Here is a 121,896-nt window from a genome sequence, read left to right on the forward strand (position 1 = left end):
TGGGGGAGGAGGGGACACAAAGGCTGCAGGTGGCCTGGCTTGGTGGCATTTGGTCTGCCAGGATGACAGAATATCCCAAGGACCGTCCGTTGGGAAGTGCCCCTGTGCTGGGTTAGTTGTGCTGCTTGGAATGCCAGTATCACAGCTTATGGAGTCAGGACATCAGGAGGAAGCTTAAGAGCTCTTAAAGTTATTTAGGTTTGAAGTGAAAAGTCAGCTGAAAGTTTTACCTGATGGAATGTCCCTGAGCACGGCTCGGGCCTTCCAGTCTGACAACAGCATCTCAGTTTTTCTCTTCCCTCAGTCCTTTTCACGTTGCCACAATGATATTTAAAATGCAATGGACCAAATCCATCATCTCTGTGAGCTGATGCCCCTCCACTGAATGCCAGGAGTGGGTGCAGTCCATTAAGCAGTAATTAAACCTCAGTGTTCTCTAATTATCTTCCATATTTGACTTTTCTGTGCTTTTCTCTCTGCAGAAGGCTGAAGGCCAGGACAGTGTTTGCCACAAGAACCAGCTGTACCAGATAGAAAAGTACAAGGCCAATAAAGACTCATATGAGGTAAAGCTCAGCAAAGCTTGTTGCAGTGCTTTGAGAGCAGGTTGAATTTGAGCATCCTTGCTGATGGTGGTTAAAGTGATGGGATTGTGGAGAAAAGAAACGCCTGTGGTCCTGCCTGTGCAGCACAAATAACTCCCTTTCAAAGAAAGAAATAGTAACTCCCAAGAGAGGAACTAGGAAGGTGACTTTCAGGGTTTTTAAAGCAATTAAATGTTTTTAAATCTCTGTTTAGCAATCTGATGCAAACACAGGGGGGTCCATAGTTTCATTCTGGGGTGCAAGGTGCTGGTGTTACAAAGAGATGAAAACTGGGTGTTCTCGAGGCTCTGAGCCCTTGGTGCTGCAGGACAGAGAGCTGGGTGACAGCCAGGGTGACCCTCCTGGTGTCCTGGGCCAACCCTGCCTTGGCTGCCAGCAGCAGTGAGGCTGGATTAGCACAGCACTCTTCAAAGTCAATTTTCCCTGCTCCTTAGCAGAGGGGATGTGGGCAGCCCTCTGCATCATGAAGGAATTCCCCTGGGCAGCCAAAAGATTTAACCTTTTGCTCTGCTGCTCTCCAGTCTTCTTGCCTGCAAGCAGAGAAGGTATTTTGTATTAAATCCTGGCTGGATTTTTCTTCCCTGGCTGATTCTTTGCCAAGCACTAAAATTACAGGAGTAATGTGAGCTGTGCAAGTCTTCCCTGCCAGCACAAAGAGCAGCATTCTTGGGGAGGCTGCCTGTTCCAAAAGCTGCTCCTCAGCCCTGGATTGATTATCTAATTGCAGGGGCAGATCTGTGCCGTGGCTGGTTTTGTTTATTATAAAGGCAAGCTGAACTGCAAGCCAGATGGAAATATCAGGGCAAAGCACTCACTCTTTTCTTGAATAAATCAAAACCTTCTTGCTGGGAATGGACCAGCAGTGGGTAGACTCAATGAATGTGACAGTTCACAAAGCTCTCACAACTTCCTCAAGCTGTTCCCTGGAAACAGGGGCAGCCACTGGGAGCTGAAGGCTCCAGATCCTGCCTGGAGCATCCTGGCAGGGGGTGGAGGTGGGCTCTGGGGTCCCTCTCACCCCATCCTCTGGTTCCACAGGGTTTTCTGTCACTGTAGCTGTGCTCACAAGGAGGAATTGGGAGCACTGGTCCACAGGGAGCAGAGCTGCAGGTTGCCATGGGAATAGGAGGGGGAGGGATGGTCAGCTCCAGCTCCAGCTCCAGCAGAATTTCTCCCACCTCTCTCCAGCCATGGGAAATAAGGATTTGGCTTCAGGAGGGGCTGCCAGCAGCTGGGCAGGCAGGGGGAAAAGGGCAGTGGCTGTGTCCTGCCCCTCTTCTCCAGCTGCACGGTGGGCAGGGGCAGGCAGGCAGGAGTCTGTGCTCCCTCCATCTCTTTATTTGTGGAAGGGGTCTCAGGAGGAATGGCTGTCCCTGCAGGGGAGCTCAGAGGTGGAATTTGCAATTTTGAACAGCTGCTGTCCTGGTCCTATCCCCGTGTCAGACGTGGCCAAGGCAAACACCCTTTATCTGCCTTTCAGATCCATTGCTGGGGCTCAGAGTAGGTTTGAGGGTCAAGATCAGGACAGGAAATAGCAGAGGATGATGTAATTCCCAACCTATTCAAGCTCAGCATACCGGTACAGCTCCTGCATCATGGGACACAGCCCTGCACTCTGCAGTGCAGGGGGAAACTTCTGGAATCCCCCTGAATGAAATCTTCCTTCCCTTTTCAAATACAAGTGAGTGGCACCTTGGGATTCGGGTCCTGAGCCACGTTAGCACTTTCAGAAACACCCCTAAGACCATTTGCAGTGCTCATCCAGCATGAAGTAATTAATTAATTGGCAGCCCCGGATATGTGAGTTTCCTTTGCCAGGGGTGCTTTCATTGTGTGGAGTGGCTGGCTCAGGGAATGTGCCAGCAGGGTGAGGGCAAAGGCAGCAGCACTTGGCAGGTGAGGAGCTGCAGCTTGGCTCCTGCACCATCAGGCTAAAAATACTGCAGCCCTGGAACATCCAGAGGCCCAGGATCAGCTGCACACCTTTCCCTGGCTGCTGAGGCAGGTAATGTAGGGGTTACCAATAATAATAATAATAATAATAATAATAATAATAATCCCACAGCATTATAGCAGTGTTCTTGCTGCTGCTGCTGGTTTTGGTGTTGTTGCCACCTCACCCTCCCCAGGAGTGAAGTACCTGGCCCATACTGTGGCTCCAAGCATGGCTCCAATGGATGGGCACCTGCAGAGGTGGGCAGGGGTGGACAGCTCCACCAGGGGCTCCTTGGTGGCTGTGGAAGGGTCAGGCAGCTGCAGCCAGCCAGAGGAGGAGGAATTGCAGGGGATAAGGGATGGAGGGGGGCAAAACCACACAAGCACAAAGAGAGGCTCCTCCAGTGAGGAGGATCTCAGGTTCTTCTTCTCCCAAGTCAACCATTTCAATATTAAAACAAAAAGCTTTGGTTTGTGAGTCACTGAAGCTCTTCTTTCCAACTCTGCAACTCCTGAAAGGTTGATGAGCCCAGCAGTGCCCAGAAGTGCCTGTGCAGGGAGCCAGGCTCCATCTGAGCTGGGAATGTTCATAATAAGTCCAGATTTCTGCCTCTTCATGTCTGTCTTGCTTCCAGAGCTGTTTAGTGGTCCAGGAGAAGCTTCTGCATCTTTCTTTTCTTCTCTCATGTTTTTATGCACTTCACTTTGAGGGTTTTCATAGACTCCATATCAGTGAGCTTGCAAAAGAAAATCAAGAGTGGCAGTGCATAATTACCAGACAAAACAGGCACATAACTGGGGGAAGGAACTTTCCTTCACTTTTTAAAAAGACTTGTACTTGCAGTGACCTTCTAATCAGATGAGCAAAACATGTTGCTTAAATGAGAACTGTGACCAGAGAAACAACCTCAAAGCAACCAAAATATTTTTTTTAATGTGAAATAAGGCTTTGGGCTCCCCTAGAAATCAGTGGCAGGTAAAGGCTGTTAAGCAGTTTGCTGAATCCAGTGACTGAAAGAAGATGCAATGAATTTTCCCTGTAAAACAGTGCTTTGAAAATTGGCTTCCCCTTCAGAGTTCTTCTCCCAGGGTCTGTTTTTCCTCTGTCATCACTGGAGATCAAACCTATCTTCTTCTTGCAATTCCTCCTTCAGCTGCCTTCCCCATCACAGCCAGGAGTTATGGCTCAGGGAAGGGATGGCTCAATAATTTTCTCCCCCTCCATGTCTTGTGCAGTTGCAGAGATGCTGTAAAAGCAAGGGCTGTGTGTTCCTCCAGAGCTTGTCTGGACAGAAGAGAAATGATTCAAAGGCTTTAAACTTCTTTAAAACTTTGCAGCTCACCTTTTTAAATCTCAGAGGGAGTGGAGTAAAGAGAAATCAAAGGGGGTATTTTGGTGCTTAAGTAGGGTATTTCAGGTATGGAGGAGCACAAACCTTCATCTGCTTTCTCCAAGAGAAAAGTTTTCCTTGTCCTTTAATTTTCCAAAACCTGCCTGAATGTCAGAGCAGATGGGAGCCATGAAATCATGGCAAACTGATCAGAGGCAAATGAGACATGGAGGATTTAGTTACTCTGAGATAAATTCCTTGTAAATACATGGTGATTAATCCACCTTGTAGGTCTGGGGGTCACTGCAACTTCCCTTGAGTAAACCAAATTGTTCTTGTTTGTTTTACAACCTAAAGGACAAAAAACTCAAAGAGCAAGAAAAGAAAGGGGAGATCCTTCACCGTCAGCTCCCAAAGAAAACTGAGAAAAGTCCAGTTTCATATAGACAGCCTTCTTCCTGTCTTATCTCACAGATCCAGAACACCAAGGCTCTGCTGAAGGACCGGAAAGTCGCCAAGGCCGGGGGTCCGGACAAAGGTCAGTGGGAGCAAGGCCATGGTGGGTCTGTGTCTGCATGTGAGGTGTGGTGCTTTTGAGCCTGTCCTGTGTGCTGTGGTGTGTGTTTGTGAGTAAAAATTCTGGGTTTGCTTTCCTTGTCGCTTCGGGGGTGGTGTGGGAAAGGAGCCTGGATAATGTCAGCACACGTGGAGGGAAATGCCCTGAGGAATCCATAGTGGTGCTCAGCAGTCAGGAGCCCTCCCTCTCTGTGTTTGACAGAATTCCTGCAGTGCTTTCAAAAGGCAGCTTCTTCCCCTGTTTACACGTCCTCACACAAAATCCTCCACGCTCACGCTGCTGTTTTGAAAGCATCACCACCCACCCTGGATCACTGAGGAACCAGAGCTGGTAACCAAGCTCCTTCCTACCAGCCCCTGTGTTTTCCTCAGAGGGGGCTAAGGAGAATCCCTGACCTCCCTGAGGAGCCTCTGGGAGGAATGGGAAAGGGGCAGCCTCAAGGAAAGGCAGGTGGGACTGCCAAACTCAGCATCAGGAAAAGGCAGGGGGAAGTGGTGAGCAGGGAAAGGGAAAGATGTGACAGCCAGAGGAGAGCAGAGCATTAATCACAAAGGGCAGCCTGAGAGGGCTGGGTGAAAACTGCTGGCAGAGAAAGGAGTGGAGGAAAAGGGGAGTGAGCAGGAAAAATGGGCAATGCACACCTGGATGGGACGCACTGAGGAGCAGCAAGGCAATATAGCCTGTGTTAGATAGGGAACTAAATGAGGGGAGATACAGTGATGGAAAACATTCACTGAGGGGTCAGGGGGCTATTCAGAGTGGTGGCTTGTGATGCTTTCATGCTCATTGTCATGACTTGATAATTTATCATTTGTTGTGCTCAAAGTGAGAAAAAATTGTCCAAGTCATGTTTGTCTGGCAGCTCGGGAACCTCTGCTGCAGGGTGACAGGACTCCAGAGAGCTGGGCAGGAATGGGACATAGCTCCTTTAAAAAAAATGTAAAAAAAAATTTTAAATGCCCATTTTGCTCAGATTTACTGTTCCTTTTGGGAGGAAGGAACAAGGGGAAGAAAATCTAGTTGATTTTTTTCCCCTCTTTATTGTTGCTGTTCTATTTCTAGAGTCCCATATTGTTGTTATCCGATTTCTAAAGTCCCATACCTCCTCGGTGCATTCTTATGGCTGCAGATCTTCACAGCACAGACTCCTTCTTCTACATGCTGTTCTCTCTCAGTCCAGGGCTCCTCCAAGGCTCTCCCTGACTGGCTAACCTGCCCCCTTTTATCCCAGTTATCTCCATTGGTCACAGCTGCAGCCCATCAAGGACAAACGGGACCTCTGGGGCAAAGCCTCTATACAGATATTCAAATACAATACTTCTATTTTGCTAGGACTCAAAGGCCACCTCTACTATACTTTATGTTTCTCCCTGCTCTTTTTGTTCTGAAAATCATGCAGATCTCAGCTAAAGCATTTCTCTGCTTATGGAGACTATATTTTGGCACATCTTAAATAATTTTTGCCAGTTTTAGAAAGAAATGGTCGGAATGAACTTCTTTCTACTTTTCCCAGACAAGTGTGAGATTTCATTCTGTTCACCCATTCAGGTCTCAACCCCTGACAAGACCATCCCTCCACAAGAAATACACCTGAGATTTGTGGCTGGGACCTGAGTGGTGGCAGAGCTAAATTATTTCAGATCCTTTTTAGATGATTTGAGACGCAGGGAACGGATGGAATAGCTACCAGTTAATTCAATTAGGAGGGCCTGGCAGTCAGGTTCCTTGGACAGCTTTCCATCAAGGCAGCAGAACGTGCTTGCTTGTGATTAGCTTGGCACGAGGCAGTGCAAGCGTTCTGTAGGAGCTGGGCAGATCTTCTCCACAAGCTGTTTTGTTTGACTGGGCCAAATCCTGCAAAGATTTTGTTCCATTTCTTTTCAGCCCATGCTGGAGGAAGGTTCTTGCTGAAGTTGGTGCAGCAAATCTGTTCCAACTGTAACAGGCTGTGCTGGCCAGTGCTGCTACTCCATATTTACATGTGTGAAACCAGGACCAGACTTTGTTCCAAAATGCAAAGAGAGACATCAGGGATTAACTCACTGTGCTCCCCTGTGTCTCTAAGTGTGTCAGGGAATACAGGCCCGGCAAGAGCCACACAAAGTGGCACTGAGAAAAGAGAAATGTGAGATTCCTCAGTGTGTGTGTGTGTGGTAGTGTGGATATAATTAATACAAACAGCTGGAGACATCTGTGCTTTTCCTTCTCAAGTGCCTGTTTGAGTTTAAGCCTTAAGTTTTTCCTGCCTGTGAGGAAGAAGGCAGATAAATTACCTGGGAAGCAATGGTGTTAGTACAGAGGGTGAGGGAGTTGGGTTGTGAGTGCATCCCAGATTGTTTGCTGCATCCATCCAGGTTCCTGTGGCTGTGGGCAGTGCTGGTAACTGCAGTGTGCTCTCCTGCTTCCTTCTCCCATTGCCTTGCAGACTCCAGCGGTGGTGTGAGCCCTTTCCACGAGCCCCTGGCAGCCAGGACAGGCTGTGTGACCTCCAGCTCTCTGGAATACCTGGAGGTGCAGCAGGCTCCCCCCAGGACGCCCCGGCTCCTCAAGAGGCAGGAGTCCCCGCAGCCGGAGCCGTCTCGCATCGGGGGCCGCCCCAAGGACTCCCCTCTCATCCTCAACATCGTGCACTCCTTCGAGTCAGTGGACAGGGAGGACCAAATAGACCAGGTTTCCCCCTCTCACCAGTACAGAATTTTGGGCTCTCCAATGAATTTCCCTTACAAAAGCTCCAGTGAAAGGACACTGTCGCCGCTCTTTCCCCCGGGGAGCACGTCCCCCGTCCACCCCACCCAGGTGTCTTTCACCTATGAAGAGAAAGCGTACCAGGCAAAGGAAGAGGCAGTGTCCCCTACCCAGCTGGTCCCCAGCAACCCCCTGGGCAGCCCAAACTGTGTGAAAAGCAGGGGCAGGTTCCCCATGATGGGGATCGGACAGATGCTGAGGAAGAGGAACCAGAGCATGCAGTCAGCGAGCGAGAAGCCCCTGGAAGCCAGGATGCCTCAGCTGCAGCAGATGAGCCCCACACAGATTTCCTTCAACACAGAGGCTGTCAGTGGCCAGTGTTAGCCTGACATCCTGGGATTTGCACTGCTCTTCTCTGGGATCTAACCTTTTTCCCCTTTGAGCAAGAAGGGAAAGCCACAGGCACGATGCTGTCACCCCGCGGTGGTGCGGCGCAGGAAATCGGAGGTTTGCTTGCAAGGAAGGCGCTGTCCTGCATATTACAGTTGAAAGGAAAGGGCTCTGCTTGTGCTGTTAAGAAATATTCACATTTGGCATCTGACTGTACAGTAAAACACCCTGCAGGAGCTGCGTGGATCTGCATTTTCACTGCTCTCACCTGGGTGGAAGAACCACGAGCACCGAGGGTTTGGTTCCTCCAGGGAATCAGTGCCTGGCCAGGATCTGTGCTGAGACTGTCCCTGCTCCATCTGCCTGGGGCACACAGCCCGTGCTGCTGCTGCAGGCATTGCTCCTGGGCCAGGAGAGGGGGAAATGCCAGTACTCTGTCCAAAGTGAGCTTGCTGACAAGCCCTGCCGAGAAGATGGAGGTGGTAAAAAGCTTGAGTAAAGACATGAGTGGTCTAGCTCAGAAAAAGTGGGAATATTGGAATTCAAAGCAGATTTTGCTGTTAATTACATAAAGTAGGTAATAACACAATCATTTTTTTCATGAAGAAAACTGTGATTATTTAAAAACAAGTGTCATCATGTGGAAATTCACTGCATTGGTCCCTGTTACACCAAGGCAGCTGCTTTGGACACACCTGAAGGCTTCTCTGAGGCTGCAGTGAATTAAAAAGACTAATAAAGGACACATGAGCCTGTACCAAGTCCATTTTATACTCCAAGATTGGTAATGTAGTGGTTACCAAAAATTGGGTATTGTTATGAGCAGTGGAGATTGACTTTCTTAAAAGACACCATGTTCTGTATACCAGTCTTGTTTTTCTAAGTAAATGATACATCTGAGAGGTTGGCAACATCTTTTTGGTTCTGTTTCTGCCCTCCAACCATTTCCTATAAATTAGAAGGTTTAGCCAAAGATAAAGATTGCTCTTTTCTCTCATCTGTACCACCCCTGCGCACGTGTTTGTGTGTTCAGAGCATCTCAGCAAGGCTTCTTCCAGCCTGGTTCTGCTGACACCACTGAATGGCATTTCAAAACCCAGGAAGCAGAGGTGGTTAATTCTTGTCCTTGGAAGATGGAATTTTACCACTGGTGGGAATCCAGGCCCTGTTTTCATCCATACTTTTACAAACAATTTCATTGCCCTGTTGGTGTCCGTGCAGGTGCTGAGGGTTACCCCTGTTTGGGAAGTTTTCCTTCCAGTTCCATGAGCAGGATATTCAGAGCCTGGGTCAGGAGGGGCATAGCTCAGCCTTTGTACAGGCCTGACACCAAAATCTGCAGGAAAAAATGGACATTAACCCAAATACTGACAGATAACTGGGCTGCTCAGTGCTGGCAAAAGCAGCAGAGTGATGCCCAGAGCACCCATCTCATCCCTGCAGGTGGGACCTTCCCTCAGCACTGGGGTTTGGCCCTGGAGAGTCCAGGAGCATCTTGGACCCTTCAGTGCAGTGAGGACTCCCACCTCTGAGGGAGTTGTGTAAAATAATACACACGAAAACCCCAATATGATGAGAAAAGACAGTCCTGGAATAGTTTTATCCATTTTCAGATCTGCTTGTGGAGAGCACCTGTTCATCCCAAGGGGGCCGTTTCAACTCCTTCATTTATAAATGTCAGAGCATTTTCATTCTCTTCATGCTAAGAACATATTTGTGCTGCCAAGCCAGTGGGCAGGGACCACTGAAATCAGGGATCACTGAAATTAGGGACCACTGAAATCAGGGACCACTGAAATCAGGGACCACTGAAATCAGGAATCACTGAAATCAGGGACCACTGAAATCAGGGACCACTGAAATCAGGGACCACTGAAATCCCCTCTTTGTGTTCATCAGACTCCCATACCCGAGCAGATGGCAGATGCCAACTTGAATTGCAAACTCAGGTTTATTTGGAACCCAATAAAAGGTTGGGGGAGGCAGGAAAGAGACATGTTTTGTTTTGGGTTGTTTTTTTTTTTTCACTCGTGGAAACACAGGAAATATGTGTAAGGATCAGAATGAAAACAAATCTGAAGTATTTTATTATATTTATAGAGAATATATGAGTACTACACTGCTAAAACATAACCATGTATTCAGCATAGTCAGTAGCCATGTACAGTTCAACTGCAGTGACCACAGAAGGGACCTACTGAATATCACGGTGGAAATTCCAGGGGGCAAAAGCTGTATTTGGTATCATTATTAAATATATGTACTTTTGGAACAAGATTGCCACAGACTGCTGACTTTGTTTGCCAGGTCACTGCAGAGCAAAGTTAAAATCTCAGGACAAAAAATACAAGGATGGGGCTTGGAGCAGCCTGGTCTAGTGGAAGTTTGAGATCTTTTTTTGGTGTTTGCCTCAGTCTTGGCACCAAACCTGTCTTGAATGTGTTTGACAGCTGAAAATGCACCTTACACTTCAGGCTGGGTGTTGGGAAAAGAGCAGTTCTGAGCTTTGGAATGGAAACACCTCTGTGGGGCCTTTCTGAGCTGCTGTGAAGCATTTACAGGAGGGTTTTGCAAACTGGCTGATCACTGGGCAGCAGTTCAGGAGCCAGAGTGGTAAAAGTGGTTTTGTTCAGGCTCTTCTGCCTGGAAAAACAGGTGTTGGATTTGTTCAGTGAGAAGGAGCAGGAATCAGCAGCTGTTGCTGAAGGTGTTGGTCTTTGTGCTTCTCCTGTAAATGGGCTGCTAAATACTGAAAAAATTCACTGCTTATAGCACCAAGCTCACATTGGCCATGCTTATCCAGAAGTGAGCAGAAAATCCAGGGGCACTGGTGCTGTGTGCAGGAGTTGGGGTTTTGCCTGTCTCTTCCCTGATTTTTCCATCCTCTGTGGCCACAAATGGACAATTTTCTCTTCCACATGGCTTCCTTGGAGAGCTCCTAAATATTTGATCCCAAAGGAAGCCTCTCATAGGATGACTGAGAGAAATCAGAAGAACAAAGGGCTTCTGGAGAGAGCCTAGAGTGGTTTGGAGTTTGCAAGAGCATCTCTGCTTCTCCCTGCCAGCTGAGAAGAAAATAAGATGTTTATTGAGTAAGTGTGAGGTGCTAAGCTTGTTTTAAAATGGAAAGAAATATGATATTTATTAATATTTGTATGAAGAGCACTCTTCTACCTACACAAGGGAAAAAAAAAAACCAATTCCTTGTATCTCTTACAAGCAGAAAGGACAGAATCCAGAAAAAGAAAGGTCACCAGAGGCTTTATTTCCAATGGCTGTTAGATAAAATGAGGTTTTTCTCTCCCATCTCTGCTGCTCCCAGGCAATTTGCCATGTGTGGAACCAGGTTTCCTGTGCATCCCAATGAGCTGATTGGAGTTTCCTCTACCTGGTCACCACTCCTCATAAAACCTGGAAACTGTCTGATTTCACTCTCCCTTTGGTCAAAAGCAGCCAGGAGGGCTCAGACATTTTTTCAGGGTGCTGGGATGGGATCTGTGACAGATGCTCCCAGCCATGACCTTTCCTGACAGCTCATGAGCAGAAACCCAAGGCTTTTTATTTTGTTTAAGCACAAAGGGAGATTTCAGTTGTGACAGAACTGATCTGCAGTGGGTCTGCCTCAGGATTCCTGGCCCCAGAGACAGGAGATTCAGTTTTTGCAGCCTGGGAGAAGGAGGACACAGCAGGCTTGTGCAAAGCTGTCACTGCAGTTGCCAGGGACAGGGCCTGGCTCTGTCAGCACACGGTGACAAAACTGTCACAGGCCACCAGCTCTCCTGGCCTGGGAGGCTCCCAAGCAAATCTGAGAGGTTTCAATCTGCTGCTGACATTTCTGGAGCCTCAGGGCTCTGTTGGAAGTGGCAGTGCAGCTGGCCTGGATGGCTGGGGGCAGAGGCCTGCATGAAAAGAGCTGGATGCTCATGCAGGGAAAGAGCTTCAGGATGTGAGGCTGGGGAAAAGCAAGTGTCTGAGAGCCCAGATTTGGGTAAAATGGCATGCCCAGACTGAAAGCAGTCCTGTGCTAACCTTTCCCCTTCCTAAATGAGTGGAATGGTGCTGTGGAGAGCACGGCTCCCCCTTCAGCAGCTGTGTTTGGGGTTTCTCTGCTGAGCCAGCACTCCAAGCTGTGCAATGTTCACTTTCAGGCTGCTGCAACATCTGAGGGATGGAAAGGAGCTGCCAGGAGAGAGGCTCAGGCCTGGCCCAGGCAGAGCTGCTCAAATCCCAGGTGCACAGGTCCCTGAGGGCTTGGAGGCCTGTGTGAGCAGGAGAGGGCCCCCCAAAATTCCTTTGGGAGCTGCTCAGTGCTGCTCACAGCCCAGACTGCACTGTGGGCAGGTGTTTCAGGAATTCCTGTTCTCCAGGCAATTCCTGGGAATTGGGGGTGGGCAGTGGCTGCTGCCCTGAGTGAACATCTGCAGAAATGTCAGGGGAGCAGAGCAGAATGTCTGGTGCCTTCCCAGGATGGTGTATCACCAGACCCCTCTTCCAGCACTCCATTCCAGTGTTTCACTGCAGGGAAGGGAGGATGTGCTGGGTTCATGGGCTGCTGGGACTGTCTGGCCTCTGGTCCAGGCTGGGAGCCCTGCCATGGGGACCTGAGGTGACAATGGCCCTGCATGGACACACTCACAGAGCTGCAGACCTGTGGTTTCCAGTGATCTCCCTGCCTTTGATGGACCCCCTGAGCCAAGACTTTGCACACACTGCAGGATTTTCCATGAGGTTAAAACCCTTCATTAGCATGAGGGATGGGAGACCCTTCAAAAATCCAAATGCAGCCATTCCTCTGACAAGCAGCCCTTGATTCCCACCATGGCAGGGACCTGCTCAGTGTCAGAGGCACTTTCCTGCCTCAGGAAGCTCCACCTGCACCCCCAGTGTTAGCAGGGAGGGAAGAGCCTCCCTTTGCCTTCAGGCACTGCACACCAGTGGGAAAATCTCCTTCCAAAAAGGCCCCCAGCACTGTTGCCCAGTGCTGGGCCGAGCCCCTGAGCCCAGCTGGGGCTTGCAGCAGCCTCCACAGTGATGAATTGCATCTCTGCAGGCAGGGCAGGGTGGCCTGGGCTGCAGGAGCAGGAATGAGCCAGGCAGACACAGAAGCTGAGCTGGGCACAGCTGCCCTGTGCTCCCACAGCCCCTCCTGCTCTGTGCAAGGTGTTCAGGGCCAGCACGGGGCTGGGGCGGTGATGGAGAATTCCCCTGCCACCCAAACTGGTGACTCCATGGAAAATGGGACTTCCCTGCCCACCAGAGCTGATCCAAATGCAGGAGTGATGGGGCTGAGGATGAAAATCCTGCTGGTGTTTGCTGTGTGCTGAGCAATGCTGGCAGGAACCAGGGATGTGGCACCCACTGAGCCCTCTCAGGGCCTGTGCTCTGGGATGCCTGGGGCCCTGGATCCTGTGGCACTGATTTAGGGCTGCTCAGACCTTCCAGGGAAGGCAGGATGTCAGGAAACAAACACCCTCCTCATTTCTGTCCTTGCTGGGAGAGCCTAATGCTATGTGCTCACCAATTCCTTCTCTTCCCAGCACATCCTTTGCTCAGAATATTTCCCAGTGCTTGAATTGTGGTTGCCAAGAGAGCAGCTTGTATGGACAGGATCATCTTTATTGAGTTACCTGCAACCCCCTTTGAATGAAGACACAAACCCCAAACCACTGCCAGGCTGAGAACCTGATTGCTTATTTATTTATTTATTTATTTATTTATTTATTTATTTATTTGGTTATTTATGTACCTGTGCCTCCCAGGCTGAGGATGGGATTACACAGCAATTAGGGAAGGTCACACTCAGCTCTTCAAAGGGCTGCTGACACCTCAGAAACAATTCTTTACAGGGGTTTCACACTGCCCATCCTCAAATCCTTTCAGGCACGGTAAATAAAACCTTAAAAGGCAACTTCTTCAAGCCATTGTGGTTTGTACTTTGTGCTGGGGTGATGAAGGGCAAGAAAGGCAAACTGCTGGCAGTTACCCGTGTCACAGTGTCACACTGTCAGCACCATGGTGACAGCCCTGCTCAGGCCCAGGTACTGACCTGGAAACATGAGATGGCTCTGGGGGGGTTTTCATCTTTGAAAGAAAAAGTAATTGATGCCTTGGAGTGGCTGCTGTGCCTTCAGAAACTGAAAGAGCTACTGACTGTGCAGTATTTTTTAATAACCAGTCATGTAACCCGAGGGTTGCAGTCATGAATTCATGTATTTTAATAGACATGAATCTTATTGCTCCTTAATACCTAAAAATCCTGGTGCACAACTTCCCCCTCTTTCTTCCAGCAAGGGGCCTTCCCAAAACAGCTGTGCTTGAGCAGAGGGCTTAGACAAAAAATAAGTATTAGGGAGGGCTTGTCTTGGATAAGGCAGGACAATGCTTTTGCTATCCTTATCTTTCCCTTTGATCCTCTCTCCAAGCAGTGGCTGATGCTGGTTTTAGTGGTTTAGGTTGGTCTGTGCATCACTCGAGGGTGGAAGGAGTGCTCCTGTCACATGTCTAAAGGCACCACAGGACTTGGCAGGACTCCTGATCTCCAGTGGTTGGTGACATTCATGTAGTGCAACTTTGTCCTCAAAAACTGTGCCTTCTGCAAAATTTTACAAAGCTTCCTGATTGCTGCTTTCCCCCCTGTAATTTGTGCACATCTGAAAGATAGTTGTACTCCTGAGGTTGCATGAAGTTTATATTTTAATTCAGAACTTCTGCTGGGATGCTTTAGCTAAGAGAAGCAAATTTTGTTGGCTGTGATGGTAAGAGGTACAAGGGGGCAGTGAAAGGGGGCAGGAGGGCTTGGGGTGTGGCAGATGTGCTTGTCTGGAGCAGGGGAACGAAGGGAAGAGCAGCCACAGGTTGTAAAACCTCTTGCAATGAAAAGCAGGTTGCTAGAGAGCCAAAATCCAGGAGAAATCCGTGGACAGGCTGCTCTGTTGCTAGGTGATGGATCTGTTATCATGCTAATGACAGTGAAGGATGATACTGCCACCAATAAAACATCTTTCATCTGAGAATCACCAAGGGTTTTCCAGACAGCAAGGCTGTATTATTCCCATTTACTAGAGGCACAGACAGAGATGAATTGATTCGCCAAAGGTCACTGACGGATTTCGGAATAAGAAATTGCCCTATTTGAGTTTTATTAGGCTGGGGATTGCCATCAACCCTTTCTTTGCCATCAATCCTCTCCCCTCATCCATCAGCCCCACATCCCTCTCTCTTGAGGGGACATGCTCCTGCCTTGTTTGTCACTCTTGTCCTGTTTAGATTACAGGATCCCCTGGCCCTCGAGCCTGGCTGAGCAGGGGGTGTGGAGGGCAGAGCAATTGCATGGACCAAGCTCAGATGTTTTGGGGCTGCATGAACAAGAAGAAAACAACCATTTCTCCTTGGGAAAATCCAAGGGGCTCCTCAGGGACAGTATTGTGACTGTCACAGTGCTGTGACTCTGGGGTGCAGGGCTTTGAGGTTTGCCCCCTTAGACACTCACCCCCAGCCCAAGAGACAGTGTGAGAAGAAATGCCAACTCTCCTAAACCCCCCAAAACCATCTCTCCCTGAGTGTCTGCAGGGCTCTTCCCAGTACTGGGAGTTCTCAGGTGTGAATCAGTGCAGCCATGAGTCAGGCATCACTTTTTCTTAGAGATCGTGAGGGAAACACAGGCAAGCCTGAATTCTGGCACTTGGAGCAAAATAACCATTTGATTTCAGCTGGAAGAACAGCATTTCCATGCTGATGAGGATCAGCTGCATTCCTCCATGAGCTGCTGTGGTCTGGGAGGGGAGCAGGGTGGGAACACGGGGAATGCCTGCAGGAGAGGTTTCATGGAGTCATCCTTGCCTGGGGTCAGAGCTGGGTGTGTGTCCCACCAGGTGTTGGGTATGTGTCCCACCAAATCCTGGCTGTGTGTCCCACCAAATCCTGGCTGTGTGTCCCACCATGTCCTGGGTGTGTGTCCCACCAAATCCTGGCTGTGTGTCCCACCAGGTGCCTCCTAAGAGGCTTCCAAAGCCACAAACCCCGCAGCTCCCCCCATCTCTGAGAGGAACTAGGCAGGAAAACAGAGCTTTTACAACCTTGATTTCCTTTTCTTTGATGTGTAAAATGGGGAAGCATCTGCTCTCTATCTGACTGGCACGGTGAGAAATTACCTGGTCTTCCTACAATGCAAATTGCATTCAGGGGAGGTGTTAAGCATTTGAATGACTCTGCTCCTGCTTTTCCTGCTTCCCAGGGTACTGGCAGGTTCCCTCAGCTCACTTCAGGGCAGGAGGACACAGTCCCAGAAGGACTGGAGCACAGGAGCCACACAGCAGCTTTGTGGGATTTGTTCAATTTGTGTAAAAGACCAAGACAATTTAAAACCTCGGGGCATGTCTGTCAAGTGGATCCTACTGGGCTGCCACATCCTCCCAATTGATGTAGGGCTGCCACTGACTGGCTAAGAAAGAAATCTGTGTCAGCTCCAACCCTGAAAAACATGAATTTAATGTTAGCAGGCGCTCTGCTGGATTTGGATTGCTTTCCTTCGCCATGGGAGAAACAAAATCAAGCAAAAAAGTCCCCAGATCCAAGCCCAAAACCCCAAAATGTGAACTGACACTTTCTGAGGTAAACACACACTCAGGGCAAGCAGGGATATCGGGAGCAGGGTAAAGTGAAGCAAGGAAAACCTCTCGTGGCCCTCACAGTCTCAGGCTTTGGGTTGTGCTTGAGCCTGGCTTGCAGGAGAGCCTGGAAGCCCTGCACTTGATTAACTCCTTCCAAAAAGTCACTTCAAAGCAGGGACAGGGAGCAGCAGGAGGGAGGCAGAACGAGCTGATCTCAGAATTGTTTAAAACTTGGCAGCTGGGCCAGCCTTTGATAATGAAACTCCCACCACTTCACTCTCAAATCGTGACTGAGAGAAACAATGCTTATCTTCAAACCTGCCCTGCAGCCCTGATAAGGGCTTTGTGCAGCACACTTGGGTTACCAGGAGGAGGTTAAACAGAAAAAATAACCTTAAACTGCCATTTTCCGTTATTCTCATATGGATAGGAAAAAAAAAATAGACACAAACTGAGACCTAAACCTAACCCTAACCTCAGCAGCAATGGATGGCTGAGCTTTGGATGGGTTTGGGAATCCTGGCACTGCTCTTTGGGAAGGTCCCACAAGGTGTGGGAAAGAGAGACATTAAAATATTGCTCGCTTCAGTATTTGGAAGGAAAGAAAGAGAAGAGGATTTCAGAGGAGTGGACAATGCACCCCTGTCCCAGCTAAGCCCTGTGAGGGAGCCACTTGTTGATTTTATGGTGGCTGGAATGCCTGGAAGACTTCCCCAGGGATCAGCAAGGAATTTATGGCAGGCACTGCTGTGATCAAGATGGATCCTGCACCCTGCACCAGTGGAGAGGAGCAGGATAACGGGGGGTTAAAATGTTGGTTAGTGTGATAATCCTTCAGAAGTGATGTCTGTTGTCTGCAGGCCCTGCAAAAAGGAGCATTTGTAAGGGGGGTTAGGAGGAAAAGCCTAAATTAGTTTTGCAGATGCTTAGAGGGAGCTCTCCCCTCAAATCAACCAATATTCATTTATTAAGCAGGAACTCCTATATGAAAAACACCCCTGGTAGGGTCAAGATCCACCCAAGTAGAAAAGAGCTCACAGCAATAACACAGCCACAAACAAGAAACTAGATAAATACCATTAATTATATTAATATAGAATTTCAGCTATCATATGGATTACAAGCCACATTTGTCTCAGTAACCTGAGGCCTTGCAGAGCCAGGCTGACTTGAAAGGGAATGGTTTCAGCCTCAGTCTCCCCAGCAAGTGATGGCCCCTGGCAAATGCTCCTGAATCCAAATATCTGCTGTCATCAAAGCCTGAAAAATCCCTGTGTGGTACATTGTGTCTCTGTGTGCCTCTGGCTGGCTTCTCCAAGCTGTCTGTGATTTCTGCTTCACATCCTCATCCTTTCCTGGATTTGACAGGTGTGATACAGGCACAATGACACCTTTGGCTGATTCTGCACTTGACAGGAGCATGAAGGATTGCTCTCTGTGGGCTGGGGGTTTTTGTTATTTATTATATTTTTGTTATCCTTTTGCCTTGGAGGAGGAAGGGTGACAATTCCAACAGCTTGTTGCAGTTCACTGTTTGGGTTCTTTTAATCAGATGAAGGTGGGGGGCTCTGATATTTTCAGATGGGCCTAGAGCCTGGCCTGGCTGGAGGCAGCTCAACCATTAATGCTGGCAAAGGTTTCATTCCCAAAACTTCCCTGGGGGAGGGGTTTCTATGTGGTCCCCTTCAAGACAAGGAGCTGCTAAACTGCTGCATGTGAAAGGTTATTTTGGACAGCACAGTGTGGCAGGAGAAAGGTCAGAAGCCACTTTCAGAGCTGATTTTATGCTGTTCCCCCTCTAAGCATCAAGTGTGGAAAAGTCATTTTCTTCATGCTCAGCACAGGGATTTTCATACTAAATGGATGCTCCACTAAATATAGGTATGTCATGATGCTTGTAGGACATGTTGGCATTACACATCCCACTTGACATGCCCTATCAACGTGGGCTGAGCAATTTCAGGTTGTGTTTAAATAAAAGTGACTATATTTCTCCTGCAAGCACAAATCAGTTAAAAATATCCCGTGGTTCCTGCTTTGAAAATGCCTTCAAACCAACTTGCTCCTGTCAGGGCGATGTGACAGCCACACTCCAACACTCAGCTGCAGAGCCAGCCTGTCAATGGCAGCAGCCTTTGCCATCAGGAGGGGTGGGGGGCCTTTCCCTGGCCACCACTGCCACCAGGAGCTGCCCCTGCTTCTTGCTGGGCTGCTGGCAGGACATGGCCAGTGACAGCAGAGACTACACACAGGGCAGATCCTGCCTTGGTATATTTATATATTTTTGTATTCATATATTTACATACATATTCATATATTGATGTACATTTTATATATTTCTAGACGTTAATATTTTTATAGTTATATAATATACATGTATATATTTTTATATGTATATATTTTTGTATTTTATATATTTATATATTTGCATTCTATGTATAATACATATTAATATATTCATATATAAATATATCAATATTTTAGTAATCTCTATATTTTAACATATTTATAAAATATATTTATATAATTTTATATTTATATTTATATTTTATATATTTGTAGTATGTGTTTGTATTCTATATTTATATTTACACATTTATATTTTAAAATTTAATATTCTGTATATTAAATATAAATAAAGATATTTATATTTGTATATAAAATATATTTATATTTTATATATATTTATATTTTTATATAAAATAATTTTATATTTTTGTATTTTATATATTTATGCATTTATATTTCATCTATATTTCTATTTTTATATTTATATGTTAATATTTTAATATTATATATTTTTATACTTGTATTTTATATATATTTTCTGCAATTTTATATTTATATTTTAATATATTTACTTTTTATATTTTTATGTTTCTATTTGTATATTTCTTTTTTATATTATATCTTATATATTTTTATATATTTGTATTTTTATATATTTGTATTTTTATATATATTATATATTTGTATTTTTATAAAGTCTTCCTCTGGCTGACAATGAATGTACAGCCCATACATAGTATTTCCTGCCCTGGCACAGCTCCACCACACACAGAGCCACGACAACCCAACCAAAGTGGAACTTGTTCCTGTAACACTCATGGTCACAGTCCCTCAATGGGGTTTTGTCACTCCTGAGTGTGTTCTAAGCACAGTCAGCTGCAGCCCCAGCCCCAGCCCTGCTCTGGGGGCTCTGTGGATCCTCCTGAGCCCAGAGCAGGAAAGAGGGGCCAGCAGAACCCTGCTTTTCCTGGGGGCTGAGTGCCTTTGTGTCCACAGAGCCAACCCTGCTGCCAGCTGCAGGGAAACAAGAGCCTGACACCCCTGGCTGTGTCCTGGAGCTCTCCTCGGGCCCCTCTGCTCAGGCTGAGGGTGTGAGCCCAGCTCCACAGAAAGAAACCTCAAACTTCCAAAGCAAGGCCCAGGGGCTGCAAGGTGTTTTTGGGGAGGCTCTGGGTGAAGTGCCGAGGTCACTGAGCAGTCACTGATGTCTGGCTGCACCCCCTGGAGGGCTGTGTCCCTTGCAGAGATCAAGGAGAGGGATAAAGGTCCATCCATGGGATGGGATGTGAGGGTAGAGGAGGGAGAGGAGGATTCCTGTGCCCTGAGGAACAGAGGTGAAAACAGAGCACAGAGCAGAGCATCAGCTCCATGAAAACCAGGTCTGAGCTTTCCCATCCAGCAGGGAGCTCAGGTGAGGTGGGGCCTGGGCTGGAACAGAAGTTTCTTTGAGCTGATGCCATCAGGAACCACGGATGGTTCGTTCTGTCCTTCTGGATGGTTCAGTCTGTCCCTCTGGAGCGGGGCAAGGAGCACAGAGCTCAGGGCATGCCCTGCCAGCTGAGCTGGAGGTCACATCCACATCCTGGCAGGCTCTGGAAGCCTGTCCCAGCTCTGTGCCAGCAGGCATGTGACAGTGCAGCTCACTCTGACACGGATAAATTTGTGTGGTACACATATCTTCTATGTACACACAGGCATATTGAGGAGAAATGAAAATCTGCCCTGTCAGCTTCTCACACAAAGATGTGTTAATTCACACTCCTGGCTCTTCAAGCACAGCCAGGGTGATAACTGAACAGCCCATCCCAAACAAAGGATGTCTAGCAGCTCTTAAAAAAAATCACAGGAGTGGTCAAAGCCCCTCATGTCTTTTTATTTCCACACACACATTGGCAATTTGCACCGGACCGATTGCTTTTGACTGATTGATTTCACTGCTTTGAGACGGCACACATATGGAATTATTCAGGAGGCTGCTGTGTGTAACACTATGCTGGAAAAATTGTTCCATTTAGCTTTATTCCCTATGCTTACAAAATCCTCGAGGAACTTAAAATGCTCCTAACATTTGTATGGGCACGTTGGCATGCTTGGGTTGTGCATCTGAATGACAGAGGAAAAAAATGAATGTAATGCTATACCAAAGGCAGATTCTATACACAGAAGTCAGGAGAGTCCAGATTTAATACTCTTGCAGCTTTGTTCATATTCTAAAGGTATAGGTCTCCTTAGGATCCACATTTGATATCCTCCTTTGGATTCAGCACCACTTTGCTTTCAGAGTTAAGGACTTGCTGTAAATACCAAGGGCTACATCCTGCCCACTTTGTCTGCCAAAGAGTTAAGGAAAAAAAACCAGTGATGGTTTAATAGACAATGATGCAAAACTCAGCTTATTTATAGAAGAACAGGAAGAGGAAAATACACACAGACCATCTCTCCTGTGGCAAGTTGGGATTAGGTTCTGCACAGTTAAAGAGGAAGGAAAAGGGTGTTTTCCCTTGCTATAGATTTTGTGTGCTGAATGAAGATGATGTCAGGCTGTTTGTTTGGTGTGTGTGGGGAGGGAAGACAGATCTGAGAAAATAAAAGAAGACAGATCATACCCTGCTTGGAATTGTCGGAGTTCCCCAATTTGTTTGCTCTTTCTTTGGGGCCCAGAGAAATGTGTCTGACCCCCAGCCTCCATTGTGGAGGGAGAAAAACTGTAACTAGCTGGACACCTCAAAAAATAGTGTCCTGAATTTGTCAGAAAGGCCAGCAGATGAGAGAAAAGGCTGTCCATGACAAATCCACTGGCATTTTCAGCACCCAGCACTCATCACTGTCAGTGCAGCATTTGGCTGGGAAAGGCCTGCCCACCATCCCACCTCTAAAAACAGCCCAAGCCAAAAGGCTGGGGTATTTTTAGTTGGACAATAAAGAAAGAATGTCTGTGAAGTCTCTTAGGAGATGTAAATTGTTCCAGCTCCTTCAGCAGCCATGCCAAGGGAGGATGTGCCAAAATGTTGAAGTTTTAACAGTCCATCACCACTGGTGTTCTGTATTCTTTCGCTCATCCAGAGCTACCCAGCTCTTCTGAGGGGTGACATGTGTCTGTGGTGGAAAGAAATTCATGAAGAGCCAAGGAAGGTCCCTTGTGCCACCAGTCCATCAGCCCCTCGTGCCAGTTCAGCTGCATCCGGGTTGGGAACCAGAGGAAAGCCATTACTTGGTGCAAAGTGCATTCCTCATCAAAACCTCATCACCAGAACAGGAGCCAAGCACTCCACAGCCTCCTCACAGCTGGTGGGCTCTCCCACTGCCATCTGATGAAGTACAGGAAAAGGAATTATCCCTTTTTTTTCCCTGCTTCTATTTCCAAAGGATTTGATTAACATTTAAATAGCAAGTTTAGCAATTGCCCCGTGTTGTGTATCATGCACATCTGCAACCACCTCCTGTGCAAGGCTGTGGACTGTTCAACCTTTTGCCTTTTTTTTTATGGATCTCTTGGTAGCTTCCTTACCTCATTAGGCTTTTGAATCCTGAAATAAAAACTTGATGCCTGACTTCTCTGTCCCACGTTTGTTTTTAAAGCCCCTTTCGAGGACATTAAATCAAGATCAGGGCCAATAACATTCTGGTTTAGGAGCACACAGTGACTATTTAAGGTGTTTGGGACCTCCATGTGATCATTTATCACAACATTATCCCAGTTCAGATGTTTAATTATGGCATATTTTCAAATCCCTTTTCAGGAGCTCTATAAATACCTCAGCAACATCTAAAGACCAATTTAGCTGCCAACACCTAAAACTATCTTTTTTTTCACCCAGCCTGGCCTGTGCTTTCTCTGCTGCTGAAGGAGATTCTGTTTACATCTGTGTTCTGGGAGCCCATAAATGTTGTGTCCTTTCTCTGGCTGCTGTTTGCTGCCTGCCAGGGGCTGAATATTTTGTTTTGCAGACGTGGCTCTGTGGTTTTGCTCCTCCAAGGGGGAAAACAAAGGTCCTCCAAGGCAGATGAAGGTGTCAATTGAAGGCTTCCCACATCCAAGCTATGATCTCCACATATGCTTGGTCTTACTTGTTTTCACTGCTCAGAGCGTGGGAAAACAACTTAAAAATAGACATTTAACACATTGGCTAAGTGATATTCAGAATATTCTGTGCTAGACGGGGGCAGAGCCATGTATATGTATTATAAAATAGTAAATTCATTGAAAAATGTGCCCTTAGTCTCTCTGGAATCATCAGTGTCTTGAGAACTGTCTGTGCTGGTACATTTATTTGGGGAAAATCCATTTATTTCAGCAAAAGATTCCTAAAATTGCCTGAAGGTTGGGAGATTGGAGGAAATTCTGCTCAAGCAAAATAAAAAAGAACTAAATTTACCCACATCCCAAAGAGTCCTTGCAACCCTGAAATGGGGAACATTTCTTATTGCAGATTTTAATGCCCCAGTTTTCCTTTTTGTTTGTTTTTCCTTTCACAAGGCCAGAAATAAGCATTTTGCTCAAGCTGAAGGCCTTATTTTGTGCAGAAAATAATGCCTTTTGAGGGCGTTGAGGTTTTTTTTCACCCTCATGTAAGAAATGAATTTGATAACTTCAGTCACTTCAGAGGGATTTTGAGCTGATTTGCTTTGTTTGGCTGATGTACTGAAAGATCCCTTTGATTTTCTCAGCCCTAAGCAGCATCCAGCCAGCTCTTCTGAAATGCTCTGTATCTAATCTTGTTATTTGTGATAAAATCCCAGAATGGTTTGGGTTGGAAGGGACCTTAAAGTTCATCTCATCCCACCCCTGCCATGGCAGGGACACCTTCCTCTATCCCAGGCTGCTCCAAGCCCTGTCCAACCTGGCTTTGGACATTCCAGGGATCCAGGGGCAGCCACAGCTGCTCTGGGCACCCTGTGCCAAGGTCTGCCCACCCTCACAGGGAACAATTCCTTCCCAAAATCCCATCTGTCCCTGCCCCCCTGGCAGTGGGAAGCCATTCCCTGTGTCCTGTCCCTATAATTTAAACTCTTTCTGTTTAAATTTTTCCCAACCTGGAAATGAAACTGGAGATAATTTTAGTAAGGAGGTAACATAAAAGGGGATCTTTAATGAAGGCCTTCAGGGAAAGGTTTGGAAAGGTAAGCCCAGGGGTGAGTACATTTTATGGGTTTTAGGAAATTAGCATAATTGATAAATAGCACCAATTAGGAGGACAGGTGGTGATGCAATTCCCTCCCAAGTCAAGCCCCTTCTCTGGAGCCCCAATTCAGCACTGGCTGTGCTTTGTCCATGAAGTATATCTCAAAGGGTTGCTTTCATCCTTGGTTCCCAGGAAGAACCAAGATAGCACAAGGGCCATGTATCCCCCAGGTCCTGGAGCTTTGGAATTTGTTTTGTCTTTCTGCCTAGGGAAAAGCCATGGAAAAGCAGTGGGAAAAACTAGTCACTAATGCAGCAGGCTACAAATATATGTGTGAGGAATACAGAGAAAATGTAAAAGGAAAAAAGGTAAAACCTAAACAGCATCATTTAAAATGGTTTTTTCAACCCCAAGGTAAAATTGAGTAGTGAGAGGCCCAGCTGGAAATCCATGGACTGGGAAGAGCCCTGCAGTGATACAGGGCACAGCTCAGCTCAGCTGGAATCAGGTTTTGGCAGGAGTTCCAAAGTGCTGCAAAACCCATAGGCACATGCCCAATCCCTACTGAAAAAAAAAAAAGCATCCCTCCTACTTCTAGGAAAATGTCATGCTGCTCTGCTTAGAACTTCAGTCTTCTGCTGAAGACTAAAGGGATGATACCAAAGCCTTACACCCACCTTACACCAAAATACTTCAAGGTAAGTGTCAAAGCTCAGTGTGTGGGCAGGTCCCACAGACATCACGTTGCTTTGTTTTGTGATTCTCGAGACTCTTTCACACACCTTTGTGAGAGTCCAAAGCCAAGTTTCCTCCTGGCTGGGTGGCTTGGCAGGTGTGACACCTCCTCTTGGGCCTGCTCCTGCTCTGTTCCTTCTTTCTAGGAACTCGCTGTGATTTTTCTGGTCTGCGTTTCCACCTGGCAGGTGGAACACCTCAGCCCACGGCTTTCAGAAAACGAAGGAGATGTTTGTGTTGAACTGCAGAATAAAGAGAAAAAATAACCCTTGATGGAGAGCCAAAACATGAATGTGTTGGAGTCAAGGATGACACCATCTCCTGGCCCTATTTCTGCTGGCTCTGCTCCAAGACCACCCACTTGCAGTTCTTGGTCTACATGATTGGCCAGCACCCAGCAAAATTGCTTGAAACCTCTAGCCCCCTTTTTTGCCCCCCTAACCTCCACCTGACAAATAGTATTAAAATTCCCATCAGTAACTCTGCAGTTAACCATAACAGTGAAGGCAGGTTCCCTTTTCCCCATGCATTTGGGGACCTGGAAAGAGCCCAGGTCATAATTCAAGCATTGTCCATTCTGTGGTCTAGGGCAACCTGGAAATGAGGGCCCCAGTTTTGCTGCTTCCCTGAAATTCCACCTAATAAGCAGCAATTTTCCAAAAGTCTCCACCTTGATATGTGTGTTGCAAAACCTGTTTGGGGGATAAAATCCTAAAAGAGACTGCAGCAAAGGCAAAGGGATAGATTAGCATCTCATTAGCACATTGCGGTGACTTTGGTATGTACAGCTGCCTGATTGCAATTAAAAGTCATTTCTATTTCTGCTTAAGCACATTCAGTGTATGATCAGATAGATACAATCAAGATTCCAAACCCTGTGGTGACTTTGAAACAACTCTGAGTTATTTGGCTGCTCCAGTGCTCACAAAACTTGAGACCTGTAAAGATACCTGATCACTGGAACTGCAAACACACACCTAAAATACCACCAGAATTTATTTTCTATTTTTGCTAATTTCTATTATTGCTGATTTGGTATTATTTAATTTAACTCTGCATTCAGAACCTGTATGATTTTGGAGGATTAAACCTCCTGAAGCTGCTGACTTATGAGGGCATTTCTCTTCCTCCTCCTGTTGGCTATTTGATGAAGGCTTTCCTTCAGCTTTGCAATATTTTAACCAAAACTGACCACTTTCTTGGAGTGTTCCTTGTGGGAAGGCAGAGCCCACCACAAAAAAGGGTGTTTCTAAAGCAATGATGAGCAATATTAACTCTTTTGGCATTTAGAGGTCTTTTTAGTCTTAAAAAAACCAAAACCAAATGTTTTCTTTTGGAAAAACAGTGCCCTTCTATACACTTGTCTAGAATTGGAACAGAAAAAATGTCCTTGTATTTTACCTGAAGTCAAGTTTCTGCAGAGAGAACAATGTGAATTAGAGATAGATAGATAGATAGATAGATAGATAGATAGATAGATAGATAGATAGATAGATAGATGGATAGATAGATAGATGATAAACAGCTGCCATATGGACCTTCAAGTGCAGGAAATGAATGCCAACTCAGAACCCTTTTCCTCTCCAATTTCCTCTCTTAATGCACATGAACTGCTTGGAGTGCACAATTAGGAGGAGGCTGCCTGTTTTCAATTAGGTCAGAGGAGAGGACCTGCCTCTTTCCTAAATGAATTGCAGATAAAGCTTCCCAGGAGTGGGCCTCCTTCTCCCAGGGCTGGCATCAATCAGGGAATGCAGCAGCAGCCTCCAGCTTTACCCCAGGGAAAGCAGCAGGGTCCAGCCTGCCCACGGGTCTCATCCTGCCCTGTAAAGGCATCGTGGTGTGGTCAGGAGAGCTCTATCCTCCTTTTCCTCACCATTTTCCAGCATTTTGTGTTTGTGATGATGAACACATCTGGGTTTCATTCCCTGCCTTGGGTCTGATAGGGGCTGGGGGAGGTGGTCTCTCTCCCAAAGTCCTTGTCAAGAAGATGGAGGTGCTGGAGCCATGTGAAGGGGAAGCTGAGTTATTTTTGTTGACAGGATTTCAACAAGTAACAGTTCTGGCTAATTACACTGTAATTGATTTGGCATGTTAATAGAGACTTCCAGGGAATCTCGGTACTTTCTTGTCCCTTACAAAGGGATTTCAAACTCTGGGCTGGTTTGCCTTAAAAGCAGAAACACAGCAAACGAAATAGAGCAATTGATGTAATTTGCTGAAGTCCCTCAGGCACAGGGAACAACAGTTACTGCTGGAAAACCAGATACTTCCATAGCAGGAGCACTCAGGAGCTTTAGGAAAGCAGACGACCAAGGGCAACTGGGCACTCAGCATTAGCAGAGCCCTAGCAGTCACCAGAGAGATTTTTCTGTCCTTTTAGTGCTCTAAAACCTTTGGTTCACAATGATTTTTTTTTTCTTGATGATGTTTAATAGGAGAGAAAAAACCTCTGCATTCATATGGGAAACAAAACCCACCATTTCAAATATGCATTAAGGGGAATTAAAGTGCAGCCTCACCCCTTCTCTTCCCCCACATGCTTCAGAACTGGGGCCAACTGGTGCTTCAAACTAATGCTGGGAAAAACCATTTCCTTCTATCCAAAATACTCTAAAATTGTCCAGCCCTTGTTCTGCAGCATCTGGCATCGGTCACTCCTTGGAGTCAGGCTACAAAGGATAATCTAAAGGAATGGATCAAAAGCTCTGCCTGTATGAGGATGTATTAACATTTTTTCCTGTAAACCATGATCTTTCCAGTGCAGTAAAAGTCCCATCTGAGGGCCTCGAGGTATCCCTGAGCTGCAGGGACAGGAGCACCATGAGTGCACCGTGATTCACTCAGACACAAAACAGCCAAGTCACCTCACATACCTAAGGCCAGGATTATGCTTTCCTCTGATAATGAATGCATTTAAAAATAGGACATCCAAAAGCTGATTTGCAGCATCCCTCACAGAGAACTGTGATTTTAGTGTGACACCATTACAAGTGATACAATGTGCTGATTTACCTTTTCCCTTAACTGGCACCATCTCCCAAACACTGCCATTTCTTCTGTGGGAAATCTGTGCCCTGAAATTTGTGGGAAGTGCAGAAGAAGCTGCAGCTCAGAGCCCTTTGGAGACCATCTAGTACTGCAAGGTCACCACTTTTTGAGCTGAGCTGACCCAACACTGTGATAAAAGGGTGAATCACACTCCATGGGCTCAGTACTGAGTTAAATCTCACACAGAGTCTCTGGAAATGATGGATGTAAGGGACAGAAGAGATGATTGGGAGGTTTATGTGACTTTATGGCTGAGCACCACTGCTAGGCCCCTCTGAAAAAGCATCCAAAGCGTGTTTGAAGGGCCTCAAAGGCCTCGAGGATCCTCTGCACGGGGCTGGATTCCTGACCTCTGATTTTTCCCTGGCAGAAACAATAACTGGGCATGTGCCTCCAAACCCCATGGCAGTGTTGTTGCAGTGGGGTGCAGTTTGATAAATCCATGCACGATAGTGATGGAAAACCCTCCATGGAAGGAAGTGGGCTGGGAGCCAGGCCCACAGCGAGGCCTTGTCTGGAGCTGTTAGTGTGAGGGTGGATTCTGTAACAACTGTATCATAAAACACTTTACAAAAGAGTCATGAACTCTGGGAAGGAGGGAGGCTTATATATTCTGTTTAAACAGAGTGAGGCTTATATATTCTGTTTAAACAGAGGAAGTTGCTCAGTGACTTGGCAGCCGAGCACGACCCCCAGTTACGGGCAACCCAAGCCAAGATCAGAGAAACCATAAAAGCAGAGAGTTAACATCAAGGGTCACATCTTTCCAGCCTGTTACTGATTTTTGGGAGTATCTCTGAGCTGGATCTAGTGCTAGAGGAGAGGAAAATGAAAGGGCTGTGTGATGAGGGTGACAGCCTGGACACAGGTTTGTGCAGGCTGCCAGCTCACTGCATGAAATTGCTTTTTCAGGGAAATCGATACCCAAATTCCCCTTGACGTCAGTGGGGCCAGAGTTTCCCATTTTTTTGTCTAATAAAATGTCAGGGGGGTGAAGTGAAGTAGCTATCACAGACAGAAAGAATGCAAATATACATAGAGTGGGGAAAAATTAGTAGCTGACAAATATTCCTTCTTTGTTGCGTGGAAGATCTGGAAATTGAAAAAATCCTCACATTTCTTTGCATTCTGTAAAGAATAAATTAATCCCCAGGTTTCTGGTTTTGGATGATAAATAAATGTCTGAATAAAAGAAAAGAGAGGAAATGAGAGGCAGGAACACATAACTTTTCACTCAGAAGGGTCTGAATCTTGGCTAGGACCAGACAACAGCGTAAAATCATTTTCTTGTATTCTTGAGCCAAGGTTTGATGGAATGGAGGCTTTAGTGACAGCACTGCCTTAAATAAATGCCTCTCCTGGCCTCTAATTCCCACTGCTGAGCAGCAGCACATGGGGTCTGTGGAGAATAAAAGCTCTGCAGGAGTGTTGGGAAGATGGTGATGCCATCAGCTTTGCCACCAGGATCCTTGACCTGTCCTTGCAGGTTCCCTGGGTTTGCCAGACCTCCTTGTCCCCATCCTCCTGACCACAGAGAAGGCTGTGGGATGATGGGGGCAGCAGGTTTGGGACATGAGCTGTAATCAAACTCAGGGCTGCCTGGCATGCAGTGTGTGAAAAACACGTTTTATTCTCTTGTAAAAATTTAAAAAGTTGAATAAAGAACAATAGGAGATAAAGACAATAAAGTAAGGATTATGGTTGGGTGCATCTTGGCACTTAGCCAAGAGAACACTTGCTATTTTGGAAACACTTTTTCTATACTATTTCTATCGAATCAGCTTGTTATATATTCATAAACAATTTTATATATTCGTAAACAATGATGCACAATAAACTCTTCTTTAAACTAGTTTCCATGCTTTAAGATTTGGTTTGTATATTTCTTTTTTGGGTTTCGTTTTTTAGAGTATGTGTGTTTCTTGACTGTGGTTTTATTATTACTTTTAGTTTTATTATGACTTTTGTTTTTAGACAGTGAGTGTTGATAGTTGTTATATCTGTATTAGGTGTTTCTATCATATGTTTATTGGATGTTATTTAAGTGGGTATTTTAACACAAGTATATTAGTTGTTTCATTACTATATTTAAGCTTAATTAACAACAGAAAAAACACTATCTCTTTATAGCAAAGTTACTTTAACACCATCCATTGTAATATTTGTGAAAAGCCAAAATTGTAATATGTATCTATAACAAGTTCTTCATCCTCCTTTTCCCCCATCCATAAATCCTTTTTCCTGTGCTGTGCTTTCTTCTTCCTCCATTTCTCCACCCACCCCTAATGAGTTTTTCTTCACCTGGCCCAGCTTTGCCACCACTGCAGTGAGTCTGGTGTTTGTGGCAGTGGTCCCTGGCTGATATTGTCCTTGCCTGGGTGATATTGTCCTTATCTGGGTGATATTGTCCTCCCCTGGTATTCCTGGGTGTGCCAACCTGTGCATCTCTGCCCTTGCATGGTCCTAGGGATTCTCTCCAGTAATCTGTGGCTTCTTGCCACCCTCACTCAACACCTCCTTAGCCACCTGCAGAATCCAGCCCTTATCTGGAATTTCCCCCACCTTATCTGTCCTTATCTCTCAGGGCCAGTAGTTTCTCATGTCCTGTCCAGCAGTTTCCCACGTCCTGTTCAGCCACCTCAACTCCAGGCCAGGGCTCAGCCAGTGGCTTTGTCAGCTGCCCACAGCTCCAAAAATAGAGGGAGGAAGAGGAAGATGGTGAGATAACACTTCTCAGTCGTTCACCATCAGCCTGGGAGGCTGCCCTGAGCTGTCCCCACAAGCACTGGGCAGCACAACCACCTGCAGAGTGGTTTTGCAGGACAAGTTTGAGTGGTTTAGTGGCTGCAGGATGAACATGGATCAGTAGTGACCAACTGCTGAGAAGGAAGCACCCAGTGGTGAGAGGCACAGGCAGGAAGATCATGAGTTAAGACCAACAAAAATATTCATTTCACACTGCTGGGTCAGGTTGTGATGATGTTGGCCGGTCTGCTCTGTCTAGGTTTAGTGATTGTCCTCTAAGAAGGATGTGAGGTGGAGGCTATTTCAAAGAGAACTGGGTGTAAAAAACAAGACCTGTGGGGAAAGATTGGAGGGAGTGGAAGTGTTCAGGCTAAAGAAAGGAAAAATGAAGGAAAGGATGCCAGTATTCTCAAAATGCACAGAGGAAAGAATAAACTGCTCTTTCACATGCTCAGGGCACAGAGGAGGCAGAAATGGCCTCAGGGGAAGTTCTAGGTTCATTGTGAGGAAAGCTTCCTAATGAGCTTTGGACAAAGATCTGGACCAGCTTGCCTTGGAAAGCTATGGAAGTTCCAGCAGGGAAAGTTTGGAGAACAAGCTGGAGTAACATCTGTCAGGGGGGTGAAGCCCAGCTGATCTTGCTTTTAAGGTGTGGGATTGGTCTTTTGAGGACCCTTCCAGCCTTGTCCTCAGTGAGCCCATGGGATCCCCCACAGCACAAGGAGAATTTGCTCTGTATTCCCTCAGCCCTTCTGATCCGAGCCATCAGCAGCAATCAGAGGAGGAGAAACTGATGCTGGAACTGGGGACCTGGTGACATAATTATTATTACTGACAGAAACCTGTTTGTTTGCAAAAAACAGACAAAGCTCTGCATCACTCAGTCCAGAAGAAATCCTCCAGGAGAAGCCAATTTCTTTGCTCACAGTTTTCAGAGCAAAAATATCCCCACAGGAGATTCTGTGCACCCCCAGTGCTAAGTCAGGCTGTATCTGGTGGGGTTTTTACTGCCTTCCCTTTAAATTCTTTCCATCTTCCTGCCCTTCTCCTTTCAGAGACACCAAGCCTTTTCCTTCCTCTCTTCCCTTTGCATCCCTTTTGTATCCAGGTTTTCATTTTGGGAGGGGATGCCTGGTGACATGTAGGTATTCCTTTCTTTAATTGGAAGCAGAAAGCTACTTGAACAGGCACATTCAGAAAGATTTAATTCAAATCAAACCAATACTATGAATGACTAAAAAGCTCCTCACAACCTGTAAAACATGTAACATATGCAGACAACAAGAATGACTTAGTGTTAGTCATGGTTATGAATGATGCTTTAGGTGGAAAATTGTGCAGAGGAGCTTAAAATAAGTGAGTGAAATGAAAAAGAGGTGAATGAAAAATAAGATATTTGTTCTTATGCTGTCAGGCACTTGAGTTTGCACAGAGTCCTGAAATGATGCAGATGAACTCTGCTTAGACTGGGAAAGAAAAAAACCCACAAAAATCAGCTACAAAGCAGTTAATGTTCATGGCAGATGCTCTGTTTGTTTAACAAGTACTTTCAGGCTTTTTTTGCCTGGAGAGCAGTGTCTCTTTTTTCATGTTAATGGGGAGGGTTCTTTTAAAAAACACCACGTTAAGAGGCAAAGAATAAAACATATTTATTCTAAATGGAAAGGCAATTACCTCAGTGATGTTCCCCTGGGCATAAAAATCTCCATGCACTGCTCAGTGGAGCTCCAGTAACCACTTTTGAGAGTGTCTGCATGTAGAATTGAGTTGGTTTTAATTGCTTGTTGAATTACCTAGGTTCTAGTCCTCAGCCCTTCCAGCTGTAAATTGGTTACAAGCTGAAGTGGGAAATGCTGAGAAGTTGTGGGTTTCAAAAATAAGCCTATAAAGTGCTTTCCCCTACGTGTAAGGAACTTCCAATTTGAATTGGTGCTCTCCTGTTAGGAAAAAACCAAGAAATTGCTGGGGATGCACCGTTCAGGCAACCAAACAGATTTTTCATTCAGGTTTTTTCAGACAGAGGGAGAAGCAGTTTTGGATAATTTTGACTTTATTTCCACATATCAGAGGCAATAGATTGCCTCAATGGTGTCTGCAGCTAATAGGAAGGAACAGGCTCACACCCACAATAACTACTTGTGTTTGAAAACTTCTGGCACATGAAAAAAATTAGATAAAGCAGGATTTTTAAATGGGTGGATGTTCTTGAGTTAACTAAGGATCTTGGTTTGGATGCTGAGAATTCCACTCTGATCCCTGCTGTGACTTCTGGGCAAAATAACATTTTCAGCAGCACCAAAAATGCAATCCTGGAAGGTGGTCTGGGGCAGAAACGGTATCACCACAAAATGTCAGGAAGCTGAAAGCCAGCTAATTGAGGCTGAGCTGAACTTCACTGGTTTGTACAGCTCAGTGACTGGAACTCCCCCCAGATTCCAGGACAAAGCACCACGGATTCACTCAGCAGTGAGAGCCTTGCCCGGAGGGAAATCTCCTTTGCTGCATGCTGCCCTGCTCTGGAGCTGTGGATCTGGCTTCAAACCAAAGCTGCTGGGGTTCTGCTGCCCAGCAGGACATCATCATCACTACTGCTATTGTTATTATTATTATTATTATTATTATTATTATTATTATTATTATTATTATTATTATTATTATTATTGAAATACCCATTTCAAACAGCCTGGGAAGCTGAGATTCCAGCACATTTGTTGTCCACAAGCAACAGGGTTTTTAAAGAGGGTCAGAGTGAGCCCAGGTCTCTGCTGGAGGAGCACAAACCCCACCCAGAGAGCCTGCGCAGCAAGGTGCAAGCTGAAGCTGGAGCAGCCCCAATCAGGTGCTGAGCTCCAGGCTCCAGAGGGGAAAATCAGAGTCTCAGTGTGCTGCTGGTCCTGCCAAGGCAGCTCCTCCAGCACGTGCAGCACACACAGACCCTCCTGGCCCTGCCATGAGGACTCAGGGAGGGACAGTCCACTCAGCACATGCATTACATCACACTTGTATTTTCCTTTTCCCTGGCAAATTTTAACTGGCTGCTTTTTTTTTTTTTTTTTGGGTTTTTTTTTTCCCTGGTGTGATTCAAATACCAGGCTGAGGAGGTCATTGAGAGGAAGGATTTGCTCTGTGCTTGGCTGGCTGGAACCCAGCATCAAGCTTCAGGCAGGACAGTGCTTTAGGACCCAGCCAAGGCACAGAACAGGGTGTGCAGAGGTCCTGTACAAAGCTGAGGCCTCCTCTGCCCTCTGAAGGAATGGGGTATGGGGGGTTTTGTGCAGACACAACAGCACTGCAGCACCCTCAGGTCTTGACTTCTGCTGTTCACCCTGGGGCTGATTAAAACCCCAGAGACCTTGCTGGGATGGCCACAGAGGCCCTGGTGGGGGGATGCAGCTGCCACCAGTGTTGGGAGCAGGGATGGGACCCAGGCCCACAGCCTGGGCTCAGTGGATCTCTGACAGAGGCTCTCACAGGAGATGAAGGGTGTGCAAAGAGGATTTACTGAGCAGAAGGGTCTGAGTGTCCCATCCATGTGCTCTCTGCTGCCTGCTGCCCTCCATCCACATCCCTGCTCTGCATCCAGCCCTGCAGAAATGTCCCTGTGGAAGTGGCAGCTGGGACATTGCAGCCACAGGGCTTCTTTTAATGCAGAAAGGGGCACTGAAAAATTCCTCTCTCCTTTCTAGTTATGTCTTCCTTACAGGAAGTTTTTGATATGGCTCTGGTCCAGCTGGCTCTCTGAGGAAAGGAGAGCCTTTCCACACATAAACCTGCCGTGAACTTTATGATTTAAAAAAAAAAAAAACATTGACAAAGTTAAACATGTCAATTGTCAGTTGGTTTAATGAGAGCAACGAGGGGAAAGAGGTTGTTTTAGGCATGTGAGGCTTCTTGTTCTTTAAAAACAAAATGGAAACTTAAAACCAAACAGTGCTGCATATGGGCCCAAATGATCTCTGCAGGCAAAGGAAGGGACTGCAAATAAGGAGGGTTATTTTAAGGGCTCAATAAGTAATGAAGTCCCCCTTCAGGCTGGGCTGATCACAAGCAAATGAATAGTGACTCCAACTTCAGAGCACACAGCCCTGGGGAAGTCACAGCCCTGCCTGGCTGGCCTTTAAAGAACTTGAGGCCTCTCTGTGAGACTTAATTTGAGGACAAAGGGAATAAAATAGGAAGCACATCACTTTGTGGATGTGTGTCCTTCTGTTACAGAAATCATTCTCCCACAGGGAGGAAAAAGGACTCATGTTCACTGGCACAGCAAGGCCTCTCTGCCAATGCTCTCACAAAAGGGCTGGAGTAGATAAAAAGCTCCAAAATCTGTCCAGATCATCCCTGCCTTGTAATGTTTCATGAGGAATGATGACTAGAGAGAGCTCTTCATAAAGGAGCATGTAGTGCTACTGCCTCCACACACAAAAAAAAAAAAAATTACTCCTGAGGCTGCCTTTGGTGTTGGAAGTACTCATTCTGGTCTTGTGCAGCAGGCACAGATGGAGTGGCAACAAAAATGATCTGGCTGTGACTGCAGTGCACCCATCTGGATTGGCAGTGAGGCACTTTGAGTGGCAGAAAAGGGGATTTATTGGAATGTGGGCATCTGAAACTGGAAAGGGCAGCACTCCCCAAAGGGGAGCGATGCTTTTCTCTCAGGAAAGCTGGGAGAACATCAAAGGGAGCCAGAGACCTTGGAGAGCTTGGAGATCTTTCCTCCACCACCCCAGCAGAGCCAGAGCATTCCTGAGCTCCTCACAATGCAGATCTGACCTTCTTTGAGCCTCTCCTCTGAGGCAAACCAGCTAATTCACTCTGCAAGTCCAACTTGAGGCAGAGAATTTTGTACCCAGATTACGCAATAATTCAATTGAGTTTCTGTTGGAGATTATTCCTGGAGTAAATACAATTATCCACACATGTAACAGGAATTCAGGATGGGCACAGTGTAGAAATTGGTTGTGTTGAGGGATATTCCTGGATGTTTCTTTGCTGCACACATATGACAAAGATGTCTAATCTAGTGCCTGAGGACTTACATCAATGCCTTCCCAAAGTGAGGGCTGACACTAAGAGTTTTCAAGCCATGGAAAGCAGAGACAAATGGACAAAAATACACAATGAGCAGGCTGACAGGAATCTGTGGTAAAGCCAAATTACTATGAGTTCTGTTTTATTTTTCTTCTGCTGCTCTGCAAGTCAGATAAACGAGTTGATAGGCACAGGAAAGCCATTTCTGCTGGTCTATGTGCAGGTATAGGTATTGCTGTGCACTTACTAATGTACAAAACTTACCCAGAACCTGCTTCTCCTCTGAATCAGCAACCCACAAGGCTCAGGGCTAAGTGCAATTTCTATTGAAGAAAAGGATAATTACAGTTCATTAGCAGATGAGGCACTCAGTTCTCTTCAGAGAACACACTTCAGAGCCCTGCCTTTGCTTGCTCTTGAAGCAAGGCAAAATCAGGTTTTAAAAAAAGGATAATCAAAAAGTGCTGTATAACTCTAAATGCCAGCAAGGAGAAGAAAACCACTTTAAAGCCTAAAGAAATCCTCTTGTTCTTTACATTCTGTGGGTAAAGCCTTGGACTTACAGAAGCCAAAGACAAGGCTCCCACTCATTTGAGTGGGGCCAGCATTTCAACATGCTTTGTGAATTCTCAGCATGTATGGCTTGATCCCTTCTAAAGAGATTTATAGCAAGCAGGAGGAGCTACAACTCCATAAAATGTTGGTGTGTGCACATGAAGTGAATTAGTAGACACAGAAGATTTGGACACTTAAATTCGGGTTTGCAAACGGAGCCCTTTATCAGCCTGAGCAAATGCAGTGTGGTAAATCCAGATAATTCCCGGGGAATTTCTGAGCCTGGGGTCTCTGTGTTACACCCTTTGCCTGCCAAGAGCCTGGCTCTGCATCCAGCACCAGTTCTGTCCCAGTAAGGACTTGATCCATCCCTGGATATTCCATTCCTGCTGTGTTACCTCTGTGGACAGCAAGGGCAGATGTCAAACCTGGGACTTTTCTGTAGGGAACTCAATTGATTTTCCACACAGAAAAACACCCCCTGTACATTGAAATGCATGAGAATCACACACCTGGGTACAAGGCAGAGTTTTAAAATATCCTGCCATGAATTTTACATGAAGAGGACTGAAGAGGTCTAAAAAGTTAAACCGTGGCTTTTTAAACAAACAGCTCAGCTTTAAATTAATGTATCTGGGATTCCTCTGGCAATAAAAGATAGGGATCACGTTGACTGTGCTACACAGATGGACTAAAATTAATCTTGAAAAAGATTTTTAAGCAACCTAAATTCCCTCCTTCCCCACCATGGGCTCAGAGCTGGTTGGGGCAGCAGTGGGGCCATGGGCAGGTTAAATATCCCAGCTGAAAATAAAGGTACTAATCTGCAGTGCTGCCTATGCATTTAGTCAATGCTCATAAACTGTCAGGCTGCAAAAGCAAAATGTTTTATCTAATTCCAAAGCAGATTTGCAGAACCTTAGCCCTCCATCCTGGTGGAAGGAGGACATGGTGTGTAAAACCAGGCTGCCTGACATCCAAAGGCAGAACAGTCTCAGCCTCAGGGTTTGCCACAATCCTTGTGCTTGGGGCTGCAGTTAAACTTTTCAACTTCAAAGAAGAAATGTTTCTGAAAACAAGAATAACCCTCCAAATGATCCTGACATGAGCTAGCATATTTACTTTGCGTATTTCTGGAATATTTCTGGGCTTTTCAAAACAGGGTTCAAAGTGCTCTGAGAAATTTGCCACCTCCAGCATTCAGGCCCAGGCAGCGTGGGGGGTGTCCCAGTGACACTGAGATTTATTTTCTTCTGCCTGTAGCAAATGGGTTTGCTAAGATCTCAGAGCTATTGGAACAGAATTCCTAACACTTTAACAACCCAGGTCATGCATTATGTACACCATACTCCCTTGCATGTTTTACAGAGGATTAAAATGAGCAGTAGAGGCTGGAAGCTGCTGACATGAGCAGGATGTGCTGCAGATGGCTGAAAGGCACCAGCAGGAGCTGGGTTCTGATTGACCAGTGGGATCTATCTGCCCTTTTCCCTAAGCACAGGGAAATACTCTGAGAGTTGAGGAAAGCTTTCGGCCTAATCAACACTTAGGCTGGGGCTAATCAATCATTAAATGAACGGAAGGATGAGGGCAGGAGGAGAAGCTTTTAGTGTTTGGAAGCAGTGTGGAGCAGAGGATGTGCAGCTGGACATGCACTCCTGGAGGCTCCCTCTCCACGAGCTCACCTGGCCTGTCCACATGCACAGAACAGGGTGGGAAAAGTGCTCCTTCCCCAGAACCCACCTCTGCCTCCAGGGATCAGAGGCTTAGGGAGCATAGGACACAATTTAAATCACAAAGCACGGATTTTCTTTGAAGTTTGCTCTAGCTACTTGCTTCCCCCATAAATCCTTCCATATTTTTATTCCCAGGGTACTTCAATAATTTTCACTTGTTGAACTATTTCAGTTCAATCCGAGTTTAGAGCAACAACTTCTCTGTCGCACTCCACTCCCAGTTCTTGCCCTGCCCCGTGAGCAGAAGCAAACTGTGATGTTGAGCACCCAGGGTGCTCTTTTGGAGCATTTTTGCTCCTTGTTCACATGAAAATGAAGGGCAAACCTGCTCTCTGAGGGAGCCTGACCTGCCTTGGGCTGTGTGCTCACCTCGGTGCAAGCAGGGCATTTGCCCTCATGTCAGTGACCAATTCATCCACCAAGAAAAGCTGGTTGCAAAAGCAGTTGAAACTATTTGGCCTCTTCTAAGTAATATTTCTCTCTGCCCCTGCCAGGCAGGGGAAGAATTATGTTCCCCTTTTTATGACAATTTTAAGGGAAGCTGGTTCAAAGCACACAGTAAAATGAGCTTGGGGGCCTTCCTGAGTGTGTCACAGAATGCTGTCTGTAGCCAGCTGAAAGAAAGAGCTGCAAACTGTAAGAACCAACAAGTGGCCTCAAGAATGAAACCCTGCACCTGACAAATCATTTCAGGTTTCCTTGGGTTCCCTCTGTCCTTCCCTGCCTGGTCACATACTTATCTCACAAATTCTCTGAAGGAAGAAGCATTTTTGTTTACCCCATTTGCAGCATCCCCAGCACAAATCGGTTCCAGCTAAGGCTGGTGGGTGTTGTCATCATGGAAATAATTGCAGGGATCAGATTTACAGTGGAGCCTCCATAGCTCTTCTTGAGGTTACACAGCAATGTTTCCCTCAGCTCTGCAGCCTGATGTGCAAACCACACTTATTCTGGGGAGTTTCTGACAGAAACTTGGCTTTTGGCAAGCACTTAAGCCCATGAATTGTTGCTATTACACTGGACTTAAATGCTTTCTTGAGCAGGGCTGGACTAAAGCCCACACATGCATGTTTTGCTGGAGGCATTTTTTAAAGCCCCCTTCCCTGGGAGATGTGTTGCTTGTCTCACCCTTCTCCAGACCCAAATTTCGTGGTTTTACCAGCCAGATTGTTTTACCCCAGGTGAGAGAGCTCCTCTGTGGGCTCCCAGCCACAGCATCAGTGCCCATGGGGAGGAAGTGTGACCCCATGCAGAATGGAGCAAACTTCCTACCCTGGGCCTTGAATTAACGCTGCAAACAATTTGCATTATTCATGGAAAACAGGCCTTTCCTCAAGATCCCTTCTGCCAGCAGCAGTGCTGAAGCATCAGCTGCACTCCTTATTGGGATTGTTACTAATATGCATCACAATGAGAAAACTGCTCCCTCTTCCTCAAGAACAGAGAGGATTCAAACATCTCCCTTCTGCAGAAAACAGGTGATTCATCTCTCTTGCTGGGAGGAAAGACTGACATATGTTGAACATATTGTACCCTGGCTTGTGAAGTTATAAAGCTTCCTCTGTGGGCAAGGATCACTCAGAGGAAAACGCCTCCCTTTGCTCTCCCTTCCCTCCAGAGGAGCCCATTTGATCCTTCCCAGGCTGCAAACAAAGCTGCCTCTGTGCCCTGGGGAAGGGCTGCTCCAGGATGGGACATGTGCAGCTGAAACCAACCACGGGGAGAACGGCTGGGGCTCGGCTAAATTTGATTAAAGTCATTCCCTCGCTCAGGCTGGGAACCCAGACAAGCTAAAAATACTTTGGTCCTTTCCTCTGACTCTCATTTTAGGCCTGTGCTCTGGGTTCCTTTCTGTTTGGTGACAGAAAATGTTATCTAAGGGGTTGTTGAGTTTTTTTAAAGGTATGTCCTAATCTATAACCATTTGTCTGTTGAAAAAATGCAGGTGCCTGATTTCTGGTGGGATGTTTTTGGGCTGACGTAAAAATTCTTGCCCTGCCTTTTTCCAGCATGTGACACAAGCCTGATGCCATCAGCTCAGCTTCTGCAAAGAGGTCCCAAAAGTGTTAACACCTGAAAGTTCTCTTTGAGCAGAAGAAACAAAACAAAAAGAACTCTGCTTTCCCCCAGGCTGATGTTTGTGAATGCAACGCTGCCATCTCCGAGGGCTGCTCTGCTCTGATCTCTTTGGCTAATTTTGAATTAAGGTGAGAGGAATTCCCTGACTTGCTGAGACTCTTGAAAAGCCCCTCCACAGCTCGATCCCACACCCCTGTGAGCTCTTGGGTGCAAAGGAGATCATGAAATGCAGAGATGCACCTTGACTTGTCCAGCGCTGCACATTAGGTCACAATTAGAGCTCAGAGACAGCCCCGGGCTCTGCACGAGCTGAAATCAATCACTGGCACTGACAGCTTGACAAAAGGGTCAGGGCAAAGATTTCAAGTTATTTTCCACAGTAGTGGCTGCTCAAGTACTGAAATCTGGCTGAGATCCTGGCTAGTTAATCACTGCCAGGGAGGCTTTAACCTTTAGGTATCAGAAGTGGCCACCCATAACTGGAATAATTTGAATTTATGGTCATATTACAATGGAGAGCTTGTGGCGCCTCCCCCCACCATTTTTATGTGCTACTGCCCTGTTGGAATCATGCTACATAAAAACTGTCAAAACACTTGCAGAAAATGGACAGGAAAAGGAAAAAACAATTGTATTTTAGAAGTATAAATACCTTAAGAAATCAGACTATTCCAATAACAGCTGAAACTTTCAGTCAAAAAAACTTTATAACATAAATACCTCCTCCTCAAAAGCCAGAACATTTAAAGCAATAAAACCACAGAAAAATGTTGTTCTAGGTTAACCAAAGCTAGTTACAACTTCAGGTCAAAATATCACACATTGCTTCAGTGGGGGGAAAAAAGGAAAAAAAAAAAAAGCATTCAGAGAATTTGAAATGTTTCAGCTTCTATTTTCACACTGGCATTTTCAGCTCCTCATTTCACAATGACATTTTCATTTCAAATTGACCTTAAAGCAGGTTTTCAAAAAACGAGAATGAAATATTTGGATCATCCTCAGGCAATTCCCTCCTTTCTCCTTCCTTTCTTTCCTTCTAAGGATCCAAATCAAACCCCCAAATCATGATTCCTTTTTAAAGGGGAAAGAAATCTTCTGAGAATTGGGAATATTTTCCATGCCAGGCAGCTCATATTTTTCTGCTGAGTTACAGAAGTGACTGATGTAGCCACAGATCCAATAAATGCCAAACTCATCCACTCCAGGATCCTTGCAGCAAATGCCAAGCGTGCCCTCATTAATATTCTGTGGAGGTTTGGGGATCAACAGTAGCATGCATAATAGCATTTAATGACAGCAGGGCTTATTATCAGCATGATTTGGCCTCATCTGGCCTCTGCTGGCAAAATAATGTGCATAATAAGGTATGTTAATGCTGGGCTCTTTGGCAGGTCCTGGAAGAGGAGACGGTGCAGCTGGCAGGACGGGATGGGAGCAGCTGGAAGGGGAAGATTTGGGCCCTACATATTAAAACATTTGACATTTGGTGTCTGAGGGGAGCACTGTTTAGGGCTAATAAATAACTCACCGATGATGACAACCTGTAATGACAGCTTTTATTATGGTCTGGTTAATCCTCAGATTCAGCTTTGTCCTTCCAGGCCATCTGCCAGCCATTTGTTTTCCAGGGTTTTTCCTCCTGCTTTGTTAAGTGTGGCGCACTTGGGAAGAAGCTGTGGCCACAGGGGTGTGGGGTGTGTGGCTGGGGCTCATCCCTGCCTCTGGCAGGGCCAGGAGCTCCCAGGAGAAGGGCAGGAAGGGGCTTTGGCCAGGGATCCTCAGTGCTGCCAGGCTCCTGTGCAGATCTGAGTGTGCTTTCCTCCAAGCATCCACATTTCTAGGGATGGGGAAATGCCTCTCTTTTTCCTACGTGGCCTGTTTCTGCCAGAGAAATTACAAATCTCTCTCTGCAACATCAGCAGCAAGGATTCTGTCACAGCCAGAGGGGATAAGGAGGCAGGGCTATGGAAATTCCCTGTGGGGAATGTGGCACCCCTGTGTCCTCGTGTCCCTCATTTTTGGTACCTTGTCAGCTCTAATAGCTCTGCCTGAAAGACAACAATTTTCCCAGATAATCTGCTAAATGCCTGGGAAAGCCAGACCAAACTCCAGAGTTTGTGTCAGCGCTGACTGCAAGGTGTGCACAGTGTCCTGTGTGTGCCTTGGAAGTGACAAACTGCCTGAATGTGCCACAGGGCCAATTTCCAGGTGCACAAACTGCCCCAGCCAGGAATGACTGCAGCTCTCAGAGCAGGACGTGTGCTAAAGGAAAGAAGCAGCAATAAAATACTATGAAAAGAGGGAAGGGCAACACCCAGAGCATCTCAGGAGATGTTTATCTTCTTGTTTGTCATTAGCAAAGAGCCTCAGAAACTGAATTTGCCAGGTTAGCATGGGGAAAAAAAGCGGTGGAGAGGAGTTTGGAAAGAAAGCCAGTTGTGGACAGGATTGGAAGTTGCTTTCTTCATAAAGCAGCCCAAATCATAGAGCAAGTTCAAACACAGGACCTAAAACAGGGAACACAATGAGGAGAGGCTTTAGGCGCCCCTTAAAACCAGCCGTTTGCAGAAAGGATTGTCCATCTCACTGGAAAGGGCCACAGCACAGAGCCCCACCAGGCTCTGGGAGCAGCATCCTGGGAAATCAGCATCCAGCAGAGAAGATGTACTATAAAAACAAATGCTTGAGACCAAAAAAGGAGTGCTTCTAACACTGCAGACACTTTAAAAATATTCTTTAGCTTCCCTTGAGGAAGAAATTTAAAACTTCCAGATGAATGGTTCAGCCTTCATCTGTGTGGGTTCCCTTTTGTTGTCTCATGAGTAAGATCCCAAGAAAGAAGAAGTGGGTGCCCTTTTCAGAGACTTTTGCATGTACCAGCCTATTTTTCCACCTGTTAATTGATTTCCATGCCATCACTCACCCTGTGGTGATCCAGCACCATTCCAGCAGCCTTCTCTGAGTATGAAATGCAACCCAAGGAAGCAGCTCTGTCTCCTGATCTTGCAGTTAATAATTCCTAAACAGCATGGAGCACTAGGGCAAGCATGCCCTCCAGCAGCTTTACTGCAGCCTCTAGGACCAGCTCAGGAATTCCTTGGAACTCAGGAAAATCTCCTTTTCCATGAGGAGTAATACTTTTTCATTCAAGCCCCTCTTTGCAAACCAGGCATGAGGTTTATTTGTGCCCAAAAGTGGTTTAAATTCAAAGGAACAAGCAGAGCTGGAGCTGCTGAGAGACCCCCATCAGCCCAGAGATCAAACATATTCCTGCCTCTTTACAAAGTGCTGATAAATCATGAGACAAACACAAAAACTAATCCAGGACACTGAAGGTTTTTCCACACTACTCATGGCATGATCATTACAGAAGCATAAGTAGAACAAAGCCTCATACCAGATAGTCTTGGCTTTTTCTTTTTTTTTTTTTTCACTAGATGAGCCACAGATGTCCTTTACAGAATAAGTTATAAAATACATGTAAACATTTGTCACTGTGTGGGTTTTTTTGAATGTCTCACTCCTGTCTTTCAGTGGGACTTTGATTGGACTCCTTAGGAAAAGCAATGAGAAAAGCTTAATTAAAATTTTGCTGCTCCCTGGACATCTGTTGTAGAGTGTTATATAAAATATTACACGTGGTTATAAATACACATTCATCTTTTATTTTAAACACATTAGTAATTGGGTTTTATGGGGCCACAGGGATTTATTAGGCACAGGATTGCAGCACTGAAGGCACACACAGGGATAGGGAGATGGATGGGAGCCTGGGATTTTATAAATTTATTTTATAAATTTTAATTTCTTTTTTTAATTTAAAAAAAAAAAGCTTTTTTTGGGGGGAAAGCTTTTTGCCAGCTCCCACATGAGCAGTGTGTGCTTTGCTTCTGAGGTTCCAGCCACACTCCCCACTGCCCTGCCGCTGCAAAGATGACTCCAGTGTCCTGTGAACCAAGGGTATCTGGGGACAGCCATCACCCACAGCAGCTCTGGTCCTTCTGGAGCTCTATAAATGGCTGTCTGCTCCAAGGCATTCCAGGGAAAGCAGCTCCTCAGGATGTGTTTGCTACCCCAGCCAGTCAGAACCAGCGCTGGAGAGCTCTGCAGTCAGTGCTGCCACTCTTGGAAACAGAGCAAAGAAGGCTGTGAAGGCTCATCGTTCCTTTATCCACCTGTTGTGGATGACCCAATCCCAAAATGGGATTATGTCTTTTCCAGAAGATTCTAAGAGAAGCTGCAATGAGTTTAAATATATGGAATAAACACTTGCCTAACAACGTGCTTGCCAACACAGCCCATGAGCATTTCTGGGCTGTCTCAGACTTTGTGGAGCTTCTCTCTGCACATCACTGACAAGTGCATTGCTAATTAACAGCAGTTGATTGTTGTGTTCCATTAATTACCAGCTCAGAGGTGCAGCAGAGCAGCTGCAGCCTGGGGAGTGCTGCTCCCTCTCCAGGGCCTGCTCCCATCCCAGCAGCCTGAGCACTCCAGCCCAAAGCTGTGGGTGATGAATGGAGCAGAGCAGTGCAGGCAGAAAAGGAATCTCACTTTTCCTTCCACTGTCACATCAGAACACACAGGACAAGGAGAGCAGATGCTGCTGCATGGGTTTGTCAGATTGGCTGCTTGCTTGGTTTGAGACTTTCCCTGACCTCCCATTCCTCTTTATTTTTATTCTTTCTCCCTTCTGCACCATCCTCAGAGGTGCCTGTCACTGTGGCCTTTCCCAGCCTGTGCAGATGAGCTTCCCAGCTCCACGTGGAAGCAGCCTGATGCTGCTGGCCCAGTGCATAAGGAACATTTTGTCTGAAACAGGCAGCTCCAGTGAGCTCATTACCCACTCCAGTGCACAGGACACAGACAGGAGCCTGCCTCAGGCTCCCAGCATTTCCCTGGGGCTGGTGCCCCTCTGGGCTTGTCTCCTTATGGAAAAAGGAAATCCTGGCTGCTTTAGAAAGTTTCCCAACCATGTCAGAGGGATTTCCAATCATTCCTTATAGTTAAATCACAGAATCCTGGAATGGTTTAGGAGGGAAGGGACCTTAAAGTTCATCCCATTCCACCCCTGCCATGGGCAGGGACATCTCCCACTGTCCCAGGCTGTTCCAAGCCCTGTCCAGCCTGGCCTTGGGCACTGCCAGGGATCCAGGGGCAGCCACAGCTGCTCTGGGCACCCTGTGATCACTGCAGTTGCTGTCACTGTGTCACCTGGACTCTTTTTGGTGCCACCAGGCTCAGGTTTAGACGTGGATGGTCACCCCCCTGAGGCTGATGGCACCAGAACCCAGCCAGGGCACGGCAGGGATGGGACTGGATGGGACTCCCCACTGCCCTAAGGCAGAGGGAAGCAGCCCCTGGGCACCAGGAATTGTCACAGGCTGAGTCCTGGCAGCAGGAGAGGTGGAAAGGATTCTCCCCCTGGGGAGAACACGCCTTGTTTCATGCACAAGTGGACTTGGCAAGCCTGACCTACATTGTGGATGGCTCTGGTGCAGCAGACTGGAAACTGGGTGGCAGCTCCAGATTAATAAAAAAAAAGGAAAAAAAAAAAAAAGTGGGAAAAGTGGGGCAGGCTTTTGTTGGATTACTGAAATGATTAGCATGAAACACGATTCTGTGTCTTATTTAATTGCATTAATTGAACGTTCCCCCCTCGTGTTTTGTATTCAAGATGCTGCTGGATATTGTATGGTAAACAGGCACACAGAGCTGAATGTTCAGCCCAGCAGGGAGAGGAAGGTTGAGGTTTGTTTTTACTCTGAAAACACAAGAATATATCTGCAATGAGCCCATACCTTGGACACTCCCACTAAAACTAGAAGCAGCTAAAGAGTGAACAATGCCAATATTTGCATTTTCATTGTCAAAGGGTTCCAAAGTTTACACATTGAAATGCAAGATTAAGGCAAATTGCTGCTTCTTTGGACACAGCCAGCCCCTCTCAGTGCTGCTGTGGTTTGTGGCTTTCAAAGCCTCAGGCTTTGAATAAAGGAGGAGATGGACACAGACATCAAGGAGCATCTTGGAAAGGAAAAACATCAGGAGAGCTTCAAGTGCTGGGCAGGCTGAAGGCTGTGATCTCTGGAAACACCCAGCTGGTCTCAGGGAAGTTGTCTCTTTGAACCCCAGGGATGTTTTCTGCTCCTTCCTCCCCCCAGTTCCTCCCAGAGCAAAGCACTGCTGAGCAGAGGTGGGGCCAGCTGCTCCTACACAAAGGTTTCCAAAGGATGCTGACATCCTGAAGGGACAAACAAAACCCGTGGGACGTTTCCTCCTCACCATTCAGAAGGGTTTTGGGTCTCAGGGAGCCTCTTGTCTCTCCCTTTGTGTGCAGCTGAAGAGGGGCTGGGGCTCCCGTGCTGGGGAAGGCAATAATTGCTTTTCCAGCTGCATTTCCAGCATCCCCTGCTCCTCCCTGCGAACCAGGAGACTTTATGGAGCCTTCAGGGCTCCTTTGTTCACCCACAGAGTCACTCAGAGAAGGGCCAGGACATGGACACAGGCTCAGGAAGGATTCCAGGTGTTGGTGTCATCCCCCTCTGGGCACTTCTGAGGATGCTCAAACACTTGGCTGCAATTTCTGCACAGAGAACTCCAATCCTTAGGGACAAAATGTGGATTTTTGGGGGGAAAACACAGTGTTTGATTTGAGGAAGAGCTTTAAGTTTAAATGACTGATGAGGAGGAGGGAGAAATGTGGAGGGGCAGAAGGGGAGGACAGTTCTCACCAAGGTTTCCTCTGCTGCTGGACCTGGCAGGCAGGACACACACACACACACACACACACACACACACACACACACACACACACACACACACACACACACACACAGAGGTTTCCCCCCATTTTCACTCCATAAAAGAAGTTCTGCTGTGTTGGGGACTGTCTCCAAAGAGAAATGGAACCTTTTCCTCACGGTGAACCACAAGAGAACATTACTACACCCTGCTTCTTGTGGCTTATAAATAGCAGGAGGGAAGGAATGACTGCTTAACTGTTTGACCTCAGCTTGGGAGGAAGAAAGCTCCCAAGAAACCTCAGGAACTCACCCCATTAAGCAGACAGGAAAATGGCACAGATCTGGCACCTTAATTATATGCTAATGACATCCGACCAGGAAGAAAAGCTTCAGAGGTCTGAAGGAAAAATACCTGACTGAGCAGGGTTGTGTGTGCTCACAGGCACTTTCTGACAGCTATTCCCTCTTTCTTTTTGGCTTTTTTTAAAATTTATTTTTATTTTTTAGCATTTAAGAAACAAAACAAAGAAAATCAGGCTGAAGAAGCAGGTGAACCTTTGCCATTTGTGTTTGATTTTCAGCCCCAGAGCATGAACTGCAAACAGAACAATCCTGCTGCAGAGAGGTTTGTCAATGTACAGACTTGCAGTGACCCTTCTGTTCATAATGTTTTCCTGATTCACTTTCAGCTAAGATTGTAAATGGTCCTCACCCATCACCTTCTGGTCAACTCTCTGCAAAATGCTTATTATTTTCCTATAAATTTATTTGCTCCACCTGGATAAAAAATCAGCTAATATAAATATGTAGCATGTTTAAGGAAAGTATCCCCAGATATCCTAGTATCTGTTATGATTTTTTCTTAACTTGTTGGTTTGTTTGAATTATTATTTCCCAAGGACTTTGCATTACACCTGGATGCTCCCAGAACTCTCTGCTCACAGCAGAAGCTGATGATGGCAGTTTTACTAACTCATATTTACATCCATTCTCACCTGCTGCATTTTTTGGGACTGAACTTGTACCAAATTGTACCAAAAAAACCCAACCAAAACCAGCTCAACTATTGAATGGGGTCTATAATTCTCAGCAAAGGCTGTGTGACAATCCCTGCAGGTTTTGTTTCATATTTGTACAATAGTGGTACTCACCATCAGTAAAAGAAACATTTCTATGCATTCTTAACCCCTCCCAGACCTCTCAGCAAGTTTCTCTGCCTGGGGAAGAGTTTGAGGGCCGCTGTTTCTGCTACCTCCATCCCAGGGGAGGATGTTCTTTCTGATACTCCTTTTGCCAGCTCACGGGGCAGCTCTGTGCACTCAGAGCCATCCCACCCACAGGATGCCTGTCTCCAGCTGAGGATTCCCTGCTCACGGGATTTACAGGAATGCAGAGAGGGAAGGGAAAACACCCCTGGAGGTGTCTGTGAGCCACGGGTGACAACGTGGCTGCACACACACGTCCACAGGCTGGACCAGGGAGAGGGAGCAGCCTGGTGTGGGGGCAGCTGGAGGCCCTGGGAGTGGGGATGAGCAGCAGGAGCTCCCACCCCATGGACACAGGCAGAAGGGGTCAGGGGAGCTCTCCTCCATGGCTGCTGGGCCCTTGGGCTCACACAGCAGCAGCACTGAGCACTCTGCTCCTCGCTCACCTCTGCTCCCTGGAGCTGCTAACTCTTTCCAGATGAAGGGTGTTTGTTTGGCTTATTGATTGAACCAGCTGCTGCCACTGACAGGAACCTCACATTTTTCCAGAGAGACATGAGAGCTGGCTGTGGTTCCCCTGTGCCCCCCTTTCCAGAGGGAATAAGTGCTCTTTGTGACCAGGCTTGTGTTACACCAGGCTCTGCAGCTCCAGGGCCCTGAGCCTGCAGAGGAAATGAAAGTTCTGCTTGAGGAAAACCCCCAGAACTTAGGTGGCTGCTTCTCTTTTTTTTATTTTTTAACATGAAATGATTAATTTCCTTTAGTATGGAAACTGAGATGGCATCAGAGGATACAGCCACTGAATCAGCTCGACTTATTAAAATCTTTAATTGCCTTTGCCACATCGAGGTGATGCACTAAACAAAAGGCTTTGGGCTTGAATGGAAGAGAACAGGGGCCACAAACCCAACCACACAGCATAAAAACTGCAGGATTTCTCATGGAGCAAAGCTCCTGATCCCCACTGCCTTTGCTGCTGCTGCAGCAGCTCCAGCTGCTCCATATCCCACATCACACCCACATCAGGTGAAATCTGCCATGTGCTGCAGCTCCTCTGTGGGTCCAGAATGTACAACACTTTATTTCTGCCCACTTTTCCCTCAGCAGGACACCACAGAATTCCCTCACTGCACTGCTGAGTCTCACAAAGCCCTCAGTTACCTCGGAGACTCCTGAAACCTGGCTGAAATCCCCATCCAAAGCTCCTGCAGGGAGAAACAAATCAACAGCCAGAAAAGGGGATTGCTCTCCATGTGAAAAACCAAACAAATCCACTGCAGGGCTGGCACAGTGCACATCAAACACCCCCAAAACCAGCCTGGGGGAGCCCCAAAGCTGTGTGACAAGGCAGGGCCACCTCTCTGCTGGGGAACAACCACCCCAAACACTTGCAGGGGGAGACAAAAATCCAGCAGCCTGGAGGGAAATTGCCTCCTGAGAGGGAGTTCAGCTCGTGGAGATGTAGGAAGGAACAGGCTGGAGGTTTGGAACCCGCTAAGGGAGCAGAATCCAAGGGAGGACATCTCTCCTGCAGCTTGGGTGGAATGGGATGGCTGTGGAGCACAGCAGGTCCCAGAGGAAAAGAGGAAAAGGTGAAGAACAAGAGATCCCAGAGGAAAAGAGGAAAAGGTCAAACATAAGAGATCCCAGAGGAAAAGATGGCTCCTGCTGCTCTCCCTGCTGACTGACACCTGGCACCACATCTCCTGTGTGCTCCCAAGGGCCCTGAGCACACCAGGCAGGGAGACAGCAAGCAATTCCCCTGCTGTGGGGTGCCAGTTTATCTGCAATACATCTATAATCCCCCAGTATTATCCTCATTTCTCCTTGCCCAGGAGGCAAGGAAGGGAGTTTGGGCTGTGCTGGGAACCAGAGTGCCTGAGATGATGGAATTAGGGAGCAGTTCCAAAGTTCATTTCAGCAGAAGGCTCATAGTGTTTGATCTTGGCCCCTCTGCCACCAGTGGCAATGTTCCCACTAGATTTGGTGACAGCAGGAGCAGAGCTTCAGAGCTGACATCCCAAAAACCTCTGACCTAAATTAGTGTGACAAAACAGGGATAAACCTATGGAAAGGCTTAACCCAGGTTAAACTGAGCAAAAGACACAGCACAGCAGAGAGAAGTAAGTGAAGGCACTGCACCGTTCAGTGCTGATGAAAATAAGCTAATTTTCCCTTTTGGGTAAGTTTTATCAAGTTTCCCACAGGATATTTGAAAGTTTTGGCACTCTGTGTGTGTTTTGACCAGCATCAATGTGACCTCTGGTAGAACAGCCTCAGGGTGTCCCAGTCAGGCTGAGGGATCCATTCTCTGCAATTTCAGCTCTCCCTGCATATCCAGCTGTGGGCTCCCAAACCACGTGGGGCTGCTCACTGACTGAGCCCTTCCATGGCTCTGGCTGCTCTCAAAGATAACACCCCAGGAAAACAAAACACAGCAGCCTTCAAGGAGAAGGATGTCATCATCCCCCCCAAAAAACTGTCATGTGCCACCAGGACAGACAGATAATCCTATTCAGAGGAAAAGGCAGCAATTTCAGAGTCACTGTAGCTCCTAAAACAAATATCCTGGAGTTTACTGGAGAAACAAAAGAGGAAACAGAAACCAGGAGGTGACTTTTGGATTAGCATTTTGGATTGGAATAAAGCCTCACCAGCACGTTCAGTATCTCCTGCCCTGTGTGGTGGCAGCCACTTCCTTAGCTGGCTTTCCAAGATGTGAAAAAAAAGAAAAGGAAAAGGAAACGGAAAAGGAAACGGAAAAGGAGGAAGAGAAGAGAAGAGAAGAGAAGAGAAGAGAAGAGAAGAGAAGAGAAGAGAAGAGAAGAGAAGAGAAGAGAAGAGAAGAGAAGAGAAGAGAAGAGAAGAGAAGAGAAGAGAAGAGAAGAGAAGAGAAGAACTATGTGATTTTCCTGGCATTTAAAGTATTTGGGGTTTGTGTTTTCTGAGCTATCTGGATTAGATACTGACCCTATCTCAGAGTTTTCCTTGCTGCTCTCTCTGCTTTGGGCAGCTCTGCTCTGTGTCCTGGCAGGGTGATGTGTTTCTGTGTCTCCTGGCCAAATTTACATACACCATGTTGTTAAATAAACTGTTCAAGCTGTTTTTCCTCCTGCCAGTGTTGAAATGGATCTGCCCTCTCTGAATGACAGACCCACACAGCCTGGAATTACCTGTGAGCCCATTCCTTGCTGATCCAAAAGCTTTTCCTCCCAGTTTGGTGGAACTTTTTGTTGCCAGATGCAGCCAGAGTTTAGTTAAGGAAAAGTGCCCTGAAGGGAATGTGGCCCCAACACCTTTTGGTGTTATTTGGGGTTATATTTTTGGTGGTATTTTGGCGTGTTTTTGGTTTATTTCTAAATAAAACCTTTGGGGCTCCCAGGCACTGCAGTCAAAGCTCCAAAAGCAGAAAAGGGGTTTGCCAGGGGTGTCCCTGAGCCCAGCAAGGGGTTTAAGGAACGATGTAAGGCTGGAATTTCACAGCAGCCTGTCAAGGGGGTCTGGCCCAGCTAAGCCAAGCCCTCTGTGTCTCGGGGAGATGCTCTCTCGGGGAAAGGTTTCTGAAGCAGCAGCCAGGCACAGTTTGTGTGTTCGCAAATTGCCTCCAAGCCTCATTAATCCCCGCTCAAATACGGAGCTTTGTAAACTGATCCCTCCTTTCTCAGCAGCCCCGCTGCAAAGCCGAGCTCTGCTTAGGCTGGGTTTAAAGAGCAGCCAGCAAAACCCAGCGGGACTTGGAGAGAAATGCGGGATTTTAGGGGTTCCCCCCAAATCCAGCGTTCCCCTTGAGAGGAATGGTGGATTTGTCTTTCCAGACAAGCTGTGGGTCTGCTGGGAGATAAAACCAGCACTGGGAGATAAAAGAAACAATGGGAAGGGTTCCACTGATTGATGGATGGAAATAGATATTTGCTTTTACAAATAAACTTTAGGTTTGCTGATAAACGAAATTACACATTGAGAGATGAAAGAAACAATGGGGAAGAAAACCCCCTAAATTCAGTAAGAATTAAAAATTAAAAGGGAGGGTTATACATTAGTGGGAAATCTTTGGTATCAGAGATTTTGGGAAGTCTGAACCTCTCAAGTACCTCAGAAATGGGGAAAGAGAGAAGGGAAATTGGGATTAAAAGGAGGCTGCATCCTCCAAAAACTTGAGAGATCCCAGGGGAATGCCCCATGGCCTCTGCCTTTATTGGAATAAAGCAAAAGGACTCCTCTGCCTCCTTTTGGGACATAAACCTCTGCTGTTTGTGGATTAATTTCCCCAACACCCTCTGGATGTGGGGATGGGGGATTGGAAGGGAATGCCAGAAAACAATGGGAATGTGCCCAGTGCAGGGCCCGCTGTTACTCACTCAGGAACCGGTGTGAAATCTCTCTGTCCCAGGTGTTTTAAACAGCTCTGCAGTGCTTTGATGCTTTGGCTCCCTCGGGGCTGTCTGAGATTCACCAGCAGCGTTAATTCGCTGCCCTTTGCCATTCGGCATTTCGGCATTTCCAGTGCCACTGGAAACTCGGTTAGGTCTGCTTGTAAAAGCTTTAAACAGGCAAAGTTTTCGTGTTTCCGACCCCACTCTGGAAAGATAAGAGGAATGGTTTGAGTTTCTGGCAAATCACGGGAATTTGCTTCTCAGCATGGCTTAAATAATGCTCGCTTCATTTTACTGCTTCTACAACTCAGGTCAGAAACAGGAGACAGATGTGAGCTGCCAAGCTCTCTCAGGAGCAGGAAAGCCCGTATTTTGCAGGGTTTTGGGTTTTTCATAGAGAGCATCCCAGCAGAAACAGCACAGCATCCTCCAGGAACCTCGGGGAGGAGCAGAGTCCTGCAGGCTCCATCTGAACAATTCGGAGCCCAAGGTTCTGAGCTGGAAGATCCTCCTTGGCAGCGCCGAGCAGCAGGGAAATCAATCCCTGGTGGAGATGTGCCCTCTCCCGGCCTCCTCGGGAACGCCTGCAGGGATATTGGTGCAATAAAACTGCCCAGAAAATTATTTTGGGATGTTTCGGGTGGCGCGGCTCAGCCAGCAGAGCAGAGCCAGGGGATGGGGCTCAGGAGCACGGTTTTGGCACTCTGGCACAGCTAAGCAGAGAGTTGGGAAAGCAAAATGCACCTCTGGGTTTTAATTCCTCATGTAAACCTTCTATTTGCCACACTAAGAGAACTGGGAAATTTTTTTAAAGCAATTCATGACACTGACAATACATTGCTTTCCTCCCTTTAGGAGGAACCAAGTGTTCACTGCCAGTGTAAAATTATCAGTTCTTGCAGACCATAAGGACATTGAGCAAAAATATATCTTCAACACTATTGCTACTTCCATCTTGTTATTATTTTCACTGAGAATTTTGACTGCTTTTCAGCAATTCTTCTTTTTAATTTAAGACTTTTTTTTTTAAATTTTTTGAGGTGTAAGAGACAAGGAACATTTTGGAGGAAAAATCTGAGGTAATCTATAGGGGACAAAATGAACAGTTTGGGTATAAAATCTGAATTAATCTGTAGGGGAGACAATGAAGATTTTGAGTAAAAATGAGGTAATTAGAGGTTGACAGGTAGTGAAAATCATGAGGGTAAAATCTGAGGCAATCTCCATGGTAGAGAAGGAATGTTTTGAGGTAAACTGAGGTGATCAGTAGTGGAGAGATTTGGAAAATTCGGGGGTGAAACTTGAGTAGCTCTATAAAGTTACAATTAATATTTTGGAGGGAAAATCTTATCCAGAGGGGAGAGAATAAACATTTTGGGAATAAGAGAGTTAATGATGGGTCTCTAGGTCATAAAATGTACGTCAAGGAAAGTGACTGGAGCTAGGAGTGAATGGGCAGCCCTTGGGGTTTGCCTGCTTATGGCTTTGGGGTGCTCTCTGAGGTTTTGGGAGAGGTTCTGAGGCACAGCTGCAAGGACAAGCAGCACACAGGGCAGTGCTGTCTGCTTCTTTTTAACCTTTCCCATCAGCTGTAAAAGGGGATTTTTTTATCCCTCTTGCTTTGGGATTCATTTCTCCTCCCAGCAGGAGCAGGAGCAAGCCCTTGTATTGATTTGCCCCTCAGCAGACAGAGGCTGAGGTGGGAATTTGGAGTCAATTTCTGACTGAACAGAGTAAAAGCTAGAAGTGTTCTTCTGTAAATGAATGTTTTTCACCGTGAGCTGGGTCTCACTGCCCTCTCATGGCTGGATCAGTGATTGTCTCATCTTCCTCAGGCTCTGGCATGAAATTCCCACTCAGAATGCTCTGGCCAGCACCTTTTCATGCCAGCCAGCCTGGAACACTCGGTGAACTTTCCTTTCTTATCTGCAATCATCTGCACAAATCCAGAGGAGATACTTGGCCCTAACAGCTGCCCAGTGGAGCACCAGCCAGGCTGGAAAATCTCCCTGAGGTCTCTGTTGGAGAGTGGGAGAAATGTCCCTCCAGGCTGGGGTGTCCTTGGTGGGCAGAGAAATCTGAAATTGGCACTATCTGATATTGGCACTATCTGATATTGGCAACGTGGCTTTGTGCTCAGACAGGGATTCCTAAGAGGAAAGGGAGCTTTGGCCTCACCTGCACAGCTCAGGGGGATGTGACAGAACTGGGGTGGCGTGAGGAGGCATGAACAGATTTCTGGGTTCTGGAGCGCCTTAAAACTTTTCTCTATCAGGTTTTAATGGGTTTCTCCTCAAGACTTCCTGTGGTCCAGCATCCATGGTGTCCCTTATTTTGCCCAAAGTACAATGATAAAGGATTGACTCACTGACAAATGGGGTCTGGGATGAAAATGGTTAGAATAAAATTAGGCAAAGAATACAGTAAGAAAAAAGAACTTTTAACGGCTGGAATAGGTAGGGATGAAAATTCTGAAGAGATTCCTTCAATTCCTTTAATTCCCCTTTCCGGGAATGCGGGCTGGGTGCCGCCGCCCTGTGGAGACCCTGAGGCGCAGCAGGGCCGGGACCCTCGAGGCTCCGCGGGGCGATCCCTCGGGATCCCACATGGAATTGTGCTGCTCAGGGTGCAGGGGCTGCTGCCCTTTGGACTCACTTTAAAGTAGTATCCTACAGGATTTTGGAGGTTGTTTCCAGAATTCCATTTTAGCTGGATCCTACTCCACGTGCAGCAGTCCAAGTGACTGCAAAAGCCTCTGCAGACTTGCCCTCACCTTGGTACAGCCTGGGGCTGGAGCAGGTTTTCCAGGGAAGAGGAGATCACTGCGGACCGGTGCTCTCTGCAGCAGGGGCTGGTTTTTGCCAAGCTTGAGACGAACTTTGTAAGGAACCGGGAGCGGGTTTGGGCCAGCGCTGGGACCGAACGCGGTCACGGCCGGGGCCGGAGCCGGGGCCGCAGCCGGGGCCGCAGCGGGCACAGCGCTGCACACCGCAGGTGGTGCTGCCCTCCTGTGGCCAGGCCCGGCACTGCAGCTCCGGCGGGGCCGGGACCCTCGGGGCGATCCCGCCACGGACAGCGGGGAGTGGGGCCAGGCACAGGCACTCGGGGCTCCTCCGTCCTCTCTGCTGAGGTTTACTCCATGGAAATGACGTTTCTAACAGCCTGGCATGTTCCCTTCAGTCCTGCCCTTCCCGGCACAGCCTCCCATTATCCCTTACTGGCACTTGCAGTAACCCACCCCTATGGGGTCTGATCGCAGCAGGGTTAGGGTTTCCTCCGCGTTTTAGGGCACTCTCCCAGCCCTGGAGTGCCGTTGGAAAACACACGGGTTATCTGACCTCTCCCTGTGCTGTCAGGGCTCAGCTTCAGCAGGGACAGATTCTGGGATTGGGAAAATAAAGCACTGATGCTGGTGGGCAGGGTCTTGGCCGTGGGTCCCTCCCTGCATCCCCCCCAAATCCTCCCTCAGCCACCTCAGGGCTGCAGAGCTGCTGCTGCAGGGTGGGAGCTGGAGAGCAGAGACCACAAATCCAGCTGGACCTGGGCCAGGCCTCAGGGCTGTTGTTTTAGGGTGATCCTGTGTCTTAGGGTTCCCAGCATTTGGAATAACTTCTGCCCAGTCCCAGTGCTGGCTCCAAAACCATTTATTGGGGGGGATAAGGGAGGGGGCAGAGGGGGAAGGTCCCTAGGGCTGGAGGATGCTTTTCAGGAGTTTTTTCACCTCAGGGCTGAGCCTCTTGGGGAAGAGGATGTCAAAGTAGATGTAGAGGTCCCCCTTGCGCTGCGGGTCCTGCGCCAGCGGCATCCCTTCCCCCGGCACCTTTTTGTAGTACTTGGGGCTGCCAAGCAAAGGGAGGGGCTGAGGGGAGCTGTGGCATGATCCCAGCACAGAGCCATGATCCCCAGCCCCACGTGGCTTCCTCAGGGTACTTGCTCCTCCAGCTTCATCCATCCTCCTCTTCCAGGCTCCAGCATCCACCCTCATCCACCCACACCCAGCCCTGTCCTTGCCTCTGCTCCCAGCAATGTGGCCCCAGACCTGAAGAGTCGTCCACTGTGGGCCTCCTCCTCCTGCAGCCCCAAACCTGCTGGAAAAGGCTTTGGAGCACCCCGAGCTCCTCCCAAGTGCCTGCTCACCCCCATTTTCCCCTGGCACTTACTCCACAATGTCATTGATGGGGATGTTGAGCAGCCTCCCATCCAGCGTCCACACATCCAGGGTGCATCCAGTCAGTGCCTGCCGGGCGTGCAGGGCCACCAGGAGCTGCTGCTGCAGCCCCAGAGCCCAAAGGTGACCCTCTGTCCCCTCACTGGGCCCTTTACCTTCGCCAGGGAGATGCTGGCAACATAAAGGAGGTTGTTCTCGATCCTTTTGAACCTTGGGTGAAGCTTCTCTTGGACAACAAAGGTGATGTCAGCTGGAATGATGTTTGGGCCCTGATTGAGGGGGAAAGAGGTCACAGAATCATGGAATGCCAGGATGGTTTGGGTTGGAAGTGACATTGAAATTCACCCAGTTCCACCCCCTGCCATGGGCAGGGACACCTCCCACTAGACCAGGCTGCCCCAAGCCACATCCAACCTGTCCTTGGAAACCTGAAGATTATTTCATACAGGGGAAACTGACACAAATTCCTGCTCCTCTTCCGTTGCTGTTTTCAGCTGGCTAGAGAGAAGGGAAAGGAATTTTCTTCCCTTAAGAGAAAAAGGAATCTTTTATCCAAGATGCCTGCCCAGCCAAGGGCAAACCTGAAACTGTGTTTTTGTCAGGAAGAAAACCAGCCCTTTCAATTATTTGTTCTTTAATCTGTTCTGAGGAAAATCCAGGCTCCTCAGAGTGCTTCTGTTGGTCGTGCTGCCAAGTGCCCTCAGCAGTGGGAAACCAGAATTTCTTCATGGAGGAGCTTTTCCCATGGAGAGGGCACAGGACTGGATCAGCTGCTCAGGGCAGGGCATGGAGTCTCCTCTCTGGAGAGATCCCAAACCCATCTGGATGGGTTCCTGCCTGGGCAGGGGTGTTGGATGAGGTGATCTCCAGGGGTGCCTCCCAAACCTGGCTATTGTGTGGTTCTGTGCTCACCTGGTCTCCTTCCTTCTCAAAGGTGATCCTGGTGCCACGCTGCCATCCCGGCTGCACGTCGATGGTCAGGATCTTGTCCCTGATGGTGCTGGTCTGGCCATCCTCGTTCATCACCTGGGCACAGAGGGAGGGAGGGAGGGAGGGTCAGCAGCAAAGGGCAAGCCTGGCTTGAATGGCAGAGCCTGGCAGATCATGAATCAGATCCATGGAATCATCAGATCCATAAAACTGTGGGGTCATTTAGGTCAGAAAAGCCCTCCAAGGTCATGGAGTCCAATGTTCCCCCAGCACTAACCCGTATCCCCAAGTGCCACAACCACACAGCTTTAAATCCCTCCAGGAATGGGGACTCCACTCCAGCCTACTGCAATGGCTGACCATCCTTTCAGTGCAGAAATTTTCCCTAATATCCAACCTAAGCCTCCCCTGGCACAGCTTGAGGCTGTTTCCTCATGTCCTAGAGCAGGAGAGGCTCAGGGCTGGGTCCAGGAGGCTGGGACAACAAGGAGGGGGACAGAGGTCACCAAGGGCACAAAAAGGAGATAAAATGCAGTGTGAAAATGGAATTGTGGGAGCCCAGAACACACTGAGCTCCTTCTCCACCCGTCTCTGGGATCAGCTCCCACATTGCCTCCCGTGCTGAATTCCCTTTGCCAAGCCAGGGGGGAAAAACCGGTTCAGCTCCTGGGTTTGGTGCTAATCCCTGCCTGCCACAAGGCCCTGGTGCAGGGCCACCCCTAAATCCCCAGTGTCCCACACTGAGGGTAGAGCTGAGCCCAAAGTGCAGCCCCAGAGCCCCTGCCTACCCTGCGGGAGATCTTGATCTTCTTGGTGCAGCCGTGGAACAGGTCCTCGAGGGACACGTAGAGATCCCGCACGATGGGGGGGTCCCTGCGCAGGGCCCCCCGGCCCCGGGGCCCCCCAAAGGGCAGCAGCACCTCCGAGCCATCCTCAGCAAAGAACTCTGGGGGAGGGAGCAGGGACACAGCCCTCACTGGGCTCAGAGCTCTGGGCTCTTCACCTCCCACCCAGAACCACCCCAAGGGTTTCTTCTTTCCAGGAGTGTTTATGGTAGCCTGGCCTCCCTCATCCCTCTTCTGGATGGGAATCCCAGAAAGGGTCACAGGAGCAGCTGGGCAAAGCTGACAGCCTGAGCATGCACCTCCAGGCCTCCCTGGGGGAAGCCAGGATCTCCCCTCCGAGCACCAGAGGGACCTGAGGGCAGCTGGGCAGGGAAGCATTCCTGGAGAATGATGGCAGCCACAGGCAGAGCCCCAGAGTGTCCCAGCCTACCTGCAAAGGGGTTGTCCCCTCCAAAGAACTCCCTGAAGACTCTCTCAGGGTTGTTGTGGAACACGTAGCCCACGCTCCAGGGGTTGTCACTGGCGTACTCCAAGGGGATGCCACCTTTCAGCCCCTCTTCCCCAAATTTGTCGTAGATGCCTTTCTTCATAGCTTAGGGAACAAGGAAGCATTGGGAAACCAGGGAGAGCCCCAGCCTGAGATCCAGGTTTTGTTGGGGTGCAAAAGAAAGAGAAGAGGGGTCCCAGGTGTGTGCCAGTTCCCAGCTGGGCTGTGGGTCACAAAGGAGCTGGTCCTGCAGGGAGCAGGGCACTCCAGGAGAGGGACACTCCAGGAAGGGGGGACACTCCAGGAAGGGGGGACAGTCCCACTTACGGTCGCTGAGCACATCGTAGGCCTCTGCCAGCTGGTGGAACCTCTTGGGGCCCCAGGGCTCCTTGCATTTCAGCGGGTGGTACTTCAGAGCCAACGTCCGATAGCTGAGGGTCACAGGATGGTTTGGATTCAGGGGGACTTTAAAGCCCATCTCATTCCCAGCCCCTGCCATAGGCAGGGATGCCTTCCACTAGCCCAGGCTGGAGAGGGCTTGAAGCAACTTCCAGGGATCCAGGGGCTGCCACAGCTGCTCTGGGGAACCTGTACCAGGGCCTCACCACCCCCAATCTCCCATCCATCCCTGCCCTCTGGCAGTGGGAGCCATTCCCTGTGTGCTGTCCCTCCATGCCTTGTCCCCAGTCCCTCTGCAGCTCTCCTGGAGCCCCTTCAGGCCCTGCAAGGGCTCTGAGCTCTCCCTGGAGCCTTCTCCTCTCCAGGTGAGCACCCCCAGCCTGGCTGCAGAGCAGAGCAGAGGAGCTACAGACCTCAGAATACCCCCACGGCCCCTCCATTCCCACATCCAGCCCGGGCTGCCCGCACAGACCCAGACCCTTTCCCCTCGGTGGGGCAGGGGAAGGCCAAGCACAGCCACCCCCGGCTGCCTCCCGGCCCAGGGGGTAGCTCTGATCCCGGGGGTCCCTCACGCCTTCTTGATGTCGTCGGCGGTGGCCCCGCGGTCCAGCTCCAGCACAGCGTAGTAGTCCAGCCCCATGGCGTCCTGTTGCTATAGCGACAAGACTTCCGGTCCGCGCCGCGCGGGGCATCAAGGGAAATGTAGTTCTCCCGCTCACTTCCGCACTCTGCGGGGGGCCCGCTCAATCCTTCACCCCGCACCTCCTTAGTTTCTTAAAAATCCCCAAATTTCCATGGAAACACATGTATTAACATATAACACATGTATTAACATATAACACATGTATTAAAAGGAATGCTGATAACAGGTGTTATCAAAGCAGCGGTTTATTTCACCCCATACTGTGACAGTCACTTTCACTGCACCCCCTCTCCCCCTTATTTATTTGTTTATTTCCCCCCACTACAAACAGCGTATTTTCAGCACTGGAAATGCAACCACAACATCGCTGCAACACAAGATCCTCTCTAAATTAAAAATTGATCCCAGTTGTGTAGTAGGAAAAAGTATGACCTGTTACAAAAACACTGTGTATGGAGCCTGGTCATGACAACAGCCTTAAACTTGTACACACACATCCCAGGAAAATCAGCTTGGAAGAGCCTTTCCCACATGTTTCTCCTTTTTTGGCCCCTCCAAACACCTAAAGGTCAGAAAGTTGGTATCTCCTCACTATCCCATCCCTGCAGCACGTGTAGATTTCCTTCTCCCAAGAAGCCACCTGAAGAAGGGAAAAAAAAAAAGAGAACAAGATGGGTTAGGCAGAACACCATTGCTTTTACCCTCAGGATTCTCCCAGCACCCTTTATCTTATAGGAACAGAGCTGCTCCAACTCTACCACTCCAGCCAGCTCCTGCACAACAGAGATAAAGCCAGGGAATTCTGCAGAGGATTGGTTTGTGCAAAATATCAGCATTATTCAGGTAGAAAGAACAAAGATAAGCTCAGAAGTCAACCTCTGCCTGAGGTGAAGGCAGTGCCTCCTGCCTGGCATCAGCTTTCCCTGCCCACCCTCTCCTCAGGACACCCCACATTCCCCACCTTGTACACGGGGTCACAGTCAGCCTCAGTGAGATCCAGGACATAATCCAGGTCCTGCTGAACAATGAAGCAGGTGCCATCCCCTGCAAGGAAGGCACAGCAGCCAATTAGTGAAATTACACTTAATTTCAGACGGAAATTCCAGAAGGAAAAGGCTCCATTGGGGGAGACATTCCTTGGAGGGATTTTGGAGGGGTATGAGGGATGTGGAGGGTGGAAATCCCCAAGCAAAGGGGTAAGAGGACAATGCCCAAGGAGCACAAGGCTCCTTGACTCGATCCCAGGATTTCTAGGGGCACAAAACAGCCCTGGAATTACCTTGGCTGGCAATGAATCCATCTCGGTATGGGAGCAGGGACAGCACTGGTGCTCCTGACCTGTGGATCACCTGGATTGGAGCACTAGGAAAAGGAGCGGAAACAAGGGATGGGGATTGCTGTCCAGAGCAGCTGTGCCTGCCCCTGGATTCCTGGAAGTGTCCAAAGCCAGGCTGGATGGGGCTTGGAGCAGCCTGGCACAGTGGAAGGTGTCCCTGCCCATGGGAAGGGGTGGGAATGGATGAGCTTTGAGGTCCCTCCCAACCCAAACCATCCCAGGATTCTTTCCTATGGACTGAGCTAGCAGGGAAAAGCAATAAAACTCCACAGCTCAGCTCCAGTCCTGTGCTGGAATGAGGATCATGGCAAATATCAGGATAAATATGGTATCAGGATCCACATGAGGGAAAAGAAATGGGCAGTGCGGGAGGGGGGAATATTGATGATAAGAAGTTTTCTGCCCAATTTATCTACACGTATGTGCACACATGATATAAATATAAAATTATGCAAATGTTTACATAACAATGCAGCACATCAACATAATGCAAGAGGCTCAGGATGCAATGGGATGCACCCCTTGGAAGGGGCACTGCCTGTCAGCACCCTCTGCTTCACTCACTTTTCCAACCAAACACTGGTTGTTTGCCCCAGGCACACACTCACTCGCTCACTCACTGACTCACTCACGTTGTGTTTCTCACATCCAGCTGGTAAATGTTCCCATCCTGAGTGCCTGCCAGGATGTAGGTGCTTGACAGGAACGTGCAGCAGTTGAAGGCATCAGATCCAATGAAGAGGAACACCTGAGGATTTGGGAACAAACCAAGTGTCAGGCACGTGGGACACCCACGAGAGGGAAGCAGTCATTTATTTACAAGACGGTACAGCTGCTACTGTTTAATTTTAAATACTGTTTTCCCTGTTCCCAAGTTAAATCCTGAGCAATTCTTACTCCTCACATAAAAATCTATCCAGGAGGAAGGAGAGAGAGCATCCCTTTATTGCACCAGGATTTGGCCTCTCCTCCAGTTTAGGTTTAACCTGGCTCAATTCCCCATCCCAGTGCCCTGACAGCCCCAGATCCTTACTGGCTGCCTGCTCTGCAGTCCCACTCCTTGAAGCTTCTTGTCCTCTCGAGCCAGCAGCAGGATTTTCCCTTCTGTCCCCACCTCACGTTCACCTGGCAGAAAGAAGGAAAACAGGTAATAACACAACAAACCTTGGTGGGACCAGAACCCAACAGCTTGGATCACCCCAGCTGAATTGTGGCCAGATTCCTCCAGATCCCAGGAAACCAGGAAGGCCAGAGAAGATGCAGAGCTCACTCTTCATCACTCAGTAGTGAGGAAGGTTGATAGGGATGAATTCCCCCCAGGACTGGGGCACTCTGCTGCCTTCCCATGGTGTTACAAGGGCATGGAGCAGCACTGCCAGCACTTGGGATTACTGGGGCCAAACCCAAGCAGGCTGGGCCAGGGAGATGAGGGGCTTTGAGGGAAAGGCCTTACTGGGAGGGTTCTCAGGTGAGCCCAGGTTGAGGGAGCTGTCAGCAGCGCCCAGGGCGATGCCGTTGACGGGCGAGCCGCAGTCGGCGATGGTGCCCAGGCAGGAGGACTGGCCACAGTCCCAGAGACGGGCAGTGCCATCCCTGGAGCAGGACAGCACGTTCCTGCCCCGATCCACAATGGCAGTGTCCAGGATACCTGTGTGACAGCAAACACTCTGCTCAGACAGACACAGAAAGCAGCCCATTTCCCAAGCTCAACTCCAGGCCACCGTCCCCAGTGACAGCAAAATGACGGTGACAAGTTGTGCTCCTAGAAAAAGGTGCCTGTGGAAGGCAGCAGCTCCTAGAAAATCCCACAGAGTGGAGCCACCATCTGGCACAAAGGGAAGATATTATCAATCAAATGATCAGCAACACCTCACCTCAGTCCGAGCTGGTGCCACACAAAATTAACCTCTAATCTGGGCAGAAAAGAGCCTGGCACTTTTAAACATTCTCATTTCCACCCCTGGATAATCACAAAAGCAACATCCCTGCTGTCCAGCTACAGCAACATCCAAAGAGCAGGGTCTGCTGGCACTAAGATCCCTTAACTACTTTATTTTACTGTCAAATTTGGATCTGAAAAATGACAGTGGTTTTCTTAGCAGAGAACAGCCAGGTGGTCAGAAGTTTTAATTGGCACTTTCCCTACACAAGCTCAAAGGACAGGATGAGCCAAGCAAACAGACTGCAGCAGTTTGGGCTGGAAGAATGAGAGTGGCTAAGGTCACCTGGAGAGTGACTGGCAGCGTCACTGTGACCAAGGTTCTGCCACACCATCTGGTTTGGTTAGGGGACACGGCTGCAAAAGCATTTTTAATGCCCACAAACAGATTTTGGAATGGCATGGGTGGGAAGGGACCTTGAGGAACAAGTTCCAACCCCCAAATAATGTAAGAACAATGGCAGATTCAGCACAAGATGGGTTTTTGAGTTAATCAAGTTTAGAGCAGCCAGACACGGGGTTTATTAACCTCTCAATGAAGCTCAGCACCTTATGGGACAGGGAAAACCAGAGCCTGGACAGAGCAATTGGCAGCTCAGGGAAGAGAGAATTTGGGGTAGAGTTTGGGGCATCTGATGCCACATTCCAGACATGAAACACGGAGTGCAGCAGGCTGCAGACTGGACATCTGCCCTGGATGTGCAAGGCAAGTACACATACAGCAAATGAAGCATTTCAAGGGCTCTGTACCTCCTTTGTGACCTTTAAATGTTACTACACAGCTGGCATCTTCTGCTGACCAGATCTTTAGCTGGGCATCCATTCCCCCACTGAGAACCACGAGGCCCGATGGGAAAAACCTGCAACAATTCACATCATACACATGGCCTTCCAGAAGTCTCTGGAAAAACAAAGAACTACGTGCTAGTTCCATTGTCATCGTCCTCGTGCCGAGCAGTTGTTGAGTTATGACCCTGGAAAACTTGGCATTCTCACATGGGCAAAGGATTAAACCCAAATCCTCTGGCTCTGGATTGCTGGAATGGACTGCTCTGAATTTGGGGCAAAGAGGTGACTTTGGGGCTCCCTCTACCATGTGAGCAGCTCATTACACAGCAAAAGTTAATACATTTGCTTCTAAATACAGGTTAAATGTCTTTATCCTCTGCCAAACAGGGAGCTGACAGGTCAAGCTCCACAAGAAGGAGCTTTCCCCCTTTACTGGGTAGGCCACAAGCCAGGATGTAGCTAATCCAGCACCAAAATCCTTCTTCCCATGCAGGATAGGGACTGTCAGTGAACTGTTACTCCTCAGTACCTCTCTGAGCAACATCCCCCTTGGGAGAAGCCACCTTTTCCAACAGATTTGACTTAAAGCCTCTAAGATTCCCAATTTCAATTAGCTTTTCATTAAGAAGCCAGATTCCTCACAGGGTGTGCACAGCCTGACCACAGTCACGGCCTTCAGGACTTCAGGAATGTCACAGACAACACAACAACATCCAAGCCAGATGTTCTTACTCTTATTTCTCCATTTGCAGCCTGCCATATTTTCATGGTCCCATCTGTGCTGGTAGACACTCCAAGTCCTCCACCACTGGAAATATCAAGGCAGGTAATCTGCAGGAAGGTAAAAGCACCAAGAATTAGCTTTATATAATTCTGTATATAAATATTTCTGCTCAAGAGCCTAGTCCTGTACAGGGGGAGACCTGCTAAGTTTTCTCCCTGCCTGTGGCTCTGCAAGGCAAGGAGAAAAAGGAATGCTGAGGCAGAAGCCTGCACAAGCAGCAGTTGTAGTCCAGGTGGAAGAGAAATCTGGACTTTTCTAACAGGTCCTGTAAACAGATGAGAAATGAGAAAACAGCTCAGAGTAACTGGCCTGACCCACAAGCCCACAAGACACAGTATGAGGTATTTATGAAGCCAAATTCACAGCCTAAATTTGCTGAAGCCCTGAACCAAAACTAGCTCTTTATACGAATTGGGGCCCCTCAGAAGAAGGACATGGAGGGGCTGGAGCTTGTCCTGGGAAGGTGAACAGAGAGATAATTCTCTCTCCCAGGTTTTTTCCTAGAGGAGCACAGAGAAAAGAAGAGAAAACAATTCTTAGCCCTACTTGCTGCTCCTGTTTGCACAGGTGAAATGCATTAGGAAGATTGTTTAGCTGAAGAGAGTTCCTAATTGGATTCTGGTGATAGTTGTTAGCCTGTTGAGTCAAAGCTGTGTCCCAGCTAGCTCAAGACACTCAGGGGTTTTTCTTTAGTATTCTCTGTAGTATAATGTTACATAATTGAGTTTTAATAAAACAATTGTTCAGCATTCTAAATCAATAGAGTCAGATACCAATCATTTCCTTCATCAGGGGCACCCTGTTTTACTATAGGAAGGGAATGGAGCTGGGAAGGGGCTGAGGGAGCTGGGCAGGGGCTCAGCCTGGAGAAAAGGAGGCTCAGGGGGGACCTTGTGGCTCTGCACAGCTCCTGACAGGAGGGGACAGCCAGGGGGGAACAGGCACAGGAGGAGAGGGAACGGCCTCAGGCTGGGCCAGGTTGGACATCAGGAGGAATTTCCTCATGGAAAAGGGTTTTAAACAGTGGAAGGGGCTGTCCAGGGAGGGTTGGAGGTGTCCAAGGAAGGGCTGGACGTGGTACTCAGTGCTCTGGGCTGATGACAAGGTGGGGATTTGGCACAGCTTGGACTCGGCGATCTCAGAGGTCTTTTCCGACATTAGGAATTCTGTGAGCTGCACTTGCATTGCATTTTTTTAATTGAATTTTCAGGCTGGGGTGGGGAAAAAAAGAAAAAACCGCTACAGCGGTAAAACCCATGGACAGGAATAAGAAACGCAGACGGGCTCCAGCCAGGACAGGGTTAAGTTTCCCAACAGCAGGAGGGGCAGGGCCAGGAGCAGGATGATGTTCCCCGCTCCCACCTCTCCGTGCGGCGGCGGGAAAAAGTCCCGCTTTTCCCGCTTCCCTTCTCTCCGGCCGGGCTCCCGCGGTCCATCCCTGTCCCACTGCTCTTCCCAGTGAGTCGCTGCCTTCGTGTCCCAGTTCCCGCTGCAGCCTCCCACCGAGCTTAGCGTGGGAACGATAAATTCTGCCCGCAGCGGGTTGAAAGCAAATCTGAGCTGAGTGTTTGGTGTGTTAGGTACCGTCGCTGGCAACGATGTGGCTTAGTCAGCTCTTCGTGGAGTGGTACCTGTACAGGTTTATATTTCCCTGTGTGGTCCTGATAATGCACTTCAACAGTTTAGAGAGATGGTTCAAGATTCTTATGTGCATGGATTTTGTGGTATCAACTTGTGAGGTTATACACTACCTCCAGGAGACCATTAATAATAGTTCCCAGTCCGTGGGGGGAACGGGGGAGGAATACTTTCACAACCTTTTCACCTCCTTTAACTCCTTTAAGCCTCTTAAAGCCCCTTTTGAGCTGCCTCCGAATACAGAAGAAAGCACATTGTCGTTCTGTCTGCTGTATCTTCTCCCTCTGGTCTACATCACCCTTATGGTCTACTTCATCTTCAGAGTTACAAAAGAGATTTCTGGGAGGGTCTTTCAGAGAGTGGATAATGATGAGTGGCAGGGAAGGTGGGAGAAAATTGGCCAGGTTTTGAAGGAGTATTCGGCTCCAGTGGTTTGGAGGTTCACCCCTCAACAAATACAGGACCCCGTTAAAGTGGCAGAATACCTGAAAGAGAAACGCCGCCGTGGCTCCAGGGAGGAGCAACTTACAGCACTCTGCTGGGCCCTGGCTACTCTGTATCGGACACTGCTGGATACCAGCCAGCCCCCTCAGGAGGAAGAGGAGGATGAAAACAGACCAACAAGCACCGTGACCACTCAAACCGCAGCTGCACCAGAGGAACAACCCATGCTGGGAGCAGTCGCTCCTGAACAGAACACATCCAACACTGAATTAGTTTCCTTAGTGAGGGATGAAGATGATGAAGAGGAGGAGGAGTCCTCAGAAGAAGAGGAAGAGTCCTCAGCAGAGGAGGAAGAGGCAGAGATAATGCGTGAATCCCAGCGTAAGCTGCAGTCAGTCCGAGAGCGTTTCAGGCGCCGTGCGGATCAGTCCTTGCTGCTCTGGCTGTACGAGTGCTGGTTTGCAGGGGCCCACGTGGACGTGTGGCTGGACAGCTCTGAAGCCCAGCAGCTGGGCTGCCTGTCCCAGGACGTGGCCATCGACAGGGGGCTCGGGAGGAGGACGGGAAGGCACAGCCTGTGGATGCGCCTGGTGGGGAGCGTCAGGGCGGCGTACACGGCGGAGGAGCTGCTGCTGCGGCGGGACAGCTGGAGCACCAGGCTGGAAGGGGTGCAGTACCTGACAGAGCTGTCCATGGCTGACATACTCTTTGGGAATACTCAGAACAGTCGGTGCCTGGATGACCTGGACAGAGCCTGCTGCACCTGGGACACGTGGCAGGCGCTGAGGAGGAGCGCGCCGCCGCTCTACGCCAAGGCGCTGTCGTCGATCGCGTGGAACAGGAACCTAAAGGTGCTCAAATTAAAGGCCTTCATCTGGGACTACGGACTGAAACCCTCTTCCCTACACCAGGACAGCTCCTCCTATGTGGAAACACAGCCCAGGGAACAGGCAGCCTGCGGTGACGATCCCTGCACGATATGCCACGAGGAGCTGGGCAGGAGCGCGTGTGAGCTGGAGTGTGGGCATGAATTCCACAGGGAGTGCATCAGGACCTGGCTCCTGGAGCATTCCAGCACCTGCCCCATCTGCCGTGACTACGCTGTCCTGCCTGCAGCCACCCCTGCACGGAACAACTCACAGCCTCACAAAGCCAGGCCTTGGAAAAGATCAGGGATTTAGAAGAAAAGTGCTCAACAGACCAAGGTCTTAAAGAATGGACTGGACTGATTTCATAAGGCTCAGAAGTACAAGTGAAAAAATGGCAGCAGAAGAAAAATCAGAAGAATTTAAAAGTCAGCTAAAAAAGCCCCTGGATACCAATGAGAGGGGTTGGAAATCCACTGGGGACAAGGAAAAGCAGTATAATGGATATGAACTCGTATCCTGAGACATTTAGGAGGAACTGCCTTTGATTAAGGGAATAATTCCTGTGCTTTTTTGTGTACAGACATAATTGGGTGGTGTGGGATCTGAGCATGAGTAGATGGGATAGAATGAGGGGTGGGCAATGTCCTAGTTCTGGGTTAATTTTTACAGGAGCAGGGAGGAGCACATTTGGGATATTGCATGGGTTTTGTGTTCCTTGTGGTGAGCAGATCTCTTCCCTGTCCTGTAAATTTGATTAATTAATGCTGTTGCTACTGTTGCTTTTTTTATTCCATTGTTTTTCTCAGTAAATTGTTTTATCTCAACCCTGATCTTTGTTTTTGTGCCTCCAATCCCCATTTGCTGCAGGGGGAGTGGGGAAGGAGTGTGTGGCACGTGGTCCAGGGTGTTTCAGTGGGAACACCATCCCCAAACCACAAGTTCCATCTCCATTGCAACCCCCCACACCCAGATCCACACTCCAGGCCACCCCTCACTACGAGGACACCACAGACAGGGATGTGAGAGTTGCCAGCCACACCCAGAGATTCCCACCCCACAAAGCTACTCACACTTTTCTGATGAATCCTGCAAAAACTTGTGTATGGAGCCAGGAACTTCGTGGATACATTTTCGTGAGGACAAGAAATGAGGATGCTTTTCTAGGAGGGGAAATAAAGAAAAAAAAGGAATTAGAAGTGCTGTTAGTCCTGAAACAGAGGTTGCCAAGGTAGAACTGTGGACTGGATGAAGCTGTGGGATCCCAGAGTTTGAAAATTGATGGGAGGGTCAGTGTGGGGCTCATGTCCTCAGGATGCATGTGGGAAGGGATGGCTGCTCCTGGTGGGAAGGTGGGGACCAGCTCCAGGGCTCTCTGCACAGCAGGGCAGGACTGTGCAGGGAATGGGTGACAGCTTAGGCTGTCAGAGCAGCCCCTTTATGTACAGGAAATGTCACCAACCCCTCTCCCCCCAGCCCTGGCACCTTGGTGACTTCCCCGACCACGAATCCCTCGGAGGCCACGATGTCTGGGACGCCGTCGGAGCTGAGCCCGCGCCGGGTGACGCTGCCATACAGGGTGGCCTTCCCTGGGGGACAGCAGCTGTCAGCCCCAGCACCCTCAGGGACCCCAAACGCCCCTCCCAACTCAGAGGAACCCCAACCTCCCTCACCCACATGGAGCTCAGACACTCCCATCCCCTCCTGACGCCCTCAGGGTTCCTACGTGACCCCAGTCCCTTTAAAACCAAAGGGATCCCCAAACCACCCCAGTCCCTTTAAAACCAAAGGGATCCCCAAACCACCCCAGCCCCTTTAAACCAAGGGACCGCAGGGCACCCCAGCAGCCCCATTCCCTGCTAACACATCCCGCCACCAGCCCCTATCCCAAAGGGTCCCCCGGCCACCCCCATCCGTTTCTGCTCTTTGAACACCCCTCACCCCCAGAACCCTCTCGATCCTCCATGATCCCGTCTCACCCTCTCGCCTCCCTCGAGGCCTCTTCAGGCCACTCACCGGGGCTGCGGCAGCTCAGCCACGCCTCGCCCTCGTCCCTGCTGCAGAGAGAAGAAGCGGCGGTGAGCGGGGCAGGGAGCGGGACAAGGACAGGGACAAAGAAAGGGACCGTTCCCACCTCAGCGCCCGACTCCAGTCGCTCTGGATCCGCAGCGTCGCCGCCATATTTGCCGAGGTAACCGCACACACTTCCGCCTCCTTACTTCCCGTCGACCCCCGCGCGAGCGGAAAGATGAGAAACCCACAAATCAGCGAGCGCCGCCGCGGCCTTGCCACGTCCCGGAAGTGCCGAGCCGAGCTCCCGCCTTAAAGGGTCCGCGCTGCGCTGGTACGGGGGCTGCACCCATGGGTGGGGAGGGAGGGAGGGGGGCGGGGGGGGGGGGGGGGATCGTGGAGGGAGGCAGGGAGGGGGCTGGAGATCCCTGGGAATGGGGACCCTTGGGAGGGGAGGAGGGCGCTGGGCACCCAGGGCTGGAGTGAGGTACCCCTGTAGGACACGGCCGCCTGCCCCGCCCGCAGCGCCCCATGGCGAAGGCCGGGCACGGCTGGAGCGGCGCGGCGGCGGCGGAGGAGGAAGGCGAGGACCCGCTGGACGCCAGGATCGCGCGGAGCGGCTGCCTGGAGCAGCACCGGCAGCTGCAGGAGTGCATGGCCGAGCGGCGGGACTGGCGGCACTGCCAGGAGCAGGTCCGCGCCTTCGGAGCCTGCATGGCCCGGCGGCAGCAGCAGCGGCAGCGCGGCACCGGCCCGGCCCAGCCCCCGGACTGACACCGCCCGGACAGACAGACCCCTCCTTCCCGGCTTTGTTTTTATCCAACTGCTTGGAAAGCCAGGTGGAATTGCTGGGAAATAAATCTGGAGTTTGTCACTTGGTGTGTGCCAGTGGGAGAGGGTTTGGAGCATACAGCATCAAGCTGTGCCATGGTACATTCAGGTGGGACATCAGGAGGAATTTCTTCATGGAAAGAAATTTCCATTTGTAGGGACTGCCCAGAGAGGTTTAGAGTCCTCCATCCCTGGAGGTGTCCAAGAATGGCTGGACATGGCACTCGGTCCTCTAGGCTTATGGCAAGGTGGGGACTGGGCATAGCTTGGACTCAATGATTCCAGAGGTCTTTTCCAACCAAAATGATTCTGTGGTTGTGGATTTCCAGCCCAAAATGTCCCAATCCAGGAGCATTCACAGCACTCAGGCTGTGTCTTGGCTCCAGAACAGCTTTGCCATGGATTTTACTCCATGTTCTCTGTGCCATCCTAAGGCTTTTCCCAGCAGTGATAACCTCACGTCCCAGAGGATGGGATCTCCTGGGAAGCCACAGGAAAATTAGGAATGGGAGAAAAAGGGATTCTTATCTGATCACCACCTGCTCAAGGCAAATAAGCCTTGAGAAAGAAAATAAAATTGGTTTTTGCATGGCTTTTGTCAGAAGGAAGGTTCCAGGCTATTTCCCAGGGATGTGGATGATGGGAATACCAAGAGGCTGGGCATGGAAGCACAAGCAACACCTGAACAGCCCCAGTTTGGGGGAAGGGTGTAAATAAATGAGTTATTTTCCCTCTTTTTCACACGCTGGTCTTTAGAAAGCGTGAGAGAAAAAGCCTCCAAACAAGCCAGTTTCTGGAACAGTTTCTCTTGGCATCCATCAAATTTGGTTATAACAATTCCCAGGATTGTTGCAGCACAGCATTATTCATGCACAGAGATTTCTGCAGAAATTCCCACCTATCAAAAGCTAAATAGGCAGGAATTAAAAAAACAAAAATAACTGAAGGAAAGCAAACCCACATTCCATGGTGGCACCTTTGCTCCCAGTACAAACCCGTGAGATATAAACACATTGTTTATTCTTATTGAGACAAGCTGGTTGCCAACAGTGGGAATTCCTCCCAATTCAGAGTTATCAGTGCAGAGCTCATGGGAGCACCCTCTGGAGGCTGGAACAGCCCATGAATGGCAGCACATTGCTCCTCACCTCAGGACATCTCTGCCAGCAGCTCCTCCAGCTCTGGTCGAGACTTCAGCCGGCTCTTGAAATCGGCTTCTGTGTGCTGTGGAGCGAGGGAAAACCACCATAAATCAGGATCACACAAACCCTTTCCCTGCTTCCTAAAGGGAAGCACTGGGAAGTGCAACCATACCTGTTTCATCAGCAGGTGCACCCCCTCAGGCTGGCTGCTCTGAATGACTTCCAGCAGGATGGGAGCAAACGTGGAGCTCAAACCGCGGATCTGAAAGCAGAAATGACAGAGCTGCAGGAGAACAATCCCAGAGACTCTGGGTTGGAAAGGACCTTAAGGATCATCCAGTGCCAGCCCTGCCATGGGCAGGGACCCCTTCCACTGTCCCAGGTTGTTCCAGCCTGGCCTTGAACACCCCCAAGGACGAGGCAGCCACAGCTTCTCTGGGCACCTTGTGCCAGGGCCTCCCCACTCTTCACATATTCCTTCCCAATATCCCATCCATCCCTGGGAGTTTCTGTCCTCACCCATCCCCAAACATGACTCTTCTACCCCTCATATCAATCACTCAGCAGAAAATAGATAATAAATCTTCTGCCTGAAACACAGAGCCAGAAAATCCTCCTGCGCTTCTAGTTTAGGAGCAACACTCAGCAGAAAACGTAACCAGACTTTTTGCTTCCATTTCTGCCCAAATTGCCAAAATTTGAGGGGTTTGTGGAGCCTGTGATGGGATCCCAGCTCCTACCTGGACAACCCTCTGGTGGGTGGTAAGGACTGCATCCAGCTGCATTTTGGATCCCCTCTCTTCCAGGAACAGCACCTCGTTGGTTTTGGTGGGCATGGCGTAGCTGCAGGAGCCAGAGGACAGGGCTTAGGACAGGCAGGGTATTTGCAGGGATGAATCACCCTCCCCGGCAGAGAATGGGCAAGGAGATTAACTTGGCAGCAGAAATTAATTATGCAAAGGAGGTATCTTGCAAATCAGGTGCTGGCAGAGGCCGGGTGTTTTGCTGGAAGGAGATAAGGAGGAAGCTCTGCCAGCAAAAACCTGGATTAGCTACAAGCACCAGCCTGAGAACTTTTAACTTCTTCACAGCTCAAGAAAAGGAACAGTTCTGACTTATTTTGTCTTTTGGGAGAGAGCTTAAATCTGCTGCTGCAATGCACCACTCAAAATATGTTTGCACCTCAGATTTAATGGGAATGTGACTGATCAGACTCTGCTCAATGCTCAGAGACCTTAGTTTCCTCATCCCCATATCCAAGCTCCATCCTACTGCCCACCTTTTACCCCTCAATTCCCATCCTGAAGGGCTAATCCTTTCTTTCTCTGCACACTGAGGCACCTCAGAGGGTACAAGTAAAAAGCACACTCATTTTAGAGAGTCCCCAGTGGTTTTATTTCCAGTGCCTGCAGCTCCCTGGGAGCACTTCAGGCACCAAGGGGCTGCCTGACATTCCTCAGTGGAGTGGGTGTTGGAATACTCCTGGTTTGGAGAACTCCTGGAGCATCCTCTCCTCCTAAACTGAAGTAGCAGGAAGTTCACCCAGCACCTTCAGGGCTTTCCCAAGCTCATTCCAGTTCCAGGCATGCAGAGCCTGGATCACAAACCATGAAGGAAAAGCATCAGCAAATGTCAGCAGTTCCCAGGCTCTGCACCCACAGGCTTAAAGCCTTTTCCTCAGAGGAAGGAGGTGTTACAGCCATTTTTTCCTTGGAATCTGCCCAAGTCAGTGCCTGAAAAATTCAGTGCTTCTACATAAAGCATCCAAAATTGAGAAGATAGACAAAAGGAGCACGCAGGGCAGGTGAGAGGTCTGGATTGACACCCAAATGGGAATCCCTCAGGGAGACTGGAGTGTGCCCTGATATGCAGGGGGCCATGTTCCAGAGGGACAGATTTCCTCCTACCTCTCATTGACCCGGATGGAGAGGCGGTTGCAGAGCCTGTGCACATACTGAGCAAAGTGCTCCACCAGGCACAGGTCATGGGAAGTCATCTGGATGTTGATATCTCCATACTGGTACTCGGTGCCAGCACTGATCTCTTTCATCTGCACCTTTTCCTTTCTCCTCTTTGGAACCTGTTTTCCAAAAGAAAATACAACAAGATAAAGTAGAGAGTATCTGGTTTGAGCAATGCTGGGAATAAAGGCTCAGCTCTTGGGTGGCCTCACACACAAAACACACTCGTGCTGTGATTAATTTCTCCCACAGGAAGAAAGAAAGGAGTAAAACCAGTAGAAATAAACCTGCTGTTAATTTCAGTTCCTGCCTAAAAGGCAGCTGACTTCTTGTTGTTTCCTCCTTGCACAGAAATGGATGTCTTTACAAATCTCAGGGAGTGTGAAAAGGTTCCATGCAAGTGAGAACTGCTCACAACATTCAGGTGTTAAATTGAACTATTAATTAACCTTAAATTGAATTATTAATTAACCTCAGGAGGAGGTTCCTCCCTTCCAAAGCTGGAATGTGCCGGACAAAAGGAAGCATTTCTGCAGTGTGGTGAGTGGGTATTTCATAGAATCATGGAATAACTGGGATTGGAAGGAACCTTAAATCTCATCCCATTCCAGCCCCCTGCCATGGGCAGGCACACCTTCCACTATTCCAGGCTTCTCCAAACCCCATCCAGCCTGGCCTTCTGAGATGGGACATCCACATGCTTCAGGATCACCTTGGGAAGTCCCTTCTGCCTACCTCCTTTGGGAGCAGGTATTTAAACCTCCCAATTCCATGTGTAGGTCGGGACCTGTAGGATCTGTGGGAAGCCAGGAGTGCATCACCTGAAAATTAAAGCAGAGCAAACTTGTTTCCAGCTGCAAACAAACATCTGCCGGTGCCCTGAGAGCCCCAAATTATCGTCACATAACACTACCTGCTTAACCAAAACAGGGCAAAAAATAAGAAAATTCTGGAAAAAAAATGGAAGTGGCAAGGCACCTGTTCTGGTTATTTAACCAGTCCAAAACTGGCTAAAAAAACCCCAAAATGCAACACAAATGCTCCAAAGTTTAATATTTATTTGAGGGAAGAGAATTTTTGCCTCAAAACTAGATTGACAACAGACCTTACCTGCAGCACACAGAAGGTTTTCTCTGGCTGTTGCTGCTCTGTAGGAAAAAAAGATAATAATAAATAACTCTGATTTCCCTCAATTATGGAAAAACATGTGGCCAATGTCCTTTTGCAAAGGCACAGCCTGATCCCATCAGCACAGACTCCCCCTTTTCCCCATCCCACAGCCCTTTCAGCTCCCAGCTCAAAGTCTTACCTCCACTATTAGAAGATTTGGCAAAAAAAAAGGAAAAAAAAAAGGCAATTTTTTGGTCCTGTATGTTTTCTCACCTGCTGAGGGCCAACATCTGCCTGAGCAACACTCCCTTCTCCGAGCACAGCACCTGCAGGGGTTAAAACACAGCAGGGTGGCAGATCTGCTGGGAATTTTCTCCAGGTTACTCCACCTCTAGGACAGGACCCAGGGAAGAGCTGGAGCTGTGTCTGGAGGGGTTTAGGTGGAGATCAGGGAAAGGTTCTTCCCCCAAGGGTGCTGGGCACAGCACCAGCCTGACTGAACTCCAGGAGCGTTTGGACACCACTCCCAGGGACATGGTTGGATAGGCCATGAACAACTCTCGTGCTTGTCCCACCTCCACATGGATGGAGGAAACAGCTCATCCACCGGGCAAAGAGCTTTGTTGTCGCCAAACCAGGGTGGGGGATAAACACCGATGTCCCAAATGTCCCCGTGTAGAGGGACAGGGATCTGGCAGGGACCACGGAGACGAGGGTTGCAATCGAGTTGGGGGTGTGAGGATGGGCAGCAGGGGTGTGTGGGTGTCTCAGCCCCTCGTCCAGGAGCACCAAGACAGATCCAGAGCACGATCTCAAGGTCTGCACCCCCTCAGGATCACCCCTACACTTCCTTCCGAAACCAAACCAGGGTCGGATCAGGGCCTCCAGCAGCAGGGCTGGGGCTGCCTCAGCTGTCCCAGGGACCAAGGCTACTCCTCCGTTCCTGTTCCGTTCCTCCCCTCCCCTCTGTCCCCGCGCCCTTCCCCGTTCTCGCTCCCCGTCCCCGTGGCCATCCCGGTACCTTCGGCACCGCCGCCATCTTCCGGCGCCGCGGTCCGTCGCTTAAAGCGTTCCCCCGCAGTGCCTCGGTACTGCCCCATCCAGCTCCCCCGTGGCTCGCTCCCCGCGTTCCGCCCACCGACGCCTCCCGGGAATTCTAATTTTCGGACAGCTCCCCGCTCCGCCCACCGACAATTCCCGTAGGCAACAACTTTTGGACAATTCGCGGTACTGGCGGGGCCCTGGCGTCCTGAAGGAGGCAGCGGGAAGGACGCGGGGGTGGGGGCAGTAATGGCGGACACCTCGTTCCTGCCTGCCAACACGCGGTGGGCAGCGCCGCCACGCGGCAGCGACTGTACAGCGCACCCTGCCCTGCGCCTACCACCGAGCGTCCCGCCCATCACGGCCCTGCTCCCGCCCGTCCTCGCACGCTGATTGGTCCCATCCACGTCAATCACAACGCGGCGGCCATGTTGAGTGTGGCATGGCCACGTTGCAGGGCTGAGGGCGGTGCCCGGCCCCGCCCCAGCGTGGGGCAGCGGCCACCTTGAGTGTGGCGGCCCGGCGGCCATTTACTTGGGCCTTTGGTATCTCTTAAAAAACATATTTATAATTACGAAATCTAGGCGTAGGAGGGCTGGGCTGGCGGGGACCTCCTCTCTGATTTCCCAGTGGGAGAGCAGGTGGGCAGGGGGTCAGCCTGGGAAGAGATGGGCCTGTGGTCCTCTGCCCGCTGGGCCTGGTGTTGGACAGTCTGGAATTGGCTCAGGGAAACCCACCTTAATTTCCTTTCTCTCCTCCTGGCTCCCTTCTCTCCAGTCTGGCTCCAGTTTCCCCCTCACTCTGAAGCCCACATCCCTGAGCCCCCATCTTGGAGCTGTTCCCTGCCTGGGAGCCGGATTTTGAGTCAGGATTTCCTGCCCTGCTGACTGCTCCAACTGCTCTCAGAGCTGTCAGAGCTTCTGATGGACTTTCCCCCTCCACCTCATCCACGTGGCAGGTTCATGTGACCCCACCCTGTCCTGCATTTCTCAGTGCCCGGAGCTCCGGACACACACTGGGCACCCTTGATGTCCATCCGTCTGTGCTAGAGGGGACAGAGGGAATGTGAAGGGACAAGCTTTGTGTCTGCCCCTGCCCAGCACATGCAGAGAGCAGAGGAATCCATGGCACCTTTGCTCTTTGCTCCACAGTGCAAGGACACGTGTTCCCAGCTCCGAGCTGTGTTTTCCTGGCGCTCCCGGGACATGACAGAACTGCCCACGTGGAAGTTTTCCTGCCCTTTGATCCCACCTGGCCTGCCAGCCTGGGAGTGATGCTTGTGTAAGGATCTCTGTGGGAGTCTGAGCTGGGTTAAGGCTGGCACTCCCACTCCAGGAAACCTCCCATGAGATCTGAATCCCCAGAGGAAACTGAGGAGGGGCTGCTGTGACTGGAGGGGGTGGCTGGTCCTGTGTTTGTAGGAGAAGCTAAAATGAACCCCACAATTAATGAAAGTGACTCCTAATTCCCTGCCCTCCCAATGGAGTGGGACTGCACCCCTTAATTCCCTCTGTCCCTCCTGGGGACTCACCTTTGTTCCACCCTCAAAACGTGGCTGAGTGTGGGGTAGGGCAGGAACAGATTGCAGGGACTGCTGCTGTCCTCTGTGTCTCCGTGAGAAACGAGTCCCCCTCTCCTCCACTGAGGAATGTCTCTGCCATCTATCATAGGTGGATACATTTTAAGGCCAAAAGGGACTGTTAAATCAGGGAATTCACTCTCCTGCACGTCGCACTCGATAGGTTTCCAGTGACTTATGGCTTTATGGAAGCGGATCACTCCTCTCTCCGTGAGAGCATCTTTTTCACAAAGGTCCTCTCCATTTTCCCTGGATACAAAGATAGTGCTGCTCTTGGCAGCTTGTTCTGGTGGCTGAGCACCCTGTCTGTTAGGACATGCTCCTTATTTCCAGCTGGAACGTGCCTTTCTTTGCCTTTTGCATCATTTCACATCCCTGTGGCAGGAGCACAACTTCCAAACCTTTTTGTGACATTGACATGGAGAAGCTGAGGGGACTGGATGACTTCCTTTTCCTGCACCACACTCAAACTCCATGAAGCTCATTCTCCTGTTTAAGGCTTCCCATTCCTTGCCTCCACTTCTTTTCAGACTCATCCAATGATGAAAACAATCAAGAAGTGTTCAAACAGACCTTAGAAGAAAACCTGTTTCACGTGTCTCCTCCTCTGCCTTCAGCTGTTGTTTTCCCTGGGACCCAGGGGAAAGATCCTGGAATGAACCCTGACACAAAAACAAGGACATTGTCTGTATTTAATATTTGAGATCAGGCCAGGCTGTATTCCCTTTCTCCCTGCAGGAGAGCAGCCACACAACCAGTGTGGAAGCACTCCCAGATGCCAGGTGCAGAGCTGGATGGGAGATTCTGCTCATATCTATTAAAACTTGCTTAAATTTAATCACCTGATTAAAGACACATCTTCCTCCTTTAGTTCTCTGCTACTCCAAGGCCTGGGTGAAAAAAAAACATGTAGCAGATGCTTTTTCCTTGACTATCAGAGCAGAGATGCTCTGGAACAATCTCCCAGCCAAGGTTTAAACAGGAGGGGCCAGGATGCACCTGGAAACCTCTTAAAACACCAAACTTTGAGGGCAGAGTAGGGGAAAATGGGCAACAAATAGTGAAAGGCAAAGCTGGCCCCTCCAGCAAAAGGTGGAGGGCCCTGAGCCACTGTAAAAGGATGAAAGTGGGGATCGCTGCCCTTCCTGGGAAACACCACCCTGCTGTGAGGGACCTGCTCCCCAGAGATCTCCTCTGAAAGGAGAATCTGTGTCAGGTTAGGATTAAACCTTTGCTTTTAAGGACTTTGCTGGTTGCCACCTCACGCCCGTGCGGGCCGGGTACACCTTGCAGCCCTTACCCGGGTGCTGAGGATGTGAGGGCGGTGAGGCCCTGGCACTGCCCAGAGCAGCTGTGGCTGCCCCTGGATCCCTGGCAGTGCCCAAGGACAGGGCTTGGAGCAGCCTGTGCTGGAGGAAGATGTCCCTGCCCCCGGCAGCGGTGGCACTGGATGATTCTCCCCGTCCCTCCCAGCTCGAACCATTCCCGGCCCGTAGCTGAGGGAAGCGCCCACAGCGCCTGCGCGGGGCGGGCGGAGCGCCGGCTCCGGGAGCGTGGGGGGGGCGAGCGGCGGCACCGACACCGGCACCGACACCGACACCGACACCGGCACCTCACCGGGGCTCGCAGCCTTCGCCGGGCAGGAGGAGGACGAGGAGAAGAAGCAGGAGGAGGCGGAGGCGGAGAGAAGCGGTCGCGGTCGCGGGTGCCGCCGCGGGGAGCGGAGCGAGCGCGGGGCGGCGGCGGCTCCTCCATCATGTCGTCGGGCGGGGACTTCGGGAACCCGCTGCGGAAATTCAAGCTGGTGTTCCTGGGCGAGCAGAGCGGTGAGTCACCGCCCGCCAAGGGCCGGGACCCCCAGAACGACACTCGCCCACCCTCGTGGGGGCACGAAGGGACCCCCTCCTCATCCTCCCCGACATCCTCAGGAGCGGCTCTGATACCCATCCACTCTCATGGGGTCTGGTGGGATCCCCCTCCTCACCCTTCCTGACACCCACCCTCCTTCATGGGGTCTGGTGGGATCCCCCCTCTTTCTCCCCGACATCCACCCTCCCTCATGGGGTCTGGTGGGATCCCCCTCCTCACCCTTCCCGACACCCACTCATCCTCATAGGGGTGTGATAGATCCCCCTCCTCACCCTCATGGGGTCTGATGGGATCCCTCTCCTCATTCTCCGTGACACCCACCCACCTTCATGGAGTGGGATGGGATCCCCCTCGTCACCCTTATGGGGTCTGATGGGATCTCCCTCCTCTCCTCCTCACCCTTCCTGACACCTAGCCACCCTCATGGGTTCTGATTGGGATCCCCCTCCTCGTTCTCCATGATACCCACCCACCCTCATGGGGTGTGATGGGATCCCCCTCCTCACCCTTCCCGACACCCACCCACCCTTTTGGGGTCTGATGGGATCCCCCTCCTCATTCTCCCTGACACCCACCCACCCTCATGGGGTGTGATGGGATCCCCCTCCTCAGGACACCCAGCCTCTGTCCTGAGAGTCCCTGACACCCACCCACCCTGGTGGGGCTCTGTGGGGTTTAGCTCTGCTTTAACCCCCCCACCCACCAAAGTCCATCTGCAGAAACAGTTGCTGATTCATTGGGTCCCGGCTCCTCTGGTTTTTGGGGGGCAGGAGTCTCAATCCGCAGCGTTTACTGTGTAAATCCAGGTTTTTCCCTAATGGAGTTATGTCTTGGCAGAGCGACGCTCTGAATATTTAATTCAGTCAATGAGGTTTTCTTCCCTGTCTTTGGAATGAAAAAAAAAAAAAAAAACCAAAAAAACCCAACCTTATCAATGTCTCCTCCTTCCTCAGCGGAAGGCCTCTATCTCCAATACTGCAATCCAAATTTTTCCCTTGGAAGAGTTTTCTGAAAAAAAAAACCAAAAAAAAATAGCTCCTTTATGAGATGCTTTGTGCAATCCTGGGTAGATAGTGTGAGATCTATGACATAATGAATAGGTGCAAAATATTTTCTGTCTCGGGGTGGGGTATTTGCTCCCTCAGCCACCTTTGGTCTGTGTGATAGGAGATGATGAAATACTAGTTGGTTTTATTTTTTGGCCAAATTAGTTGCATCTTGGTGTTTCCTCACTCAGATGGTCATAAGGCTGCTGTTGAAATTATTTACCTGTGTGTTGGCAATTTCCTTTAGTCTGTTCCTTGAATCATTCCCTTTTTATTTTGTGTTTTTGGGGTTGAAACAGCTCTTCTCATATCAGGGATTTGGGGACCACGAGTGCAACTTGATTATTTATTATTTTTTGGGTAAGTCACCTGATCTGCTTGGTAAGGTGCTATTTGGCCAGCCATTTTATGAGGATTTTGGATGAGGGTCATGTGTAGAAAATGCTGGGGGTTTTTTGTTTGGTTGTTTTTTTCCTAGGTATTTGATAACAGGAATCTGAAATATTAGCAATGCATTTGCAAAATCCTTGGCTTGTTTACCTGTATTTCTGAGCTTCAATATCATGAAGCTTTTCAAATACATCCTTGGAAGGTTGTGGCACCTGGTGCAGATCTTAAATCTCAGCAGCTCTTCCTTCACACGTGGCTTTCTTGTCTCCTCTAGCAGACATAACGTCAGATATCTGCTTCCTCTAGGAATTATTTTTCCCCCCTCTCAGCTAATCATCTGCTTTTATACTGGAAGATTTTAAATAATTCCCAGTCACAGCATCAAACCCAGGGAGGAGAGAAGGGATTCTGTGGGTACAGCGCAGCGAAATCCTCCTGACTGAGCACTCCCAGCCCTGCAACTGCTGCCGGGGCTGGGGCTTGGGGCTGGGTGGGAGCTGCCTGGAATGCAGGGCCGGGCTGGCAGCTGCAGGGTGGGCTCCAGCCCTGCCTCTGCCTTTGTCTGGGATGCTGGGCGATGACTCGGTGCCAGCTCCGTGTCCGCGCATCCCGCCGGTGCTGCAGCGCGGGCATGCTCCAACACGGCTCCCCGAGCCTGCCTCCCGTGGAGACACGGCCCTTCCTCCTGGATCCAAGCTCTTCACATGTCTCTGTCATGATGTCATTCCCTGTAATTTTTTTTTTTTTAATTTTTTTATTTTTTTAACTGCCCGAAGGATGCAGAGCTCTCCTGGAGGAATGGACGCCCTCGTGATGTTTGGAGAAAACTGCGGAAGAATCTGGTGTTGCAAAAAGGGAGCTGGAGTGGGCTGTGCTCACACCTTGTTGTTCTTTGTCTGGAGGGTTAAGGGAGATGCAGAAATAAAAGTTTTTTAGGATAGCAGCTTTCCTAACGCAGGAGATCTTTGTACAACTGTTGCGCTGGATTGCAGCATTTGCTTCCTGTTCAGATGAAAGGTTCTCTGCCCTGTTGGAAGGCCATAATTAGAGATGTGCTCTGGCTGCTGGTGGGCAGGCTGAGTGCTCTGCCTTCATTTACATCCAGGGACTTCAGGATGACAAATGAAACGGTACAAAGGGCTGTGATGGCCATTAGCTGCCTCAGCATCCAGAGCTGGCTGATGGCAGACCTGTGCTGGCCGTACACAGCCTCACCAATAAACGTATGTCTTATGGCTGAGGAAATCTGAGCTGCACTTCCTTGCTGGGCAGCCTTTGCAGCCCTTCCAGGGGAGATCTAGAAGCATCCCTGGGCGTTTCATTTCCATTTGAGGGTGGGATTGCCCAGTGGATGCGGTGTGAGGTTTTCTCTGCTCTCCTCAGCCATGTTGTGGGAGTTCAGTGCCGTATCCCCCAGCATTCACACAGACTGCAGTGGCTCTGCCTCGTGCCCTTCAGCACTACTGCAGATGCTCTTTCCCCTGCTAAGATGCTGGTTTTCCTCTCTCCTCAGTCCCCAGAACCTCCTTGTCCCTGGAGCATGTGTCCCCCACGCCCCTCCCAGGCCCAGCCTGGGGACTTGCTGCATGTGCTGTGGGTGCATCACGAGCCTGCAGCATCATCCCTGCCCAGCCAGAAGAATCTTCTCCTCTCCTTCCATCTCTATTTTTATTAACTTCTACAGGGATACAGCATTGGCTGGCCAGGAGAAGGCAACTTCACCAGCACTCTCCTTAATTGAATTACTTTTCTCAATGATTGAAGATTATACAGAGTTTAGCAGTTTTAAATATGCTAATCTTTGCTGAAAAGGCAGGGAGAGCTCTCAGTGCTGAGGGATTAGATAGAGCTATTGTGTGTGGGGAAGTATGTTTCTTACTGCCTTTGATCTGGTTTTATCAGGTGATTTTCATCAGTCCTAATACCTCAAGTTTAAGGAATTCTGATTTCTGGATCACATCAGGGAGTGGACATTTCACCTACATTGGGGTAGCTTGCAGTAAATAAGACACGTATTCAAATATTAATAACCTCTTTGGTTCTGCTTTGCATAGGAACACCTCTACTTCTTAATAAATGGATTTTTTTTTGATTGAGTGGGCAGAAGTGAATGCTGGGGCACTGCAACAGAAATATTTGTTCATCACGTGAGTTTCTACTGCAGCTTTCATTGGCAAGCAGGTCTGAAGGGCACCAACGTGTACAGAAAGCAAAAGAACTCCCAGCTGTCTCTCTGTGCCAGCATTTCTGCATAAGATCTTGAAGGAAATTAGAACCAGTTGCATTTTGTTTTTTTTTTTTTTTAATCAGGAGCTGAGATTTTTAATATTGAAAACCCACTGATAAGTGCAGTGTAATAACTTCAGAGATATAACTGTTTGGAAAGCACTAATGAGCTGTTCTGTTGCATAACGATGTTGGTACAGGCGCTGCTGAGCAGGGTGATGTGTCTCATTCCATCGCTGGGGAGCTGCAGGTGCCTTGTGTGTGACATGGGGCTGGTGTAGCCCTGCTCGCAGCGGGCGCACGCTCATCATCCCTGTGCTGCCGAAAACTCCCTTGTTTCTGGGGGATTCTCAGTTTCACAAACTCCAGAGGGCTGTTACCTTGTTGCACTGGTGGTTTACAAGCTTATCCCCTCCCCTCCGGGTAATTTCTTAACCTTGTGGTTTTCCTGTGGCCGGGCCTTCAGATACTCGGGGTTCTGTTTGGACTGTATGAATTTTCCATGAGTTTCTAAACTTGGGCTTCACACCTGGAAGTGGAACATCAGCAATGCATCCCAGCAAAGGGGGAGTCAGGCAGGAGCACCAGGAGGGCTGCATGGATGAACAAGAAACTCCTGGGCAACCTCAAACCCAGAATGGAAGCCTGCAAGGGTGGAAGTGGGGAAATTGTCTGAGCAGCCAGAGATCAGGTTAGGAAACCCAAAGCCCTGGTAGAATTAAATCTGACCGGTCATCAGGGGCAACAAGAAAAGCTTCTGTGGCAATAAAGGAAAAGTGTGAGGACTCTGCAGAAGGAAACAGGAGACCTGGTTACCCCAGGAGAAGGCTGAGGTACTCAATGACTTTCTTTGCCTCTGTCTTCACCTGTGTTCCTCAGGGCTCAGTCATGGGATCAGCACTGTTGAACATCTGCATTGGTGACAGGTCCCTCCCCACCCAAACTGTTCTGGGATTCTTTCACAGTGCAGTGTGCTTGGTGTCTGACCCTTCAGGATCTTGAGCTCCACCATTTCTCTTCTTTCCCTTCTCCATCACTGAAAAATCCCTTCCTACAGCAACGTGTGGAAGAAGCACGGAGAAAAAGACATCAGTGTTTTGTGGTGCCTGTTCTCACGGTGCCTTTTGATCCCTGGCTATTTGTGGAAGCCTCTGAAGGAGCTGTGTCTGTTCTTGAAAGGAGGAGTAGCTGTGCCTTCCTGAACTCTGCTGTGCTTTTCTCTCTCTGCATCTCAGAAATAATCTGTGAGTTGGAAGGAAAATGATCATCTTTTCCCTTGATGTGCCATAATGGATTTTCTGTCTGCAGCTCTTGGGGGTGGTGGTGGTACCTGGCACGGGATGCAGGTTCTGCAAAGCAGATGCCTGAAAGCTTTTGCTGGAGCTGTAAGTGGGACTAATGGAGAAACAAAGGCAGGGAAGCTCATCTGAGCCCACCTTAGCAGATGATGTGGCATTTGGGAATTATCAGAGCCAACAGCCATTTTTCTCAGCTTCAGTGATGGTTAAAAATCTGTCTTCTGCAATCAGTCTGTGAGGAAAGAGCTGCCTTTTAGTTACCTGCTAATTTAGTCCAGATGTTTAAAGGCATTTTGCTGTGCTCATGCGTGCACAAGTACCTGTTGTGTACACTAATGATTATAAAACCCCAAGCCAACCAAGCAAAACAAGCCAGCTAAACCCTTCAGTGCTTTGAAAGGTGCCTCAGAAAAACCCACATGCTGCTGCCTCAACATGAACACCATCAGATTTTTCAAGTCAGCCTCCAAAATTTACCTGTGAGGCCTGTAAGAACAGTAACCTTGTGATGCATAGATGTTTCTGAGCAGGTGTGGAAATGCTGATCCATCTCTCCCAGTATGGAGCAGGGAAAAGACCTCTGAGATCATTGGGTGATCAAGGACTTGATGATCTTGGAGGTCTTTTCCAACCTAGATGCACTGTTTTGAAAATTAACAGATATCATCAAAATGGTGATGGGTTTGACACGTTCATATAAATTATTTATGGAAGTAGTTTAAATGAAAAATGTGTGTCTTTGCAAACAAACAGCAGCCAAAATGTGGACTTGCAGTGAAAGTCAAATTTTTCAGGTCTCTTTACTTGATTTATTTACTGAGCTCACAGAAGTCGACAAGCTAAATGAATTCTTTGTTTTCCCTTCAGCATAAACCGAACTCTTCTGGCTCTAATATTATGAAAGGCTCAGGGACAGTGTACAATTCCATCAATTATTTTATGTCAGACATTTTCCTTTTATGTTCAAACCATGTTCTGGAATATTTGAGTGATACTAACCAGAAAAAAATGACTTTTTTGTGTGTTTCAGTGCAATTAAACTCTTATCCAAATGAACCTTAGTGCATCACCAAAAAAAAAGTTATCTGGGAAGCAAATATTGTGTGAAACTAAATGTAAATAAATTTGGTGTGAGCTCTGAGTTGTCAAGCCCCTTGCTTGCTTCTGGCTGCCTCCTGTTGGGTCTGGCAAAAAGGAGTTTTGGGAAGGAAGTCCTTATTCAGCTGTCCAGCACAACAGTGCATTTAATTAATTTGACTTCTTAGAGTCAGGGTGTAACTTGCTTGGATTTTCCCCTGTTTTGCATTTCCTTTCTGCAGGATGGGCACGTGCTGATGTCACCATGGCAGCTGCTGCCATTTGAACATGCAGGGATTTTGGGGCTCACTTGGAGGAGTGTCTGTGCCTCTCCCCCATGGAGCAGGGATTTTGGGGCTCACTTGGGAGAGTCTCCATGCCCTGAGCAGCTGCCAGTATCCCCTGGAGATGGCACCCAGCTATTCTGAGATTTGCAGGCTCATGGTGTTCTCTCATCCAGACATGTGTAGGTGTTACCAACACACAGAATTAAGGCTTTGCCTTAACTCTGAAGCATATTTGCCCAGAATTGAAAGAGTTGGGAAGAAATACTGGAGCAATATTGACGAGCAGTATTTTGTCTTCAGGCAGAACCAGGAAGGGGCAGCTAAACCTGCTAATGAGAAAATGTCTTAACTTTGAGTTGGTCTTTTCTCTGTCTTGAATTGTGGCCCTTTAAACCTCTGTACTATTAACATTTGCACCATACAGACGAGTGCCATTTATCCTGCTAAGTGACTTTCCTTTAATGGTTTGCTTCTTCAGGAGCAATCAGCAATTGCTGCAGAAAAAACCAACCCACTCCAGCATTTCTGTAATTAATGCAGGGGCCAGTTTATTCCATTCCACTAAATGCTTCCTGCTGTGCTTCCTGTCCATGCCCCTGTCTAGGTTTGAGTTACAGCAAGTTAATTTTCATAATGTTCTTGATATCTGCAACACAAAGAGAAGGGGGATTAAAGCTGGAATAGATGTGTGGCTAAAAGGAGAGGGGCCCATGGAGGGTGCAGCATCCCTGGCAAAGCTCCAAGCAGTGGCTGGGGCAGGATTGGCAAGCTCCCTGTCAGTGTGGGCTTTAGGTAGCTGCTGCTGGAGTTGGGAAAAGAGAATTCCTGTTAACAGGTTGGCACTTCAGTCCTGCAGAGGCTCTGGAGCTGCACAGGAGTGGGCAGACAGCATTGGATTAATGTGAGTGCAGCAGTGTTTCTCTGCAGCTTCCTTTTTTTAATGGAGATGTTGCCTTTTCTGGGAGTAGAAAACACTCATTCCTGTCCTCCTCTGCTGGTACAGCATTGGCTGTGGGAACCCTTGGTGTCAGTGACTGGAGGGTTTTTTTGAACGGCCTGATGGAAGGAAGGTTTGGTAGAGAAACCTGAACTGGCTGGGTGGTGGAATCATGCAGTGGGTGTCTGAGGGGTGGAGGAGATGGAGAACATTCCCTTTTGAAGGAAGTTCTGACTCCTTTCTGACTTTCCTCACAGCAGTAGGCAGGTCTTCATGCTAGAGGTTTGCTGCCTTCTTTGTCTTGTCTCTAGCACCTCATTATTTTTTTCCCCTTCCCCTTACTTGATTCTGGAGCAGCTTTTTGGGCATTTTGTCCTTGGCTCACTCAAAAAGGCTGTAGAGTCATTTGTGTCCATGTCAAACCCAGGATGGCTTTCCTCAAGCTGAGTTGATTGGGATAAAGCCAGTGGTGAATCCTTCAGCAGCAGCTGGACACAGCTGGAGGAGGAGGGGCCAATGGCTGAAGACAGCTGGAGTATCATCACAAGGAAATCCCAATCTTTTTGGTTTTTTCCCTTTTTTTCTCTGACCTTGGAATGCTTTACAAAGAGGTTTTCACAGGGTTGGTCTCTTCCAGTCTCTCACTGCTGGGCTTACTCACCAGTTCTTGTAATTTCTTCTCAGCTTTTCCAGCTGCCCCTTAATATTAAATATTTATGTATTCAAATCATAATTATGTTCCTACTCTTTCTGTTCTTCCAGCTTCCCATTTGCCTGCCCTATCTGAATTATCTTTGGTCTTTTTTTCACTGGGCAGTCATCAGAGTGGCTTTTTCTCCAACACTGTACTATCGTGACCATAATTCTTTTCCACTTTTTTGTTTTTATTTCTTGTTGCTCTTAAACCACAATGTGACTTGAAGAAGAGGATGGTGTTTGTTGTTTTTTTTTTCCCTGACGCTGCATAAACAGTAGGCAGATCAAACACTCGTGTCCCATAAAATTGACCTCTTTATTTGGATGCTGTCGTGCAACAGCAGACTTGAAAAAAGCTCTTCCCAGTGAAAGAAGCTTTTCCAATCTTGGTGGTAAAATATTTCCCCCCTCTCTGGTGAAATGCAAAGGGTACATAGGTTGCCTCTGTTTCTAGGCTTGGTGGACTCTGTACTGTCACAGTGAGTAATTTACAGTTAAAAATAAATTCCTTGGCTTTAGGAATTTTGCATTTTCATTTAAAAATGCGAGAGAGATTTAGGAAACTCAAAAGGAGCCTTGTGTGAGTTACTACATTTTGCCTCCAGTAAATCCTGCCATCTAGAGAAAAATGTCCCTGGGGGATTGTATGGCTGATATTTTAAATTTGGTTCTTTAGTCTGTGCAAGCCTTGCGTGGCTGAGAGCGAGGCAGAGATTTGAGATCTGGTTTTGCCTGCCTGCTTCCAGATCCCAGGAAGAGCAAAGGCTTTTTTAGCTTTACCTTTTGGAAACTGGAGGAGGGGAAGAAGTGTCCTACATGAGGTGTTTTTAAGAACAGCTCTGTGCTTTTCCCTGGATTTGATGCTTCTCAGCTGCTTGCCTAAAGACTTGAGTCCAGAGCCAGCCCTGTGGTGCACTTAAAGCTGTTTTTAGGTAGGGCAGCCTGAGGACCCCAAAATATTTTCTGTGCACATTTATACAAGGAATTGCTCAAGTCAGAAACAACTCTTAGAGAATAAATATTACAGTTAAATAGGAACTCAATTATTATGTGTCCTTAATATGAAGGAATTGTTCTTCTGGAAAATACTGCTGGAGGAGAGTATTTATTTCAAGATACTGTATCCCAGGTGGAGTGTAGATAATTCTTGTCTGAAGAATCTGCTGCTCCAACCCCAGTTTCTCATATAAACACTTCTTTTTTATTTTCTGTAGTTGAATCCCACAATTTCTTCTGGAATATCCATTCATCTCGAAAAGATCTGAATAAAACACCAACACACCTTGTTCCATTTACTACTTGCAACCAAATTTCTGCCTTTTCAAGACTAGCCATTTTTATTTTTAGATGAACATCAGACCTTGGGTTTGCAGACCCTTCAGGCTCTGTGGCTCTTCCCAAGGCATTTGTGAAGCACAGCTGGGAAGGAACAAGTTCATTGTCAGCTGGCTGAAGCTCCATATGGAGAGCTCAGTGTCTCAGTTAGGAATAAGTCAGGAAAAGGGGAAGGTTTTGGAGGAAAAGTTTCCCATTGAAAAGTTGAGCATTGATGTAATGGTTTAACATCCTTTAACTTGGAGTTGTTAATTTGCAGGGCAGGCAGCAGGAGCATGGAATGTCTGCTGGCCTCTATCCTGCCCCAGTTCGCAGGAGAGGAGCTGGGGCAGCTCAGGATCAGGAGGTGTGAAGGAGAAAAGGATAGTGTGGTGTCAGGATATCCTTCCCCTGAATCCTTAATGCCAGGGATTTGTAGGATTGTGCTGCCTGGGCCCATACAGGTGTCTGAGGAGCCCAGAGCCTGCAGCTCCTTCAGCTGTGCTGATCTCACTCTTACACCCTTTGGGTTTCTGTTGCTAAAAACCAAATTGTGGTTGGGGTGTTTTTGGTCCCAAGCCCCAGGGTTCTGTGCTGCCCTGCCCACTCTCTGGTGTCCATGTGCTGTGTTTTACACCAGCTGTTCTCCCTCTGCCTGGCAGGGCAGTTCCATCACGTGCACAAACCCGTGTGTGTCCCCAGTTATTGTCACAGCAGTCCCCAGGTGTTCTCCACAGCCATCCCTGTCAGCTCAGATCAGCAGATGCCTGGAGGAGAGCTGTGCTTAGTGAAGCTACTCCAGGCACTCCTTTCCTTACAAGCTGCCTCTTCATAAGCCAGGCTGCTTCGACCTTAAATCAGGATTATTTTAGGATCTTGTCCAAAGTTGCTTCTGAAGAAACGCTCGTCTGTGTGTCTGCCTGGAGAATGAGTTGGAGGGAGCTCCTGTGGAAGCTGTTCTGCACCTCCTGTGTGGAAGGAGCAGAGGACAGCTCCTAATCCTTCCAGTGCTGCCCAGGAGATGGTAGGCTGTGGGAATCAGATGGAATCACTCAGGAGAATGCTATACGGAGCTCTCGTCCCCTTCTTCCTTTTCTTCTTTTTCTCTTCCTCCTTCTTTTCTTTTCCATTTCTCCTTCCCCCAGCAGGAAAATTGTCACCACAGTGTGTGAGAGCACAGATTTCTTTGTGGCAGTGTAGGGAGTCAGGAGAGGAAGCATTTGCTTGTTTTGCCAGTGGGATAATGGTGCTGGGGAAACATTAGGCAAAATTTAACTGAGTTAAAGGATGGAGGGAAGGCAAGGGGATGGTAATCCCTTGCATTTTAATAGGTCTCCTGAAACTTCTCTAATTCCTCGCTGGAAATGGCTGACTTAGCAGTGCTTGTTGTGCTTTCAAGGGCAAAACATCGTTGGGAAGGGAGCAGGAGCTTGTTCCAAGGGCTCCATTTGGCCAGGGAAGCAATGCCTGGATTCCCTCAGCTGGATGCTGGCATCTGCTGCTGTACCTTGCTTGGGGATAATGCTCAGTGCTCAAAGCAGGGAATGCTTCCCTTCAGAAATGCATCCTCAGGTGGCTGCTCCCTGCTGCCTCTCTCTCTCCTGCCTCAGGAATATAATTCTGAGGAATCCAGGAGAGTGTTTCCATATAGATGAAGCATTAGCCTGTCATTTGCAGTTTATTTAACAAAACTTACTTTTGGGAAGTGTTCTGTTTGAGGATTTTTATGCAAATTTCTGTGTAAACTGCCTGTGAATATTGCTTGTTATGGGAACAAATACTGTGTTAAGGGTATTTAAACCAGAATTTCATAATTATGTTTTCACTGTCTGCTTCTTCTTTCCAAAATGGTTTGATAGCATTTAGTCTCTGACTTAAATTGAGGACTTTAGGTGGCTGTAAATTTGGAAATCAGTTGAAGGGTTCCCTCATGCTTCAGGTGATGGAGGAGTTCTTGGCTCCTTCCATTTTTGCCCATGTGGAATTTGTGCTTTCCACAGGCACTCCCCACCCTTCCAATGTAATGTCTGTCCAGAGTGGCTTAATTACTTTTGCTGCTTCTCCATATTTAGCATTTTATTTCTTTCAAGCCTTTTACAAGCAGATAATTAGGTATTTAAAAATAAAATACTGGGATGTAAAAATTGGATCTTACGAATGTTTAATTACTGAAAGTCTCCTGGTGGGTTTTTGCTCAGTCCTGCACTGGTTTTTAATGGAAAGTTGGAATGATGGAACCTGGATGCAGTAGATGCTTCAAAAAGTGATTTCACCCCCATGGGCTTTACCTGCCATCATATATAAAGTGAATATTGAGCCATCTTTGCATGACAATAATAAAACTTCAGTATTGGGCTCTGAAACTTCATAGGCCAAATTTTTGTGTGAGAAGCAAATGGGATGGGATGGAATGGAATGGAATGGAATGGAATGGAATAGAATAGAATAGAATAGAATAGAATAGAATAGAATAGAATAGAATAGAATAGAATAGAATAGAATTGAATTGAATTTTTGGATGTGTCTCTAAAATAATTTAATTTGTCTCATTGTGCTCACACCAAAACTTTAATGACCTGGGATAAAGTTGAGTTGTTCTGAACTTTCAACCCAAACACTGCAATCCAGAATCCATACTTTGTCCAGAAATTGAGTTGCTGAGATGGTGTTTATCTGGAGTGCTGCTGTTGGGATTATTGGAGCAGTAATGAGCAGCCTGTTTTGGGAAGAAGGAAAGAGTAAACGTCACCTGCCAGGGTGTCACTAGCCAGGATCTAACACTGTTCCTCCTTCCTTTCCCCAGTCATCCTCCGACTCCTCTGCCTCACAAATATGCTCTTAAATGAGTTTTTTTCCTCACAGAAATGTACTTATAAATATCACCTAGCTAAATACTGGGGGTAGGATCCAGTCCAGTTGTAGAATTTGTCTTCCCAGGGTGAAACCCAGTGTTTAAAACCCGAGCGAGGAGTCCAAAAGAGGTGACTTTGCAAGGGCTGGTGCTGTTCATCACCTTTAGAAAAAGTCATTTCTGAGATGCAGGAGCAGCTTCCCAGTAACATCTCCTGCATGGAATGTCCTCCTCTTTCCAGTTTGTGCTGCACTTGCCAGCTGAGTTGTTGCTCAAGTCCACCTGCAGGTGCCACAGCTCAGAGCTCCTTCTTCCACTTACTGTGCCTTGCTCCTGAGAAATTTTGGGTAGAGACTGTGGTCACGTGGACTTCTGGACTACTAAATCTTCCTTCCTCCTCAGCTCCACAGTCATCCTCAGCTGGTCAGAAGATCCCTGGCATGTGCTTTACAATATTTCCAAGTGCTGCTCTGTGTGTGTTACCAGTGTTTATGGCTGAGGGTCCTGAGGCATTTTGTGAGCAGTAAAGATAAAATCCTTTGGAGAATATTTGAAGCCTCATTGGAAACTATTTTAAAAACCTTGACTATGTAAGATAAGAAGGAAAGCAAAATCCTCAGGCTGTGGTGAAAAAAAAATCCTTGTGAGTCTGTAAATTTTGAAGTTTTTTTTGCATTCCTGGCAAATAATGAGAGACTGCGCAGAAGTCTTTGAAATGTAAAGGTGGCCTGTGAGTACCCTTTAGTTAATGAACCAAGTGATACCCATGAAAACGTGAGTGTATCCCCCACAATTCCTGTTCTCTGGTTGGTGTTTAACTCATCCCCATGGAAGTGAGAGGCATCCTCATGTGGATTTCCCTCCCAGTCACTGTAGTGTAGATCTTAGCTATCCACTCCAAGGGGCCAGGATTTGTGCCCCGATGCTGTGGCACAGGATGGGACACAGCTGGGTGCTCCTGATGTCTTTTGGCCTTTCCTCACACTTGTCCTGCACCTCTTAGGAGTCAGAATTGTTGGGACCTTTCCTGTGGGTGCTTTGTCTCATCCCTTACAGCTTGGGCAAAATTCTTGTGTCTCCCTGTTCTTTTGTTTTCCTTATCTGCACAGCTCCTCCAAATCTTCATCTTCTGGTTACCTTATCGTGGGTTTGTTCTTCCTGATTTGGATGAAACCACATTTACCACACAGTGCAGAAATTGGCATGTGAGAACCCCTGCCTGCTCCTGCTGTTCCCTGTGGTTCCAGGCCTTCATGTTTCATTTACCCCTTTGCAGCATTTGGGTTTCAGATCTTCACAGGATTCCAAGGCTCCTCCTCCAAGCCAAAACTCCTGCTTTGTTTGGCTATTTGGAGTTGAAGACAGTTTCTGGCTTCCACACCGGTTTAACTTAAATTAAATTAAAAAAGCCACCCAGCATTCAGAAGTGGGCAGGACTTTACTGCTGCAGACCTCAGCCATATTGAATCAGAATATTTGCCCCTTCTGATGGGAGACTCAGCACTCTGAACTCGAGAGATGGCAGCTGTTCCTGCAGCAGAAAACTGGGAGTCTGGCTCCTCACGTGGCATTGTGTCACTTCCCAGAGGCTTGGTGTTATCCTGGGGGAGGAGAACTGGGATTGCCTGGAGGTCTTCCACTTGTGACACTCCATTTGGCTCTGTTGCTCTTAGAAACCTTTCGGTCTGTGAAAATAGCACTGGTTATGTTACAGGCTTGGCTTGGAATTTCTCTGCAGCAAAGCAAACAAGAGGTTTCATCTCTAGAACATAAGGTGTAGATTTTAAAATGAATTTTTGTAGCTGTGCTTAGGAGGTAGCATTTCCACGTTTTATTTTACTATACTGACAGAGTAATTGAATTATGTTAATAGATCTGTTCCTCCCTGTTCAGCAGTGAGGGGTTGACTCTTGTTTGTTCTTTTCTACAATGGAATGGTAAAAAACACCCCAGTTTTTATATGAAAACTTTTCATTGTTTAAAAGAACTCCAAGGTATGATTTTGAGGCAGAACCAGAGGCTAACCCCTTTTTACTGTTTCATTTCTTTGTGGCTGTGACTGAGCAAACAGAACAAGATTTGTTTGCATTGTGCTCTTTCATTTATTTCCCATTTTGGGAGGAAGAGTCAAGCTAATTACTGACAAAACCCACAAGAATTAATGAAGCTATTTATCACTGGGTATTTTTGTCCCTGTCACAAGGCTTGGTGCTGATCCCAAAGGAAATCTTGCCTGTGCATTAATAATCAGGGATATTGTTCTACTTTTATCAACTCTGCCAGTGCTGATTAGGATTTGCTTAGCGGGAAGGAGTTCTGAGTTTGTCATTAAACTTGTAATGAGTCTCCTCACATTTTTATTGATCTCAGTGATCCTTTCACATCCCAAAATGCAAAGAGGAACCTTTTCCAGCTTTATGTGTCAGGCTGTGCCTTCTGTCTTGGGGCCAGTCATGATCAGTCTTAACTTGTGCCTTAGTTTATTTCTGAGAAATACAGATACCAGCTAGAACTAACTGGCATCTCCCTCAAGAAAAAAGTGTAGTGCTAAATAAAACAGGATTCTAAATTGCCTATACACAGCTAACAGGCCGATGTTGCCTCAGAAAAAGATGGATAATACAAAATACTCTCTTCTGCCTCTTCCTTTTCCCTTTAGCTACTGCTGAGCTTTAAACACAAGTGACAATTCTTTGTTTCTCTTGCTGGTCTTAAAATGCCCGGGGACTGCATAAAATCCATCCATATGGCACTGAATGCTTGGATCAGTGGCAGAGCAGGCTTTTTTCTGGCTGTCCTTCATTGTGTAGCTGTCAGCTGTAAAGCCCTCCTGGGTTTTTACATAGTGTGCCTGGGAATGGTTGTGTAAAAGGAAGGATCCTTTGGGAGAATTGCTGCTCTGCCTGTTAGAGGCAATTTCTTACTGGAGGTGGGCCAGTAAATAGCAGTGAGGCAGCTCAGCTGTCTGAGTGGGAGGAGGAGTCCTCAGGTGAGACGTGACCCCGAGGAACAGGGGACTTTCCCTCTTGTCCCTGTCTGCTCACATCTTTTGCAGGGGCAGAAATACTCTTGGGGTTCCCTTGAGGAAGGGGAGTTCCACCTGAAGACCCCAGCTGGACAGGATGATCTTTAAAGGTCCTTTCCAACCCAACCCATTCTCTGAGAACTCTTTTGCCAAATATTTGCAGAAGCAAACTGCAGTACTGTACAGCAGGAATTAGACCAGGAAAATGTGTGCTGCAGGATTAGGAATAAAATGAAAATTTTCTCATTTAAGGAAAAAGAGAGCAGGTTTTTAATAACTTTAACTAGCTCTGCATTCCTAGTTGCAGAGACTAATGTTCAGCTAGATTTAATCCCAAGTGTTTGTCTCTATCCAGATGTATATCTCATCTAAAGCAAGGCTGAGAGCTTCAAATTTAAGACATGAACCAGCCTTGAACTGGTAGATTTTGAAAAGCATCTCTTGGAAAGAAAGAAAATAAATCCTTGATTTCTGCATTGTATTGAATTTGACTGAAAAGTTGGGGGGAGTGGAGTTACAGGCCCTGCTGGGCACTGCTGTCAGCAACACCCTGGGAATAAAAAACACTTTCTAGGTCAGAAAAGTGCATCAGCCCCCATTTCCTTCTGTCTGTGATGAATTGTTGTGGAAAACAACCCTGTGAATGTGCTCTGAGGTGCCCAAAGAGAAGAATAAATGAGAATTAATGAGCTTTTCAGGCTAACACATATTTTCATAGTCATCTTTTTTATAAGGCAGTTACTGAAGTGTTAATCATTTGATTACTGGTTGTTGTAGATAAAGGAGTAATTGGTCCCTTTTTGTAAATGATGGAAATGCCTGACAGGAAGGGGCAGGCATGAAAACTCTTGTTTCCATGGATTATTGCCCAGAGAGATTGACTGGAACTAAAACTCCTTTGCTCTGATGACAACTGGGTGGCAACAAAATTCTGCTTCCTATTTGCTTTTCAGTAGCAAGGGCAGGTCTTTAAACACAATACCAAATGTGTATGAAACTTAATTTTTGGCCTGGCTTGAAATGAGTATTAGGACTTTCTTTTAGAAGCCATTACAAATGAGCCTTTGGTGGTGTCCAGGGAGAAGGGCTGAGTCTCAGTGTCACTCTCCTGGGTGACAAACAGCTCTGGTGCTGTTTGAGGACATTTCCCTGAGCCTTGAGGAGCTGCACTGCCCTGTTTTCCTGGGGCTGTAACAAATAGAGCAGATTTTTTTTGGTGTAACTCCTAGCAAAATCAAGTTATACCCTCTGTCTGGGTAGAAAAAATATGAGGAATGCAGGATCAGGCAGCTTTTTTCACATCCTTAGAGTTTAAAGTGGTGCTCCTGTGCAAGGGGCCTGGCTCCTTCCTTTGTATCCCGTCCTTGCAGCACGTGGGTCCGAGCTGCAGATGATCCCAGCCATTCCCAGAACAGCTTTCTGTGTGTTCATCTGCTGGGTGGGTGTCATTCCTTGGTTTTCCCTGTTGCATCAAGCCAGTTCACTCCACTCCATGCTTCCCTTCCTGCTGCTCTGCACCAGACACTCATAAATATTCATGTGTGCTTCCCACCATCCATTTAGGCTCCTATCCCTGGCTTAGGGTCTGTTCCAGTTTGCTAAGTGCAGCTTTTTTTACCAGTGCTGAGGGCTGGCTGGGGAGCTGAGGGCTGATGTCACACTTCCTCCTTTAGGAAGTTGCTGGGATGTTAAGGCTTGAAAAGGTTTTGCTCAGAAATTCTCCCATCACAAAGAGCACACTGAAGTTCAAGGCACCTGATTGTCACAGGGTGAAAGGAAAATGGAAATTTCCTCAGCAGCAGCAAAATTCTGGCTGTGCTTTTTTTTTTTTTTACTTCATTAAATGAGTAAAACTCATCTCTTCACCTTCAGCTCTCATAAAGCTGTCTCATCTTGCCTTGAAAAGTCCAGTCCAGATAGAATCTTTGTAAGGACTAGGGGAATTGAATTTACAATGAGCAAATAATCAACTTTTTGTTCAGGATCTCTCAGTACTTTAAAACACTCAGGGCTGTGCACAGAGGGCAGAGGAAAGAGGCCAATTTGGTTATTCCACTGGTTCATCGACCTCATGTTGCATCTCTTAAATCCATCCCCATTTTATGTAGAGCACTGGGACAGTGCTATTAGTGATCATCTGGAAGGGGGTTAAAACATGGGCTTTTAAAACATCATTTAATTTGAAGAGGCTCAGCACCCTGTCATGAATCACAGAGTCCTGGAATGGTTTGGGTTGATAGAGACCTTAAAGATGATCCAATGCCATGGGCAGGGACACCTTCTACTATCCCAGGTTGCTCCAAGTCCTGTCCAGCCTGGCCTTGGACACTTCCAGGGCATCCAAATGCTTCAGGATTACCTTGAGCTTCCAGAAGTCTCTCTTGTTCTCTGGTTGGTTTCTGTAGAGCTTTTAATTGTGATTGTTTCTTCTACAAATAGTCTCTGAATGACTGTGGGGATGGCTGAGAGCAGTTACCTCTCATGGCTTTGTCAACTGCTGGCTAAGAGATGGAAATGGAAAATAGGGAAAGGCCCAGTCCTTTCCCTGGAGCTCAGCAAGGCTGAACAGGCTGCTCTGGGAATGGAATTGGACTATGGGAATCCTCCACTGCCAGTCCCTGGATTTCTGTGTGTTTTCTCCTCTGCTCTGTAGGTACAGGCCAGCCATTCTCAAATTGAGAGCTCCAGGCTGCCAGCAATCCCTGAAGCCAAAGTGATTGATCCAGGACTATATCAAACAGTTTTCAATAGTGCTTTTAATTAAAAGGCAAAATAAAGGCTTTGTTGTGGTGGTGACCTGAAAAGAAATGAAGGATTGGCAGGGATTCATTGGTCTAAAAAGGCCAGCTGCAGTTGTTTGACATTGTTATTGATTGTGTCTGCCTTTCTAGAGTTCCTTTTCGAGGTAGGATGCCATAAAACCTCCAGAAATAAACTGCCAAAAACGCCTTTTGGAGGTGCTTGCTCTGCTGCTGCCTGTCCTCCTTTCCCCTTCAGTCCTGGACAAGCTGCTGCCAGCAGCATCCTTGTGGCTGTTTTTCATTGGAGGAGGCTCAGAGCAGGTTCTGCAGCCCGTGTGTAAGTTTCTTGGAGGGCTTTGACTTATTTTGGGGCTGAGGTTTGCCATGTGGGTGTTGTTTCATAGCCCTGTGGGAGCTGCTGGATCCCCACTGCTGGAGGGATTTAAACCCTTGTGGATGCAGCACTTGGGGCCATGGGTTGGTGATGTTCTTGGCAGTGCTGGGGGAATGGTTGGACTCCATGATCTTGGAGGGCTTTCCCAACCAAAATGGTTCTATGATTTATTTCCTTGCACTTTAGAAGTATCCTTGTAGATAGTGCAAAACGTGTCCTGAACTGCCAAAGAAACGCCTAAATACCAATATTTGGCAGCAGCACGTTGTGTGCAGGCTCCTCACTGGTTCTGTGGGAAGCCATGCAGCTGCCAATGTCCTTTGTCAGACCATAAAATTTGCTGCTGATAGAAGAGAAGGGCTGGGGCTGCTGGAATCTGAGGGGACTTTGTGCTCAGGGGGTGCCCCCTGTGCCCTCGGAGCCGGCGCGTTCGCTGTCCCTGCTTTCATTTCCCTTGCCTGATCTCCGTGTTTGATCTCTGCCACCAGCTCCAGGCCACTGCTTGTTCCTCTTGGAATGAGTATCAAACCCAGAGTCAGTCAAAATCAAGGTGAGTTGTTCTCTGGGAGGAATGAAATGAAATATATTTAAGGTAGAAAATGATGGAGCATCTCTCCAATTCAAAAAGCAATATACAGCAAACCTAAATTGTTCCCTGTTTTTCTGGCTCTTGTTTCCCTGTAACTCTCTGGATATTCTACATTCATTTCCTAAACAGAATCTTAAATAATGAAGCACATCTCCACAGTATAATTTATAACCTAGATCTTTACTAGGCTGGGAATATTATCTTAAAAGGAGCTGTTTGAACCATTTTGTTTATATACTACTTAAAGGGATCCATGAATGGATTTCAAGAAGGTTTCTATTTTGCAGGCTTTCTACTAATTTTAGTTTTTCTTCATCTTTCAAAAAAATATTGAGGCCTTAAATCTGTAAGGAATTGGCTCAGGTGGTCCTTTGGTCTGATCTCATCTCCCATCAGGAATGAAATGGCAGAATAAAATAGGTTTGACAATAGAGCAGGAGGGGAATCAATAGGGAAAGAAATCAGGGTAAAAAAATCCTTTAATTAGAGCAAGGAGATGAGACCTCCTCAACCGTGGCTTTTGCCTCTGCTCCCTGGGACTAGGCTGGATTCCATCCTCCAGGTTCCTCACTGTGACTGAGACAAATTTCACCTGACTGGGAATTCCTTGGATGAATGCAGTCTGCTGGCTCTGCCAGTGCCCTTGAATAATGAATGAGTTTGGTTTCTTGCTTTGAGGGAACCAGGTGAAATTTCCAGAGTTTGACAGCAAACAGCAGAGGAGGATGGGGGGTGTTTTTATATTTTTTTAAAGAAGCTGCTTTAATCACTTTAATACAGCTTTTCTGTTCCAGTGCTGGGAATGACGTACCTAAAAATATTTTTACTGGCTCATACAGATCAGCAGAAGTCAACTCTGTGCATCTTCCTTTTGGGGCTTCTTTTTAAACACAAATCTAAAAATGGTTTTGAGGCATTCATAATTCAGTATATTGTTCTTAGCAATGCTTTTCCTTTTGGTGCCTTGGGTGGTTTTTTTTTTTCACAGCAAAATAATTCCAGTGAGGATTTTGAGGTGAGCTTATGTATGAAAGTTATAGTGTCACTGGGGTTTATCCTTCAATCAGATCTGAAAGGAGTCATGTAAAGGGCAAGTGAAATTTTGGGATTACACAGTGGCTTTCCTTATCTTCCTCCCTTTACCTCTGGCTTTCAGCAGGTTGAATCTCTTGGCCAAGGCTGCTCCTGAGAGCTGGGAGAGGCCAAGGGCAGCTTTCCAGTTGAACAGTCTGGACATGTTGATTACTTTTAAGGTTATTTTGCTTTCAAGATAATTCTTGGGGCTTTTTTCCTGGTTGCTGATGCTTTGAAAGTTCTAAACAACCACTAGGATGAAGTCAGTGGTTTAGCTGTGGCTTCTCCAGAAGAATCCTTGGAGAGGTTGTGAGTATGATGTGCCTAAAATGAGGGGAGGGTGTCAGACCTGCTCCTCATGCATCACACAGTCCAAGTGGCACAATCCCTGTTACTTTTCCTTGCAGGTCACTCCTGGCTGGTGCCTGAGCCCTTGGCAACAAGCAACCTTCTAATGCTGTGCTGATGCTGGCAGGGGGGTGATTTGTGTTACCTCAGGGGTCTGGGCCCTGCTCCCCAGAGCCACCATGGATCAGTGGCACTCTGGGGCTGCTGCTGGACACACAGATCTCCCCAGGAGCAGGACAAAGGCAGCCTGCAGGAATCAGATGGAGTGACCTTGGAGTGTCTCCAGGGCTGCTGTGGGATCAAAGTGGCTGGAAGCACGAGATCAGCTTTTCAGTATTGATTCCATCCTGCAGCTGAGTTCTCTGTGAAATCCCTGCCAGGCAGTGGCTGCAGCCTCCCAGACAAAGGGCATCGATCAGGGCCACTCCAGGAGCTGCAGGCTTGGAATTCAGCCCCTCCTGCTTCGTGGCAGTTCCACTGATGGGATCTTCACAACTTCCCCTCAGTCATCTTTGGGCACTTGGCTGTTGGCTGCCACAGTTCAGGTGCTGATTCAGGGGAGGGTGTTGGTGTTGGGCCATCTGCTGGTTTCTGTGCTGAACCAGTGATCAAACCTTTCCTTTTAAGTGTTTCCTAATTTTATATATCAGAAGAGCCAGCTTCTTCTTGTCCCAGAACATATGGGAACACTGCAGCCTTGCAGAATTCATGGGGATGGGGTGAGCAGCCAGCTCATGATGGGAGCCACCAGGTCCAGATTTTTCCAGAGCTGATCCAGCTGAAGAAAACCATCTGAGCAAGTCAGATCTGAGCTTAAAAATTCCTGTTGGAGCTGGATCCCTTCAGAAGTGAACATTGATAATTAGATAGAAGGTGCTGTGAGGGCTGGAGCCAGGATGGGAGACCTGGTTGTTCACTTGGAGAGGAGAAGGCTCCAGGCAGAGCTCAGAGCCCTTGCAGGGCCTGGAGGGGCTCCAGGAGAGCTGCAGAGGGACTGGGGACAAGGCCTGGAGGGACAGCACACAGGGAATGGCTCCCACTGCCAGAGGGCAGGATGGATGGGATTTTGGGAAGGGATTGTTCCCTGTGAGGGTGGGCAGGCCCTGGCACAGGGTGCCCAGAGCAGCTGTGGCTGCCCCTGGATCCCTGACAGTGCCCAAGGCCAGGCTGGATGGGGCTTGGAGCAGCCTGGGACAGTGGAAGGTGTCCCTGCCATGGCAGGGGGTTGGGATGAGCTGGTCTTCAAGGTCCCTTCCAACCCAAAACCTTCTAGGAATTTGTAATCACAGCAATCACTTAAGCAATGGTGTGTGAGGCACAGCTGTGTGATTAGGAGCTGTTTGATGTGGAGATTTTTGTTGGATGGAAAGCTGGAAGGAGTCGAGAACTCATCTGGTGAAGCCATTGTTCAGCCTCTTAATGACAGAAAAATGTCCAGAATGTCAGGCTTGGTGTTGACACAAATGGTTTCTTTGGTTAATCGTTTATTTACTTGGCTTCCCTCCTCTTCAAAAGATGCCTTGGATGTAAATTCCTAGAGTGGAATGACATTGACAACTCTGCATGCCAAGGAAGGGAGGAGAATCCACTGCCCAGCTGAATAAGTTATTTTGAAATTCAATTGCCTCAATTTCCCGGTTCTGGGCCCTTCCTGCTTGGATTGTGCTTGGACTCAGCTTTTGGCTGTTAGATCTTAATCTACAGAGGGAAAAGTGGCTGGAGACAACTTTCCCTGAGCAGCAAATCACTTCTGCCCCTCACCTCTCAGCTGCTTGCTGTGAGCTCTGCAAGCTGCCTGGATTTTTGCCAAAAAGTTCCTTCTCAGCTCCTGAATTGTTTGAGATTTTCCCTCGCTTCCTGTAGCTGTCAGTGTGTCCAGTCAAAGCAATCCCCATTCCCAGCGTTTCCTCCCCCACCTCTGTCCCTCCAAGGATGTGATATTGACCTTTTTCCTTGGACTTGTTCCAGCAGCATCCCAGGAATATTTTGCCCTACAGGATATTTATTGCATTGCTGACTAATGCTGCCCTGGATGTACTTGGGTGTGGAAGTTTTTCCAAGAGATTAAATTAACTCACTAGATTAAAAAAAAAAATCCCCAACCAACATCTTAATGAAACAGAGCTGAGGTCTTGAGTGTCTTATCTGTTCCTTGGGCTGTGACCCCTGGATTACTTATCCAGTTGTTTCCCATCTGGATTTTAAGCAGCTGCTTGTTCTTGTCTCTGTGTATTACCTTGTTCTGCTTCTCCCTGCTGGGCTTCATTTGCCTCCTGAGGTCATTTTGGCGTTTTCTAAGATGAATTTGAATTCTGAATCTGTCCTCTCCCTTGCTTGCAGTCATTCCCAAATTATTGCCTTCTGGGAATTTGAGGAACGTACAGCCAGCATGGCAGAGCAGAAATCAGAGATACAGCGGGAACTGTGGGCTTTCATTCCTGCCAGGATTTCTGAAAGGAGTCAGTTTGGGTTTTTTAAAAGGAGGAATGGCAATGCCTCAGTATTCATGGAATTAAAACTGTGAGCAGTTGGTGTTAATACCATCTTGATCTGCTGCCTGTCAACATAAACCTGGGTCTGTTCAGAGATGAAATGTCTTGGAACTCAGTCCATTAGGATGCTCTCTCCAAATGCTGGTTGAAGCAGATATTTAAATATAAACAATTCAAGCAGTACCTTATTTTCCTTCTCTTTTAGTGAAATGAGTGAAGATAGGGTAGGAAGGCTCCAGGAATAAACAGAATATTTTTATATTTTATGATTTGTGGACAGATCCCATCCAAGACATGTCACTCAGAAGGGAAGAATTTTCTGGAACACTTCATTGTCCTTCAGGGGTTGTGAGCTACCAAAGCAAATCATTTCCTGGGTGAGACTGGACCCGTGAGGAGTTAAATGTGGCTGTTTGCATCAGAGGCACGAGAGGAAAACCGAAAGCTTGTTTGTGATGCTGCAAATCAATTCCTGGGATTCAGCCTGTGCTGCAGCAGGAGGGGATTGGCTTTGCTTCTCTGTGTCTCCTGGAATGGATCCTTCCTCCCCTGTTCAGCACATCCATGGGACAAATCTGAGTGAGGGATTCAGGAATCATTCCCAACTGGGATGTGCCGCTTCTGAAAACCTACTCAGTGAAGGGAGTATTTGCTCTACCTTTGTGAAGGAGCTTTTTAACTTGCTGGGAAACATGATTCTGCCTCCAGAGCAGAATATGTTAGAAATTCACGTGGGAATTCAGATTTTGACTTGGGAAAACCTCATCTCTCTGAGGCTGTCTGCTAGCTTCCTGTTTGTTTGGCTCTTTTTCAAAGTTAACTGAAGATGAAAATATCTGCTTAATTGGGGTACTGGAGATTTTGGTGACACTTACGTTAAGATCTAAAACAAACAAACAAAACCCCCCAAAACTCACCTCTGAAATCACAGGATGGTTTGGGTTGGAAGGGACCTTAATCTTGCCTTAAATCCCTGTGTTCACTGCATGTCCACCCTGGCAAAGAACTGAAATCCTTGGAATATTGCTTGGAGAACACAAGCTCTGCCTTGAGCACTGTGTCTTACCTTTTATCTGCACATGCAGTGTTTGTGTCCAACTCAAGTCACACAGTTCCTCTCCTCTGCCTCTGGGAGATGGCAAATTCCAGCTGCAAGGAGGTTGGAAAAAACTCTGGGATGCACCCCTGAGTTGCTTCCTAAATAACTGGCCTTAAGAAGATTTATGCACATCAAAATGAGGCAGCTGGAGATGTTCCAGTTCCTGGGGATCTTCCTGATGCCTCCAGGTGAAGATGTAGGAGAAGGAAAAAGCCTTTAAAATATGAGTTAGGCTTTGGCCCAGCTCTGCTGTGGTGTTTGTCTTAGAGGAGTAGAAAATAAGTGTTGTGAGGATGATGGGGTCTGAAAGTGAGGAAATCCCATGTTTTGTGAATGAGAAGAGCATTTTGTTGCTAATAATTACTTATGGGGGCTGTTAAGGTCATTCAGTGCAACTAAAATTACTGAATGACTTGGTAGAAAACAGAACAATGAAATTAATTTTCATCTCAAATCACAAATATTTAAGAGCAAATCGGATGATTGGGAATGATACAGGGGAAAAAAAAAGTGACTTTACAGTTGTAAAGTCAAATAACTGCTCTTGTCCTTGCAGGAAGTTTAAGTGCACACAATGGATCTGTTGGACACTTTAAACCATTTTTAAATCACTTGCTTAAACCTTGCTCTGAAATTGGTCCTTGAATCCATGGTTTTTTCTCTTCTTTTAGTGGGGAAGACTTCCTTGATCACCAGGTTCATGTATGACAGCTTTGACAACACCTACCAGGTAAATGAATCCATATTTTTGTCTTGTGTAAGACTCCTCTGCTGCCGTGTCTTCCATTGCAGGAAATGTCATTCCAGACAAGTTGGGGCACTGACCATGGAATTGCCAATTGTAAAAAATCTTTATTTTAATCACCAGCCAGTGTGGCACTTCTGGGTTGGATTCTGCTCCAGGAGTTTAGCTGCTGCTTGCAGCAGGATGAGCTGTGGAATGTTCTAAAGGAATACCCAAGGCACATCCAGGGAATAGCAGTTAAATCTGCCAGGGTTTTTCTTTTTTTCTCCCCACCATTTTCTATCAGACCATCACAAATCTAATCCCTGTGTGTGGATAACATAACAAGTACCTAGCTTTTTTAAACAACAAGTTGACACAAGCTAGAAAATAATACAAAATATATTTTAAAAAATCAACATGCTTAGAAAACAATTTTACAAATTAGCACAGTGCAGCCCAGGAGAACAGTCAGTGTTTCTCACTCCCAGAATTTAGCACGAGCTCAAAATGTGGTGAGATCTAAAAGCATTTCAGTTTCCTGAAGTGTGTCTCCTCCAAGCAGAACATGTTTCATGACTTGGTTACAGTTGGTGATGTTCTGGATACATGAAACTGAGAAAAATCTGTTCCCTGGTGCCTGGGAAAGGTTTTTTAGGGGGTTGGGAGGAGGAGGTAACAGAAAAAAAAAAAGGAAAACGTGATTCTCCTGTTCCTCAGTGTCTAGCCAAGGATCTCATTGAACTGAGAAATTTCCCTCCTGCCTCCTTCAGTAATTCCTCCTTGCTGCTGCTAGGAAAAACGGGATGGGGAGTTCTCCCTGAGCTGTGGGAAGAGCCACGTTTCCATAGTGTGGGAGGGCTGGAGCACACATCACTGCTTCCTCCCACACTCCTCCCACTGTAATTACATGGACATTGAAGACAGTTCTTTTATTTAAGCTGGGATTTCATCCCCTTCCCAGTATTTTTCTTTTAGGAGTGCTCCTTTTCTTTGCTGAGATTGTGTCCCAGCTCTTCCTTGAGGAGGTTTCACCCTGTGTGCTTTAGGGTGTCACCATGGAAAGGTGGCCTGATGTAATACATGAAATGATTGCAAAATCAGTGAGTGGCACTTAAAACAGTGAGAAATCCTAAGGGCTTCCAAGCCAACTTGGATCTAGGCATCAGTGCTGCCTGCCCAGTTTGGGTGTTAATGGACTTGGGTCAGAGCCATTCATCCAAACCCCTTGGTTTTCCTGGAGTTGTGCCTGAGGTGGGGCCATACCTCCTAGTGGGTGCTGTAGCTGGAAGAAGGAATCAGTCACAAAACGTCCAGCAGTTTGGCCAAAATCACACTGCCTGTTGGTGTCAACCCAAACCAGACATTTTTGGATTCCCAGGGTTGTCTAGAGACCCCTGAGACCTCAGTATTAATGCACCTGATCATGGGTAACTGGAGCAGGAGGTGAGTTCAGGGATGAGCTGCTTGTTCTGGACGTTTCTGGCAGATTTTGAATGCCTATTTTTCTGAAACCTATCATTTGAACATGGGGTTTTTATGTTCAGCTGTTAAAAATAGAAAGCTGCCATTTAGAAAAATCCGTGCTGTGCATTGGATTCCTTCTGCTCACTGCTGGATGAGAGGAATTCAGCTGTGTCCCTCTGTCTTGTCAGTAAGAACTTGCTGTGCTGTGTCAGAAACCCAAACACCTGGAATAAAACCATGTGATTGGAGGTGTTTATTTTATCAGGAGTCATTCCCCTCCTCCATGGACATGCTGGGAATGATTTCCTTCCTTTGTGCTGTGGCCCCACATGTCACACACCATGGAAGATCTGTTTTAGTAAAAGTCTGGTGTATTGGGCATGCTGGAATCAACTCCTTGATAATGCTGCTTCCCTGTTGTGGTAGGACAGGCTGGGAGAGGAGGAGGCTCCAGGGAAATCTCAAAGCCCTTTTGCAGGGCCTAAAGGGGCTGCAGGAGAGCTGGAGAGGGACTGGAAACAAGGGATGGAGGGACAGGACACCGGGAATGGCTTCCCACTGCCATTAAGATGTTCTCCACTGGTGTTGGGAAGTTTGGGTGCAGCTCTGCTGCTTTGGGATGAACCAAGCTTTAGTTGGGGATCATGTAGGTGTCTGCCTTGATCTGCCTGGAAATATTTGGCACTTGGGTAGAAGGCAGTGTGGCCCCATATCCTGGTTGAGCTGGGGGACACCAATTTGTCACATGCATAAAAATGCCTGCTGCTACCCAAATAAATGTGTGGATTGAACTGTCAATATGCCTCAAGTCAAGCTTAAAACCTTTTGTGCTTTAAGGAATTGTTCTGGTCGTGGATATATTAAACAAATTGCTTATTGAATCAAGCTATATCTTAAAAATAAGAAACCAAACCTGTTTTTCTTGCAACTTCTGCTGCTCCCCTGAAAATCACTGCAGGTGTTCTGACATTTTTTTTAAGAGCTCTTGGTTTTCTCATCTCTTTTCAGGCAACAATTGGCATTGACTTCTTATCGAAAACCATGTACTTGGAGGATCGAACAGTGAGTAAGATTTTGTTGCTTTTCTCTGTGAACAGTAGGAATGAGGACCAGCATCTGGTTTTGTGCAGCCCACACTTCTGAGATCACTGGGAAGCACAGGCTGAGCCTTCATCTCCCAGCTGCTTCCAGGCTGACAAGTGCTGTGGAGACACAGCAGTGGGGATGGGAAATTTGGTGTCATCCTCTGTGAAGAAAGAGATAATTTGAGGGGTGAATGATGGTGGGAGTCTGGAGAAAGGGGAAACCTTTCAGCTTGAACCCCTTCAGCTTTTGATGCCACAAGACAGAAAGGTAAAATACAGATTGCCAGATGTGGCCAGTTAATTGCTGGTTCCACATTCTTAATACTCCTTGTTTAAAAAGAAGGCGGCCTCTGATGAGTGCACAAATGAGACTCGTTTCCTTGCTTGGTGCAGTTTTAGCTCATCAAGTGAAATCACTCCTCTGTGCAAGCAAAGCTGTGGTTTAAAATGAGCTCAGATTCTTAATTAAGAAATTCAGCCTCAGTTGAGCTATTTGCAGAAACAAAACTGCAGTGCTGCAGAAGCTTGTGGTACCGGATGAACTCCCAATAAATGGGATTGGATAAACCCCCAGTAAATGGGATTGCATGGAAGGGCTTGAGGGATGAGATGTGCTTTCCATGGCCCAACAGGCTCTTGCACACCTTGCCATACATGTTGCTTTTAGTGTTCCTTGCCTTTTCTTCCAGAACCTTGCTGGTAAGAGCCATTCAGCCTCTCTGTTATTTTGCAGTTTAGAGTTACAACAAGCATTTTATCCTCAAAAAACTGACATGAGTAGCTTTTCCACCAGCAACCATCCTTCATGCTGCTGGAGGTTGCCTGTGTGAGTCCTGAGGAAGGAGAGCAGAGCATGAATTTCTCCTGTAGGGAGAAGTGCAGGTGAACATTTCACAGAATCACTGAGGCTGGAAAAGCCCTCCAAGATCAAGTCCAAGCATCCCCAGCACTGCCAAGGCCACCACTAACCCACGTCCCCAAGTGCCACATGCACACACTTCTGAGCACTTCCAGGGATGGTGATTCCATCACTTCAGCTGTAGCTTTCTTGTTGGTGCTCTCAGTTTGGAAGCTGAGCCATTGCACTCCCCCCCTTTTGGAAGAGAAGCATTTTTTGGGAAGCTGCACCCCCCCCAGTTTGGCTGCTGTTACCCCTCGGGAGAGATTGCTGTAGGGAGACAGTGTCCTGCTGCTCCCAGTCCCCAGGCACCTCCTGCATGAGTTTCTCCTTTTTATTTAGCTATTTTTTGGAAGAAAAAAAAAAGTGCAACATTTCTTTACTCTTTTATTTTTAGTGGCAGTTTGGCTTTTTTAATTTTCTCCCACCCACAGATCAGGTTGCAGCTGTGGGATACTGCGGGTCAGGAACGTTTCCGTAGCCTCATTCCCAGTTACATCCGTGACTCTGCTGCTGCTGTAGTAGTTTACGATATCACAAGTAGGTATTTTGCACTGGCTTTGACCTTTTGTCTTATTTTTCTTGCTTGTTTGACTGATTTTGTTAGGTACGGTTGCAATTATGGGACACAGCAGGTCAAGAGCGGTTCAGGAGCTTGATTCCTAGCTACATTCGTGACTCCACTGTTGCAGTTGTTGTTTATGATATCACAAGTGAGTGGGGGGAATTCTGCATTTCTAATACTCTGCCCTTTTCATCCTCTAGCTTAGCTTTGCATGTCCTCTCACGTCATCTGCTTGGGCTTCATCCTGGCATGACAAAAACGTGGTTTCTCTGCTTGTTTTACACAAGCCCCGTGGTTGCTGCTGTTGTAATGTATAAACTGTCTCACAGAGGCCATTTTAACCCTTCCCCACCCCATTTTCTTCAGTCCTTCAGTCCTGCCTGCTCTCGTTGCACTCCTCCATCTGCCTTTTGGTCATAACATCACCTGTGACTTTTGGTCTTCGTGTCCATGGGTATCTGAATTCTCAAACTGGAGACTTTGGTAGCTTGCTCCATCTCATTCACCCTCCCCCCTCAAATGAAACCTGGGCATGGGCTGGTGGGGAGAAGGCATTAACATCACATTTTCCTTGGAATCAGCCACTCTCACATGCTGCAAGATGCAAAATTTACTACTAAGCTCTTACCCTTTAACAATTGCTCTTTCATTCCTTACTAAGGTATGTACATTTTTGTCAACTAAAATATTAGTGCTTCTTCAGCCCTGCTCCTTCTGTCCCTCCCCTCAGTTCAGACACCCCTAACCTTACCAGTTCCTGCACTGACAAAGAGCAGAAATTCTGTTTTAGGGGAGCTAAACCTTCAGACAGCTTCAGTTCTAAACCAGAATTGACTGAGAACAATGGCCTAATTCTGCACAAATGCATAAGTTCTTGTCCTTTGATTTATAAATACTAGAAGATTGCAGCCAGGAATAGGGGCTTTACCTAGAAAAGGTCTAATTGTTAAAAATGGCTCTTTCCTTTGAGCTAAAATTACAGGTTAGCTGTGAACTCTGAATTTTTTCCTGACCCAGCAAATTCAATATTGCCAAGCAGTAAAGGAAATTAAGACACTGGCAAGTGATCAAGTCTTGGCTGTCTAGCATGCAATATATTACTTTGCAGTAGAAACCATTAAAAAAAATCAATACTTTTCAAGAACTGCTGCAGAGGCCCCCCCTTTCTTAAGCACTGAAACTACTTTGGCTGCTCAGATGCTCTTTGTGTCACTAACTGGCAAATGCTGAGCTCTGTGGCAGCTTCCCTCCAACTCCTTTTTCCTTGTGGGATGCAACTTCTCAAGCACCATAGAGTCTGGAATTCTTACCTTGCAGCTTTTAAGGGTGTAGCATGAAGTGCCTGTGAAGAGGTTAAATTTCTGCTTCTGGTTTTATGCAAAGATTTAGGAATTGTTTTGAAGGCAAGTGTTCAGTGCAACGGGAGTTGCTGCTGTGTTGTATAACTCTGGGATTCCCTAGAGAAAATAAAAAGTGATTGATTCAAGTGTACAAAAAGCAAAGCTGGGATTGAGGATTTTTGAGAACTGTAGGAACCTGTAGGTGCAGGAGCCATGAGCAGCATAGAGTGCAAAAATTAATCCCCGCTCCCGACAGAAAATACTTCATGTTGAACTAAAAAATAAGGAACCGAAACACAGTGATAAGATTTTCATTTTAGGTGCTGTCAAAACCAAATTATAGATGGACTCAGGTCCCTCTGGGGCTTTGAGCCCACCTGTAAAGAGGCACTTGCCCATCTGAAATCAATGCCAGAGCTTCCGTGTCCTTTAGTGGGGGAGATTCAGGGTTCCACTCGCTGATTCTTCATCACCCTCCTCCGCCGACTCCACAGAAAATGAAGCTTTTCTTTCCAAGTGCAGATGTGTTTCCTGGTGAGCTGTGAGGGACAGCTGCAGTGATAACCCTCTCCACTGTTCTCTGATAGATGTAAACTCCTTCCAGCAAACCACAAAGTGGATCGATGACGTCAGAACGGAACGGGGCAGTGATGTCATCATCATGCTGGTGGGAAATAAAACAGATCTAGCAGATAAGAGGTATGGGCCAGTCATCCAGCTTTCAAATCCTGCTTTTCTTACTCTGATGCTGTTTGCTCCTATTTTAAGGAGTATATTATAATTTTGTTTTTTCTGGAGATGGCTGTGACTAGAGAAATCTCAATTTTAAACCCTCTTTCTTTTTGGCTAAGCCAAATTTCCATCACAGGGCTGAAAAACCATCACCAGCTTGTACAGATGTCAGGGGAGAAGTGATTGTTGACTAGAGCCCACACCAGTGAATGAAAAAAACTGGTTACAAATATTTGTTTTTAATTATGTTCTGCTTAATGGGTGGAACACATATCCAGGGAAAAATGGGACAAAATCCCTCCCAAATGAGATGGTTACACTTGGACCTTTGTGAAAATAGTTTGGTTTTGATGATTATTTTGGAACTGTGATTGCTAATTGTTCAGACATAAAAGCACAGCTTCCTGGGCAGGGATTTGGGGGTGAACACTTGGCTTTTCTGCTGGAATGCTGAGTTCTGCTTGGGTGTGCCATGGAAGTGAAGTGGTGTCAGCTGTCAGCACCTGTAGATTCCATGCAGGGGAAAAAAACCCTTTAGGTGCTTTCAGATAAAGCATTTAAAGGCTTTTTAAAAAGTGTAATAAATCTTAATTATTAAGGTATTTGTTCAGGTTTGGGTTTTATGAGGTTTTTTTTCCCCCTCCCCAACTCTGTGTTTTCTTCCCCAGACAAGTGTCCATTGAGGAAGGAGAAAGGAAAGCCAAAGAGTTGAATGTAATGTTCATTGAAACTAGTGCAAAAGCAGGATACAATGTAAAACAGGTGAGTGGCTGCAGGTAACACACCCTCCTTGAGGGAGGAGCACTTCCCTGGATCTTGGGAAGCCTTGGCAGAGGGGGCCAGTGGGAATTGTAGTCCACACACAGCCAGCAATGCCTCAGAGCTGAATTGTTGGCTGAGGTTCTGAAGGATCTCTGGCCTTGCATCACATCATTTGGGACTTCCTTCCCTTTAAATAACAGGGGAGTTATGGAAGAAGCTTTGTGAGTACAGAATCACACCTTCCTGGGCTTTTGATAATCCAGATTTACTGTTTGGACTGAGAGTGAGACACAAAGCTGGGGAAGCACAGGTCTGAGACTGTTTGTGTTCTGTTTCAGTGAATGAAACAAACCAGGGGAGGAGGAGCATGATGGCTTAAAATGCTCCCAGTGCACAGGGAGACAGAGCAACTGCTGTTCCCACTCTGTTGGAAGGCACTGGAAGTGCCAGCAAATGTTTCTGGACAGCCAGAGCTATTTATTTCTAGCAGATGATGAGTTGCTTTTGAATTGGGGAAAGCAGTGAAAGGTCTTTTGAACTGATGGGGTTGCAGAAAAAAATAAGGGTTTATGTCCTGAGATGAGCTGTGGCTCTTTAAATTCAGACCTGGAGAAGGCATAAATTCATGGGTGTCTCCACAGAGCAAACACACCAGTGTGGAATGAATGCTGTGCTCAGCTCCCTGTCCCCCAGGGATAGAAGGACCTGGAGCTGCTGGAGAAAGCCCAGAGGAGACACCAGAACTGGAGCCAGGCTGGCAGAGCTGGGGGTGCTCACCTGGAGAGGAGAAGGCTCCAGGGAGAGCTCAGAGCCCCTGCAGGGCCTGAAGGGGCTCCAGGAGAGCTGGAGAGGGACTGGGGACAAGGGATGGAGGGACAGGACACAGGGAATGGCTTCAAATTGACAGAATAGGTTTAGATTTGATATTGGGAAGGAATTGTTCCTGTGACAGGGGTGAGCCCTGGCACAGGGTGCCCAGAGCAGCTGTGGCTGCCCCTGGATCCCTGGCAGTGCCCAAGGCCAGGTTGGACAGGGCTTGGAGCAGCCTGGGACAGTGGAAGGTGTCTGACCATGGCAGGGGTGGCACTGGGTGATCTTTAACATTCCTTCCCACCCAAACCATCAGGGATTCTGTGTGTACGGATGACATTCCATGTATACTTTATATATGTAGTTACACAAATGGTTTCTGTGCAGAAGGGTACCAGGAGCAATAAAATAGGATTATAAACTACTTCATGTTCTAGACAGGACTAAAGAGTCTGATATTAAAATGTCCCTTGACTTTGCCTCTAAGTAGCAAAATGATTCCCTATATAATGGGATAATTATAGCAGTGTTAACTCAGAGCTGTTTCACTGCATCACCCACCATGGCTGTGTTGGCTTCCAGGGTCCCCCAATTATCCTGCCACAACAGAGGCTGCCTGGTAATTAAGGTTTGGATTCTGTGCTGCAATCCTTAATGAGTGCTTAGACCTCGGGGTGTGCACTGAGAACAGTTGCCTCACTGAGAGGAGTGATGATGATGATGATGATGACGATGAAGGAGCTCTACACTCCCTCTTTCCTTCAGGGAGTTTCTGTGCCCTGCCACATTTCCAGAGGTTCTGCAGCCAAGCCTGTGAGGGAGTTGTGGCTTTCAGGGCCAGCTGGAACCCTGAGGATTTGATAGTGTAGAACAGACATGAGTGGATATTCAAAAAGAATTAAAAATGGATTTTTCTTACAAGTGTTGATCCGTGTGTTGCAGGTATGGACTGGGATTCTCAAGGATTTCAAAGCTATTCTCTATTCTAGAATATTTGTAACTCATTTTTATTAGTTTAATAAGCAGTTGTTTAAGCAATTATCAAAGGATAAGACCTTTAATACCACCACTTAGATAGCTCCCTGTTTCCTCGCAGCTTCTCTGCTAAATGGTGTGAATTTATTTTATAACTTAGCAATAAATTCTCTTCCAGTGAAACGGGAAAGTACAACTGCAGAATGGATCCCCTTCCCATAACCTGTGTAAAATCCTTAATAAGCTGAATGCAAATTTGACCTTCCCTTAACCAATAACTTCTCTCCACAATATATTCTGATCCTGCAGAACAATCACTGTCTCAGTTAATCTTCACACAGAATTTTCATCCAGAAACAGCTGAATTTCTTGTCCTGCTCAGGGAGGGAATGGCTGTGACTCTTGCAGCTGCTCCTCCTCAGTGGGAATCCAGGGGACTTTTGTCCTTTGGTGCTGCTTTTAGCTTCTGGTTCATCCTTTTCTGCTGGAAGAGATAAGAGGGAAGGGCACTGCCTCCAGCTCCCTGCAGCTGTGCTGCAGATCCAGAGGGCCTGCCTTTGTGCTGGGACCCCAGCAGGTGAGATGCTCTGTACATCCAACAGCAGCTTTTCCAGTGCCAGGATCTTCTCCCAGCAGAGAGGCAGAGGGCACCGTGCTGCTGCCAGGCTTTTCCTGCCATTCCCTGTGTCAGGAAAGGGGAGAGCTCTGAGGGTGGCACCTCACTGCTGGCTGCTGTTGGATCTGTGACTGCAGAGCTGTTTGCAGTCCCCGAGGTCCTTCACACTGACTGTTCCTCCCCTGACTTTGGGCAGGGGGTGTTGAGGGAAAAATGAGTGGATATGAGGGAATAAAAGCATTGGTAGTGTTATTGTGGGGTTCAAGCGATGCAGCAGAGGGGAAAAGACTGGCTTTTGGATCCTGCAAAGACTGATTGCCAGGGGAGCCTTAAGCTGGGGAAGAGAAGTAGATAACTTGCTCCTTTTAATGCAGAGAACTGTAGTCTCTGATTCATTCTGTCAGCCCTGAATAAGCTTTAAAAGACTTTGCGATTCCTGCTCTGTCTCGGCGCTCCGTAGTTCAGGGAATCTTATTGTTAGTCCCTGGATTTCATGCCCAGAATATGTCAGGGTTCATTTTGCTGTCTTGTAGAAGGAGAGGGGAGGGAGGGCCCTTGAATTGCTCCCTCCAGCAGTACCTGGCACACTCCACGCTGGCCCTGGAAGAGCCAGGGATGAATGTGGTCCTTGGCAGAAGAACTTTCTCACGGCAGCAGCTCTCTGAGCACAGCCCTTCTGTGACCCTGTTCTCACAGAGCTGGGCTCTTTCTCCTGTCTTCTGGTTCTTACCCATCTGGTGGGCAAGAATTACCCTCAGAGTTGCAGAGAATGAGAATTAGGGAGAGGTTTTTGTTTGCCTTGCGTTGGGGAGCAGGTTTCTTGCCCGGCTTTTCTATCTGGACAGTGATCCTCCTGTCCTTTCCATATTGCTGAGAACTGGTTTATGCCTGCAGTCCTTTGTGACCCTGATCTGTTGGGATTTATTGGCTGCAGTAGCAGGAAAGGCACAGTTTGGCAAATGACTTGAAACTGATGGTGAGAGATGAGGCTTCTTTCCAGAGTTTCTATCAGGAAGCAGATTGCAGAGTTGAACGCTGAAAGAGAGTTTGTGTGGCTTTTAGTCTTTCAGCTGCTGCATTTAACTCCTGCCTTGGAAAAAAAGTCCTGGATGCTCATCAATACTTGTGGTTTTATACCCACACAAACATTTAAACATGTATGTGTGTGTACAGACACACACTGGCTCAGGGCTGACAGCACCAGAAAGCTCAGAGGGCCCTGTGGGAAGGCTGCTTTCCAACCATCAGGAAGTTTCCCTAATTGGATTTATTCACATATGCTGGGGCTGATAAGCAGAAGGTTAATAAGAAATAAAGTTGATTTTTCTTAGTTGCCAAATTCCTATTTTTAGTCCGATAATTTAGGGGAGAAATACTGCTAAAAGCATCATTTTATTCCTGGTCTTAATGTAAAGAAAGGATTACTGTATTTTAAATAGCCTTTCTGTCAGCAGTGTGGTTTAAATGCAGGAATTCCAGTCGGTTCCATCAGCCGAGGATTTTTTAAAGACTCCTCATCCTTCCTCTGTGTGGGCATTCCTGCTGTTGGTTTTGGTAGAGTTTAGCATCTGGAATTTTGTTGCTTCCTGGCTGGCCTGTGAGGATTTCCCTGAGGTTTTCAGGGAGGCTGGAAGGTCCAGGTTAATGGCAAAGGTCCACAGAAACACAGAGGGAGGCATACTGAGCTTTTTTACTTTGGAACTGTTGGCTGAAATGAGGGAATTACATCGAGTCCCGACTTCTCAGACCCATCCTTGGCTCAGATTCCAGTGTGTGCCGGATTCCTGCCAAGAAAGATCCCAGACAGACCTGGGGGCTTGCTCGTGGTGAGCTTGGAAGGGGCTGTAGAGCCAACAAAGTTCCCTTAGGATGGTGGGAGCATCACTGGGACGCTGGGAGAGCCCGAGTAGGGAAAGCCCTAGGGCAGGGACCCACGGGGCTGCTGGGGTGCCCACAGCCCTCATGTAAACAGGCTGGCAGCGCCTTGGCTGGGTGTTGTGTGGAAAGTGGGTCACTGGGAATAAGTGGTTTAGCTTTGTGTCATTTGGGGAGAGGCAGGACAGCGGGCAGCAGTGGAACACGCCAGGCCTGACGTCAGACCCGCAGCATCCGGGGGTGCACTGGGAGCACGTGATGGGGGGACAGCATCCTGGGCAGGGGGACACACAGCTGGATTCAGGGCACTTCTCCTGCATTGTCTACAGGGTCCTCAACCAGAGGGCCCAGGAGAAGCTATGTGGTGGGAATTACCAGTCCGAACCTCAGGGGCAGAGGTAGGAAGTGCAGGAGAGGGGATCAGTCCATTTCCATCTTTCCTCCTTCAAATGGAATAAAACTGTGAGGAGAGTTGGGAGCTCAGACCTTGCTGGGAAACTGGAGGTGGTGTTCAAGTGAGAGGCTTTGGATGCCTTTGCTCTGTGCTTTATGCCCTGAATGTGGGCATAGGAAAACCATGGAGTGGGCCCCAAATGATGAGGACTAGGTTTGGCTGCATTTCTTTGTCTGTTCCATAGGAGCCTGAGCCACATATAGGTGAGGCTTGGGAGAAATCCTTTCCATGCATCCCATTTTATGACACCCTTCCAGCTGGGCTGATGTGGTGACAGGCTCCTGGACGGTGTGTTTGCTTTCATCAGCATCTCCATGCTCCTCTGAAATCCTCTGGGGAGGTGTGAAAATCTAATTCCCACCTGCCCTGGGGAGGTTGTTGGGTCTGTGGACATCCATGGCGGGGCTGGATCCCACCCATCCTATTTGCACAGAAGGTGCAGGAGGTTTGCTGCACGCAGCTCTCTGATCTCCACTAACAAGAGCTGTGCTTTGCCCTTTTCTAGGAATAAAGGTTATATTTGGTGTCAGGATTTTGGGGCTGAGCAGTGTAAATAGTGCTGGGGGATGTGTTGAATCATTGTTTGAACTGCCTCAGCTGGGGGGAGCCGTTGTTTTCATCTGTTCCCTGTGTGGTTCTTTGCAGCTTTTCCGACGTGTGGCAGCTGCCTTGCCTGGGATGGAAAGCACACAAGACAAAAGTAGAGAAGACAGTATCCTTTCTGTGCCTGTGCCAGGCATTACCCTGCACCAGGAAAATCCTCTGCGGCCCTCGCTCGGCTCCTGGACATCCCAGAGAGAGGGGGAATAGGGGCAAGTAACCTGCAAGCTGAGGAAGGAGGATTGGTGGGTTGGAAGGCTGAAGGTGGGGAGGGAAGCAAGGGGAGGAATGGTGATCCAAAAGGATTCTTTGCTTGGTGTTTGAATGTGTGGAAGGTGGGAGAAAACAGCTGCAAAGAGTAACTGAACAAAAACCCCTGTGGCTCTTGCAGACCTGATTGATAGAATCCAAAACCAAGCTGTCCTGGAAGGGACCTCTGAAGCCCCTTCTCTGATCATCCTGATCAAAGCAAGGCTGACTCCCAAACTGAGCCAGTTTCTCCAGGTCACATTCAGGGAAACTTGGGAGATCTCCAAGGATGGAGATCCCAGGGCAGCCTGGGAGTCCAGGCAGCATCTCTGTGGTGGGAGGGAGAAGACTCAACTGATGGGATCAGTCTCAGCCATGGGAAAGCAGGGGTGGAAAGGACTTGAAAAGCAGTATGGCTACACTGGAATCACCAACCTGGCCAGGTGGGTGTGCTTGAAATAGCAGCTTTTCCAGGGTGGCTGGTTTTATTTGCAGCAGGGATCATGGAGCTGGTAAATAGAGGAGAAATTGTGCCTTGGAGGAAGGAGGTCCCAGGAACTGTGGGACCTGGCACTGAAATTCCATCAGAGCATTTGATGCATGGGGAAAAGAAGGGTTTGGGAAGCTGGGGATTGCAGCTGCACAAGCTTTGTGTAACAGGGACTTGAGTGATCAGAAATATTTTGCTATGCAGTTCCCCAAAAGGTTAATGAGCAACAATCTTTATTAATGAGGGGGGTAGAGTGTACAGGCAGGGGCTGTGGCAGGGAGTTTGATCAGCAGTCTCTAAATGGGAGTGCATTTAGGGCACTGGGAATTGGGCTTCCTGCTGCCTGCAGATAGCAGGCATGGATGGGATCCTCTCTCCCAGGCAGCTGCATTAGGATTAACGGGGGCACTTCTGCAAAACATGGAGGGTTCAAGGATCTTGACCCATTTGTGCTCTGAGATGAAGCTGGCAAGGCTCATGTCAAGATCTCCAACTTAAACACACTTTAAGCTTTAAATAAGCCAAGTGGACCAAACATAGGAGATGAATTGCCTGTCTTCTGTTCCCATTTCCATGTTTATTTTCTCCAAACCTCTTTAAAAAGCAGCTTCAACCCCCTAAAGAAATAAGTTGGAAGTACCAGCTGTGTGATCTCTTTGCCTCTGTGCTCTGTGATAAGGGGAACGCTGGAGACTTGTGGTGAACAGCTCTGAGCTGGGGATTAGCATTCAAAGCTCCTCCTGGGAAAGGCTCCGGGAGGCTGTAGCTGGAGGGCATCCGCTGGGAATTCGAGCGCTGCTGCAGAGGGAGTCGCTTATCACAGGCAGGCTGTGAGCAGCCAGCTCTGCAGTGACCTTGGGGGACATCAGCTGTCCCTGGAAGGGGGAATTCAGGCTGGTGGCAGGGCTGTGCTGGCTGCTGGGGGGAGCAGAGAGGTTTAACTGAGCAGGGATTGGTGAGGGGGCCGGGGTGGCACGGCCAGAGCTCTGCGGGTGGGCAGTGTGCCCAGGAAGTCATGGAGCCCCCATTCCCAGAGGGATTTAAAGCCCTGTGGATGTGGCACTTGGGGACATGAGATGCTGGTGGCCTTGGCAGTGCTGGGGGAGCAGGTGGACTTGGAGATCTCAGTGGGCTCTTGCAACCTGAGTGATTCTGTGGTTCTGCAGAAGCGGTGACTGGACCTTTCAGTGGATCCACGCATCTTGAATTCCCACAGCAGGAGACCAGTGGGATTGCTGGGAGGAGCAGAACTGGTTAGAGACAAACATTGGGGTCTGACATTGTTTCTACTGCAGGTTTCATGTGCCAGTGCCGGGGCAGGTGAGAAACCTTTGGTTTGGAGCTGGTCTTTCCCAGTATTTCAGCAGGAAGCACCGAAAATGCCATTCAAAATCCCGCTCTTGGTAGGGAAACGGAGTTGGAGATCTGTTTGCCTTAACTTCCTCCTTCCAGTGATTGACATAAAACTGGAAAAGCCTCAAGAGCAGCCTGTCAGTGAAGGAGGCTGTTCCTGCTAATACCATGTGGCTTCCACCTTTCTCCAGAACATCACTGCTTTCCCTCCCTGTCCTCTTCATTGACTGCAGTGTGAATATTGGCTTGAACCTTCCCCTTTCCGTAATAACGTATCGCAGTTCATCATCGCTGGCTGTCTCGTGGAGATGATCTTTAGCTTCACAAGCACACCCCCTCCCACACACACACACACACCAACACACCAACAAAATGTCAGTGTCTTCATTATTTATACGAAAAGAAAAAAAAAAAAGCCAAAATATTCCACCGTATTCTAGGTATAACTTTAAAAAAAAACAAAAGCAAAAAAAAAAAAGAAGAAGAAAATCCAAACAAAAAAAATAGGTACAATTTCTTAATATTTGTTCCTTTTTTAATATGTTATGATATTGCACTTTGAAATGATGGCAACTGAGTAAGTTTGGAATTGGACCTAGATGAGATGTATGTGCAGAAGAAGGCTTGCAAATCTGACCCATTGGAATTTCTCTCAGAAACTGGGAATGTGTAGACAGCAGGCGGAATCACGGGGGGAGGCAGCAGATGCCAAGGGTTGAAGGCTTATAATAATTAAACACAAATTAACCCCAAGCTCTTAATTGCAAGTCTGCCTGGTGTCCAGACCCAGCCTGGCCTTAGCAGGGGTTGGACACTGCTGGCTGCTGGAGCTGGAAATTCTCGCCGAGGCAGCGGGAACACGTTTCCAAGGAAGCATTACTGGGAAATACGGACGGGCTCTTTGGGATGAGTGGCTTCTGGAGGATTTGGGGGAGAAGGAAAGGGTTGATGTGCATTAGCAAAACACTTGCAGGAAACAGGGAAATAATGAAATAATGTTTCGAGTGCAAAAATGAGTTTTCAGAGCTTTTTTTTTTTTTAGTCCTTTTTAAGTAGAACACCAATGAAGTGAATTATTACTGCCCAAGAGATGGGAACGTAACAGTTCAGCTGTTTGGAAGAGAAAGCATTTTGCTTCTTTGGTTTTTAGGGGAAATATTGAAATCAGGACTGGCACTAAACCTGCCAAAGCCGATTGAAACCTTGGAAATTTGGGAGAAAGAGGGAAGAGCAGCTGGCTGCCCCAGCAGAGGGGGAATGGCACCCGCTTTTCCAGAGCGTGGGCATAGGTTGGTGGGGAAGGGGTGTTTACTTTGATCCTACAGAATCCTAGTTGAGGCATCTTAGATGGAAAGGGAGGGACTTGAGTAGGATGGAAACCAACTTCTGATTATGCAGATTTATGCCTTTATTTTTTAGCTCTTTTTTTTTTTTTTATGTTCAGTCTTCCAAGTTGGTTTAGTTTGGTTCTCTAGAGCTGTATAGTTTGGTTAAATAATTAGTAATTTAGTTTTCTATAGAATTAGGCTCACAATTAACCCTTTTTTTTTCCTTTGATATTTATTTCTCGGCTTGAATTTTTTTTTACTCCTTTCAGTGCTGATTTTGTTGTTTTCCTTTTGGCTGAGGAATCTGTGTAGAGCTTTGCTGATGTTGCGAGATGTAGCTACCCGAGAAACACGGAATGAAACACACTAGAAGTGCACCCTTTTAATCTTTACTAGTCATTGTGAAGTTGCTGTGTAAGTTAATAAACACAATTGTAAATACATTGTTTGCTGGGCGACTCTGGCCGAGTTACAGTGCAGGAAGGAATTCTCGAGTCTGTGTTGCGATTGTGGATTAAATGGACAATTGCAAGGGAATATTCAGGCTCCTCCTTGGTTCTCTTCTGCCCCTCTCTCTACCATCTAAAATAACCACCTGGGGGAGAGGAAGGGAATCGTCCTCACCACCACTTTCCCCAGGAAGCGGGCATAAAAGAGTTGGAATTCTTCATTCCTGAGGTGAATGCCAGGCTCATGCCCTGCCCTGGGTTTCTAGCAACTCTGCACAACAATAACTTAAAGGCAGAACGAGATGTAAAAGTGCTTTTCTAATGCAATATTAAAGGCGAATTTTTTTGACGTGGCATGTCTTGAAATAAACATCAATGATATGTGACAAAGGATCATTCTTTATTTAAAAGAAACTCTCTGGGGGAAGGAAACCTGGCTGCTTTTCCTTTGTTGTACTGTTCTTAACCGTGCTGAAATGCTTCATCCTGCTGCTTCTTCCTTTGCTTTGGTTTGCTTTTTCCTCCTTTGGTTCTCCGTGCAGCTTCTGTTGGTCCTCATTTGGCTGTTCCCCACAAGCGCATCCTTTTTTTTTTTCCTTGCTTCTGATAGAACCAGCCCCCTCTGCTTCCCACAGTCCCAAGCTTTAAGCACTGGATTTAAGGAGCTGGCTTAGCCCATACAGGCTGTGATGGACCAGCAGCCTGGACGCTTTTCCTGGAAGACCTGAGAGCAGGTTTGTCCAGAACTCGCTGGAAACAAAGGTCAGGAGAGCAGCATTCCCACAGCTCCGTGTTCAGCACGGCCAGGGGGCTGCGGGAGCACAGCCAGGTACGTTCAGTGCATGTCCTTGCTGATAGCCTGCGCTGCTTAACAGGGCTCACTCCAGCTCTCCAGAGAAAGCACACTTCCAAGGTGAGCACAGGAGCAACGTGATCTTTATATTCATTTTTTGGTTTGGTTTGGTTTGGGTTTTTTTGCACCATCCGTCTGTCAGGTTTTAGATTTTAATTTTCTTTCACTCTGTGGGTGTGGCCAGTGGAACCATGGGAACAGATGTTCTTAATGCTGATTTTTGTGCCATTTTCTGAGCGAAGGTCTCGGCTCTGTTTCTTTTCTCCTCCCCGCTCTGGCTTGCTCGTTGTACAGTCCATCATGCAGCTATTCCATGCCTCACGTTTTGTCTTGATAAAAGTAGTTGAAGAAATTGTGTAAGGGGAAAAAAAAGGTTCCTTTTCTTCATGTTGGAATGTCACTGGTACCTCAGCTCTGTTTGATAATATGAACCAACAACGACAAGAGAACAAATCCTTAGTGCTTGAACTAAATAAATACCTGTCTCATTGGAAAGCTCTGGCTCTCTTCTCTCAGCACGTGCAGCGCAGCGGGAGGAGCAGCTCCTTGGGGGGGCTGAGGGGGCTCTTGTGGGGCAGGAGGGGTTTTGGGGGGCTCTGTGGCACGGGGAAGGCGTGCAGGGGTGCTGCAGGGCTGTGTTTGCTGTTGCTGCGGTGTCTCTGCCATTGTTTCCAGCGCCCCAGGAGCGATGCCGGGGACGGAGCCCGGCCTCTGCCGGCTGCGCTGTGCCTTTCTGCTCCCTTCCCGCTCCGTGCATCCAGCTGCTGCCTCTGCTCCCTTGCCAAGGGCACCTTGTGCGGCCCCAGCACTGCCTCAGCTCCCTGGGACACGGGTGCACCGAGCCCAGCTTCCCTGGGGAGGATCCTCCTCGAGCCTCCTTCCTGCTGGAGACGGCAGCCGGGTCTGCGGGGCCGGGGAGGTGAGTAACAGATGGGTGAGTTACCCTCTGCTTTCCTGAGGGACACAGAGGATCCTGCACTCACACCATGGGTGGGTTGGAAGGGCCCTTAAAGACCATCCAAGGGCAGGGACACCTTCCCCTAGCCCAGGTTGTTCCAAGCCCCATCCAGTAGGGAAGGGGAATTACCTGGATTTGGTGTGTGCCCAAACCTCGGTCTCTTGGTCAAGCTCTTCACTGTTAAAATGAATAAATGGGTCATGAAACTGGAAGGTAGTGCTGGAATTAGGGATATGGGAGCAGTTGTGGGGGGGGACGAGTTCCTGGAGAAGGTTTTTGTCACTGTGGGGAGCTTCTCTTCCTTGGAGCTGGCACCTCCAGGTGCTGCCCCGGCTGGGAGCCTCTGCAAACACCACCTTCACCTCCTCAATCCCTCCTGGCTGCTGCCGTGGGTAGCCTTGGGACTCTCACCTCCCACTGGTGTCCCAATTCCCAGCTTCCCTCTGGTGGAGGGGTCTGGACTGAGCTGCAGGGATGGGGCTGCTGTGGAGCAGGGAATGGGTGGGGGGCACCCAGAGGGTGCTCCTGGCCGCTCACTCATGGCTGTACCAGGTCGAGTTCCCTCTCCCAGCCCAGCTCCAACATCCAGGAGGGATTGTCTGACTCAGGTTGGAAGGTGCTGGTGGCTTCTTTGCTCGCTGGTGGGATCAGCCCTGATTTTTCCAGGCTGGAGGAGCCTCAGCATCCACCTGGCAGCATCTGCAGAGCTGCTGCGGCAGCCGAGCCGAGCCGTCCCCTGGCTGCAGTTCTGCTTCCAGCTCCCCAGTCCTCGGCAATCCACAGTGCAAGGGCTCTCCCTGCCTGCTGCAGCAGCCCCTTTT

The 121,896-nt window shown here is 48.0% G+C and overlaps 6 protein-coding genes across 11 annotated transcripts in view; 3 read left to right on the plus strand and 3 right to left on the minus strand.

Annotated features, from left to right (window-relative positions):
- Positions 1–9,800, plus strand: part of HUNK (hormonally up-regulated Neu-associated kinase) — a 42,363-nt gene extending 32,563 nt beyond the window's left edge. The window contains exons 8-10 of one of the 2 annotated variants that reach the window (XM_066571838.1): positions 483–566; positions 4,229–4,409; positions 6,874–9,800. In XM_066571838.1, coding sequence (XP_066427935.1) covers positions 483–566; positions 4,229–4,409; positions 6,874–7,517 — 909 coding nt within the window. In that variant the 3' untranslated portion in view covers positions 7,518–9,800. The remainder of the gene's footprint in view (positions 1–482; positions 567–4,228; positions 4,410–6,873) is intronic. The other variant, XM_066571839.1, reaches the window with a different exon arrangement.
- Positions 9,801–55,423: 45,623 nt separating this feature from the next.
- On the minus strand, positions 55,424–59,293 carry DNAJB13 (DnaJ heat shock protein family (Hsp40) member B13). 3 transcript variants are annotated; one of them, XM_066567960.1, is made up of 8 exons: positions 59,199–59,293; positions 58,555–58,658; positions 58,171–58,332; positions 57,684–57,841; positions 56,878–56,991; positions 56,121–56,234; positions 55,958–56,034; positions 55,424–55,636 (listed from the first exon to the last, which is right to left on the minus strand). In XM_066567960.1, exons 1-8 carry the CDS (start codon positions 59,264–59,266, stop codon positions 55,483–55,485), a joined length of 951 nt encoding a protein of 316 aa, XP_066424057.1. In that variant the 5' UTR covers positions 59,267–59,293; the 3' UTR covers positions 55,424–55,482. The 3 variants fall into 3 exon arrangements, with proteins under 3 accessions (XP_066424057.1, XP_066424071.1, XP_066424065.1); XM_066567974.1 differs by lacking the exon at positions 59,199–59,293 and adding an exon at positions 59,099–59,195; XM_066567968.1 differs by lacking the exon at positions 59,199–59,293 and having other exon boundaries at positions 58,171–58,376.
- Positions 59,294–59,491: 198 nt separating this feature from the next.
- Positions 59,492–69,287, minus strand: PAAF1 (proteasomal ATPase associated factor 1). Of its 2 annotated transcripts, XM_066567976.1 has the most exons (12): positions 69,200–69,287; positions 69,082–69,122; positions 68,551–68,654; positions 68,139–68,228; positions 64,066–64,164; positions 63,295–63,445; positions 62,059–62,253; positions 61,639–61,730; positions 61,238–61,353; positions 60,549–60,631; positions 60,231–60,313; positions 59,492–59,909 (listed from the first exon to the last, which is right to left on the minus strand). In XM_066567976.1, the coding sequence occupies exons 1-12, from the start codon at positions 69,244–69,246 to the stop codon at positions 59,832–59,834; spliced, it is 1,179 nt and encodes a 392-aa protein (XP_066424073.1). In that variant the 5' UTR covers positions 69,247–69,287; the 3' UTR covers positions 59,492–59,831. The 2 variants fall into 2 exon arrangements, with proteins under 2 accessions (XP_066424073.1, XP_066424079.1); XM_066567982.1 differs by lacking the exon at positions 60,549–60,631.
- A 59-nt stretch (positions 69,288–69,346) lies between these two features.
- On the plus strand, positions 69,347–69,949 carry COA4 (cytochrome c oxidase assembly factor 4 homolog). 2 transcript variants are annotated; one of them, XM_066568004.1, is made up of 2 exons: positions 69,347–69,409; positions 69,601–69,949. In XM_066568004.1, the coding sequence occupies exon 2, from the start codon at positions 69,607–69,609 to the stop codon at positions 69,847–69,849; it is 243 nt and encodes an 80-aa protein (XP_066424101.1). In that variant the 5' UTR covers positions 69,347–69,409; positions 69,601–69,606; the 3' UTR covers positions 69,850–69,949. The 2 variants fall into 2 exon arrangements, with proteins under 2 accessions (XP_066424101.1, XP_066424107.1); XM_066568010.1 differs by having other exon boundaries at positions 69,370–69,409; positions 69,575–69,949.
- Positions 69,950–70,904: 955 nt separating this feature from the next.
- On the minus strand, positions 70,905–75,346 carry MRPL48 (mitochondrial ribosomal protein L48). Its single transcript, XM_066567992.1, has 8 exons — positions 75,141–75,346; positions 74,393–74,445; positions 74,120–74,157; positions 73,745–73,830; positions 72,956–73,128; positions 71,789–71,891; positions 71,221–71,310; positions 70,905–71,130 (listed from the first exon to the last, which is right to left on the minus strand). Exons 1-8 carry the CDS (start codon positions 75,156–75,158, stop codon positions 71,056–71,058), a joined length of 636 nt encoding a protein of 211 aa, XP_066424089.1. The 5' UTR covers positions 75,159–75,346; the 3' UTR covers positions 70,905–71,055.
- Positions 75,347–78,279: 2,933 nt separating this feature from the next.
- RAB6A (RAB6A, member RAS oncogene family) lies at positions 78,280–120,612 on the plus strand. Its single transcript, XM_066571840.1, is given in 9 exon segments — positions 78,280–78,565; positions 103,164–103,222; positions 105,692–105,745; positions 107,101–107,206; positions 109,159–109,270; positions 109,972–110,065; positions 115,441–115,507; positions 117,587–117,648; positions 117,650–120,612. Coding segments are annotated over 9 exon segments (774 nt in total). The 5' UTR covers positions 78,280–78,495; the 3' UTR covers positions 117,800–120,612.
- The last annotated feature ends 1,284 nt before the right edge of the window (positions 120,613–121,896 follow it).

This window comes from Molothrus aeneus, chromosome 2, assembly GCF_037042795.1.
Source record: "Molothrus aeneus isolate 106 chromosome 2, BPBGC_Maene_1.0, whole genome shotgun sequence".
Taxonomy (NCBI): domain Eukaryota; kingdom Metazoa; phylum Chordata; class Aves; order Passeriformes; family Icteridae; genus Molothrus; species Molothrus aeneus.

Bases quoted from the DNA above. Each gene is read 5' to 3' on its own strand.
- COA4 (XM_066568004.1), top strand. From the start codon at position 69,607: ATGGCGAAGGCCGGGCACGGCTGGAGCGGCGCGGCGGCGGCGGAGGAG.
- MRPL48 (XM_066567992.1), bottom strand. The intron at 74,158-74,392 runs GTGAGAAAACAT...TTTTTCCTACAG, and splicing joins CAGATGTTGGCCCTCAGCAG to AGCAGCAACAGCCAGAGAAA. The intron at 71,311-71,788 runs GTAGGAGCTGGG...TTCTGCTTTCAG, and splicing joins CCCACCAGAGGGTTGTCCAG to ATCCGCGGTTTGAGCTCCAC.
- DNAJB13 (XM_066567960.1), bottom strand. From the start codon at position 59,266: ATGGGGCTGGACTACTACGCTGTGCTGGAGCTGGACCGCGGGGCCACC. The intron at 58,659-59,198 runs GTGAGGGACCCC...TGTGACCCTCAG, and splicing joins GCCGACGACATCAAGAAGGC to CTATCGGACGTTGGCTCTGA. The intron at 56,992-57,683 runs GTAGGCAGGGGC...CTCTGTGCCCAG, and splicing joins AGATCAAGATCTCCCGCAGG to GTGATGAACGAGGATGGCCA.
- PAAF1 (XM_066567976.1), bottom strand. From the start codon at position 69,246: ATGGCGGCGACGCTGCGGATCCAGAGCGACTGGAGTCGGGCGCTGAG. The intron at 61,731-62,058 runs GTAAGGCCTTTC...TCTTTCTGCCAG, and splicing joins CTCACCTGAGAACCCTCCCA to GTGAACGTGAGGTGGGGACA. The intron at 59,910-60,230 runs GTGGGGAATGTG...TCCCTTCTTCAG, and splicing joins ACTGTGACCCCGTGTACAAG to GTGGCTTCTTGGGAGAAGGA.